Source organism: Wolffia australiana, chromosome 14 (genome assembly GCF_029677425.1).
Source record: "Wolffia australiana isolate 7733 chromosome 14, ASM2967742v1".
NCBI lineage: Eukaryota > Viridiplantae > Streptophyta > Magnoliopsida > Alismatales > Araceae > Wolffia > Wolffia australiana.
The window spans coordinates 12,363,716-12,507,894 of record NC_135848.1 but is presented as its reverse complement, the minus strand read 5'-3'; the positions used below and the strand labels follow the sequence as shown (position 1 = coordinate 12,507,894).

Below are 144,179 nucleotides of genomic sequence, written 5' to 3'. Positions count from 1 at the left end.
CGATTAGTACTAATGCATAACGGGGATCATTGGAGAACATCTTCTTCAATATCCTCACTACCCAGGCCAGTGATTTTCTGCATCGTCTTCCTTCAGTCAATCTCCTCTTAAACTGAGGGCAGATGACCTCGTCTTGACCACTAAATCATCTCCGTGAGCTTCTTACTACATCTTAGATATGACTTGTTTGAATCCCATGATTAGAAGCTCATAAGTCATCGTCAAAATGTAGTCGTCCATTCACGAGATGTCCTTGGTGTCTCAAGTTAGTGGATCACTTATACAACTGTGACAGGAATCAATCTGATTAACATGTAGGTATAATACAATTCAGGAATTCATACCAATAAGTTGTGTACTATTTCTCTGAAGAGCACCCATTACATATCTTTAGTGTTGCCACACTAATAGCCACATGATCAGCTATACTTATTATAGAAGTAGAATCAGTTAGTGCTATTCTATCTAGATAATTTGATGTCCATCTTGACTATCCATCGAATAGGAATATTTAGAATACATGTTTAAAGACTAGTGATCACTTTATAATGATCTCATCATAATTCACTAGGTCATTGCACATATTCATGGACTTAAATACTATTTTGTTCAATGAACTTAAATAAACATGGTGGTGTGATTGGCTTAACAGCCACACAATAACCATCAATATCATCATCTTATTACATTATTTCCTATTTTTCATCACTCCTTAAACCATCCTTTTCCCCTTGCCTCATATTTGTACCAACATCATACAGGTATATATTCCAAACTCATCTATCTCATTGTCATCACTTTACGTCATCTTTCTTTCTCAAATTATCATGTTTTTTAAGTTAGTGTCTTCTAACTCCCATCTCCCTTATTAATCCTCATAATTTATTTAATTATGATCTACCTCATCCCAACCTTACCATTTCCATTATGTATTTTATTGGTATCCATCTCACCTCCACAATCATCATATAACTAATACTGAATTCTTAATCACCAATACTTGTGGAGACAACCCATACACTTCATGAACTACCTAAATTTTATTTGATTAAAGTTTTTATACATTTTATAGAATAAAATAAAAATATATCATTAATTAACAAATCCAACTTTGAGTTTATCATATTACTATCATAATAATATTCTAACCAAAGTCAATTTTTTCCAAGATAACATTCTAATTAGATATCCTTATTGATTTGAATATGATCGTAATGTTACTCTGATCAGAATCATATTTTTATTTGCATTAAATTTTGATCAGAATATTAAAAATCTATTATAATCAATTTCATATCAAGGTCAAAATTATGCTCAAATAGGATATTTGATCAAGCTTGGATCAGAACCATATTTATATTGTATAAAAATGATTATTAGGATTTTAATCTCATCATATTTAAATTGAGGTTAGAGTCCATTTCATTCAGATCACGTTTTGATTACATGTGATATCTGACTAGAGGTCAAATTGGTATCAAGATTTGAGTTAGATCAGAATTACATTTTGAGAAAAGTGAGATCATAATCAAAATTTGCCTCTCATTGTAATCAGAGTTCGATCATATTAAAATTCTGATCATAATTTGAAATTCATCTTGTTCACTCTCTAACGAGAGTGAATTTTAATTATAATCAAGTTAAACTCTAATGATATTTAAAATGATCAAAGTGGATCCCCCGTTCATATTAAGCTCTTAGTATATTAATAGGTTGATCAATTCCATTTTGTACCAATATTTTACTCTCACATGATTCACTCTCCGTTGAAATAATTTTTTTTATCAATGTCAAATTATGATTACAAATGATATCTGATGAGAGGTCAGATTATAAACACAAATTAAAACCTCTTACATTTGTATTTTTATTAAGGTGGGTTACTGATCATAATTGAAAACTTATAAGAATCAGTCTGGTATTTGCCAAATTCTTATCAAAATTTGCCTTTAATCAGGATCATAGTGTGAATCAAGCCAGATTCTAACTAGGGTAATATTTTGATTAGATACGATATCTAATGAGAGGTTGGATTCTTATTCAAATTTAATTCTACTTTAAAGTCACAGTATGGTAAGAGTTATATTCTGAGAAAACTTGACTCACCAGATTCACATTCTAATCAGAGCCATTTATGATTAGGGTTGACTTTTGATCATATAAGATATAATAAGTGGACAAAATTGTTTTCATCAGAACTTAGCTTTGATCATATTCACTATCTGATTATATTTGGATTTTCATCATAACTTGACTCTTATCATAATTTTACCCATTGGTGTCCTTCAACCATCATTCCCAGTTATGATAAATTTGACATCGATGCTCAACAACAATGACACAATTATGACAGTAGGTCGACACTACAAAATGACATAACCATCATAGGATGACAATTTAGCTTCATTTTCATCACATGTTGTTGTATCATTGGGGCAAAAATTCTTCTCTATTGGATTTAATGTGACAACTTTATTGATATTTTATCATCACATTGAGAAAAAACATCATTTCTCAATATTTGGAATCCACTTAAAGAATTGATGATTTCTTGTAATCAATTTAAAGATATGGTCAATTCAAATGAAATAATGCTACACAAATGAGAGAAACTCTTCTGTCTTCGGTCCATACATAAAGTTGAGGAAACTCTTCTGTCCTGGAGTTGAGTATTTATTTTGAACAACAAAAAAATCCATGCATCCTCTAAATTTCCAAGATCATTTTTGTATTTTAAATTATGAGAGGCTCTAAAAAGCCCTTAAATTCTCAAAAAAAATAAAAAACTATTCAGGCAACGTTTTAGATAAAACTTGATGGAGGTTTAAAGAAGAAAATTGATAAGTGTGTTTATGAAAAAATTTGGATGAGAGAGATAGATGCATTTATATAAAAAGATGGATGGGGAAATGGAGAGATATAAAAATAAATTTGAAGAAAATTTAATGGAAATACTTGGAGAGAGATTGAGATGTGCATTTTAATTGGTAGATATGAACATAAACTAGAAGATAAAGAGGGATGGATATGGAGAAATAGATATGTGGAAATAAAAATGGAGTGATATAAAATAGATTCAAATACAAAAATAGAAAAAAGACATATGAGGAGATCAAATAATAATTTGGATCGATAATATGTATAATATCTCAAGGCTTGACTGAAAAAAGGAAATGGTATTTTAAGCGACAGAATGAAGAAAGCTATAAAATATGAGATGATCTTATCACATTTCTTGGAACTATTCCCCCACTCATTTTTTTCCATGGAAGAGTCACTTTAAGATGTCCACATCTCCAACCTTTAGACTTATCACGCGATCAAATGAACAATGGATCTCCCCTTGAACTTCTTCAAGTCTCCTTTAAGCTCTTGTCAATCTTCTCTCCATCTAGTTTCACTATAAGAATATACAGTTTGAGAATGGGAGAAGACAAGGGGGAACTTAAGCATGGCTAGCATGTACACTTAAAATGGGTCCCCGTGTTTATTATAATTATTTTGGAATTTTTTAATGAAAATCCTTATAATATAAGTGATGAAAATATATGTTCCCGACAAGCCAGTCACACATTCCCTATCTTACTCCATGTTCATTAATAGAACATATTGCTTATAGTGCATGTGTGATGCTTATAATGAAATCCATGAATACATGAAACCCATGAATACCTGCTTATAATTCAAACTTAGTGAATTATGATGATATAGTAATACGGAGATCACTAGTCTTTAACCATGTGTTCTAAATATTCTTATTTGAAGGATACTCGAGAAGGACACCAAAGTATTTGGATAGAGTAACATTATCTAGACTCATGGTTGTTCCTGTAGCCATTATTATGGAGACACTAAGGATAGATAGTGGGTGATCCTTAGTGGAAAGAGTTCACTTAATTGATTTATAAGAGCCGTTAATGAAATTATAACAAATTATAATCAGGTTGATTCACATCATGGTTGTCTAACTCATATTTTAATATGAGACACAAAAGACATCTTATGGACAGACAATTGTACTTCGGTTATGGCCTATGAGTCTCTAATCATGGGATTTAAACAACCTTAGTTAGGGTGCATCAATAAGTTCACAAAGACAATTGAGTGGTCAAGATGGGATTGTCCACCCCTAGTATAAGTGGACACATCCCGAGGAAGATGATGTAATGAAGCCCTTGGGCAAGTTGGGGAAATATTGAAGCAGAATTCTCCGATGATTTCTCAACACACATTACTAACTCGGATGACCGATTAGGGTTTGACAATTGACCATAACCCAAGTCTTCTGAAAATCATCATGTGGATGAGGGACTAAATATAAATGGTAACCAATGATAGACATGTTCTATGAGTTAGTGAACATAAACTCCTTTATATCTTCTATAGCACGATGTTTAGCTTGACACTCCACGGGTTGGAGACTCAAGCTATCGATTGAGTTAGATTGATCCGACATTAATTAATCTATATGATAATATAGTTATCTATTTGTAAGGCCAACATAGCTAATTAACAATGTTTAGAGTCCTTAAATAGACTAATACATTGGCATAGAGGGTAACACGCAAATTGTCTTTTGGACATCAAAAGATATACTTAAAGTTTGGGGGATTTTATAAAAAATACCTACTTAGTGTAAATAGGGGAGGGTCTTGAATGAAATTCACCCAAACCATAATTGTTCCAGGGCCTTCCCCTTCTTCTCCCTTCTCCCCACGACTCCACTCCATTTCCGATGTGGGACGACAAACGACGACGAGGGAGGGTGAACAGAGCTCATCATGTCAAAGGAGAAGATTTGATGGGCCATGAACCATGTAGATATGTCTAGAGGATGGACACATTAGCAGCTCGACATGAATCACTCAAGGATTGAAGCAATCAGAGGTGTAATACGTGACGAGGTTATTCATTTCATGTTTTAATGATGCTCTTACAATTCTCTTTTAAGTCTTTCACTGCGAATCATTTTGAGTTTTTTATCTAAATAAATGCCTCAAGAACCCAACAATAAGTCTATTTGCCAATGTACTTTTATGTGTGTGACCATCTTAATTGTTAGTCTAGTTGATAAGTTTTATTGCCTGATAATATTTCTTGAATGTATCAACATGAATTTAATTAATCAAAGATCTAACCCCAATCAATAGCTTAAGTTTTAACCCCGCGGGGTGCAACGCTACACCTCGTAATCTATGAGATACATAGTAGTAAATGAACTCTATAATATAACCAGTAACATCATTAGTTACTATAAATGTATATTCCTTCATCTGCGTGAGGCTCCCAAATCTATAATCATTCATCAACATATGGTTAGCCATCAAACCCTAATCCATCATTACAACTAGTATTGAGGTATGATAAAGATCGTTGGAGAATGTCTTGCCTAATATCTCTAGTACCACGTCCAAGTACTTTATCCTTCTTCTTTCTCAGGTCAATCTCTTCTTCTACAAAGAACAGTCGATTCCATCTGCACCACTCAATTGTTTTTTTGCTATATTTGAGTAAGATGATGTTGAATCCCACAATAAGGGACTCAACTGTCTTAGCTAAAATATAGACATCCATCCCTAAGATGTCTCAAATCTAAGGACAACTAACATAACTGTGATATTAACATTTAAGTATAACAACATTCCAAATGATTCATACAGATCATTTCAGTGAACTATTTTCTAAAACGAAAGACAACGTCCATACTTAGTGTCTCCACACTAATGGATATAGGATCAGCCACACTTATCATATAAGTTGGATCATGCAGTGCTCTTCTTTTTGATACATTGATGTCCATATCAAGTATCCTTTAAATATGAATATTTGGTATGGATGTTTAAAGACTTGCGATCACTATTTTGTGGTCTCATCATAATTTACCTAGTCATTTATATTCAAGGACTTATATGAAATCACACGAGAAAAATATTAAATATAATTTTGTTTCAATGAACTTAGACATGAGCTATATGTGTGATTAGCTTAACGGATACACAATTTATAATTATCAAAAAATTAAATTAGGAGAACTTGTAATGGGATTTTTTGAATCTTCAATAAATCATGATTAAGACCTTTTTAAAGGGTATCCCAAATCCTGCATTTAATTAGTGTGCCTTTTTATATTTGGATATCAGATATTAGATATTTGGGTATGACAATCCACTACCGTTTATTTTGTGGAAATATCAGTCCATAGTGCCCCTACCCAAATAGATAGCTTATCTCACCATCTGACATCATCTAGTTTTTCCTAAACGTTTCATATTGGTTTGTCCTATGTCGGATATAGGAATAGATATCAGAGGGCAAACACTAGGGATAGCAGACAAGCAAGAGGGAAAGGGATGGTCGGTGGCGTACCATTGGGTGTGAAGAGGTTTGGGGATGGGTGATGGGAATCATGTTTAATGATGGAGATGTTATGGGATAATTTTTTCATGGTGAGACAAATGAATGAAAAATACTAAAGAATACTCAACACTGTGGTGGGGACGATATCATTGTCCCAACGCCAACAAACCAGGAAGAACATACCCTGCCGTTGGCTTAGTGAGCCCAAACCTTTCAATTGGTCAAGGAGATAGGACTTAAGTGTCAGGGATGAGCAATGTAGTAAGACCCCACTTTTATTTATTTTTGAAATATGCCCTTGCAAAACGAACGCGTCATCTTCCTCCATTCATTTGCTCTCTGGTTTTATATGAACCGGTAAAGCTTCCTTTACATCTTTGATGAATTTGTGAATTAGATGCTCTTCTTTTTTCATCTTTGAGATTATTGATCGCCACCGCTGCCACCGCGTGAAGACTCCTTTCCGCACGCCATCGCTTGTGGTGAGCGGGTATATCTCATTGTTGCTGCTGACCTATAGTCAACATCGAGCCCACCTCCTCTATGCCGCCGTACATATGCCATATCGCCAATGCATCAGGTCCACCATGGTCTAATACTGCCACTCTGTTGTTGTCCCAAGACCACTATTATATTGACTCATTTCTCTGCAATCACGCCACCACACTACATCACTGTGAGTTGCCGCATCCCACTACTGTTGCACCATCGTGCCACTTTGTCACTGCATTCTCCCACTGCTATTGATGCGTCCCATTGTTGCTATCATCACTCTGCTACACTCCATTGCCAGCATACCATCATGCTCTGCCTCAATCATACCGTCACTGCAGTTTTGCCTCTGTGTCACCACACCTTGCTGCAATGTAGCCACAATTGCCAAACCGTCTCATTTCTCTAGACAGGCATCCATACTACAACAGTCCCATAGATCCATCCTCTTTCCTTCATTTTTTAGTGGAGCGCCTTACGTTTTTTTAATATCCTCACATTTTTGTCACCATCTTGGATTTTGTTTGCCAATAATGGAAGTATAGTGATTAACATAATCCAGAGTCATTCCTCGTGTCTCCTCTTTCTTCGATATTGCACTCTCCCTGAGCCTCTCATCCCTCTCTCATTTATTTCTTTTCTCCTTAATTCTCTTTTCATCATGTCCCCCTTCTGTTTCTATCTTCCTTCACCTACCGCAGGCTCTAGGAATTTCTTAGAGATGTTACAATTGGCATTCGAGGATGATCCCACTTCAATTAAGGATTGTTATAAAACTCTTATCTGCCCTGTAGCGATACTTTAAGGTATTCTCTTTGATCCTTATTTTATTAGCTTCATCAACATTCCAAACTTCAAATCTAGAATATCGGACACTTTTCATTTAAATAAAATTTCATTCTTCTCTCTTCCCACTCGTCCCTCATGCTGCACATTATTTTCAATCTTATTTCTCTCTGTTCATTCTTCTCTCATGCTTCTCATTTTTTCAATCTTATCTCACGCGTCTCATTCTTCTCAGCCTTGTTTCTCATTGCTCAATCCTCTTCCATGATACACATTCTTCTCAATCTTACTTCTCTCTTCTCACTCTTTTCTCACGCATCACATTCTTCTCAGTCTTATTTCTCAATTCTCACTCTTTTCTCAGGCTGCACATTCTTCTCAATCTTATTTCTCTCTTATCACTCTTTTATCACACTTCACATTCTTCTCAGTCTTATTTTGCGCTTCTCACTCTTCTCTCAGGCTGCATATTCTTCTTGTTAGAAATGAAGTGAAATGCAAAAAGAAGATGAAGAAACACAAGAGTAATCAGCAATAGTGGAATGTTCTTCCTTGCTGAAATAAAGTTAGTGATGGCGCGAGCGTCCCGAGCCCCTAGGAATGTCTTCGGAGATGTCGCCATTGTCATCAACACCACCGCCGGCTCGCATTCAACCTGCCCGGCAAGCCAAAGCGACCGCGCGCACTCCCTGATTCAGATATCCTGGGTAAAGGGTGTATCGTCCGTTTTTGTTTCGTCGTTTTCGTTCGTATCTTTGAGTCATATTTTCATCTGTGTCGTCTTGCGTTTCCCACCATCAGTTTTCGTCAGCAATGGGGAGAGAAGCGTCGAGCTTAGTCGCCGCTTTCTTGCCCCTCCGGTTTTCTCCACGCAATTGCCCTTCTTTCCATTGACTTTCTTTCTTTTCTCTCTTTTTCCTGTCTTGTTGTAGTGTGGGGGGGAAGTCCATTCTATAAGGACCTTTCCTCCCAATGGGCCTTAACTTTCATCTTATTTTCTTTTCTTTTGACCACAAGGGGCCCATTCACGTTCTTCCCTATAAAAGGAAAGGATGGTGCCCTAGTTCAGGCAAACTTGATTTCTTGTTGAAAAAAATTGTGTTGCAAAGAACTAGAAAACAACCTGCTTCTTTGCAACACAATTTTTTTCAACAAGAAAACAAGTCCTAGTAGAAGGAGAGGAATGTGGAGAAAGGTGGAACAAGGAGAAGAAGATTCAGAGCGGGAAGCGGGGAGGGTCCACGGTCGTTTGACCCCGTCGCACTCCCCCCCCCCCTCGTTTCATCCTCGCTATCGGCTTTTCCAGTAACTACCTGGTGCAAATGGTCGTCGCCTCCGGCCACTTTGACGTTGTTCTCGTCATCGCAAGGGGGAGCGCTAGCGTCCGGACTCTCACAGTCTCCCTCTCTTCCTCGTGTGGGATTTCTAGGGCATGCCCAAGCTCGCGTGGGTGTCTCACCTCACCCTGGTTACGACCACAACCCCCTCGGAAACCGCTGCTAGAAGAGCCAAACGTCCCGGCCCCAGTCGTTTCATGTGGACCAGGATTTGCGCTGACCGTGACCTGGTCGATTGGTCAAGGGGACCCGATCCCCCTTGAATGGTTGCTCTGGTCAAAGACTTCTGACCAGGCGGGACTGGTGATAGTCTCCAAAAGACTCACTGAACCCTAGCAACGGTCAAGAAGGATTCCTCGACGGCATCTCCTTGACTAAGTCTCTATCTCGGACAGGCACTCGAGACTAGGGCCCCTCCCCCATCGGAGATATCTCTCAAGCGGTGCTGCCTTTTCGACCACTCCCAGTTATCCGCCCCAACCTCACGGCTGTCACACCTGGCCGGTCCCCTTCTCTGGCATCTCCCGCCACTGACGTTGCCCACACTCGATCCGAACGCAACGAAGCAGAAGAAACCGGCTTGTAGTCACCGACGAGGTATGCCTTCTCCCTGCCCGCCCATCTCTTATTTTCTGCAGTATAATTTCTGGTTACCTCCTCTGCACTCGGGTTAGTTATAGGTGAGAGAGACAGGTTGAGCATAAATTACGTTTGTTTGAGCAATTTCCCTTGGTACGAGTAGGGCTTGCCCGTCACGTGCAGGCAAAACCTGGTGGAGTTACTCCGTCCGATGCCGTAGTTGTCCACATCCCTTCGGACAGGGCCCGAGAGGTCTACCCTTCCACCGCCAGGCAACTCTGTTTGTTCCGGGCGTCGGTATTCCTAGCTAGTCAGCACTTGCACATACCAAATATCTCGCATCTTGCATTGCATCGTAGTATATTTCCTGTTTAGGATTTCTGGTCGGACAATGCCACCGTCGTACTCAGATACCATTATTACTTATAGGCACCAAGCCATCATATTTGGTGTTGACCGGACGACGTCCCCGACGACGTCCGACATCAGTTAGACAATCAGAATGTATAGGGGCGGATGTCCCTTAGTTTATGAGATTGAAATAAGAAATTCAAATGAGGTCCGCCAATGTTATGCGATGGTAATCATCATGGCAACTCGTGGTGGCGGGTGATAGCGACATTGTCGGCAGTGGAGTCAGAACCAATAGTGGCGGGGTTAGGAATCACTTTGATGCTCTCATAAGTGCACGTGTATTTAACACTCCCTAGCAAGCACAAGCGTGGGTAAATTTTGAGCTTGGACCGAAGAAGACAAAACCATGATCTAGGGAGAGGTTTGGTAAGAAAATCTGCAAGTTGATCACATGTTGAAATAAACGAAACCTGCATTGACCCTCGTGAGACATAGTCAAGAACAAAGTGAAAGTCAATTTCAATGTGCTTAATCCGAGCGTGGAACACCGGATTTTTCCTGAGATATGTAGCTCCAATGTTATCACACTAGAGTGTTAGGGTGGAGGTAGTTTGAATGCCAAGCTCTTGAAGAAGGGATTGGATTCAAATGAGTTCAGTAGTAGCATTGGGGACATCTTTATATTCTGCTTCATTGCTGAAGCGAGCGATTGTGGTTTGCTTTTTGGACACCCAACTAATGAGATTATGGCCTAAATTAAAAAACCACTGGTTGATTTTTGATCTAGAGGATCACCAGCCCAATCTGCATCATTAAAGACATACAATTTATTAGAGAGTTAGAATGTAATTGAAGAAAAAAAATGAAAAGTACCTTTGATGTATCTAAGGAGATATTTTAAAAAACTCCAATGACATGGTTGAGGATCATGCATGTATTGACATGCTTTATTGACCACAAAGGCAATGTCTGGACGCGTGAGTGTTAAGTATTGTAGGCTGCCCACAAGTTTTCAATAAAGGGTGCATTCATCATTGAGATGAGAGGAGCCACCATTTTGAGAAGACATTGTGGTGGAGCATGGGGTATTGACAGGCTTACAATCGGTCATATGTGCCAATTGTAGTATTTTGATGGCATAGTTCTCTTGAGAGAGAGACAAACCTGTCATATTGTGAGATAGTTAGATGCCAAGGCAGCTTTGGGCTTGGCCAAGGTCCCGAACTGCAAATTTTGTGCTCAGAGTTTTGATTGTCTGAGAAATAAAATTTGCGTCAGGGATTAAGAGTAACACATCATCAACATAAATGAGGATATAAAATGGTGTTTTATTTGAGAATTTAAAAAATAATGACGGATCAGTACGAGAACTAGTAAAATTTTGTGATAGGAAGAAGGAACTTAGCTTTTCAAACCAAGCAGGCGGCGCCTGTTTGAGTCCATACAAAGACTTGCGAGGACAACATACATGATGAGGATGTTGTAAAGACGTGAACTGAGGAGGTTGACACATGTATATGGTCTCAGCCAGGTCGCCATGAAGGAAAGCATTATAAATGTCGAGTTGATGAATGTGCCATTAATGACTAGCAGCTAGAGAAAGAAGTATGCGTAGAGAAGTCATTTTCAACACCGGACTATAAGTCTCATGGTAGTCAACACCTGGGATATGACTGAATCCCTGAGCTACCAGACGAGCCTTGCAGCGATCAAGTGAACCGTTTGGACAAAGCTTTGTCCAAAATGTCCATTTACACCCAACTAGCTTTGTGTCGTTGGGTGCAGGAACAAGATCTCACGTAGAACTGTTGATGAGTGCTGAGTATTCATCAGACGTGGTTTGACACCATAGGATATCCTTAAGAGAAGTTGTGATATTATGAGGTTCTGTGGGGATTTTTATGGAGGTGTAGCATGAAGGAAGAGGATATTTGGTGGAGGATGAATAAAGTTCTGAGACATTGTGAAAACGTTTTGGTGGTGTAGTGAGTGATGTGTTTGGAGATGGTGCACTAAAGTAGTTTCATTGTGAAGAGGAGAATGTGGAATTTCAGTGGATGGAGGTTGTGAAGATGGTTCAAGTTCAATCTGTGTAGGGAGATTTTCAGGAAGTGAAGAGAGGGGTGTTACAGGTGGGTTAGACGTGGGTGGTGTGGACACCATACCAGAAATAAAGGTATATATATTATTCGTTAAAGATGATTTTATTTGTATGAAGGTTAAGACACCTGTACCCATGATGACGAGAGCTGTATTTGAGGAAGATGCACTGATCAGACCGAGAGCTCAATTTTGAAGAAGCATATGGCCTGAGATTCGAAAAGCAGAGACAGCTGAAACTTTTGGGAAAAGTATAATTGAGAGGTTGAGAATAGTGTACCTCAAAAGGAGATTAAATTTTAGTTGAGCCATAGGGAGTCGATTGATGAGGTAGGCGGCAGTTGCAGTTGCTTCATCCTAGTAGCATTCTAGAACTGCTGCATGGTGCATGAGCGAAAGAGCAGAATGATGTGCCGATGCTTTCGCTCCGCCACACCATTTTGTTGATGGGCGTGAGGGCAGGAGACTCAATGATGAATACCTTCATTTTGAAGATATTGATGTATGGACCTGTATTCTCTCCCACAATCTGATTGAAACACTTTAATTTTACAGTTGAACTGTTGTTCAACTGACTTTTAGAACATGATCGAAGTACAAAGTAAATTATTTTTCCTTTTAAGAGGAAATAACCTCGTATAGAGACTGAATGCATCAATAAATGTAATATAATAAGAGAAACCAAAATGTAAGATGACGGCAGCAGGTCCCCATATATCTGAGTAAATTAGTTCCAATGGATTAATCAAAGCATGATTAGATTGACCATACGACAATTGTTTTTCTTTGGAGATAGCACACGATTCACATATGCTATGTTGAGGCAAGTCAGTCAAAGGAAACCCAAAACGAGAAATGATATTGTTCAAAATTTTAAAAGCTAGGTGGCCTAGTCTCTGGTTCAAAAGTTCTGGAGATGCCCATGTGACAAAAGATTGTGGTGGTCTAGAAGTAGCCAGGTGATACAGCCCATTCTGAATGTCACCCTTGAGAAGGATATTTTATGTCCGTCTATCCTTCACAAAACAAGCATGTGGAAGAAATTCAACACATACATTATTGTCAAGAGTGAGTAGTCGAATTGATAGTAAGTTTTTAGTAATCTTAGGAACATATAAAATATTCTGAAGGTGTATAGTTTTTGAGTGTAGATAGAAAGTAATATACAGTGGCTTTGATAAACAAACCTGATCCATCTCCTATGTAGAGCTTGTTAGTGCCTGAGTAGGGAGTTGATGGATTTACAATACGAGGATCCGTAGTGACGTGGTGAGTGGCTCCACTGTTAGGGTACCAGTGAGTAGCGGCTGCCGGTGTGGAACAGGACAGTCCACCTGGAAATAGAAAATACACTTGAACATGCGGATAGTTAAACTTCGTGTTTGGCATTGGCGACCAATTCTGTGGAGTTCTTGGCCCAAACTGATCATAACATATATCGACTCGGTGACCAATTTTTCCACATATCTGGCACCGAGGATCCATACTTGTTGGCTAAGTGCCCCCATGTCAACCACGACCGCGGTTGCCTCTTCCTCGATTTTGACGTGGTGGATGTTCTCTGTGGGTCTGAATAGCTTTGGGTGGTGGCTGGTCTTCTACATCCTCGTCATCACCAAAGGTTGATAGGTTCTCTTCCGCTCATAGCATGGTAACAATGGCATCAAACGAGTGAAAGCTAGAATGTGTGTTTACACTAGTTCTAGAAGCCTGATATTTCTTACCCAATCCTGAAGCAAAACAAATTTTTATGTACTCTCATGAACAGTGCATCCAATAGAGCTGAGTGAAGTTGCAATGTTGTGTATTTCTTGAACAAAATCGTCGACAGTACGCGTACCTCAACGGATGTTATGTAGTTTGTTTTTAAATCCATGACTCTTGCCTCTCAGCTGGAGGAGAGTTCGTTGTTGAGAGTTCTCCATGCTTCAAGGGCAGTCATGTTGTCTTGGATAACATGGAGAATGTCGTCGCTTATGGACATCATCATGATAGCCATGAGGGTCATGTCCTTCTTCCACCACTGGTTTTATGGATCTGAAGACATAGGTTCAGAAGAGGGTTGTACGAAGAGTGACTTGTACGAAGAGTTTCCACACTGGATGGTTGGTTCTGGTGAGTTTGATTCTGACTTGCGGAACATGAAGTGCTGGAGCTTTTTCTGGCGAGCATGTTCTTCGTCGCCTCTGGCGCTGGATGACCCTTTCATCTGAGGGCCCGCTTTTAGAGCTCGACAGATCGTGCTCTTATACCACGTTAGAAATGAAGAGAAATGCAGAAAGAAGATGAAAAAATACGAGTAATCGTAATAGCGGATTGCTTTTCCTTGCCGAAATAAAGTTAGACAATCAGAATTTATAGGGGCCAATATCCCTTAGTTTATGAGATTGAAATAAGAAATTCAAATGAGATCCGCCGATGTGATGCAATGGTAATCATCATGGCGACTCTTGGGTGGAAGGTGATGGCGGTGTTGTCGGCAGTTGAGTCAGAATCGGTAGTGGCGGCGGTTAAGGAACCTCTTCGATGCTCTCATAAGTGCATGTGTCTTTAACACTTCTCAATCTTATTTCTCTCTTCTCCTTTTTCTCTCATAATTCTCATTCTTCTCCGTCTTATTTCTCTCTTATTACTCTTCTCTCATGCTTCACATACTTCCTCCTCTGCCTAGCAATTGTCCATTTATTTCAAACTATTGTATATTTGTTTTACAACAATGTTGATTTATTTTACAATGTTGTTTTATTGGTGGTTTATTTATTTTAAAATGCTGAGAAAGAATATTGGTGGACTAAATTAGACCTCTTACATCATTTTTAATATTATTTGTTTAATATTTTACAAGGCTGTTACATTTTACTCTTTTACTAAAAAAAATTGCTTTGTATGTTGAATGAGGGAGCCAGTAAAGTTATAATGTCCAGTGCGAACTATGTGCTGCGCCATCACGATGACTCTGAGCAACATCAGCAGGTATGGAGGTAGTAAGTGATAGTAGTACTTGACCGAAAGGGGGGAAGTCAAAATTTGAGGCGGCGGGCAACTTGAGGTACATATGTGAACTGTGTTGTGGTATAAACTCTATGAACAAAGTGTACTAACAATGAAGTAAAGACGGGAGTACAAATGTTTTTGGCGACATCAGCTGCCGTCATCTCCGTCCTTGGCTTTCGCCATCCCCGCCCTTGGTGCTGTCGTCCCCATCCTTGGTGGTCACAGTCCCTGTCCTTGCCAGTCACCCTCCCCTTCCTCAGCGGTTGCACTCCCCATCCTCTGTCATCATCCCCGTCCTCCGCAGTTGTCATCACTGTCTTCGGCATTCGTCGTCCCCCTCCTTGGGATACGTCATTGATCGTCATCCCTGTCCTTGGTCGTCATCCTCTCCATCCTCCATAGTTGGAGTTCCTGTCATCAAGGGTCGTTGCACCCGTGTAATACTTTTAAAATTTACAATAGATATTTCTTCACTATTCTTCATCCATAAGCGTCATCAGTCATCCTCATCATCAGTTTTGTCATTCCCGTCATGACTGAGTACACTTCCTTTAGTCATCCATCCGTCACTCCAATCGATGACAGATGACATTTTTTGGATGGACGGATGGCATCCAACAAGCCTAGGCATCACAATGAGTTCTACTAAATATGGTCATTAACTGGCCAAATCGATGAAGGGTTCTCCGGCCAATTCAACATACCCGAGGCAAACAAAATGCGCCATTTTTCACATCTATGCGAAACACTAGCTGAATCAACGAAGAAGATGCATTATAGACCAACAGGGGTATTAATTGTCCCTCTAAGTAGACATCACCGTAAGAATCCGGTTACGGGTTTCTAAATCTATCACATCCCACTCTCGATCCCTTTTCTCTCCATCTACAACGTCTTCTCGATTATCTTCTCTTCTAAGTAGACATCACCGTAAGAATCCGGTTACGGGATTCTATATCTATCACATCCCACTCTCGATCCCTTTTCTCTCCATCTACAACGTCTTCTCGATTATCTTCTCTTCTAAGTAGACATCACCGTAAGAATCCGGTTACGGGATTCTATATCTATCACATCCCACTCTCGATCCCTTTTCTCTCCATCTACAACGTCTTCTCGATTATCTTCTCTTCTCGTCTTCCTGCTCTCTCCTTTTCTGCCCCTATCTTTCTGCAAACGATTCGTCATCCAAATCACTGTCGATCTTCTAAATCCATAATCGTTAGACAGAGACGATACACACCGAATGAACAAAGATGGAAAGAAGAGCGTCCGCTCAATGTCTCGGTGATTAATCACAGGTCGGAAAAGGTCTCCGCTTACATCAAGGAGAGGAGACCTCTCCATTCACAGAGAACAAGAGAGGAGAAACAAGCAGCCGGCATACCCTCCAAATCTAAGAGTTTCACTCGACGGTAACCTGGCCAACCATGCCGGCACCCTGGTGAGGCGAGCAGTAGAAGGAGTAGGTCCCTTTCTCGCTCAACTTCACGGTGTAGGTCTCCCCCGGAGCGTTGAGCAGGCTCTCCTCGTCCATTGAGATAGCGCTCACCTTCACGCCTTCCGGTATCTCGTCCTCATCGAAGATCACGTTGTGGGGGAACCCAGCGTTGTTCTTGAACACGATCTCCTCTCCGGCCTTCACGGAGAACTTAGACGGAACGAAGGCCAGCCCTCCGTCGCTGCTTCCCAGCAAGACCTCAATGGCCATGGCGTTGCCCGCGAACAGAACGCCGGCCGCGGCCGCCGCGACGGCGGCGCCGACGACGGTGTCCTTCACGGACGAAGCCCTCACGGACAGCGCAGCCGGCGGCGCCACCAGCCTCGGCGCGGCAGCCGCTACCTTCGCGGCGGACGACCCGGCCTTCAGGCCCTGGAACCGCGGGATGGTCACCGTCGCCGCCGCAAAGCTCGCCATTTCACCGAAGAGAAGAGGAAGGCAGACGATAATCTGAGTAAACCCGGAAAGGATAATCTGATGGGTCTATCCGCCTTCTATCGTATACTGATATACAGAGAAGAGACCTCCCAACGTGTGGCGGGTGTTCCATACGATAGAGGATAGGATAAGAGGGCTCATCTTATTCGCTATCTTCTCAGCCAAATCCCACGACGTGGCAGATTTATCCTGCCCTGGCGGCCTCGCCACAGGATAATCAATGGCCATGGAATGGCGACGTGGCTGGATGTTAAAATTATCCCGGGGAGACAGCGGACCGCGGAGTAGCGAGACGTAGAAAGAGCTTGTAACGATTGTAAGCAATCTAGCGTCGCTACTGGTCTTATACTTATATAGGTCGCGCTGAGACTCTTCCTCAATGACAGTACGATGTCAGTCTATGGAGCCAGTACAGGCTCGGCTGGTACAAGTCAGTACAGGCTCGTAGATGCAAAATGTCGTCACCGTCGTACTACTGCAGGCATTCCCATGCAGTACGAGAGTTGATCTGATAGAGGAAGGGTATGGAGAAGTTATTGGTTTACAGCCATGGCAATCAATTCTCAAGCTGGGAGGAAATTAACTCTAAATGATCCTTCGTCGCCGTATGAGAACCTCGTACTAGATTGCAGACTGTGAGAGGATGATCTTGTTATTGCATTTAGAAGCAGTAACGTATGCGGCATGGTCCTGTTATCGCATTAACAAGCGATGGGGAACAAAGAACTGGACAAGGAATCCATGGTTGAAACATTCACGGCGCACAGCGAATTGGATTGAGAAAACTTGAGGAAAAAAGCCCAAAAGCTAAATGAAGATAATCACGAATAAATGGGTGTAGTTATGCACTTTCATACGAAAACTAAATTCATATATTCGTGATTAGCATATGAATTTCGTATCGATTGCATCAGTATTGTGCGTTGGATGAAATCTTCACCATATTGAATAAGCCAAGCCATTAGACTTCCTTGAAGTCTACTGGGCTTCTCTCATTTTTTGTGTGATTTAATCCAAAGAAGTCCTAGGCCCATTCCATGTAGGGATGGGAAGTTCGTGATTGCTAAAGATAAGACTACAATGATGAAAAAATCCTCTAAATCTTCTTCTCCTACAGATATGTCTCCAACTCCTCACGCATCGATGCCACAGCATGAGTCGGCGGCACCTTGTACTTTGGCTCCACTCACACCTTGGCCTGGTGACACGTCATCTCATCATGACCCGGCGGCGCCTCATTCTCCGGCTCCGCCGCGTCCCAACACATCCGTCATCATATCGGCGTTAGGTTAGCATTACCGCTAACCTAACGACTGCAGCACAATGCCTATAAACATGCCTTCTTATATCGATCGTTTTCACGCTTCTCCTTCACCTCAATCCTCTTGTTACATTTTCATTCCTTTAGTTAAGTTGTGTTGTTCATCTCCTCGAGAACTCACTCTCTTCCTCGAGTTCCTCGGTCAAGCCTGCAACTCAACAATCATTCGGTGTTCGTGTTGAAATTTTTGGTCCCATATGTTCGTCAAAAAACAATACATAGAAGTAGTTGTTCATGTTTGGTTCATTCACGTTGGTTTGCTGTTTGCCGTAAGCTTCTTGTGTGCAAATGTGTCAATGGTTCCATTGTTTCATCTTCACTATCTAGGTTTCAACTTATTTTTATCATAGGATTCAATAGATAATATTAAAATTCATCAATCTTTTGTATTGTGGTGATCTCAGTTAACAAATCTACAAAGTTTGACATAGATTGGTCAACTAATGATTGCCTTAGGATGCATCAAATTAAAATAAGTAATTCTGATTGAGAATGGCCTACTTGTATAAATAACAGGAAGAGCAGGAAGAAGAAACAGAGAAAGAGGATATAGGAATAGAGAAAAAAATTATACATTGAAGACTCACGCAAATGGGTACAAACAATTGCAATTGATTAGCACGGTTCTATAGATCTCCATGCTGCGTAACAAGCACAAAAGCTGCCCATTAAGGCATACAGGAAACAGCTTTTCTAGCTATTGCAACGTTTTCCTCTCCGTTTATGATCCATCCATTATTGTTTTGAACGTTTCTTTTAGTGGACTATGTGATTTCTATTTATTGGATGTTCATTGAACGTTTCCTAATTGGTTGGTTTCGTATTTCTTTTTTCCTATTTCCTATCTATTGGAAATAGGGCACATGGCATTTTTTTGTTTACCAATTATGCATTCTCCTGTCGGTTGGTGTTGTTTGTTTCTTGTTTGACCCAGATGTGTCTCAATCCGAAGCCTATATTTGGCCTAGAAGGTATTGGGCTTGAAGCCATCTTGTGAGTCAAACATCATACATTGGTTCTTCAACACCCTCCTTTATGCTCAGCCACAGGTGGATGTTGGGCTTGGTACTAAGCCGACCGATTTGATGTTTGAGTATAGGCTTGGTTAATGCATTGGCTAGTTGATATGTGCTGGAAATGAAGGAGCTACTGAAACAACCAATTGTAGCATGCTCTAGCTTTGAGAATTGGCTGATCTTTGATCAACTTGGGATCCCGTCCAATGAGCATCACTATAAGTATTGACACAAATATTAGAATTCTTGAAAAAGTTGTCTAAATTTGAATACTTCCCTCCAGATAGTGTAGTAGTTGTTCACTTGAGTCCAGTCCTTTGGGGTTGGATCATGCATTATTTGACAAGCTCTATTCATTGTACAAGAAACATCATGTCATGTCAAGGTCGCATACTGTAGTTCTCCCACAATACTCCTATATAGTTTGGGTTCAACAGAGTTGGTTCCATTTTGACATATAGGATTATACCTGCATGCAGTCAATACTGGTCTGGACAATTCCATAATTTCTAGTTGGATTATAGAAGCTAAATACTTTTAATGTGACCATATGACAACCATCAGAATCAGGAATAAGTTTTATCCCAAGAAAGTATATTGATTTTCCTAGATCCTTGATTGAAAAGGAGGTTGAGAGTGAGTTGTTGACCTATTGTATAGCTTTAAAATTGGAATAATAAAAAATGGCATCAATAAAGATTAGAATATGATTTGGTTTTGAAGAATAAGTATTAGTTTTAGATACTGATAAACCAGAATTTAGGTTAAATAAGTTGTTTTAAGGCTCTGATTTATGCAACAATATTCTTAAAAATTATCTTAGTTTAGGGTAAGCAAGGAGCAGGTAATGAGAGAGTAAATTGTAATTCATATATATTTTGAAATAACTTTTTTGGTGATTTTATATATGTTTGGACTTTTAACTACTTTTTAAAGACCAATCAACTAAGTGATAGAAAACTACTCAAAATTATTTTAAATAAATAAAATAAGTAGTTATCTTTTTTATTATAAGTTCTAATAATTTATTATGACTTTTATGAATTTTTTTATGGCAAGAAATAAACTTCAAAGACAAATAGAACCTTGGGCCGCATTTCTCGCGGTGAAATTGCGACATAAACGAATAGTGGACAAAAATCACTGTAACTATCGCTACATGAGAAAATTTTCAGTTTCATTTGATGCGTTGGAAAGCTTGAAGTCTTCCAAGAAGATGTGAGAAATCCACTTTACTCTTAAGAGTCAAGTGGGGTTAGTCTCAAAACTCAATAAAATATGGAAAAATAGAGCCTAGGAAAATAAATCATAAATCTCTTATTTTATCCTTAAATAGTGAATAATCCTAGTGCAAAATCTAAAAATATGTACTGACAAAGACGCATAAAAAAATAATTTTATTGATCTAATTTGATGTTATCTGATACACCTATTACAAGTATGGAGAGGAAAAATGTTAGTAGTTTAAAACACTCTTGTGGGGATTGCTTTAAGCCATAAAGAACTTTGTGGAGATAACATGATTAGGTAGTGAGAAAGAAAAAATCCAGGGGGATGTTCCAATATGTAGTTTCATTTAAAGATCTGTGTAAGAAGGCATTAGATACATCTAATTGATGAATGACCCAATATTTAGTGATAGCTATGGCTACAAGATAATAATGGATTATTCCACGAAGGTGACTCATTAAGTTGAGTTCTTGTCTTGCACTCAGATTTCTTCTCAAGACTGATGGTTTGATACCCATGACACTTGGAAAGGAATAATAGTAGATACTCTGCAAAATTGAGAACACCCCAAGACAAGAGTATGGCAGTATCCCTAATTTTCATTAAAAAATATGTGTCTTTGTTATCCTCGACTTCCATTTTTTATGTAAGAATATACATATATGCAAGATATAAATAGTGTTACTTATAAGTTTTTAAAATATCTGATTTACTTATAAGTTTTTAAAATGTCTGATTTTAAAATTTTATTTATAAAGGCATAAATGACTTTTTTTTCTCACTCAAGTAGAAAAATATGTGATTTGATGTAACCATAGTTTCTTATAGGAAGCATCAATCATTTCAAAAAATAAAATTATCAAAAATTGTTTGATAAATATAAAAATATAATTATAATTTTTAAGTAACTAAATCTAGTTTGCATCATTATTACAACCCTTAATTTACTATGTATTATTTCTTATTATTTCTATACTTGATCATTTTATTCATGAATTTCCCTAATTATCTTTTTTAAAAAGAATGGGGTAAACATGTATCTATAAAAAATAATGTTTAGTTTTTTATCAGATCAATTTCATTTACATATGAATTTTAATATTCTCTGCAATCTCTATACGGTTAATAAACTTTATCCATAAAAGTCCTTATGTACGCAATCTTTCCAAGTAAATTTCTTGTATTACATAAACTATCAAGATAAGCTTTCTTTTTTAGATCAAATAAAAAATAAGATTTCTCTACTATAAGGTTATGAATATTACGACAGTTGTTAAGAGATAATTTTTTTTCATGTCACTAACAAAAGTATGATCATGATCTTAAGTATACACATATAATTGTAATAATTTAGACGATATGTCCTAAAATTTAAAAAGTTTGAGGTCTAAAAGGTAATATTTCAGATCTCAAGTAATTTTTTTCAATAATTCATTAGTTCATTATTTGATGCTTCCCATATTATTATATCTATATTACCCTACATACAACCTAGGTATCACATAAACTAGATAATAATTCATAAAATATTATCTACTACAAATAGTATCTTAGCTACTATGTCTTTACCTTATTTCTCTTACCTTAAAAGTAAAACAATAAAAATAACTCTTCGACTATATATATTAGTCTCTGCCTTTGTTATAATCTTAGAAGACAGTTTCATTCTCAACTTATTAAATATCCTTAGACATATATTCAAACTTTAATTCTCAAAATAATATAATTAATATATTATCTCGTAAACATCTCATCTCTAGCTTTCCTGTTTCTTTCTAACTCTTACTACCTATTTCTATTTACTACTTATCTTCTCCCATATCACTATAATATCTAATTCTTACTTTATTTTTTATCTTATCTAATTTCTCTAACCACTCATTTTATCATCTTATTTTCCCTAACTCTAACTCAAGTATTAGATTCACCTCTAAAGGCCAGTTTGTGTGGAGACAACCTCACTCATATTATACATATCTGAGTGAAGTTTACTATAATTAAAAATTTATTCGGTTTCATTAGACTAAATTTTAAATGACACAAAAAGTAACAACACAATTTGCCTTTGTCGCGTCAATTCGGGCGCATCCATTAAATATTCTTCTCCCTCATTTTAGATCATCAAACACATTGAATTCAGTTTGGTTGGCCATAGGTGGAAAGGTATGTTCCATCCTTTCGGACATCAGCTCATTTTCTCCTCGAATCTTGGAGATGACGTCTTCAAGGCACATGCCATAAAGATGAGTGTTGAGACAAAAAAAAAAGATGTTGTATTTGAGTGTGAATCCTCTAAGAAGTTTGAAAATTGGGACTGAATCATCTATTGTTTGACCTGGATATGATAGTTCATTTATAATACTTTCTAACTTGTTGAACAGTATCGTATGTTGCTATTATATTATTGGTAATGCTTTGGAGCTTTCTACATATTCATGAAGACACAATGAAGACGTGATGATCCAATCAAATGAATATATCATGATCTAGATTTAGCTGGATGTTCTGATTCTCATCGAGAAAAGATATTGAGGGAGGATCTTGCTCAATGATTTCCTAAGCCCACAACTCTTCCAAATTATGTTTTCTATATCAAGAAATTGTCACGCATCATCTTTAAAGTTACTGATATAACAAAAGGTGCTTTGTGGAGCTTTTGGGGTTCCTCTAGCTTTGAACATTTACTCTCTCATCTGGATAGCAAAGTGGTGTTGTCACGTGGCTAGACACAAAAGGGTGGAATTTCCAACATAGTAATATCTTGACCTTGATCTGGATCACCAATTAAAGCATCATTCACCAGCACAACTGAATTCTTTGAGTATATTAGGATTAGAAGAAGTAGTGGGGTCAGTCCTTCAAAGAAAACATTATGTAGTCTATTTCCAAGATAACTTATACAGTCAGGTGCGCCTAGTTGTGCGCTAGGGCGACCTATATAAATGGCCCTTGGCCTTATACCATTGGTAGCACAAAGGATTCAACCTCATTCCACTTGATCGTCTCTCTTGATGTACGACTAGAGTGTTCGCCCATAGTTATCTTGTTATGGTGCACCGTATGCCCATAGGATTGTGGCCTAGGGTGTGCCCTGAAGCCTTGTCAAACAGGTCACCATTGTAATGGGCAAGTAGGCACCACACTTCACCTTTCCAAGACAACCTTTGTTGGTCTTGAGGTTGAAATGTTGATTCTACAACTCCTCTCCTACAACGTGTGCGCACTCGCAGCCGATCTTGCCTAGTGCAACACACGTCCATGGGTCTTCGACAAAGGATGCCCTCTAATGTCTCCTATAGATCTATCACCCTATGCACAACATGTGGAGGCTGTGGTACCAAGTACAAAGTCTCCCTACCTTGCAGCACACATGGTTAGCCAATACATCGCGTAAAGACCGTCACCAACTTTGTATAAGTTCATGCCTAGGTCTAGGACATGCATCATCATCCAAAGTTACATGGTGGGCGAGCACATTGCCCTCATTAGCCAGATTTTAGTTGTGGAGTGCTTGCTGCTAGTAGTGCAAACTTGGGATGCATGTGGAACCTTTTTGCATGGAATGCAATGTTGGTAGCAACAATCACCAAGAGCACGCATAGTAATGTCATTATTCAAACTAGGTTACAAGATTTTCTATTCAAGAGCACGCCCAAACGGTGCCCCCCACCATGAGAAACGCTGCCATGGCAGTTGGCTGAGAGTACCTCAAGGCCCCTCGCAGCACCTATACCGTTGGTATAGATGTTGTGCACACAGTTGTTGCAACATAAACCCAAATAGATTAGGGTCGTCACAGGTATTTTTAGGCAAATGGTCTAATACCATGTAAAAATAACAAGAAAAAAAAGACATCTAATAGGAAGAAGAGACATAGAATGAGGAAAGAGGAATGGAGGGAAAAGTTATACATTAAAGATTCACACAAATGGATACAAATGGATGGAATTTATAGGCATGGTTCTATAGATCTCCATGTTGTTAAGGTGTAACATGCAACAACTGTTCGTTAAGGTGTAACCAACAATAATTGTTCTAGTTGTTGCCACATTCTCCTTTCCATTTTATGATCATTTCATTTCTATTTTTAGCATTTCTATTAGTGGGCTTGTTACTTATTGGATGTTCATTAAGTGCTTCTGGAGAGGTTAGTTTCATATCCATTTTTTTCCTATTTCTTATCTATTGGAAATGGCGTACATTGCATTTTTTCTACCTGTTATATATTGTCTTATTGGTTGGCATTGTTTATTTCTTGTTGACCAAGACAAGCTCTACGCCTGACTTGCCATTTAAGTCAAAGATTGGTTCTTTGTTCTTCAACACTGCCTTCATCGTAGATCAACCTCATGAAAATGGAGGCTAGGTACACTCTTGGCCGAGATTCTGCCTCCTTCCTCACAACAATAACCACTTACGCAAAGTTGTCAACTACCATGATGGTATCCCTAAGCATCCTCTTTGGACCGAGCTAGAGCTTTTGCATCGTCCTCTGAGTAGCGGTGGCTTGACATAGAAAGCCATAATGGCAGTGATGGCGGCCTGAAAGGCCATTGTGAAGGGGATGTCTTGCACGATGGCCTTAAAACAGCCAGGGTCAATGCAAAAGGCCATCAAGCTCACGCTATTGAATGTCAGCATCAAAGAGCACATATTGCATGTCGACCATGATGTGCTCTCAATGAACTACCTAGAGCACATGCACAAGTTGAGAATGTACCAGCTCAGCCAAGGACTGGACCATGATTGCACAGAACTCAGCCAACTGGAACTCAAGGTTAGTGACACAAGGCCTCACCATTAGAGCTCAAGGTAAGGCCACCTAAGAGATCCTTAATCGTGTCACATAAGTCATCCACATAGGAAAGCTGATTGAAGATGTAGATTTGAGGCAAAGTAAAGAAGAACATTTTGAGTTCACGGGAGTAGGAGGAGAAAGTCTAATAAACTTTGGCGTGGTATGTACATCTGTATGGTGATAATAGAAGAGAATCGCTACAACATGCATTTAGAAAGGCCATACATATGGACAGGTGCATAGTTGCCATCAAGTATCGCTTTACTTCCTTGCATGACATGTTCTTGTAGTGATGTTGGACAGTTCGATATATTGTTCTTTGGGTGGCAGATGGCCTCACAAGGCTCAAGAGGAATGATGCTTCAACACCCCATTTAAAAACCAAGGTGGGAGATAGATTGAGTTTTGGTCGAAGCCACTAGAATTGATGGTAAGGTAGAGGTTTATCTAAAATACCTCCAAACTGCTTGTGAGTAGAGACAAAGCAGACATGAATATTTAGAAATACAACACATTCAATATGTTTGTGCATGCATGAAACAAAGGATTCTTTGCTAGGTATGTGGTACCTTAATTATCACACCAAAGGGTAGGAGGCATACTTAGATATAATTGTTGCTTATTAAGTAAAGATTGGACCAATATGGGTTCAGAAGTGGGCATTGGCTATAGCTTTGTACTCCGCCTTAATGCTGGATACAGATGTACAAGATTGTTTCTTTGAAGACCAACTAACATGATTTCTTCCAATAAAAATAAGATAATCATGCATAGAGTGAGGATTAGATGAGGCACAACCTCAATGTGAATTGCTAAAGGCATTGATTTGCATGTTTGAAGAACCTGAAAAGTTAATCTTGGGTATCTCTGAGGAGATGTAGCAAGTTTTTAATGGTAGTCTACTAAGCTGCTTGAGTGCGAGAAATATTTTTTCATGCTCTATTGAAACAAATGCAATCTCAAGTGGGATAATACACAAATATTGCATACTCAGGAGAAGTCTACATAAACATTTGTGTCAGATTTCTCCAAGTTTATATGAGAAGTTGAAGATAGACTACATAGTGGGTTGGTGGGTTTGAAATTACCCATGTTAGCTACTTTTTTTTAAAATGGAAAAAAATGTGGTTCCGAGTATGTCCAACCTTGCGATTGTGCCCGTAGACCGATCCTGCCGTGCCCTGGACGCCACCCTGGGGGAATTTAACATATGAAGTGGATTGTTTATCAGCGTTTATAGGTGTGGAGTCAGCATAAATATCCCAATTACACTCGGATTCTACTCGTCCATGCCCATGGTGTAGTAAAGAAAACATACATGAGTGTTCCGAGCAACAATAATGTTTATTCTGATATTATTGTGAATGATTAAGATCAACTACAAGATCAGCGTAAATATCTTGAAGTTGTGTAACTCTTGGATAGGATGGATCAGAAACATCTAAATATCCAGGTTGAATTGAGATCAAATCTCAAAATTTTCAGATTGGTGCACATGATTATGAGGTGACTTTTCAACAAGGTCTTTAAGGACTCATGTATGAACATATTAAGAATATAATGTACTGAAATCAAGTAGATACCTAGAGTTTATGGGGTCAATAATGAGTTGAGAATCACAAGACTTTGTTTCAGAATGTGAATAAGGAAATATATTTTCATCGCAAATAACATTTCTGCAGATAAAAAATTATATCGCTGAAGTGAAAAACATTGGTAATAAATGTGCATTCAATTCCATTCCACGAACACACATCATTCTAATCTATAAGTAACTTTTCAAAAGAACATATGGTCATAGGTTAGGATAGCAGACGCACCAAAATAAATAATCAGTTGATAGAGAAAACATTTTTTGTAGGGGGATTATTTTTTGAAGAAGCATTTTTTCTATGGCATGGATGCATATTGTAATAGTGAGGAAGCAGTTTTGACCATGTGTCTATGCTCCCTCTCAGATGTTCCATTCTGATGGGGTGTATGTGGACAAGACAGTCCATGAGAGATCCCATTATTTTTAAGTGATCTGTAAGTGCTTGGAATTCTCCACCCAATCAGATTGAAAATATATAAGATCAGTTGATAGTTGTCACTCCATTCTTAATTGGGAATTAATTAAAACTTGTAGTACATCACTCTTCCTTTTAAGATGATAGATCCATGTATATTTACTAAAATCATCAACAAAAATAACATGTATAAGAAAAACCAAAATGAGATAAAAATTGGGGATGGACCCCAAAGATCTGACTACACTAGACATAGGGTTGGTCCTTTTGTGCGATCGGTGCAAAAAGGGTCTGATGTGCAGTCCGGTTTGATTTTTCGGACTGCACATCAGACAATTCTACAGTCTTTTGCACCGCACATCGACCATGGGCCTGTGCAGTGCGAATGTCCAATTTTGTGTGATTTTTTAATGCTCTCAAGTGGACTCTCTTCCTCCTCTCTCGTCCTCTCTCTCTCTCTCTCTCTCTCTCTCTCTCTCTCTCTCTCTCTCTCTCTCTCTCGTTCCTCGTTCTCTTGTGTCTCTCTCATTCCTCCCTCCCCTCTCTCTCTCGTTCCTCTCTCCCCCTCTTTCTATCGCGTGCTTTTCTCTCTCTATTGTTCCTCTTTCTCTCTCTGTCGTTCCTCTCTCTCCCTTTTTCTCTCTCACGCTCTCTCCCCCTCTTTCTCTCGCGCACTTTTCTCTCTCTATTGTTCCTCTTTCTCTCTCTGTCGTTCCTCTCTCTCTCCCTTTTTCTCTCTCACGCTTTTCTCTCTCTCTCGTTACTCACTTTATCGCTCTTCTCTTTCTCTCTAGTGCTCTTCTCTCTCGCTCTCTCGTTCCTCTCTCTCCCTCTTTCTCTGATTCTCACACGAGCTCTTCTCTCATTCTTCCCTCTCTGTTCCTTTTGTTTAGGACAGTCAGATGACGCTCCTCTCTCTTGCGCTCTTCTCTCTCTCTCACTCTCTCTCCCTCGCTCTCTCATCCCTTTCTCGCGCTCAACTTTCTCATCCTCTTTCTCGCTCTCTCTCACTCTTGTCTCTCTCCCTCTATCTCTCTGTCTCTCTTCTCTCTCTTGCTCACTATTCTCTCTCTCTCTCTCTCTCTCATTCTTCCCTCCCTCTCTTGAGTACGCAGCCCGATTTTCTCTCTTATTCTCTCATTCTTCCCTCCCTCTCATCTTTTATCCAATTTTGTGCAATGTGCGGTCCGATTTTGTCGCACAAATTTGGACTGCACATCAATCTGTGCTTTTCTGCGATCAAAAAATCGCATGTCGACCGCACCACCTTCCCTAACTAGACATAAAGGTTTAGTTTTCTATCCATCATATAGATGAAAAGGCAATTTATGAATTTTAGCAATGCAACACAAATCATAAATGTAGTGTCTAATTTTTCTGTCCATAATGAGCCCATATTTATTTATTACATTTTGTATGATTCTAAAATGATGATGACCAACGTGGCTATGACAGGTTTCAAGCGAATTTTCTCCTAGCTTCACAGTTGGATAGTCGATGACGTTGTCAAGTGGTAGAGACCATCTTTAAAAAGTGCCATGAGAAGTACTTGGCATATTGCCTTGTCCTTCACCAACCAGTGCGATGTGTGAAACTAAAAAAAATATTATATTCGGATGTTAATCTTTGAAGAGAAAGTAAATCTTTTTTTATATATCGAACGTGTAAGATGTTTATGATTTTAAGAGGAAAATATTCTAAATCAATTTTTGATGAGCCATTACCTTTGTTAAGAAGCTCGTTGCCTTATTAAGGGAAAATATGTTGAATTTGTGATGGATCTGGTGTGACATGATGAGTAGCCCCACTATCTGAATACCACAAAACTGATGAGCCAATTTTAGATGGGGACAAAGTTATGCGGTGAGTTTTGACGATGAGTTTGAACGATGAATTTTGATGATGGGTGTGAACATTCCATCCTTGAAAGTTTCTATTATAAGCATTCATTTACTCTATGGCTGAAAAGTCCATAGGGTTGAAAAATTGGTGCATATTGATGAACCCAAAATAATGGGGCTTGAAAATATAAACGTCTTAAATACATATTTGCATCATTTCATTAAAATTACCATCAAGTTGACATGAATTCTCAGTTCATGGATTAAATTTTCCATTTGATTAAAACAACATTTGTTAATTTTACATAATTTACAAGCCCATCAATTCTTATTCAAAATATGGTTCAAGATCATTACTTTTAATGGACCTCATTTCGTCGCAAGGGTTATTGTACATTTTAAGGTATGAATTGATAGTGGCCAGTCCCCATAAGTTTGAGTGGATGATTTGTCGCAATTTTCTTCTATAAAGCCTTTTTGAATTAACTGGAAAATTATGGTTTAAATTCAAATATTAGGCTGAACAAAATACTTTAGAGTTTGGGAGAGAGGCTGTCCAAAATTTTCATATGTTTGTTTAAGAACAAGAAAAGCTGGATGTCCTTGACGAAGATACCAAAGGTTAGTTGGATGTTGCTCCCAAAAACCCAATTGATCATCTTGGTTCAGTGAAGTAGATACCATCCCAGATTGTTCCCAAGAGCAGGAGCTCCCTCGCCATTAAATCCTTAATAGAACAATAATTAGGATGAAACTCTAAATAGACATTGGTATCAATTGCAAGCTTAAAATGAAAGGATGCAAAAATGAAAAGGGAGTGAAGAGAAGTCATTTGAGTCATTAGGAAAACATGAGTTGTCAAATAGTCATTTACAGCCCTCACTTAAAGTGCTATTGTATAAACTATTGACATTGGAGGTAACATGATGGGTGTCACGACTATGAGGATAACATGTGACATTGTGATGTGGATCAGCATACAAGATTATTTTTTTCTGCCTTGGAGGTCAAAAGATAGATCCTCAAAGAGCAGTCATGTAGTCATGTGGATGATTGTTAGGAGCAGACCTGCATTTTGGAGCTCAATGGCCTTGTTCTAGGCAGAGTTGATAATGAACCATCCACTATGATCACTTTTGCCTCAGCCTTCTCTGCCACAACAGTTGTTGGGACCATCATATCCTCTTGAATTCTAACCAGAACTAAATGATTTTTTTGGACTTTGGTTTGCATCAGGATGACGACAGCTTTTGTGGTTTCATCATCGCTTCCAAAGTTGTCACGTGAAACTTCAGTTCTAAGTGATGTCATCTAGTTGTCAAAACAAAGATTATCATTTGAAATGATCATGTTGGTGCAGAAGCTACAAGCAATGATATTTTATTAGTGGTAGAAGCAATGATAGTTAACTATACCTCTTGATCACTCCTCTTCCATGGAGTGTCCTCATCACTTATATCACATTCCCCAAGTGGTGCTGGATGTGTGAGATGTTGGGCCATGCCTTATGCCTTGACAATAGGAACTAGTTGGATCTTCTAGATCAGATAGACATTGAAGGAGTCTATATAGTAGAGGATCAAGCGACCTGTTGGTTGCAAAGAGATAAAATTTCCGTAGGCACTAGAGTGTAGTTGACAAAAGCACTTCCATCTTCTCCATGCTCTAATAATATGTTTGAAGATGGTGATACGAGTGTAAGCAAAGAATAATACTCTAAGACAATCAGAATAGGAGGTGCAAGTCCCATAAACTTCAGCATGTACATCTGTACAATGATTATAGAAGAGAAGAGTTATGATGTGCATTTAAATAGGGGAGACGTAAGGACAAGTGTGATGTTGCCGCCAAGTGTCACTTCACCTTCTCACATGACATGTTCTTGTAATGATTCTAGATAGGTAGAGACATTCATTACAAGGTGGTGGATGGCTACACAGAGCTCACAAGTTGGTGACCAAGGTGCTGAATGAGCAAAATGGGACTTTTGTTTTTATTGGCCCATAGCTCAGTGATCTCCACTACGTACTCATTATCGAGGAGGAGAGAAGACAACATGCCCACCGAGGGCCATGCCGTTAACCCTTGTGACTTGAGGTTGTTGGACTTTAGCATCAATACTTGGTATCTTAGGTAGGGAACAACAAGTGGCATACAAAATGTCATTTTTCACAGTGACAGATCTGTGACGGATGATGTGATGGTGACAGGTGAAATTTTAGAGCTCCATAATAGTGATGAATGATATGATAGAATTTCCGTGATGGATGACATGCAATTGTGATGGAGGGTCATTGAAGGGTGACCTGACGAGACAATCCTCAAGCATGACGATGGTGATGGAATTTGAAATGATGAAAAAGGGGGGAAAATAAAATGTTTCATGTTTAGAATAAAAGGAGAGATATGATGGTCAAAATAAAAAAATAAAACTATAAAAGAGATTTATAATTATAATGTAATATTTATGGAGGAGGAAAAAGGAATGAGTTTTATTCAGAGTTTATTTTTTTAATAAATATTTATATTTAGAAATGATTTAGTGGACATAAAGATAAATCTGAATTAATAAAAAATGATACAATTTCAGAATGTTAGATTATAACTTCATAGAGTGAAGCATTACATTATGTAGGGATCATCTTCTATGATGATAATTTATAAATGTTATTTATCTATAAAAAACATTTACAACGAAAATAAGATGCTATGAGTCTATGAAGTATATGAATTTGAAATGATGTAAAAAAGGAAAATGTTTTATGTTAAGAATAAAAGGACAGATATGACGGTCGAAGAAATTTTTTTACTTAATTTATAAAAATATATATTTATAAATTAATTATAATGTTTATGGGAGAGGAAAAACAAAGAATGATTGATTATTAATAGTATTGTCCTATTGAGTATATAATCAAGCCAAAATGAATCCAAAGTACTTATCAATAATAAAAGTATAGGACGAGGAGTAGAGCCTATGATGTACATAAAATTTAAATGATGGAAAAAAGGAAAATATTTTTTATCTTTAGAATAAAATGACAGATATCATAGGCGAAAGAGGAAAAAATACATTAAGAAAGAAGAAAAGATAAAGAAATATTGAGTCATAATGGTATTGATTTTATTGGGTATCAAATGATTCCAATATAAATATTAACTTGTTATCTATTGAAATTATGGGATTGCGGATAAGAGCATATGACATGTATAAATTTTAATCATGATTTAATTTTTTTAAATAAAGGAGTATATTTTGGAATGATTTAACTAAATTAAATGTGAATTGAGATTAATTATAAAATGATATAAGTTAAGAAGGATATATTATAAAACCCATAGAGAACAATTAATGCATTTATCTATCCTAGGGTTGGGAAAAAAAATTTTGTTTGTTCGCGAACATGCAAACGAACGAACATGAACACGAACATGAACATGTTCGCGAATGGTTTGCGAACAGACGAACGGTTCACGAACAGGTGGCATTCCCAATGTAATGTAATACAATTCGCAACCAACAGGTGGCATTCGCGAGCAGGCTGCCCCTTTTTGACCTCCACCTCTCTCTCTCTCTCTCTCTCTCTCTCTCTCTCTCTCTCTCTCTCTCCTCTGCCCTCCCTCCGACCTCCACCTCTCTCTCTCTCTGTCTCTCTCTCTCTCTCTCTCTCTCTCTCTCTCTCTCTCTCTCTCTCTCTCTCTCTCTCTCTCTCTCTCTCTCTCTCTCTCTTTCCGCTGCCCCCCCTCCGACCTCCACCTCTCTCTCTCTCTGCTGCCCCCCTCCGACATCCACCTCTCTCTCTCTCTCTCTCTGTGCTGCCCCTCTCCGACCTCCACCTCTCTCTCTCTCTCTCTCCGCTGCCCCCTCCGACCACCTCACTTTCTCTCTCTCTCTTTCTGCTGCCCCCTCCCCTCCGACCTCCAGCTCTCTCTCTCTCCGCTGCCCCCCTCCCATAGAGTGGCCCCCCTTTTCTTTATTAAATTTTCGTCCTGTTCGTGTTCGTTCGCGAACAAACACGAATGAACCGAACACGAACACGAACACGAACATGATTTTTCGGCTTTTCGTTCATCAACAAACAGTGTTCGTTTGTTGACGAAACAGGAACTTCCCTTCCCTAATCAATCCTCCTATCTATTACAATATATATTAAGAAATAATTAAGTATTTTCAGAGAGTATTCATTAAAAATAAACAAAGCCTAGTATATATAGTGTATCGGGGAATAATTACCACATGTTTGGAAAATTTTTGCAGTTTATTTATTTATATAACATAGAAATTATTCATTTGTCACTTGTTTATTAAAATTGTCGTTAAATTATCGTATTGCCTTGAAAAGTTAACATTAATCCCATTACTCAGTTAAAAGATGTCTTTTGACATACAAAAGACCAAGAGAGAAATATTCAGAGAGAGACAAAGAGAAAGTCACATAGAGACTGAGAGAGAATGACGGAGACATAGAGAGAATTAGAGAGGACTGAGCGAGAGAGACCTAGAGAAAGAAAGAGAGAGAGAGAGAGAGAGAGAGAGAGAGAGCAAAACAGACAAAGACCGAGTGGGACAGGGAGAGAGATTGAGAGAGAGTCAAAGATAGTAAGAGATAGTGAGAGGGGGACTGAAAGAGAGTTTAAGAGAGATTGACAAAAAGAGAGGGAGAGAGATCCAAAGACTGAGAGAGAGCAAAAGAGGGACCGAGAGATAGTCTAAGAGAGACTAAGAAAGAGAGTTGGAGATACCTAGAGAGAGATGGAGAAAGGTAGGGAGAGTGACCAAGTGAGAGACTGAGAAAGGTAGGGAGAGTGGCCAAGTGAGAGAGAGAGAGTATGAGAGAGACCCAAAAATAGAGGGAGAGAGACCAAGAGTGAGAGACTTTGAGTCTGAGAGAGAGGCAGTTCAAGGGAGGGAGGGAGATTGAGAGAGAGAGAAGAGATTCAGAGAGAGACTAAGGGAGAGAGGGAGAAAGACTGAGAGAGGAAGGAATTTAGAGAGAGACCAAGGAAGAGAGGGAGAGAAACCAAGAGAGAGAGATAGAGAGTGAGAAGAGGAATCCAAAACAGAGGGAGACTTAGAGAGAATTAGATATGGATAGAGAGAAGAGAAGGAAGGTGAGAAATCAAGAAGCACCTAACTTACAGGTAGGGTTCTATACATGTAGAATGATAGTAGGAGAGAAGGAAGAGGTAATGAGGCAATGGGTAGAGAACATGTCAGAAGACTCAAAGTTTGTTTTGTTTAACAATGTGATAATTATGATAGTTCAACCTAAATTATAATGCTACATCTGTGAAAGTTTTATTTATTGATATGTCATTTTGTCTCGTGTGATAGGGTGGCCTTTCGGTTATGGGGCAAGGATGAGATGTGTGCAGAAATAGTGACAGGTTTTATCAAAAACCAGGAATATGTGACGGGACAAGAGAATCACAAATTAGACTTTACACTCTTCTCCATCAACGTGTAACATTTGCCCCATCACATCTGATCTGTCACATCCAGAACTTTTCTTTTGCTAGTCTCATGTGATAAAATCAAATCTAGAGCTTAAATTTTATCATTGTTGATTTGATTTTATTCATTAGAATTTATGAACCAATACTCACATAATAACTCTAGCTAGTCAATGAGTACTAGTTGTCTTCACAGCAAGTGGAGCTTAGGGATTTAACTATCGCCAGAAAGTGATTTGGGAAGAATGAGAAGGGATGTGTATAAGGTAAGAGGTAGTGATGCTATGGAAATGGTGAGATGAGAGGGAAGGTATTGTGTTTAACTAGTATGTGATTGTGTGAAGAAGTGAAATCGATAGAATGACATGAATAGGATGATTGGAATTAAGGTGTAAGATAGACCAAGACGTAAGGGGTTGCGGGTGGCTGTTAGAGATGAGTGAGAATGGAAATATATGAGGATAATTGTTTAGGGTTAATGATCTAAATGGGGGATAGAACAAGGGACTAGATCGTGACAATGGAGATGATTTGTGATGGTGATGTTTGATGATGATAGATGATGATGGATTGAAGTGGAGGTGATGATGAAGGTGATATGGATTTAACTAATGTATTTTAGGAAGAATGAAAATGTAAGGCAAGAAGCTATCCTTAGATCCCTACATTCTGCTTGGATCAATGTCATTTAAATTTTCTAATCAGCCTTCTCCAAGCACTCAAGACACTAAGAAAACCTTGATGGACCTTCAAAAACCTTACTCTTTTTCAATCTTCCTTTCAAGCAGGAAGTGAGTTCAAATAAGTTGTTTACAAAGATTCAAAGCTCAATTTATATATCTGACTATATATATGGATATTAGAGAAAAAGAAAAGCTCGCCTCAAAGTTTCAGCATGATTGGCCTTAAAGATCATCAGATATCAAGCCCCAAGGTTGGAGGATTACTAGTCATTAATTTAAACTAAAGAGTTCTCTCTCCTCTTGATGATGTTCACGAAACCCCTCTACCAGTGGTAGGGCTATTACATCCCAAACGCAAAGGGAAGGCTGAAATATTGTGATATTTCAAAGAGTTTGGGTCAGGCATATGGATGTGCTTATTATGTCGCGACCAAAAAGTTGACCTACTGCAAAATAGGTTGAAGCGGCGATAAGACGGGTCGACAAGCATATTATGGAAGCTCTTGTAGTTAATTCATAGCAGAATATACAACAAGTTGAAGGGCACTAATCCTGATCAATGGACAATAGCTGAGGCGTATGAGCAAGGTGGTATAGTCACAAAGACGTTAGAGAAACCAAAGGAGATCATAGCGCAGTTTGTTTGTCTCACGGACTCCCCATGGGCCATCGTGGACAATGTGGGGTTCAAGATTACATGGAAGTACGATGGGGAGATGACAGTTGACCCGCCAAGTTCGAAGGCAATAATGGCTGCGACACATAAGCTATATGGGACCATGAAGGGGAGGCTCGTAGAGTTATTGGCAAATGTCCCCAAGGTATCACTGATGGTGGATGTATGGACTTTGAGAATTCATGTGGTCTTCTCGGCATCACGGTTCATCGGGTGAACACCCGGTGGGAACTATGCGAACGTGTGCTTGCTATACACGAGCTAGTGGGGAAACACGATGGTCAGAATATGAGCACAATACTGCTCCGAGCATTAGAAGACTTCGGGTTGAAGATGAAGGTCGGTGACAACCCGTCTGACTTTAATTTGCATCATACTACCTTATTACAAAACTAACTTTTGAGCATGTAGGTTGGAACTATCACCACGGACAATGCGTCAAGTAACGGTCGGATGATATCACTGCTTGCGGAGGAACTCAAGCCAGTGAATGATCGTTTCATAGTGGACCAACATGTTCTGTGCACTGCCCACGCATTGAACATCATTGTCCAGGCTGCATTGAAATCATTACGTGTATCGGTGAACACACCTCCTCCTAGGACTATGGACATCTTCGTAGAGGACGAAGTACATGATCCTGATTACGATGCTGATATAGATGATTTGGACGCCATGCGGGAGGCCGCGGCAAGTCATGCAGAAACGGCCATTCATGACACTGGCCTTGTCCTGGGGGACGTAGTTGCCCATCTTAGGTACTTAGTGACAAGCATCCGAGCATCAACACAATGATGACAACAATACGTAAAGACGTGCAGAGACATGCAAAATAATCACAACCAAATCCCATTAGACTGCCCAACGCGGTGGAACAATATGCATGACATGTTGCATGCCGGGTTGGAGAAGCGAGAAGTCATCGATTTTATGGCCTTACACATCTTGTCAGTAACAGATAAGAACATGAGACTCTCACAAAAAAAGTGGAAAATGTTAGCTGACTTCCGCAACATTCTAGGGCCATTTTACAAGACAACAAACTATGTTAGTAGTTCGAAGTCAGTAAGAGTCGTGGAAGTCCTTCGCATCTTTAAGGCGATGATGTGCCATATCGATACAGTCTTGCTTAAGTTTGATATGTTTACAATATTCACATCGGGAAGAAAGATGACCGCTGCTCAAATTGTGTCTATCCATAAAGCTTATGATAGGATGAAGTGTAGGATGTTGAAATATGAGAAAATTATTTCGAAGAATCGTGCGACGATAACAACAACCATTCTAGACCCTTTCAACTAGTGGCATTTAGGATGCATTGGCATTTGTCCCCCGACTTATGCCCTACATGGTGATCAAGACATAATTGGTAATGACCCCGAGGATGATGTCTGGATCACAGAAGTCATCGATGGCGTAGCACTAGCTAGGGATAAGGAACGATGAGTACTAACTCTAACTGAGGAATTGGAGACGTATCTCCAATCAATGGAGAGGAAGGACACGGAGACAACACTGCAATGGTGGGCACGCATAGGCACACAAACTTACCCGTGACTTTCTACCCTTGCGCAAGAGTTTCTCTCAGTATGTACAACTAGTGCCCCAACGGAACGTTTATTCTCTACGGGACGTGCAATTGTTACTTTCAAGCGGGCACATCTTACTGCTGAAAGCATCGAGCTCCTGGTCATAGTCAAGTGTAGGTTAGGTGCCGAGAATGCTCAGCTATGTGATGGAGATAGTGTGAATGACTTCTCTTATGACGAAGACTAGTGTAAGTTATTACTCTTCAATGTTTGTGTCTTTATGTACTTCTATCGGTCCAATCTTATAAGGTAATAGTATTGAATAATTTTTTTGCAGCTATGGTGATCGTCGTTGGTAAATTTGTTTGTTCCATTCTTCTAGCCCGATCGATGTCTTTTGTCCTAATGTTGCATGCAGGTACCTTTTTTTTAGAACTAAGTCGCAATCCTCTTTGAGTTCTCAACCCGTACATTCATATTCATTTTCTAAAAAAAATCTATTGTTTACATTAATGTTTCAATATCTGGGTTCCACTCCCCATAATGGGCCACAAGTCACCTATTTAATTTCTGTTGTTTTATAACTTTCTATTTGCTCTTTCTCTCTTTTGAGGTTTCATTCTTGTTGGAAATGAGATAATTGAGATATTATCTTTGTTTGCTTCTTGTCCCCTTGAAGTTGTTTACAATTGATTTAGTTTCTGATCTTTTTTACTTGTGGGTATTAACACTTGAAATCATAAATGAGTCAATGAATCAACCATACGATTGAATATCTGCTTGAAGTAGAAAATCAATGTGGAAACCCAACTATTTGAAGACAGCTCTCTTCTTTTTTATTCTCAATATACAAGTAGAATAACTATCCAATGTTGAGTTTCGTGAACACTGTATCTATTCAGATTTTTTTCCTGCGGACATGAATTTCATGTGCCATATACTAAATCTACTTCTGATATTGGATGATAGGTACCTCTTTCATTATTTCAGAAGAGCTACATCGCCATCGATGGACAAAGAAGAGCTGTTAGCCAAACTGATCTTACCAGTAGACGGTGGAAGTATATGTGGTAAAAACCAAGTTGTGTTATTTTCAAGGCTTAGGTCCCTAGCTTTGCTGCCGTTTGCTGCTGCTGCCTTCTGGAAGAGTGTTTCTGGAAGAATTGTGGAGATCACTGAATCATCAAAGGCTTCCAAAGTGGATGCCATTGGAGGGGCTAAAACTTTCTATGTGATGTGTGTCCAAATCATTTAAGAGACCTTTTGTGAAAAACATCTTACATAAAAGTTGATCATGATTCTTAGTTTGCTCTATCTACTTTCAAATAGTTAAATACATACTCGGCTTAACATATTATTTTATGGACTTGGAAACTAGTTACTCTCACCGTGTGTATATAACATAATAATAAATATTTCAAACCATATATGTCTACGCATACATATTTATTCACATATATTCTTATGTATGAAATGTGATTGAAGTTGAGCAGCTTACAAAATAGTTTCTCAAAAAATATTAAGTTAGTCAGACATACAATAATTGTAACTAAACAATGCATTTAATGCACTATTGTGTTAATAGAAAATTTGTTGTAGGGTTTTGATTTAACAGAAAAAAGAGTAAAAAAGAACAAACGCTAATAATTGATTATGAAAAAGAGATATTGAAAGTTTGAATCAGGATAATAACACTTTAAGAAATCAAAACAATAGAAATTATAGCAAACGGCCGAAAGAAAATTAATTACATTCAGAAATTATAGACAATTAATTAGTTATTAAAACGTATTAAAACAAGCGTCACTAAAACAAACGTCGCAAACACTAATAATTGATTATGAAAAAGAGATATCAATTATAAAAATAATTTTATTTTAATTTTTACATCAATAAATTAATCACTGAAATGTATTTTAAAAAACGACATTAAATCGTTAATTTTTACGTCAATAAATTAATTATTAAACTATTTATAATCATAATTTTCCATCAATAAATTAATTATTAGATTGTATTTAAAAACCTCACTAAATCCTTCATTTTTGCGTCAAGAAATTAATTATTAAATTAATTATATTCACAATTTTATGTCAATAAATTAATTATCAAATTTTATTTTAAAAATGTCTATAAATACTTAACTTTTCGGTCATTAAATTATTTATTAAATTAATTATATTCATTATTTTCTGTCAATAAATAAATGATTGTATTAATAAAACGTCATGAATGTCATCCGTGACGGCCAATCCGTCACGTAACGCATCCAGGGCACCCTCTCACCGTCACGCCACCCTCGTCATACATCACCATCACTGTCACCAACCCTGAAAACCGTCACCGTCATGTCATCCATCAATTTTCCGTCACGGTGATGTGTGACGTGACAAATGACGCTTGACGTTCCCTGACTGATAGAGAGGAGAGAAAGGGAGGCCAAGAGAGAGAAGAGGGACAGAGACTGAGAGACAGACTGTGGAGAAAGTGAAAGAGAGACCGAGAGAGAGAAAAGAGGGAGAGAGAGAGAGAGAGAGAGAGAGAGAGAGAGAGAGAAAAGAGAGAGAGAGAGAGAGTTATAGAATGACAGAGAGAGAAGAGGAAGAGAAAGAGACTTTGAGAGAGGAGGGAAAGGACTGGGAGAGAGGAGAAAAAGAGAGACAGCGCGAGAGAAAAGAGGGAGAGAAAAAGACCCAGAAGGAAGAAAGTGGACTGAGGGAGAGGACAGAAAGAGACCTAGAAAGAGAAAAGGATAGAGAGCGACTGAAAGAAGAGAGACAGAGACAGAGAGAGAAGAGGAAGAGAAAGAGACTAGAAGAGAGGAGAGAAAGAGACTCAGATAAAGACGAGAGAGAGACTGAGATAAAGACGAGAGAAAGAGAGATTGAGAGAGAAGAGAAAGAGAAAGAGATTCGGAGAGAGGAGAGAAAGATACTGAGATAAAGACGAGAGAATGAGAGATTGAAAGAGAAGAGAAAAAGAAAGAGACTCGGAGAGAGGAGAGAAAGAGACTCAGATAAAGACGAGAGAGAGACTGAGATAAAGACGAGAGAAAGAGACTCGGAGAGAGGAGAGAAAGGGAAAGAGACTCGGAGAGAGGAGAGAAAAACTGAGATAAAGACGAGAGAAAGAGAGTGAGAGAAGAGGAAGAGAGAGAGACTCGGAGAGAGTAGAGAAAGAGACTGAGATAAAGACGAGAGAAAGAGACTCGGAGAGAGGAGAGAAAGAGACTGAGATAAAGACGAGAGAAAGAGACTCGGAGAGAGGAGAGAAAGGGAAAGAGACTCGGAGAGAGGAGAGAAAAACTGAGATAAAGACGAGAGAAAGAGAGTGAGAGAGAAGAGGAAGAGAGAGAGACTCGGAGAGAGGATAGAAAGAGACTGAGAAAGAGGAGAGAAAGAGAAACTGAGAGAGAGGAAAGAGGAAGAGAAAGAGATGGAGAAGGAGAGAAAGAGAGATTGGGAGAAAGAAAAGAGGGAGACAAAGAGACGGAGAAAAAGGAGATAAAGAGAGACTGGGAGGGAGAAAAGAGGGAGATAAAGAGATGGAGAAGGAGAGAAAGAGAGATTGGGAGAGAGAAAAGAGGGAGACAAAGAGAGACTAGGAGAGAGAGAGCGGGAAACAAAGAGAGACCGAGAGAGAAAAGAGAGAGAGAAGAGGAAGAGAAAGAGACTGCGAGAGAGAAAAGAGAGAGAGAAGAGGAAGAGAGAGACTGCGAGAGAGAAAAGAAAGAGAAGAGGGAGAGAAAGAGACCGCGAGAGAGAGAAGGAGACCTAGAAAAGAGGGAGAGAAAGAGAGACTGGGAGATAGAAAAGAGAGAGAGAGAGAGACCGAGAGAGAAAAGAGAGAGAAAGAGACTGCGAGAGAGAAAAGAAGGAGAGAGAGACCTAGAGAAGGAGAGAAAGAGAGACCCGGAGATAGGAGAGAGAGAGAGAGAGAGACTGGGAAATAGAAAAGAGGGAGAGAGAGAGAGAGAGAGACTTGGAATAGAAAAGAGGGAGAGAGAGGCTTGGAGATAGAAAAGAGGGAGAGTATCTCATGTATGTGGCCCTCTAAGCTCATGTATCAGCTCTCTTAAAATCTTCAATGATTCAATAACCTTTATTGCTTGAGCTTATCAATAAACTACATCAAAATATAGATTAATTACATAATGATCAATTTAAAGCAATCAAAATATTCCCGAGTTCAAGTGGATTAATCCAATGAATTATTTTTCCAAAAAGCAAACATTATCTACCCTTCATGTCTAGAGACTCATGGACAAGGGATCATCCATACTCATTGTATGAGTGGGTCTATAAAATTATACTTTCTGGATATTTCAATGTCCTTTTTGAGTATCTCTGATATTGATGGATATTATTGGTTGTCAAGCTTCCATGTCATCTTTATTCATTATTATTCTCATGTGGTATTTACAATGAAGTCTTCAAATATATGTGATGAGTTAGAGAATTATGATGAGATCATAATACAATGATCACTAGTCTTTTCATATGTATTCTAAATATTCTTACTAGATAGATACTCAAGATGGAAATCAAACTATCCAGAAATAATAACACTATTTGATCCTAATATGATAAATCTGCCTAATCTTATGGTCATTATTGAGGGAAAGGTTTTATGAAATGGTGGGTGCTCACCTCAAGGACATATGGTGGGTGCTCTTGAGGGAAAGGTTTTATGAAATGATCTATACGAATCCCTAAATGTTATTATATATAAATGCCAATCAATGATTAATATCATTGTGGTACAAGCAATTATGAAACTAGAGACACCAAAGCTAACTTGGGGATGGAAGCCCCTTATCCCAAGATTTAAATTAGCATCAGCTCGGATATAGCAAAGACGTCTTAACTTCCTGGCTAATGTAGTGGAGATATTGGAGAAGGCATTCTACAATGATCCTGTCACACAACAGCACTGGCTAGAATGATAGATATGGGATTTAATTATTAACCATATCCTAAGTCATTAGGGGAATCTTGTTCGTATACAGGATTATATGTACATGTAACCACTGACGGTACATGTTATACGAGAGAGTTGACATACTCCTTTGTATCTTGTGGAGCAATAGGTGTAGCTTGGTACCCCATGTGTTGGAAACTTAACCTATTGATCGGTTTAGATTGATAGTTGACTATTTAATCTATATCAATATTGTCAACAAATAATGACGCCCATTCATGTTGTTTGTCTTTTAAAATTATCAACATGATTGATATATCGGCCTAAAGTGTAACACACAAGATTCATGGACGTTGGCAAATATGATGCAAGTTCTAGAATAAGTATAAATAGAGGGGGGCACCCATTTTAACTGTCAATGACAATCATTACTAGGCTCTCCATCCCTTTTTAAAACATTTTCCCACAGGGTCACTTGATGATGTGAAGAGGATGTTTAAATAAGTTTAAGATGAGAACCAATGTTGCATCGACTGCATGGATATGTCTAAAGGTTGGACACGTGAACGACCCAAAGAAACTCTTAAGGAAGAAAAGTGCGGGTGAAATGACTACCACACAAAGATGTTTTGATCATTTGTGGTTTATTAGATCAATTATGACTTGATTACTTTCTTACGTTGCATGAAATATCATTTCAAGGAGTCTATCAAAGCGCCACATATAATATATATAGTTAGAGCATATATTTAAAGACTATTGATCATTTTACTATAATCTCATCATAATTCACTAAGTCATTACGTGTATGTATAAACTTCAATTATATTAATCAGACATAAACAATGAACGCAAGTTGGAAGTATGATTGGCTTCTCAGCCACATATTTTAAACAAATATGAGATACAGCTTGGGTGGGGGCATGTAGTACAATAATCAATAGATATAATTAGGGTTCCAGTACCATGTGGAAAGTTTAAGGAACATGTACTTTATTGCTCATTTAGTGTTCACCACTCTATAGAATTTATGTCATCACTACTATACTTATTTTTTTTATATAGGTGTGTGTGATTGTTCTCATCATTGGTGGATCACAAGAAAATGTATGACTTGAATTTTGAATTTACGGAATCCTAAGTGACCAGACAATGGTCCTATCCATGATTAATAAACTCATTTGCCAGATTTTAGGGTTCAAACTCTAAGGGATCCATATGATCTGGGTCTAAGTAGGTCTTATTAAACTTTTGTCTTAGTTTACAGACAAACAGAAAAGAAAAAAAAAATTCTTAAAATGTTTGCTTAAAAATAAGAAGGATCCCAACTTTTACAAAGAAGAATGATTTCCCTAATTTGTGCTTGGAAAGAATATTAATGAGGGATATATTAGTCGTTCTAGAGGATTAGACTAAAACGAATTACAATATTGGTACTTCAAGAATGTTGAATTCTTTTCTTTTGGTTAACCGGGTAGAACTAAATTAAATGATATAAAAGGGCCCCTCCTAGATATTGATTTTTCAATGTTAAGGGCATAGTAGAAACCCTAGAATCCAAGTCGTAAGATCGTGCTGCTCGTGCATCCGATGGTATGATCTCTCTGTTTTCATGCTTCCATTCACACGCTCATCGCTCTTTTGCGGAATCATTCTCACTTTTTTTTGTTCTCGTGTTATGCGGTGGTCTTTTCGCGTGGATCTTGTCAGGCGGATTCTCCCCGTAAGAGGTATCGCGAAATTCTTCTATAAATTTTTCTTTCTGATGATCTCTTATCCCTTTTCGATTTCGCATATTCCCGTATACTTTGAATCGGAACCACTATGCTTCAGCAGGCGCATATGTGCAAGTTTGGTCAGTGAAACATGGCGATTCATCTTCTAAATCATGCATGTAAACGAAGCACTGGGTTGAAAACTCCGGGGATGTTAACGAGAATCCGATAGCGTTTCCTCTACTTGTTCACTCTTTATATTTTAGTCGCTGGAAGAAAATCATACCTGAAATGACTGTAATGTTAGGTTTAAGTCATAATTTTGAGTATTTTTGCGTTTTTATCTTATCTATCTGGTGTAAGAAAGCTGGGTCTTATGTCTCCAGTCAGTGATGTGTATTTCAAGTTTCGTCTATATCAAATGTCGGTGTGATGCAGTTTGTTTAATAAATTGTTTCATCCTATCTTTCCCTAACTAGCGGTCCGTTTTACTGGTTTAATATGTTGACAAGCAGAAAGAAGGAAAAAATGAAATGGTAATAGATGTCGACTGGGAGAATCTTATTGTCTTCTTTGTTCATTTTTACGCATGCCAAATAAAATTATGAAATGGTTTCGGGTTGAGATTTCCTGACGCTTTCTGAAGGAATTGAACCTCCTTTTTTTTTTACATATACTAGTTTCCTCCTTCGACTTACCATATCAGTGGATACTGGCTCGAGAATATCTCATTTTCCTGCTTGTTACTTTATTTTTTAAACCCTTTCCTGTATCCGATGAAATTCCATTCTATCATTTCCAATGACTTTTTGTAGAATTTTAGGCCTCTGTTTTCAGTCACTAAGGAGGTACAGTCGCATTATTATTGGAACTTGGGCTCAATTTTTTCTCGTCTTTCTTTTCTTTGCCAGGTCTTACTCTCCTCGAGCAGACAGGGGGGCGTACCGGCGATCTCGATCCCCATTCCCATCACCGTCAAGGCCTCGAGCCCGATCGCGCTCTAGATCTCGTTCCAGATCTGGCAGTGCTGGCAGGTTCTTCCCCTCTCCTTCAAGTCTTCATTCAGAAATCTTGAATCTCCTTTCTGTCATTCAATCTAGCCTGACTTTCATGGCAGGGACGAGACTGGAAACCCTGGAAACACTCTCTACGTCACTGGCCTATCGACCCGGGTCACGGAGCGTGATCTCGAGACCCATTTCTCCAAGGAGGGAAAGGTGGTTCCTTCCCACTACTAATGTTTTGTGTCTCAGGACATAGCCATCATAATGAGTCCAGAAATTGTTATGGTCATCATATTTATCTTAGTTGCGGAAGAGTAATGATGCCTATGACTATGGCTATCTCGTAATCATTATCATCATCCTGGTTGAGGCATATGATGGGGATGATAATAATACATCGATATCATCTTATCTTCTTCAACAAGGACTAGAAGCTCGCGATGGGGTGTAGTCGACGAGGGGTTTTGTCGATCCATTGTATTCGCTCCCATCTTTACTGCCACTAAGATGACAATGAAAACATGATTTTATTCATTGTCTTCTTACGAGTGCTGTGACATTAGCAACTTTGTCATTGTCCTCGCCATCCTGGCATGGACTAGCGACTCGTCATGGTTATCAGAGACGATGAACTCTTTCTTTCTTGTTTCTCTCAAGGTGGCAAAATGCTTCCTTGTTGTTGAGCCACGGACGCGTATCTCGCGAGGCTTTGCCTTCGTGACTATGGACTCCCTCGAAGGTGCGGAACGCTGCATCAAATACCTCAACCAGTCTGTTCTCCAAGGCCGCTACATTACCGTGGAAAAGGTCTACTAAACCATGCACCTATCTCTTGATTTATTTATTTTTTCTGTCCGTGTTCCTCTATCTAAATGAATCATCCAGGTTCTCAAATGTGACGACTTTGCTAGGTTTTTGAGGTCTCATGGTACACTACTACAAATGAGCAGATGATTGCGTCAGCTGTGCTTGCAGTGACCAAGCTGACATGTTGTCACATTCATGCCAACTCAACTAGTCACCACATCAACTTAAATCACCAACCACGCCCCAACTAAACAACTTCAGCATCCAACTCAAAACTCTCTCTCTCAACACAACTAAACGACGCATACTTCTACTTGCTGGAAAGCTCCGTCATGGTAGTATCTCGCTGCTAACATCGACCGTGGAAAGCTTGTTTTTTCTCGCTGATATTATTGTTATTTCTTATCTGAAGTTCCTGATTCTTAGTTTCTCCCCATTTTTTGATGCAAGATTAAACCCTTGTGGTTCTGAGATATCCTTCGGTCTATATACTGAGACTTGTGTTCTTGGTGGGCCCTTTCAGTCAAAGCGTCGGCGCCCCCGTACTCCTACCCCCGGAAACTACCTCGGCGTGAAGAGCACACGTGAAACCAGTGAGTTTTCTGAGTCAATCTTTTTTAAGAGCTGCTTTATTTTCAGGTGTTTGAACATTATACGGATTTGAATTCCTGGTTTCATTTTTTGCTCATTTTTCAGGCCGTTACAACGATCGGATTGGGCACCGCGGAGGGGACTATGGGCGAGACGACTACGGTTATCGTCGTTCTCCAAGGCGGTCATACTACCGTGGTGGTGGCGGCGGCGGCGGCAGAGGCGGGGACTACTCCCCACCGCCGTTCGGCGGCGGGAGGTCGAGGAGAGACCGATCCAGGTCCCTTCCTTATTCCCCCTACCGAAGCCCCGAAGGTGGCTATGGCCGCCGCCGCAGCGACTACGCCCCATGATCTGTTGATCTCAACTGTCTGATCTTCGCCCTTTCCTTACCTTTGAGTCTTGGTTGCTGCTTCTCTCTGAAATTGACACCCTTTTGCCCCATCTAATTCCACTAGCTCATCCACTTGCACCATAAGGTTTCCTGAAAGGATGATGTGTGGACGCAAGGTAATTCGAGGGACGAATGAAGCTTGTGTATATAAATATCTTTATTCTTATTACGATATTAAACTGTAATAAATCGTGGAATGTGGCATCCAAAATTCGAATGGGTAACGGTTGAATGTAAGATTAATATCTTAATCTATAGACTACTGTACAGATGTGTGTAGTTGCATTTTATAAAGCTATCAATTATGGTTCCCACTTAATGTGATTCACTTACCCAGATAGGTATGAGATTAAAGCATATGTAAGTAGGTATGGTTGTTAAAACTGAAGTCCGGAAGATGCTTCTTTGTATACTGTGTACTATGTACTATACCCTCACTTGGATGATGCTTATGTGCATACTATGCACTATTAAATTCGAGAGATATAAATATCTCAATTCTTAGTTGTCACTAAACTGTACTAAATCCTGGAATGTGGCATCCAAAATGTAAACGGGTGATTTTTCAATGTGAGATTAAAATCTTAGTCTATGCACAATTGTATGGATGTGTATAGTTGCATGTTACGAAGCCATAATTTAAGATTCCCACTTAATGTGTTCACTTTTCTAAATAGGTAAGAGATTAACGCATATCAAAGCGGCTATGGTTGTTAAAACTGAGGAGTAGATGATAAGTCCATCTTAACTATAAATATGAGATTAATTAAGATATACTAAAATGCAAACGGGTGATTGTTGAGTGTTATACTAAAATATTAATCTATGCACAATTGTATGGATGTGGATACTTGCGTCTTATAAGGCAATCCTTTATTTTTTCCCACTTAATGTGATTAACTTATCTAAATAGGCATCAGATTAAAGCATAACTAAGTAGCAATGGTTTGTTAAAAATAAAGTGTGGACCATAAGTCCATCTTAATTATAAATATGATATTAATTAAGATCTACTAAAGAGGATTAAGTTTCTCCACGTCCTAGAAACATGGGCCAGGTCCTTCGGTCATAAGGTTGTTGATGTAGTTCTGGATCGTCCGGGACATGGACGATGGACTGGATGGGACGAAGATCGTCCCATTCGACATCTAAAATCAGTGCAGGGACGCTGGATGGGACGGTTTTTTTGTCCCAGGACGGAAAAATCGTCCCATCGGCATCCCAACTTTGCCAGATTCGACCCGTCCGGAGAAAAACTGTCCCGTCCTTCATCCCAGATGAAAAAAACCACGTTTTAGAATTTTAAAATTTGAATATTTAAATGGCAAAAGGTTACAATTATAAGAAAAATAAGAATTTAAAGTAATTTTGAAAGTCAAAGGGTCTCTTTTTCAAATTTTGTTCCAAATATGCCCATGAAACACCTCGGTCTCGTGTTGCAGGTGTAAATATCCAATAAAAATAGTTCCGAGTTCTGATTGAATTGATATGGATTTTATAAGTTTTTAGGGAAATATGGAGGAGAGAGAAAATGGAGTGACATATGTACAATTACTTTTGGGCAGTGTCAGTTTGCGCAAAAAAAGCAGGGACTTTGATGCAAAATGTCAAGGAATTGATATAGGGGTGCCATGTGGCAAGATCTCAACCGTCGGAAGCGAATAAACAGATTTTTGTCCATCTCTTACCATCCATCGTCTGAGACCTCCAGACGGGACAGTTTTTTCGTTCGACAATAGGAAAACCTGTCCGTTTGTCCCTGAACAAAGTTTCATCCCGATCTTCGTCAAAGGACAAACATATGGATCTTTGTCCCGTCCGCGTCCCTGCACTATAGTTGTCGACTCTCCTCGTGGGCATCCCATTACTTGAGAACTGAGGGGGACGGCTTCGGTAGGCTTAGACTATGCAATTTGGCCATTAATTTCACAGAAGTCTTAATACCGTAGTTACCAAACCTTAATTAATGCAATTATATGAAGACGTCATCCTGGGAAGACGGATGACGCGTCCCGTCCCAAGGGTCCCTTACAAGTTACACCCTACTCGCGGGGGGAGAAGAGTAGAGAGCAATGGATGTCGTCTCGTCGGCGTTCCCGCTGCCGTCTCCGGCCGGCCTCCGCCGCACCTCCGCCGCCACCTACGCCGCCGGCTACCGCCGTCTCCGCCATCCCCGCGCGCAGCTCCGCGGGAATTCCGTCCCGTCCGTTCCGTCCTCCTCGTCCTCCTCGTCCGCCTCGTTCCAGCCGCGGATCCCTTTCCAGTACCAACCTAGCCAGACGGCCTCTTCCTGGCGCGAGGAAGCCGACGACGACGACGACGAATCGGGAGAGAAGGACGACGGCGAGAGCGCCATTGGCGACTGTCTCGTCTTCGAGGAAGACGCCTTCGAGCTCGGCGATCCGCCTCTCGCCAAAGGGGCTGCAGATGCGACGAAAATCAACCCCAAATCTGCAGCGAAATCGGAGAATTTAATCCCCGAGAAGTGGAGAGACGCCCTGGAAGAGATCAACATGTCGAAGAAGGAGAAGAGGAAGATTTCTTGGGAATTGAAATTCGGGAGCAAGCTCGAGAGGAGGAAGAAGCTCCCCTTGCCCGATCTCGAAGAGTATAGAGCTTATCGCAATCAGAGGCTCTCAAAGATTAAACCGGTTGTCCTCGACATGCCCCGGGAATTTCCCCCTCCCCTGCTGCCCAAGGATGTGCCTGATTATCCCCCCTCTTCCGGTTCTAGAGGGGAAGCGAAGAACCCTAGATTGGAAATCGAGGATGAGGGCTTGGATAGCATCTCCGATTTCTTCAATAGCCCTCAGTACGTTCCAGAGGAGAACAACGACGACAAGAAGCCTGGTGATTCCTTGGTTTTTAGAAATCTTTGTTGGCATTGTTGTAAACCTGTTCGTCGATTCGTTCTTTGATCGTCTGCGATTTTTCCATGAACAGCTAAGAGGAAGCTCTTCACCCAGGAGGAGAAGATCCTTTTGAACAAACGGATTCCTGCTCTTGCTGATGCGACATCGGTGAGTACTTCTATAGTTTTATGATCTTGCTGTCTGATTTGTTCCTCTGATTCAGATCATATCCAAAAAATCTGTTAACTGTTGCATTTTTTACGAGATGGGTTTCATTTTAAACTTATTTGCCGTTGATTTAGACCTTTGGATACATAATTAAGAGTACTGATCTATAATCATAATCATGGTTTTATTTTCCAGAGCAAGTGGTTGCCTGTGCATGCATTTGCTGCGTCTGGGGAGTTCTATCTCTTGGATGCTTTACTCAAGCACAATGTCGACGTCAACGCTGCTGATAAGGTCTAATCAGGAAAATCTAGTTTATAGTTTTTTCTACCAAAAATTAATACCTCTATCCACCGTTTTCAAATTAATTTTATAATTAACAGACATTTCTCCTCTTTTTTTTTTCTAGGACGGGTTGTGTGCCATCCACAGGGCCATTCTGGGGAATAAGATGGCCATCGTAAATTATCTCCTTAGAGAATCAGCAAATCCATTTGTGAAAGATCGAGTGAGTACTGCAAAAGAACTAGTTTTATTTTCTGTGAATTTTCCTGCTTTTGTTTCATAATTCGTTCCTATTCTTTCCTTTTTTAAGCATATCTGAAATATTTACCATATCTCTAGATTTTATTGAACTTTCTCTCTCTTGTTCTTCAGGAAGGAGCGACGCTGATGCACTACGCAGTGCTCACCGGATCGACCCAGATCATCAAGACCCTCCTCCTCTATGACGTGGACATCAATCTCGCCGACAACGTGGGTCTCTGACTTTTTCTCTCCGTTGACCATGCTGGTTGACTTTTCTTTCCTCACGTTTCTGCTATTCAGGAGGGGTGGACCCCACTCCATCTGGCGGTGCAGACTCTGAGGACTGACGTGGCGAGACTTCTGCTGGTCAAACGCGCCGACAGAAACGCGAAGACCCTGGTTTGACTCCTCTCTCTAGAAGGTCAAACGAGAAGAGAGAAAGTCGTTGGTCAACCATTTTTGTTGACTTTTCAGGAAGGATTGACTCCGCTCGGTCTCTGCCTCCTTTCCGGCCACCATACGAGGACTTTCGAGATGATCAAGCTGCTCAAAGAAAAATCAACGCAGGGAAAAGTCAATGCTCCACGTGGAACGTGACTAGGCTCCACGTAAGCAGGATAGTTCCGCGGGGATGCGGTCACCGGAAAAGCAGGCGGTGACGATATCCTGCGGATGTGCTTCAAATGTCTCTATCTTTCTACAGAAACGAATCGAAAATTCCTTTATATACGACGAGGGATTGATCTTTGAACAGCGCAAGGTAGAGAAGATGATCGCGATGTCGAGCGGGAATCGATCCGCGTCGTTGTGCTGTTCGTCGTCGAATTCGTCGGGCGATTCGCGGTTGTGTTATTTTTGCGCGGTTAGTCGTCGGAATGTGTCTTTGCGATCGGATCTCGTCTCCGTCGCCTTGCGTTTGGATCGACGGCCGCGACGGCGTGGATTGGCGAAGTTTGGTAAGGTATCGATCGCTTGCTGTTTATCGGATGGGAGTGATGATGTCGAACCGGTGGTGGATCAAGAGTACCTTCAAGCGTCTCTTCTCGTTTCAGGTCTCTCTCTACTGATTCCTATGTTTAGTCTGCCTTGTGAATCGGATGGTGGAGTGAAGATCGTTCGAGAATTCATGCTCATGTCTTTTTTTTTCTTTTTTTGCGTAGCCGTTATCGAATTTTTTATTATGTTCGTGTGCTTTGATCAATAATCTTCGTTCTCCAGCGGGATTTTAATGAATATTTTAGCTCAAGTAAACTCTGTGTTTAATTGTCGATTTTTCGGACTTTGAGAGTTCGTTCCTGTTGTCAATTTGAATGTGATGTCTGACTTTATTATGTTCATGTACTTTGATGAGCAAGATTCTTTTACCTGCGGGGATGAAAATGTTTTTACTCCAGTAAATTATTTGTTTAATTGTCAATTTTTCAGCATTGGAGAGACCCTTCCCGTCTTTAGAGTCCTCTTCCTGAATTTGCATAGGCATGTATTAGTCCTTCTTGAGATAGATGCTACAACTTTTGTTTTGCTTTTATGTCGAATGCCATTTTCTTAAACTGTAGCGAAAGGGAATGAAATTTGGTTTGTCCTGTTTGACCCACCTTTTTATTTATTTTTATTTTTGAAGAAAGACCCGCCTCATTTATTTATATTTCGTGCAGAAACGATGAGGCATTACAACTTGCGGAAGCAGGGTTTCTTTGAGGAGACGAGATGGCATTCAAACGACCAGATACTTCCTCTTTCTAGTCAGATGAATGGAACCAAGTCTGATGTGAGATCTCTGGGTTACGGTTTTCTCCGTAGATTCCATAATCCTACCATTTTTCTTAAAGTCGCCTGCGACGGACCCCTACTGTTGCCAATAATCGTTGGTACGTGTTTGTTTTCCATTTTTCCTTCTTTTTTTTCCATCAAAATTTTAATGATTTTATGGGATGATTTTTTTCCAGGAGAGTTTGCAATAGAGTCTCTCGTAGATACATTATCTGGTGGCAAAATTGAGGTGACTCTCGAATATGATTGCTCATCGTCGCTGCATTTTGTGTTGGTAATTGGTATTGACGCTGACGTTATATTTGCAGGGATACCAAGATCAGTTTAAATTCATAAAAAATCTTGTCGGGTCCCTTGGCTACGAGGTTAGATTCGATCCATGCTTTCTATCCTATGCCAACATTTTCAGTTTTTAGCTGAAGTCTATTCCTCGTTTTCTTCAATTACTCAGGTGAAGATGGTGCGCATCGTTAAGAGAGTCGTCAACACATACTACGCCAGGATTTTTCTTGGAAAGGTGGATTTTTTCTGCAGAAATAAAATTTGATATCATAGCATTATTAAGCAATAGCAATTTACTGATCAAATTTTCTTATTTTTGACATTTTCAGCCTTCAGAAGGAGCTACCTTAAGCATAGATTCACGCCCATCGGATGCCATACATCTTGCCCTTAAATATCAGGTAAATATTTCCTAACGCATTCATTATATTTTTATAGAATTTTCTCTGTAAATCTGTAATACATTCTCCTTTGAGCTCTCTCTCCTTCCCAAGTAAAAATGACCTAAACACCCTTTGCTTACAAGCTGGTTTGCTGAAATGCCCTAAAAACACGCATACTCATACTGCTGTGTATAACTTCAGTTTGTTCAAGTGCCCTCCCTAGAAATATAAATGCAACCACATTTATTTCCCTCCCAAACCCCGTTGAGGAGTATTTCTGTCATTTCAGCCCATCATGGCTGGGGGTACTTTGGTCTTTCTCACTTGGGATATTTTCCCCTTCAAAAATATCTGTACCCCTCGTAATTTGCAAATATGCCCCTCTTTATTTCTCTCTTTCCTCTCAGGCGCCTATCTATATAAGCAAGGACATCGTCGTCAAAGATGCCATCAAAATAGTCTACGGAACGTGGAACGGAAGCAGCGTCAAGACTGTTTACGACGTCTTACTCGATAGGTATTCTGAATTTATTATCATATATTTTACTACCCTTAACTTTAGAATATTAAAATACACAATAAGATAAAGTGGTAAATCTTTCTCTCGATTCTCCTTGCAGCGCGCCAGAAGGCCCCGACGGACTATCTGAAGAGCTGGATCTTATCAGAAAACTGAACGTCGCGGTCAGAGAGGAAAGATTCCAAGACGCAGGCATGAACTTATTACTTTAACAATTACATTAAAATTACCCTAATTACTTTACTTAATAATTACATCTCTTTGTTCATTCAGCTGCTTGCAGAGATCAGCTCTCCAGATTCCGCCTCAAGGGGCTCAGTTCATCATCATAGGCTCATGGGCTTAATTAAACTGAGGTAAAGACTAATCTTCACATGAAAGCGTTTTTCTTAGTTTAATTCTGAATATTCTATTGTAATTTTGATTTAGCAGGAGGGCAAGGTAATTAGAGTGCCGTAGGTATAGCTCGTCGTTTGGTGTACTTGCTTGTGAGTAGAGTTTTATCCGTTTTACAAGCCACAAAATATCTTGTGTATTTTATATGATTGGGACCCGGTCTGCGGACGTCAACTTTTGCGTTGGCTTTGGAGATAATCTCGCCCATTTACGATATTCTGTGGTTGTTCTCGATGTAAAAGAAAACTGAGAAATATATACAGATTTATTATTATTATCAAGCTGCGTTTTTTGCCTGTATTTTTATTTTGAAGTAATTTTCGGGTGTTATTCAGAGGAGAGAGAAAATGAGACAGCGAGCGAGTGGGAGAATGAGGTGGCGAGTGAGTCAGAGAATGATATAGAGAGAGAGAATGAGGCAGCAAGTGAGCGAGAGAATGAGAGAGAGAGAGAGAGAGAATTAGACGGCGAGTGAGTGAGAGAATGAGAGAGAGAGAATTAGATAGCGAGTGAGTGAGAGAATGAGAGAATTAGACGGCGAGTGAGTGAGAGAATGAGAGAGAGAGAATTAGATAGCGAGTGAGTGAGAGAATGAGAGAATTAGACGGCGAGTGAGTGAGAGTGAGAGATAGAGAATTAGATATCGAGTGAGTGAGAGAATGAGAGAGAGAATGACAGTCTTTTTACAGTCAACCTGCGTTTTCTACCAGCATTCCAGTTTTGAGGTAATTTGGGGTGTTATTAATCGACGGCGAGAGAGAGAGAGAGAGAGAGAGAGAGAGAGAGAGAGAGAGAGAGAGAGAGAGAGAGAGAGAGAGAGAGAGAGAGAGAGAGAGAGAGAGAGAGAGAGAGAGAGAGAGAGAGAGAGAGAGATGGAGAGAGAGAGAGAGCAATATGGAGAGAAAGAGAGAGAGATGGAGAGAGAAAAATAGAGAGATGGAGAGAGAGAAGGAGAGGGAGAAATATTGAGAGAAAGAAAGAGAGAGATTGAGAGAGAGAAACAGAGAGAAATATGGAGAGAAAGAGAGAGAGATGGAGGAGAAAAAGAGAGAGAAATATGGGGAGAAAGAGAGAGAGATGGAGAGAGAAAAATAGAGAAATGGAGAGAGAGAAAGAGAAGGAGATATATGGAGAGAAAGAAAGAGAGAGATGGAGAGGAAGAAATATGGAGAGAAAGAGAGAGAGAAATATGGAGAGAAAGAGAGGGAGAAATATGGAGAGAAAGAGAGGGAGAAATATGGAGAGAAAGAAAGAGAGAGATGGAGAGAGAGAGAGAGAAATATAGAGAGATTGAAAGAGAGAGAGAGATGGAGAGAGAAAGAGAGATAAATGGAGAGAGAGAAAGAGAGAGAGCTATGGAAAGAGAGAGATGGGGAGAGAGAAAGAGTGAGAGATGGAGAGAGAGAAATAGAGAGAGAGAGAGAGTAAAAGAGAGAGAAAAGAACAAGAGACACATGCGAAGGCATTCTTCACATTGTTGCCTTGACTGATTTGCTGACATTTTAGTGATTAGTAAGATAGGTGTGTTGTGATGGGAGGGGATAGGTGTTGATGCACACCACACAGTATGCACTGCACCTCATGGTGATCTACCCACTGGAAGGGAATGACGGCCTGTATGGCAACCCTGCTTCAGTGTATTTGAGACCCAAAAAATATAAGTGCTCCAAGTGGTAGTCATTACACTCAACCTTGCTTTAGCGACACAGCTTTTGTCCGAGGGCTCAAGGCACTTGCGGCCACATGCCTCTAATCTACTTTATTCATGTTTCATATAATAATTATGATAATTTTAATTATAATTCACAGTAATTATTATAAGTATCTCTAATTTAAGTACCTTTGCTAGCACCTTGGTAGAGTGGGATGATGGTTGATGGTGATGGACCTGAGGGGAGTGGAATGGATGGAAGAGATACTGCGTTGGTTGCAATGGAGACGATGGCAAATGTATGCCAATTAGCAGTGAAGCGAGGAAAGTGATGAGGATTTTACCATTGTCATAGAAAAGGAGATGGAGGTGGATATACTCCGATGAGTGCCAGAGTTGGAGTTAAAGTGTGTGATTGTGCAAACCTAGGCTATTCCGCAATGATGACCTAGGAAAAAGGATGAAAATGTGAGTTGGAAAAAGATGAAGATCACACTAACCTCAACATCATGTACCCAACGCCCAAGTGGTGGTTTTTCTTCATGTGTCTTGATCTGAATGCCACTCAATCCTTCACACTTAGAGTACAAGAACAGACCCAAATGAGATTTTGAATTAGCCAATTACTCCGCTAATCGTACATAGGAACAAAATCCAAGGGTGCCTTCTAGACAAGGATGGGGATTCTATTTATAGATCCAAAAGGGTGGATGGATAGAGGAGGGAAATGTGGAACTACCCTCAAAATTCAACCTGAAACTCTTTTTGGATCCTTAGATATCATTGTTTCAATTTGCCGTAGTTTGAACCCTCCAATTTTTTCTCTACTCTGATGTTCTCTCTCCTCCGATTTGTGCGACAGATTGCCAATGTGGCACAAATCAAGAACTTAAAGAAATCAAAATTTTCACTTAAAAATATGTAATAAAATTCAAAATTATATTTTCTGACTTATTAATTATGCTATTTATCAATTTAATGTCAGAAAATTCCATAAAAATACTAGAACATCCATAAAAATCAGAATATCATCCTAAAATTATAATAAACCATTAGAAAATTTTTAATAAATTTAAATTTATATTTTTATGACTTATAAAATTATTTTATTTATGAAATATGTGTCAAAAAAATAATGTTAAAGTACCATAAAATAAAGAAAAACTGGAATTTCATTCTAAAAATGTGATAAATCATTAATACCATGGTTTTTTTATAACTTCACTCAAAATAAGCACAAAAATGCATAAAAAGCTATCAAATTAGCTTATTATTTGTGAATATCAACATCTCTCATAGGTGAGATGTGTTGCTACCTTTCTGCAAAAAGAGGCAACTTTATCTAGGCACCAGGGGGTTGGGCTGACCAACATTGCACTACACGCGTGACAAGCATGTGTGCATATTCGGGAAATACAACTCACCAATTGATATGTAGTTGTGCCGCTGATGCCTTGCACGCCAATGACATTTTTTGTTAATGATTGTCTTGATCTTAGATGATGTCTTATGTAGAGTTGATAATGGTCTTTCTGCTGCACTTGCTGACCAAGGGTGGTGTCAATGTGTGGTAGGGAGACCCTGTGCATGGTAACACAACCTTCAGATGATGTTCATAGGATGGCAGATCTGGAAGGGCGCATGGAGCACATCATGTGCTAAAGAGTTGTGATGTGTGGCACACCATGGTCGAATGATCCATTAGCATGTGAGTTCTAAGAGAAAAGGAGTTGCTTCTGTGGCCATCCGGTTGAGAGAGCCAACTTGGAGAGATTATGCATGGGGTATTCTTACCATATCTGCTTTAAGACTAAGTGCCATTATGTAGGATCTGTCTCCATTTTTTCAAGCAACCCAAATACTACTTAATGGTTTCACCTTGGAGCTGATAAATTCAAATTCAGGTTTTTAAGTTGTGTTTTTTAGTTTAATCAACAAAAATATGCAATCATTGGGTAGTATTTGGCTTGCTTGAAAAATGCAATCACTTAAGTAAATATAGCTTGTGATGAGTATGCATTGTCTCCACCGGGAACTGCACTTAAGGATTTAATATTTGTTAAATAGTGATTAATGAGATGAGAGGAGATACATTTAAAATCCGGTGTCAAGAGACAAGAAAATGTATGGTGAGAAAGTGATATTCTATAATAAAATTAAAGGGCTTATAGTATATAATAGATAGTGACAATGATATTAGAAGAACAAGTGCGACCCAAAAGGGAGAGAAGATAACAAGATAATAGAAAAAATAGATGGGAGAGATTAGCTGAAAAGAGTGGTTCATGTATGGGAATGGTAGGCGAGATGACAAAGAGATGGTGACGTGAGCGGATTAAGATGTGATCAAAAGGTATAAAGACATAATTTGATGCTAGAAGGGGATGAGGAAATGGATCTGAGCTAAAAATATTGTTGAAAACATCAAATACAAAACAAAGATTTTTACTGAGGATTCTCATGTTTTGCCATGATCTCAGTGATTTGTGAGTGCAGGTAATCTCTCTCTTCTCTCTTGCCTCTTATACCACAACCAGAATACCAACTACAAGCTTGATATATCTCGGAAACTCACTATCCTCAACTGGCCCACAAAGCTACCCTAAAATTTCAGCTCAATCAGGCATTTGGATAAATCCATTTTATCTCCACTCATCAGCAGCGTTGTCACTTGTTTTCCATTGGCAGGTAAAAAGCAAAATAATCATATTTTAATGATCGTCATAATATGCTCATCTTATGCGATTCCCACGCCAAGAGTGCCATTTGTCATGCACAAAAAAACAAGTTAAAGAAAAACACATTTTTATCAGTTAATGATTGTGTGATGTGGCGTCGCGTTGCCTCACATCACATCAGTATTTTTTATTAAATGACATGTTAGTGTGCATCATTTGCATAAGAAAAGACAAAAAATGTTGCAATGATTGCATGATGTGGCGACACGTTTCTACACTCCACATCAGCATCACTTAGGCTTCTTACCAATGTCAGCATTACATATGTGCCCCATGTATACGGCCCCAACTTTGGACTTTTCATGTTTTAAAGAATTGAGTTTTGTTGATTTTTTTTCACTTGATCTTCCCATGACACAATTACAATTTAGAACTATTTTTTTTTCATTAGGCAACTTCATTGCTGCATTTTAAATTAAACTAGCATTAGATAATGATTGTCATTATAATATCAACATTAAACATTTCATAATCATAACTTTTCAGAATAATTAACTACAATTATCATTGTAGAAACCCTTGATTGCTCACCATCCTATCTAATTGAATGGAGACATGTGCCTGGGTGCAATTTTAGGCTGGAAACATAATACTTAATCCTTATAAAATAACTCATAAGTCATAAAATATAATAAATATGTTGGGTTCTAGAGGCCTTGATATGGATGAATAAATTAAAATATTCCATAGCAGAAGAACGGAATGGAATCAAACGACATCATTAAAACCATGAAACGAAGTACCTTTGCACCAATCACATTTGTGATTTCTTGGATCCCGGAGAGAGATGAGTCAAACTGCTCAAGTGTGCAGCCTCTAGATGTATCCACGTGATCCTCGGCATGTCGAATCTCCTCCTTCTCGTTGACGAGCCCCGTTCTACCTCCACCATCGTCGTTACGCCGTTTCGATCACATCGGGCATGGAGAGGGGTATAGGGAGAAGGGAGAAGAAGGGTAAAGGCCCTTGAACAATTCTGGCCTGGGTGAATTTCCTTCAGGGCCTTCGTCCATTTATACTAAGTGGGCATTTTTCATAAAAACCCCCAAAACTTAAGTGTATCTTCCGACGTCCAAAAGACCATTTGCGTGTGACCCTCTAGGCCCATGTATTAGTCAAGTTAACGACTCCAGCGGTGCAATAACCTTTATTGGCCTTCCAAATTAGTTAACTATATCAACATATAGATTAATTGATGTCGGATCGATTACACCCAATCGATAGGTCGAGTCTCCAATACATATGGGGTGCCAAGCTGTACCTCGTGCTCTAGAAGATACAAAGGAGTGTGTATTGACTCACTCATGGAACCTATTTGTCATTGGTTACCGTGTACATATAATCCCTCATCCACTTGTCATCGATGACTTAGCGTATGGTCAATTGTCAAACCCTAATCAATCATCCGAATTAGTACTGATGCATTAAAAAATCATTGGAGAACTCTTTTATGATATTTCACTACCTCGGCCAAGGACTTCATCGCATCGTCTTCCTTGAGCTGTCACCTATTATACTGAGGGTGGATGATCCCATCTTGACCAATCAATCATCTTTGTGAACTTCTTGATGTACTCAAAGTAAGACCGTTTAGAATCCCATGATTAGAGAATCGTTGGCCATAGTCAAAGTACAACTGTTCGTCCACAAGACGTCTTTGGTGTCTCACGTCTAAGGACCACTTACACAATCGTAGGGAACGGGACGTGACGGGACGTGACGCCCCGGACGTGACGGGACGGATGATTGGTTGTGACGGACTATGACGTGATGAAATGGTCGTCACGTCATCGTCACGTCACTCGTCTGAGGTTTTTCCAAAATTCATCACCGCCCCGTCACTCGTCCTCGCGGTCTCATTTTGTCACGTCATTGTCACGGTGATGCCGTCATCATCACTAGTGACGGGAAATTTCCCTATCGACCACCTCTAGTCAGGGATTTTTCCTATGACTACACGATGCCACCATCAGGTCACAGATGTCCACCCGGAAGTCGCCCCCGACAAAAGCCCCGTCCCCAACTCCTACACGTCCACGTTCAGCGGCACAGTTGCCTTCACTATCCCCGCCAGCTTCACTGCCGCCAGAACGCTCTGCACATTCCGCAGCGCCAGGAATGTCGTCCCGATGAAGCTGTTGTTGTACGTCTGCAAGAACGGCTCGTTCCTCACCGCCACGTACCTACAACCAACAAGGACGAGATAACGAGCGGAGAAGAAGAAGAAGGAGGAGGAGGAGGAGGAGGAGAAGAAGAAGAAGAAGAAGAAGAAGAGGAAGAGGAAGATGAGGACAAGGAGGACGAGGAGGAGGAACGGCTCATTCCCCACCGCCACGTACCTGCAACCAACAAGGGCGAGATAACGAGCGGAGAAGAAGAAGGAGGAGGAGGAGGAGAAGAAGAAGAAGAAGAAGAGGAAGAGGAAGAGGAAGAGGAGGACGAGGAGGAGGAATGGCTCGTTCCCCACCGCCACGTACTTGCGACCAACAAGGGTGATATAACGAGCAAAGAAGGCAACAGAAGAAGAAGAAGAAGAAGAAGGCAACAGAAGAAGAAGAAGAAGATCCGTCACGGACGTCATCCGTGATGGACTATTCGTCACGTCACTCGTCCGGACCACCCCGTCACCATCATGTCACTGTCACGGGCAATCCGTCAACGTCACCGTCATGGACCCTCTACTCCGTCACCGTCAGATCATCCGTCACGTGCCCGTCATGTTGACGCGTGACGTGACGGATGACGTTTGGCGATCCCTACACAATCGTGACGTGAATCAACCTGATTGATAGTTCTGGATAATACCATTAAGGGATTCTTATGGATCAATTCAGTGATATCTTTCCACTAAAGAGCACCCACTATCTATCCTTAGTGTCACCACACTAATGGCTACGGGACTAGCCATACTCATCATATGAGTAAGGCTAGATAGTGATATTCTATCCGGATACTTTGATGTCCTTCTTGCGTATCCTTTGAATAAGAATGTTTAGAACACATGATTAAAGACTATTGATCTCTGTATTACTATCTCATCATAATTCACAAAGTCCGATTATGTATTCATGGACTTTATTATAAGCATCACACATGCACTATAATGAATATGTTATACAAATGAACATTGTACGAGCTGTGGAATGTGTGATTGGCTTGCCAACCACATATATTTCCATCAAAATATATATTCTAACTTAACAAAATTAATATCTCCATGAATATAATGTCCAAAAAATTCACAAAAATATATTATGAATGGTAAATTTAATTTCATTATGACCTATGATGTCCGAAAAATCGTAAAAACCCACTAAATCCATGAAACTAAGAATTGACTTGAAGAATATGTGTAATCATATCAATATTGATGACACACGTATATAATTACTTTAATGCATACAAATATGTACATTCCAATAGAAATAACCCAATAATTCATGTCCTATCAGGAGGGGATCCCAATACGTCTTTTTACTCAAATGACTTCCTTAATGTCAGTGAAGCATGATTCAAATTGAGCATTTGTCAAGGCCAGCTTTTTGTCAAACTACAAATTCCACACTTGCCAGTTTAACTGTGTGACACCTAGGAGAAGATGATTACATGCATGGAACATGGCGCTAGGCCTCATGCTATACAGTCAAATAGTCTATTATTTTGTATGACTTATTAAGAGAAAACTAGGGTATAGAGGTTAGAAGGAAGGGAGAGAGAGACATCATGAGAGAAGGGAAAAAAGAAAGTGATATTTATGACAATAGAGAGGGAAAAGGTGAATTCAAAAGAGAAACATAAGGAAAAAAGGAGTGGGAAGCGGGTATGATGAAATTATACTCGCACTATCATCTTTGGATAAAGTGAGCCAATAGGAATAGTCATAAGTCACACAAAAGAATATAAAGACACACACTCATAGAATCGTAGTCTAGCAATACAAACACATAAATCAATGACTACTTAATATAAGGTAATACATAACTAAGTGGACTTATTAAAGACATGCTTCAGAAGAGCAAACCACACATCTAATATGATCTAGTCACCCACATCCAGAGTTACTCATTTACCTTAAGGGCTTTCATTTTAGTGATTCATAGCAATTTGGGTAAGTACTCCTTAGACTTGAGACAACAAATACAAATTGTGGATGTATAGTTTACTTTTTTATGAGGAATTGCAAAACTTCCCAAATTATATGATTCAATAAATCCACAAAAGGGTTTTCTAGTCAAGGGTGGGTCATATGTCCTTAGTAAAAGAGGACATAAAATAAGGAAGATGAAGAAATGAAGTCCTTGGAAACATCAGATGTGTAGTTCTATGATTATTTTAAAGTACAAAAGTACTCACTAGATGGTTGATTTGGGTTTTATAATTGACCATACCTTTAGCCATACCAAGAGGGTCACTGAGATGAGGAAGTATACACATAGAGTATTTGATGATACAAATATTCCATGAAAGATATCAGACACTACCTTTTAACTTCTAGATAATGAGAAGTTGCTTTGCACCTCATGGGTTGGAAACTCAACAAATATATTAGGTTAAATTTCTCTGTGATGAATTTATATATATTTTTAGATATAGGTAATTAATCATGTTTCCTGATAAGTTCAAAAGTACGTGTTAATATGTCATTATTTAAGGGTTTTTTGAACTTGATCAATAAAATTTAATTATCCCTTAATGATTAAGTAAGGGGTCGAACCCTAAGGAGGAGATGGTAAAATTCACTTTTTTGACATAGGGTTTAGAACTCTAATTTGGACTGATATGACATCCTTTTTATTCAAGTGAAAACAATGCTTATAAGTTGTATTTAACCTTCTACCTTTTTAAATTCAAATTATCTCAATTAACAGAGATTTAACATCTATTTTTTTGTTATCAATGAGAATCAGATTTATGATTAGTTAGTAGTTCTTGATAAGAATTTCTAAATGATCCCCTAATTAGATTGACTATGTGTCCATTTGATCTTAGATTTCTAGAATATTAGCATTACTCTTCACTAAATTGTGTTAATCACTAAAGTTTAGATCAAAAATTGCCCCTTGACATGCCTCATTCATTTTACCCAAAAACTTAATTCAGTTTGAATTATGTTGTTGGGTTATTTAGTGAATTGTAAATGATTTAAGAAAGTTATAAAAAACTAACTGATTTATAAATAAAAATTTGTAAAATCTAATCACAGTTTCTCACGGATTGGAAGCCATAAGAAGACGTTTATGGTGTTTTTGCATTTTTATCAATATTTATCTCGAAATTGGAAAGATACCTTAATTAGCAAATCGTGACTACGATCTGCTAATTAAGGAAATTAGGAGTTAATATGAGTGATTGGAAATTTGACATCGATTAAAGAATATTAATCAATTATAAAACAAAGGAAAATTCGATAATTAAAATGATTGAAATCGAAACTTTGAAAGTAAGCGAAACTACAAAATTGCTAAAATTGAACACGAAATCAAGCATAAAAATAATTCAGATTGAACCTAGAAGTACCATGAGTGACTGTGAATCGATTGGAAAGAATTCCGCGCAACAAACAATCCAATTTCCCACGAAGTGATGCTTGAATTTGGGAAGAATGTGACATCAGATCGTCAAAATTACCATCCAAATCGAGCTCCAAATGCGCTCCAAACTGTCCTTGAGTCAAAGAGGGAGCTAGGCGACTTCTCTCGCTTCAGGATCAAGAATAACCTTTAATTTTTGGTTTTTTTCAATTTATCGCTGTAGGATCGGAAGAACTCGTTCTTCCGATTCTGTTACTAACCCCATCTTTTTTGCTTTGTACGCAGGTGACACCGAGCCCCACGGTTGGTCCACGTGGTGCCACGCACGCGTCATCCTTCATACGCACAACGCTGCATACATGTGATTTGTACAGACGAAACTTCACAGTCAGCATGAGATCTGAGAGATGATTGGTCCACGTATTGCTGGGCATGGGCTTAACTCGCTGTATCGCACACAGCGAGTTAAGTCACACGGGATTGGTCCGCGCGATGCTTCATGTGGGGCGAGACACGCACTTTGATGTGTACGGGCGTGTCACATACCGAATGCATTTTCCTCACTCCTGATTGGCCCGCGTGCTTTTTGGTGTGTTTCCTGCGCATTTAACACCTGATTAGAGCTTAAACTGGCCCAATAAGGGTCAGTTTCAATAAAAAAACATTTTTTATTCAAAATGAACTGAAATAAATTGTAAAAAACATTTATTAAATCAAAGAAAAATTCTTTATTATCTTCTAAAATAAGTTTTATTGTTAATTTCTTTTTTTTTATAGAAATAGGCAATTTAAAAACATTTCATTTATTATATAATTCAATTTTAATCCGTTTAAAATGTATTAATTAACCTAATTATTTTAAAAAAGTATTATTTCTCTTGAAAATTAAGAAAAGTCTTGTTTTAACATAAAATCCTGATAACATGCACTCAAATTTAAATTGTTTAAACATTAAAAGCCCACAAATATGATAAAATTAGCATTTTATTAGCTCTTATTTGCATGTTATCATTTGCTAATTAAAGGTTACTGGAATATTAGAGTTATTGCCTAGACATATTCATAGGCTTCAAGGGTCACATGAAAAATAAGAGAAAGCCCCGACTAAATCACCAATGTGAGGATTCTTTGAGTTACCATCCCTTTTCTCCATTCTCTCATTGAAACCCACTTTTCAATGTACCAAAACAGCAAGGAGATCATTCTGAGATCAATTGAGACGCCTATAAAGTTGAAGAGGAGTATACTTAATGTGTAATAAATGAGGGGGTACATCTAGAGGACATATGCCTGTGCAGCTTATGCGACTTATTCAATGAATACAAAAGGACATCCATTTTGGTATCACTTAAAGGATCTCTTACGATTCAATCTCATTTGTATGAATTGTATTTTGATATTTGATTGCTATAATTAAAATCTTCTTGGGCTGTAGGGCTGTGATTGAGATGAAACTAAGGCTCTTCTTACAACATAAGATTTATAATTAAATAATAAAGGCACTCTTTAATTGATGATCTAATCACCTGGCTATAGTAGAATATACTTCAAATGAGGCATGATGTTATTTTCATGTGTTTACCTCTAGACGTATCCATGAGATCTGTGAATAATAGAATCTCCTCTGTTTTGGTGATCCCTATTCTTCATCCACTATCTTGGCTATGCCATCCAATCACATCATGCGTAGAGGGTTCCAGGGAAAAAAGGGAGAAGAAGTTTAGGCACTTGATAAAATCTAGCTTGGGTATGTTTTATAAAATCCTTAAATCTTTAGTACATCATTCGACAAAAACAGACCATTTGCCTAAGACCATATAGAACCATGTAATAATCTAGTTAATGACTCTAGGGGCTCAATAATATTTATTAGCTAACCTATTTAATTATATATATCGCGATATCAATTAAATTTATCATGAATAAATTAACCAAATCAATAGGTTGAGTTTCAATTCCGTAGGGTGCTAAGACATCGGATGACTTATGGTATTGTCAACTTGAAAACCCTATTCAGTTATTTGAGTTAGTACTGATGTGTTTGAAAACTATCAGAGAACTCTTCTCTAATATCCCAATACTTTGGTCAAGGACTTTATCACATTATCTTCCTTGAGCTATATCTTTTTATATTGAAGGCAGATGATCCCATCTTGAATAAAATCATCTCTGTAAACTTCTTGCTACACATGAACTAGGATGATTTAGATTTCTATGCATAGAAACTCATAGGTCATAGTCAAAGTACAATCTCACATCCACTAGACGGCTATGGTGTCTCATGTCTAAGAACCACTAACACAAATATAACATGAGTCAACCTGAGTGCTTAGTACATATCGGTTGATATCAACATGAGTCAACATGATACCATATATGTATTCATGGATTAGTAAATATCAATTTAGTAAATTTCTTTTCACAACAAGCACCCACTATTTGTCCATAATGTCCTTGCACGAATGGCTACGGGATCGGCCATAAAGAATGATACTATACTCTAGCTAGATTTTTTTATGTCATTGTTCAATATGCTTTTAAATATGAATATCTAGAATAAATTTGTGAAGAATAGTGATCTCAACAATATGATCTCATCATAATTTACGTTGTCACTATGTTTATTCATGGACTTTAATTATACAAACCACATGCCCATAATAATAAATATACGGTATCAATGAATATTGATTAAGATATGGAATGTATGCTTGGCGTGTAGACCACATTTATTTACATCAAATCGAATAGCCTCTTAGGTAGAAAAATACACAAAAGAGATGGAAATGATGGGAGTATTTATACATCCAGTATGATTATGAAGGTGTCCCTCTCATTGTTTCTTATTTGTTACCTTATTAATTTATTGATGCTTTCTCCTTGGTGAAAAACTCAAAAAGGTTGAAATATATCTACCCCCCTTTTGTAGGAACGTTGATGGGTTAGCAGGCTAAGAAAGTTTTTTTGCACACCTCATAAACTCCTCCCCTCTTTAGCCACATGAGCATACTTGCCCTTCTTGGACCAAAATGCTCCATCGAGATACTTCTTCAAACCTGAAAACCATTGGAAATTTCATTAATTTCATAAATAATTTCACATAAATTTTGGTAGGTATTCACCATTAATAAAATTTCTTGACTTCAAACAACTCAAGTAGTATCATCCATAAAATATGTAGGTATTACTAACATATGGATGGAATGGTCAAGATACTTCAATGGTTAGGATAAGGTGACAAAATCATTAAGAATTCTATGATAATCATGGAAATCATAAACAAAGAATGACTTAGAATTGAAAAAAATATATGCAAATCATACCTCATATATTTAGGTAGTGAGATATGCCTTATGTTGGTAGGACCAGCACATTATCAGATTATATGTCATTTGATAAGTCTCCACTTGTTATTTGGTTAGGGATGGGAAATTTGTTGTTCATCACCGAACGAACAGTGTGCGTCGATGAACGAACAGATGAAAAATCTATGTTAGGTTCATTCTTGTTCATTCGCGAACAGTAAGCAAACGGACTACATCTTGAAAGACCTGGGTTATTAGAGAGAGAGAGAGTGAGTTAGAGAGAGAGGGCCATGGGAGAGGGGGGTGGGGAGAGAGATGGAGAGAGAGTGTGAGAGGAAGACAAAATTCCTCGGGAATGCCAACTGTTCGCGAACCTGTTCGGAAGGAATTTTCCCCGTTCATGTTCGTGTTCATTCTCACATTCACAGATGAATGGAACTTTTTCCCCATCCCTATATTTGATGAAAAAAAATGGGGATCATTACTTAGCATCCAGTACAATGTTTCATGAAATAACTAAGCATATGGAAATTGATTTTCGCTTTATGAGGAACAAGTTGAGACCAAGCAACTGGAGGTACAATTTGTCTCTAGTATTTTCTCGACGGTCAATTCACTCATGAATCCTCTCCCGAGAAGCCACTTCATAGAGCGCGGGGTCAAGCTCACCATTGTCTTTATCGTCATCGAGCTCACTAGGGAGTACGAAGCTCCACATGTGCTTCCTATGACCACTGTCACCAGATAAAACAAACCAATAGGAATTGTAATATCTCACGACAAATAATTTAAACACATACTTATCTCAAGTCTAGTAATAAAAACATATACATAAAGAGATGATATTAATCTAAAGATATAGACTGCCAAATTTGAGCGAAGCACGCAAACTTAACAAATGGTAACCAAATACTTAACATGATTAAATCACACTACCAAAGTTGACCACACACTTAATGGGAGCTTAATCACACACATGCGCCATAACTGATTCATGGGCTAGATTTTATGATGGCATACAATACTCTCTTTCTCTACTCACTTCATTCTCCTTCCCCTTTCTTCCCTATTGTTCCGAATCCTTACAGGAATATTATATGTATATAGGAGAATTGATAGGAAGACAAACTGAGACCGGTCATGAGGATAAGAGAGATAAAATGATGAGATAAAAATGTGTAATGGTGTGGTCATGGAAAAAGGAATAAATGTCCACTTGGCAAGATAAGCTTAGAGGTAGAGAAAAGTATATGGTTGGAGGGAGGGAAGGAGATAGAGATATTAGAATATAACTGTTGACAGGAAGAGAGAGAGAGATCTAGAGAGAGGAAGAGACCTAGAGAGATACCCCAAGCGAGAACAGCCTTGGGAGATACCAATAGAGAGAGAGAGACCTATATAGATGCCTAGACAGATACTGAGAGAGAGACCTAGAGAGAGAACTAAAGAGCCTTGATAGATACCTAGAGAGAGAACTAAAGAGCCTTGATAGATACCTAGAGAGTGAGAAAGAGATCAAGGGAGAGAGAACTAGAAAGTCTAGAGAGAGAGAAAGAGATCTAGAGAGATACTAGAGAGGGAGAAAGAGATCTGGAGAGATACCTATAGAGAGAGAGAGAGAGAGAGAGAGAGAGAGAGAGAGAGAGAGAGAGAGAGAGATCAGATGGCAAGATAAGCTTGCCACGTATTTAAACAAGAGTAACAAGATAAGATATTTGTGAGAGTCGGGTCGCCGCTTCCACCCATAAAAAGTCAACTTCAAGCCACGTCATCAGCGCCCCTTGGAAACTCCAGAGGCCCATCCCAGGATATTTCTGTCTTTTTTATTCTTATTTTTCTATTTTATATTTCAATCAACGAAGATTTCACCATTGATTAAAAAAATTGTGACGTCAGTCAACGGCTATTTGGGCCTCAGCCTATGCCACGTCAGCCTTGGTGACAACGCCGGCGCCGCTGCCCACGTGGCGGTCCCAGAATCCAGCCACACCCAAGTTAGATTTGGTCAATGCCGACAAGATATTTTTTACCACAGAAGAACAGGTAAATTCGACGGCGCCGCTTTACCCACTGGGAATTAGCCACGTGGCAAACTGTGGAGCGTCACCTGGGGTGGGAGTTTACTGCCGACTGAACGATTAGGTCCAATGAGAGGTAGCCACGTGGCACTAATAATTGCTTAAATAATAGATTTTAACCGCGCAGGGAGTGGTTGTTTAAGTAAATTTCAGCCAATCAAAAATAACCACGTGGCAAACACCGGTAAGAGGCGCCTGTTTAAATAAATATCGGTTTCTCTACTATGTAAATTCTTTCTGGTTCGTTGTATATTTTTTTTGTTTGGAATTCGGAGAATTGGGGAAGAACTGGGGGAGGATTGGAGGGGATTTGGGGGAGAATTGATGATATTGGGGGAGACGATGGCCATGGACGAGGCGGAGAGCTGCGGGAGTAGACCGGTGGAGTCGTCGCCGATGCAGCCCCGGCAGCAGCGGTACAAGCTCGAGGTCTACAACGAAGTTGTCAGTCGTCTCAAGGACTGCGATGAGGCGAAGCAGGCCGGGTTCGAGGACGAGATCTGGGCCCATTTCAACCGCCTCCCCGCTCGGTAATCTCCTATTTTGTCCCTTTCTTGGAATTCTTGTTGAAATTTGTTCCATCTTCTTGTTTTTTCCGCCGTCCGTTTGGTTCAGTTGAAGTTTGATTCCGATACGGATCTATTTCCGCGCAGGTACGCGATTGACGTGAACGTGGAGCGGGCCGAGGACGTCTTGATGCACAAGAAATTGCTGGAGATGGCTGCCGACCCGTCGAACAACCTCCGGTTCGATATTCGGGTTGTTCAGGTGAAAACTCTGATTTCTTGGTTATTATGACCAGAGAATCTTGAATTTTTTAATGAAATCAAGAAATTAAATGAATTCAGGTTCCTCCCGTTCATGACTCGGAAACAAATTCTGCGGGAGAGGTGGAGGATGCGCAGAGCTCTGTGCCTTATTTTAGTCGACGAAGGTGGCTGCCTTTTCTGTCTCAATTTATCGATTAACCTCTATTTGATCAACTATTATCCTGATCATTAATGTTCGGGCTTGATCTTCGCCAGCATTCATCCTCCTCCTGCTTTTGGTTCATCGCAAAATCTTGAAGCCCTTGCTGCCGAACATAGCGGAGGAAATGCCCATGATGGTTCCAGCGCCGCCAATGCCAATGGGTTGTCATCCAATTTGAGGAATACCGGGTAATTAATTTTTTTTTTATCATTGGAATTGTTCTCTCTGTATCTCAGAATTCCATTTATTTATAATTTGTTGTTTTACAGGATCATGCACGAGGTCACGTTTGCCGCAGACGACCGGAAAAAGCTCCTCAGTGAGGTTCATGATTTTTTATCTTTATTTAATATTTCCTAATGAATTTTTGATCTTGCGCTTATGCTTTCATCTTTTTCCAGTTGACTTCTCTTCTGTCCGAACTCGGTCTTAACATTCATGAAGCGCACGCTTTCTCCACAAATGATGGATATTCGTTGGATGTCTTTGTTGTATCGGGCTGGCCTGATGAGGTATCTATGATTTTTTATCCTCGTATTCTATGATTTATCAAATTTTATAAAAAGAAAGTCGGATTTTTGTTTTTTTGGGCGGTGATGTCCTGAAAAAATGATTATTCTCAGGCAACGGGACAGCTGAGACGTGCAATCCAAAGAGAGATCTACAAGGTTTGGACTACTCTTTTCAATCGTTCTCTTCACCTTTTTGCAAAGAGAATGTGAGAGAAAGAAATTGAGAACGAAAGAGATAAAGAAAGAATGTGAGAGATAAAGAGATCTACAATGTTGAGAATACGCCTTTTCATCATTTTCTTCACCCTTTTACTAAGAGAATGAGAGAAAGAAATCGAGAGCTACAGAGAGATAGTGATTAAGAGAGATAAAGAAAGAAACTGAGAGCTAGAGAGAGAGATTTATCAAGAATGAACTTCGAGAATAAAAAAGAAAGATGCAGGAGTTTGATATTATGACATCGCATCGATTTCTTTGACTTTCCGGTAAAAGAATGAGGAAGATAAATTGAGAACTAGAGAGAGAACGAGAAAGAGAGAATATTACCCATTACATTGAAATTTCAATTCTGCAGAAGGATGCTCCGCAAGTACATCACCCTGTGTTTCGGATTCCGGAGGAGAGTTCGGCAGTAGAAGAAAAAGGTCTTGAACCTGTTCAGATCCCAACAGATGGCACTGATGTTTGGGAGCTCGATGTAAAACAACTGAAATTTGGGGACAAAATTGCATCCGGAACTTATGGCGACCTGTGAGTTTATTTAATCAAACAATGATTTCAAACCTACTGCTCTTGACTGCAACTGGCTAATGATTGCATTTACATCAGCTACAAGGGCACATACTGCAGTCAGGACGTGGCCATCAAAGTGTTGAAGCCAGACCGGATAACCAAGGACATGCAGAAGGAATTTGCGCAGGAGGTGTACATTATGAGGTCTGATATCTTTCTACTTTTTAATATTTTATTAAAAAAATATTTTCTCTGAAGTTATTAGTTTCTTCTTTCAGGAAGATTCGTCACAAAAACGTGGTGCAGTTCATCGGAGCTTGCACGAGGCCTCCAAATCTCTACATTGTGACAGAGTTCATGTCTGGGGGAAGCGTGTATGATTATCTTCATAAGCAAAGGGGTGTCTTCAAGCTCCCTGCCTTGATTCGTGTTGCACTTGACATTTCCCGAGGGATGAGCTACATGCATCAGAATAACATCATTCACCGCGATTTGAAAACCGCCAATCTCCTCATCGATGAACACGAGGTAAATTCCATTTCTTCATTTTATGCTATGTCCCAAACGACCTGGTGTTGACTGTTGGTTGACGATTTGTGAGTCAACGTCACCAACGTCAGCGGTTCTTCGGTGATTGACTCCTGCATCTGTTCGAGTTAGTGCATTTCTTCATGTGGATATACACTCCAAATGACGAATGGAACAGGGCATAATGAAATCTGCCATCCGCCATCCATCTTGAGCTGGGAAAGGAAACATAATGAAACTGCTTTCCGGCTTCCTTTCCACCCCTTCACGTCTCATTCTGTCATCTGACGGCCCTCAATTAATCTAATTTTTAATCGTCCTACCATCTGATCTGTCATCCATACCATCTAACCCCCTGTTACAGATGACTGAATGTAAGGCTGTTAAGTGCTGTTGCGTCCGACCCAAAATGTTGTCCATCTTCTTTCCAGAAGCCTTAAGTTGGGTCAGCTTTAACCGTTCAGAGCGCCTTCGTCTTAATTGCAACCACCTGGGAAACAGTCAACGTCAGACAGTTTTTTTTACATCTCACTTATTTCTTTCTTTCGCTGCTGCAGGTTGTCAAGGTGGGAGATTTTGGGGTGGCAAGAGTGAAAAATCAGTCTGGAGTGATGACCGCAGAGACTGGAACGTACCGCTGGATGGCCCCCGAGGTAACTTGATTGAAATTATTGGGTTTGTCTGCAATTGAGATCATCGTTAATTATTGGTGTTGGTCTTCCAAAGGTGATAGAGCACAAAGCTTATGACCATAAAGCAGACGTCTTTAGCTTTGGCATTGTCTTGTGGGAGCTCCTCACTGCCAAGGTTATCTACTCATTCACTCAACTAAGCCTCCAATGACAAACGTAATGTAATGAAACCCCATCCATCATCCATCATCTGTCCTGACCATGGAATGGAAATCCAGTCTGTTGTCCGACATCTGTCATGACATTGGAACGTAAATCGAACGGAGCCCTTCCCTGCCTTCCGTTCCATCCCATTCCTATCTACTATTTCAGCTTGAGAACCATCATCCATTTTCTAGGACCTCAAGACAGGAACAGAACTAAACTGCAGACTCTGTGACAGATGACTGATCTAATTTCTGTTCAGTCCCATTTGGTTGTCATATGTCCTTGAACCTTGACTGGAATTCGTAAATTTACAGCTCCCCTACGAGTACCTGACTCCACTACAAGCAGCAGTCGGAGTTGTTCAAAAGGTATGCCCATAATCTTGATTTTCTTGTCTGCATAAAGTGATTTCTGCAATTTTTATGGGTAAAATGCCCTGTTTTTATCTAGGAATTAAGGCCTGTTATACCAAAGAGCACCACTCCGAAGCTGAAGGAGTTGCTGGAGCGGTGCTGGCAGCAGGACCCAAGCCTGAGGCCAGACTTTTCGGAGATAATAGATCTGCTCCAGCAAATCGCCAAGGAGGTATATAAGAGAGACAGTGCGCCGAAGCGGAGGGCCCCCCTTCCTCTTCTTGGTCAATGAGCTGGAGTTATCTCTTGGTGACAGCTGTCCTGATCATTTGATTGGCAGGTTGGAGTGGAGTCGGAGCGTAAGCAGTCACGGATTTTCTCGGTGCTCCGACGAGCGCATTGAAGGTTGATTGAGTCAGGAGAAAACATTTAGTTGTGGCCTTGTGTTGTAAGAGTAGATGGGTTTGGTGAGGGATGGTTTGTTTGTACAGGAGGTTTCTTCTGCTCATGGGTGGGGGGATGGTGGGCCCCCCCTTTTCCCCCCTCCCTCACTCTCCCTCCTCCCATTACGAATAATAATATAGAAAGAGTACAATGATGGCTCCTCTGTGGGTGTTTCAACTTGTGAATCTATAGAGTAGATAAATACTAATGTATTATATATCATTGAAAATATACTGTTCGTCTTCAATCCACTTTGACAGCTAAAAATCGAAACTAGACCAGATGTTCAGTCCACTCTGAAAAAGCGGAGTGACTGTCTTGGTTGGGTCTGGTCTGACTGAACTTTACTCAGATTGTGGCCTTCCCTACTTGTGATCATAAATGATGAACATCTCTCACTCTCTCTTTTTGATGTACTTGCACAAAGGAGAAAGGTATGAAACGTTGACCTACCTACTCGCAGAGATACCTTTTACATGATACAGTAGTTGAAAACTGGATGAAATAGTGTCATATTTGTAAATTTTCCAAGCATTACTTGGTATTGGGCATGTTCAGCCAAAGAATTTTTAAAATCTGCGGCAAGCTGTTGTAGTTTGAAGCTCAAGGCATATTTTAAAAATTGAAAATGGATAGTCCACCTTTACATTCAAAATGCATAGTCCATGAATTTTAAATATCTTGGCCAACCCACTGTTCACAAAGTTTAACTTGGGTTACTCATGGTCAAGCACGGGAGACTTTCCAAACAATCTCAGGCACTCCAGTCACGAATAAATAACTCGATTTCAATTCAAAATCAATGAATTTCGCACTTTCTATGAGTATGAATATGGTTGACCTTTGACCAAATGGTTAATGAGCAAGAACTTTACTTTGTATATGAAGTTTTCAAGGCAGGAATATGAATTTTATTTCTATCGTATTTTCATTTTCAGGTCAATCAGATTCGACTTGTCTTGTGAAACAACAAGGTCAACTTTAGTATGTCTATTTTGGTCAATACTGATTTAAAATCAGAATTGACCAAAATATGTATATTTTTCTAGCATGTATATTTTCATAAGATACTTATCTATAGGCTAATGTCTCTGAGAAAAAAAATTATCTCTAGTTTTAAAATGAAAAAAATTATGCATGGATCATGCAATAAGTTTTGGAGTTCAATTCGAAGTAAAATCAGGGTCACTCAATTTTATAAGGCTGTAAAATTTTATTTATTTAATCAACAGTTCTATTTAAAAAATCAAACCAAACTCATCATTTTTTTTATTTAGTAACTTTAGGGATAAACACTGCAATTTCCTCTCTGAGAGTGAGTCAGGAAATTATTTCTCAAAGGACAAAGCTATAAATAACAGAATTTTGGATAAAAATAGAATAGAATGTAGAATTGTAGATCAAAATATCTGGAATCATCGTGATCTCCAAGTTAAGAGTAGATAGTATTGAACCATTGAACTTCCAAATAGAGATATACTAGAATGAACTAGAGGTCATATGACAAAATATTGAAAAATAATTCCTACATTTTGTATTCTGATTTTCTATGACTAGTACGTATTTGTTCAGCAACAGCCACATGAAGATATATCCAGGGGGGAACCAGCCATATATCACTGGTTACTCACATCTTTCAAGTTTTGATGGTATTTCTTTTGATATTTTTCAAACATAAATGAAAGAGATATAGTAAAAATGATGGTACATATTATTGAGTTTCAACTAGGACGTTTTGTTCTTGATTTTTTGATCTTTTTAAATATATTTCAACATTGTTGACATTCTGTGTATAATTATATCTATATTTCTTGCATCACAAGGCTATCTGAAGGGAGTAGAACATAAGAAGATATCTAGAAGAAGATGAAAGGAAAGAAATAAATATCCTGCTTCTTTTTTCATAGTTCGGCAATTATCATTATTTTAAAGTTTGATGTGATACTCGAGATGAGATAATGGATTGACCAAAATAGAGAAATAATGAAGATTATGAAAAACTGAACTTGAGAAGATGAATTAAGGATTGAAGGGAAACTGAAATATGCAGGATTCAAATGGGGAAAGACTGATCCGAAGAAGAGACTCGAGGAAAACTGAAAAAAACTGCAAAATATTTTTTTAATAAACTGGGAGTACACTGAGTAAAACTATGCTGTATAAGAAGTAAGATCATTGAGAGAGAGTCGGTTATATAAATATTTTGACTTTCCTATGTTTGAAATTAGTTTGGACCTTAAAATGCTATACAGTTTAGTACTTCATTTTTTGAAAATTATCTGAAATCTTACTTGCTTAAAGTTTACCAACCTGATTTGAGCTCAATGTATATTGACGATATGATATTGTGGGAGATATCAGATTATTTTCAGTAAATTTAGGTTGAAGTGATTTTGATCCCTCGGAGCTTGAATTAAAATAATGTAAATAATATAATAAAAAAATTACCTAGTTGGAAAATATTTAATCCTTGATTTAAATGATCATATCAGATATTGAATGTACATAACTAATATTCACATGAGTGAATTGCGATTGGATTGAGAAATTCGGAGGGGACAAAACTGATGTTGATATAGTTTGATTGAGTTAAAATTATAATAGCTAACATTGTTTATTTGCCTATATGTGGAACTGTTTTAGGATTCCCCTAGAATACTTGGGGATCTTAAGTAGGAGGAAGATAATTCAATTTGTGGTAGGTCGAGTGGCTAGGGAAAATAAAATATTTACCGTGAAGGGTGTATTGATATGTCAGTTGGTTTTAAATTTCCCTTAAAGTTGTCGAGGGTTTTGTGCTATGGTATTGGAGATAACATATGACAAAGGGAATGAATTAAATGACTTATCTATTTAATAAATATATAATAATAATTTTCGATAAACAATCAAAGCCAAATTTACCCACTCCTAGGTTATTCCCTATTGAGATAAATTGATAGGCATTTGCGCTAATTTATTGCATATCCTTTGGTTGAGAAGCTAACTAGCCCACACCATAATTAATTTAAAATGGATAAAATTTATCGGGACAAGATAATACTTACTGAGATATCAAAGGGTGAAGTCCGAAAAATATTTTTGACAAAGCTCCTTGGTTTTGGATTGGGAACTTACAAATTATTTGACCTCTTCTGTTTCTCATTCCCATACACATTGTTTGATAATATCATAGAGAATATGATAATATCTATCACTTGATCCCCTTTTAAGAAAAGAGAGTGATTATTATTGGTCTGGTCAAGGTCAACCAAAGTCAAGGGTCTAGTGAAAGGCATCCCTTTTTCAGTAAATTGAAACATTCTTTGCACACTTATTTATCTCTATTTTATTTATATGCATATTAAATCATGAAGTTATAAACACCCATTTCTCATTTGATGGCACTTTGTGGGCAAGGGGATCCTTGTGGATTAGAAGTCTAGGGAGTACAAGAACATTACCTGAGTAGAGAATCTCATTTTATTGTGGTATGACAAGTCTGTAGCAATGCAGGATCTCGGCAAGGAGGTGAACCAAAGGGACTCGAGCCATTCAATAGCAAAGGAGGTCAAGACTGGTGTGGGTAGTAATATAGTACAAGGATCGGCGTTAGGGATTTCCAAGGGGGTGTTCTTTGTGTATTGTATCAAGGTAGTCTTACAACCTTAGTTAGGATGTACTGAACAGGATTCCTTGATGAGGATTTGAGGAGCCGATGCAAACATACTCTGGAGTGGACATTCACACTCATCAGAAAGGTTAGTAGGGACAAACTACACTTTGTTATCAACCCACAACTTTTGTTACGTTTGAAGTATGGAAAACTTGACTTTGATTGAATTCAGGTTTAATTAGTTTGTGGGTCACTAGAATTATTTTATGATACATTAAAAACAAAAATGTTAGGGTGAATGTTTTGCCAAGGATTTTGATTGAATATTGCCTAGGTTTCAATTGTCCGGATAGAGATAAAATTAATGTTTTATTTATTTGACATACCTCACAAGCAGATATATAACAATTGATATGGTGCTTCATACCTTGCACATATAACTGTTCGGATATACATTTATGAGTTTTTAGCATGATACCATGTATGATAATCTTGTCATCCTAATAATACGAGTGTGGAATTTAAAGGTAGACCTAGTTTAGCTTTTTAGAGAAGGTGATCACGATGCAGTGTAAAAGGAGGCATTGATGTGATACTGGTATAGAGTGATAGCTTTGATTCACCACAACTTAGTCTTGGCTGCAGTAATTTTTGAAAACTGAATTTAAACAACGGTTGGTGATAACATGTATTTTAGTAGCTTAATATGACCATATTTACATGGTTATTTGCATTGAAATAATTATATATGCATGTTATTAAGCTTAAAATGATTAAATTTATTTTTAGAATGATATTCTAAATTTTTAGCATTTTATGTATTTTTGGAGATTTTTTGACAATAGATTCTGAAAGAATATAATTTTCTGAGTCAGAATACAATTTTTCTGGAAAACTTTGACATTAAATTTGGAAAGATATAAATTTTTCTAAGTTGAAATATATATTTATTTATATTTTGGGTCCTTTATTTTATTAAATATTAATTTTAGAATATATTTAATGTTCTTTATTTTGCGACACCACGTGTCGCCATTCGATTCGTTGAACGACAATGAATCAGGATTAAGTATAATGATTGGAGACATCCAACCATTAAGCTCAGTTAATGATTGACGTCAGCCAATCATTTAACTAATTAGTTATGTCATTAAAATTAGCGATGCATAATTGCATTAATGGCTAACGAATTACCTTTTTACTTTTTCCTGGCACAGGGGACGTGGACGAATCAGAAAAAAGAATCACTTTTTTGCAATAAATGTGCTCCGTGGACCAACAAAGAACTGATTAAATTATTATTTCCTTTTCTCCCACTCTCTCCTTAGAATAGTCAAAAAGTTGCGGATGTGCTTATGTGTCACGCAACACATGATGCATGCGTGTACTGGCGTTCATGTGTCAATCTCAATGAGGAGGATAAATGAATTGCAATGACGTGGCGGTAGGGATCGGCAATCGTCATCCGTCACATCACATGTCACTGTGACGGTCACGTGACAGATGACGTGACGGTGACGGATCGGCCGTGACGGTGACGTGACGGTGACGGGGTGGTCCGGACGAGTGACGTGACGAATAATCCGTCACGGATGATGTCCGTGACGGAATTTTAATACCATCATAATTTATTATTAAATAGGTGGTAATGATCAACTAGTTGATTTTTTTGTGTTTTCGTTTTAGTAAAAAAATAAGAGGGGTACTTCTGTCGAACGACCGCAAGGTGTTCGACAGAATGCCCGAAAGAGATTTGATAATTGGTTATGCGTATGTTTTTATAAGGTAGAACTTAGGCAAATCACATGTATTTATCGTACCACGATAAGAGAAAAGATAGAGAGATGAATAGAATGATAAAACGAGCCATGTATGGTGTTCAGAATTCCTTCATGGAGAATGGAACCGGCAAGAATAATCCTCAACAAACAATAATGAGAGATGAGAGAGACAGATCAAGCGAAAAAACACGAGTGGTTCAGTCCAAAAATAACCGGCCCACGAGTTTCTTCGTCACGAATAGTTTAATATATGGAAGAGGCACCAATCAATTCGTCTTCCCTTCCTGAGCACTGATTTCTTGCAGGTAATGCTCCGCATCCAACGCTGCCATGCATCCTGCTGAGCCGATTCAATTGAAAACTATAACTATCGCAATTTGGAAAATTTAGAATAATTCAAATCGGATGAAAAAATCTAGAGAGACGTGCAGAACCGGAAATTCTGATGGGTCCAAGGCTCACCAGAAAACTGCAAACAGAAAAATTTGCTTCCTATTCGCGATTATATCAACCTATCAATCTCTCTATGTTTACAAACTTATCAACACGCTGTAGAAAAAAGATTCAAGGGGGGAAGTTGAAGTAATGAACATGAGTAGCGTAGCCTTTAGAGAAAATAATGAATGACCGAGCTGTCTGGGCCAGACCAGACAGCTCGAATCCCGCCATGGAGGAGGGCAGCAAAACCCTAAGATCACGCCTCTACATCATCAGCAGCGGCCCGGCGGCAATCGTCACCATGCCGATCACCAGTAAGGGGAGATCGTAAGGGGAGAAGGAGAGGGAGCGATCGTAAGGGGAGAAGGAGTTGAGAGAGAGAGGGAGAGGGCCGGTGACATAACACAATAACAATAAGAATAAAAATACATAAGATATAAAAATGAAAATATTTTCTGTCATGGTGATGGTGACGCCGTCACCGTGACGGTGACGAGGATTTGCGGATGAGTGACGGGTCGGTGACGATTTTTTTGAAAATCCTTGGATGAGTGACGTGACAGTGACGTGACGAACATTTTGTCACGTCACCGTTTGTCACAACTCGTCATCCGTCTCATCACGTCCGGGGCATCACGTCCCGGACGTGCTGTTCCCTACGTGGCGGGCATTGACACACCACCACATCACACATATTTTATTGATTATTATTTCTTTTATTTGTTTTGTCTTTTTGTCCTTCTATCTTGGGCGACACGTGGCCCGACGAGAGCCGTCGATCATGGATGACTTGGAGGAATATCAGCCAATCATTGCATTTAATACCCAGATGAGACAAAACCCAAACCGAACAATGTGACGGCGCTGACACAGATGAGGAGAGAAATAATTTGAATTAACTTGATAGCTAGAAATCATCGAACTTCCAAGCTTGATATCTAACAATCCAGAAGTTGGATTGAGCTGAAATTTTAAGCGGAGCTTCGTCTTTTCATCCTTTATCCATCCATATGGTTGGATCTATAAATTGAGCCCTGATCTTTGTTAAAAACATCTCACTTCCTCAAAGAGAGACTGATTGAAAGAAAGTGAAGATTTGAAGGTCCATCAAGTGTTCCTTGGTGTCTCTAGTTCTTGGGAAGTTCAACAGAGAAGTTGGGAGATTGATCTGCAGCAGGAAGATGCCATGTTCCTGGCAGAATAATGGGATCTAAGGTTAGCCTTTCACCTTATATTGAATCGTCTCCAACACATTTATTTAGATTACTATTTTCTTCATCCACCATCTTCACCCATCACCTTCATCCATTTCCATCCTTCATCCACTCCGTCATCATCCCTTATCATCCACTATCACCCCATTTCATGTTCCCTCTTACACCGTGACAATCTCGTCACCTACCTCTATCATTTCCGTTTAAGCTAACATTAATATCCCCTTACTCCACTCATCATCCTATTTGAATATCACTGCATCTTTCACTATATCCACTGCCTACCACGTCACTTCCATGCCGTCATCACTATCCCATATTGCTTCCCATTCTTGTCCATCTAAATCCCTAATTAGTAAAATTCTAATCAGCCATCTGTCATCTTATCATTCACTCTCATCTCGCATTCACTATCATATTCTTCTCATCTTCGTGCTTCACCCAATTGAGATCATGCTTTCCCTAATATATGTTCCCAGTGAAGTCAACCCTTACTTGTCACTAGATAATTAAATTATTTATGAGTATAAGTTTATAAATTTTATTGGTTCAAATTCTCAACAATATCGTGTTCATACCATTGTATTGAATGATCCCGGTCGATTGCTTTCTGTCCATATACCTACCCTAATTTTGAGGTTATCAAGTGGCAGAGATATAAGAGAAAGAAATAATGATACTGGGCATGTTGGAAGCTAATGATTCAGTGACAATTTTATGTTTACCACTTTTAAATTTACTGTCAAAATGGAAACCTAGAAACTTGGATACATGTATGGTAATACTGAGGAATCTCCATCCATTTGGGCAGGAATTTCATGCAAACTTTGTCAGGATGAACAAATAAGAGATAGTGTTTCCATTTGGGAATGGATAAAACAAATGTCCTATATGCTGTGGAATCACATTCACAAGCAGATTTATGCTGGGAAAATGCATTTAGTGTGTTAAAATATGCAGTGGGTTGTGAATCTTGAAGAAGAACTTCCCCCAGGAAAAATCCAGAATCATCAACATCAGCAGTAAATGATTTTGAAAAATCAGGTAATTTAAAGATGGGGGTGTTGATTTTTTTTTTCATTTCATAAAAAAAGATCTTTTTCCATGTCCAGGTAATAGAGTCTTTCTTTCAAAGATTGGCTAATGACTGATTTAGTTGCATAATTGGCAATGAATCATCAATAGTAGTCACCTAATCTCAAGAATCCTAGAAGTTGATCTAGTGATTTTGGGATGGCCAGGATGGGATTGTCTTTCTCTCTTGATAGTAACTTTCTCCATTCCTTGAGCTGATACTAGTGTCCTGTATATGTGGTATTGTGCAAATGGCATGTTTTATTGATTCAAATAAAATATTCCCTCATTAGAGAGAAAACCAAATGCAAGTGTATTTTATTATCATCAGAAATTTGGCTATAGATGAATAAAGTGTCAAAAAATCAGTAGAAATTTAAGGATTCATTATCTAATAATGGAATTCATTATATCCCAAGAAGTGGCTAGCTAACTTGTTAAACTGATGGCTGGACCAAAAATTTGAAATACAATTGTACGTCAAAATGAAATCTACAGATGTCCTCATGTATTTATATTTGATAATGACCTGAATTGAGTACCAGTTTGGTAAATCCAACAACTCCTTGCAATTCATCAAGGTCTGAGGCCACGAAGAAATAAAAAGGTGATGCTAATGACTTCATAACCTAAAATAAGATTCTGAAATAATGAAATAAAAAAAGAATTTAAAACTAGATCTAAAAAATTGTTTGTAATTGGGATGGGGCATTTTTTCAGAACCACTTTATCTAGAGCCTTGTAATAAAAAAACCTCTCTCCATATTTATTTTTTACCAATAAAGCCATCTTAAAAAGGTGATGCTAATGACTTCATAACCTGAAAGAACGTTCTGAAATGAAATGAAAAAAAATTAAATCTATATCTAAAAAAATGTTTATAATTGGGATGGGGCATTTTTTCAGAACCACTTTATTTAGAGCCTTGTAATAAAAAATCCTATCTCCATATTTCTTATTTACTAATAAATCCATCTTAAAAAGGTGATCTAATGATGTGAGAATCAAACATGTCTTGGTTTAATTTTTATGGAGATGTGCATGGTGGTGGGGTCTCAAGTTGATCGGTTTTGTGTCGTGTAATAAATGTATCTTATGATAAATGTCTTTTTTGGAGGTAATGGAAAGATGATTAAAAAAATGAATAAAGAGCACTGATTATATCAAGACAATATTTTAATTGAATGTTGTGTACCATGGGTATAACAAGGCATATCCAGGTACTCAATACAGATCCTTATTTCTTATCAGCTTCTACACATATTTTCCCAAAAATGTATGACATGAGCACACAGATATGTCTTTTGCTTTTAATTTTTCAATGTCTTAAGATTTAAAGTGCTCAAGAACCATTGTGCCCCAATGATGATATTCATAACTCCAATTGCTCAAGGATAAAGATCTCGGGTGATGTTCAATCCATGCATGTAAATTGGAATGTATAAACAAATGCCAATAGAGGACCCCATAGTGGTTATTATTAACAAGATGTCAAAACGAGATCACTATAAATCTTGGATTCATGGATTTGTTGTAAGACCTACATTATATTCAAATTTTAAAGAGAATTTGTAAATGTTACCCCACAATTCTATCGCGTGATAAGGGGCAAAGCGCTGAGCTAAGAATGCCAAGATTCATGCTCAAATTTTGAACTCTCTATAATAGGAGTGTTTTTCTTTTGCATCAGTTCTGATTCTTCTTCATGAATATCAGGGAACTCAATATTTTCAAAGATTCTTTTTTAAGAAAAGAAGATCACCTAGAGTTGGTGACCAACTTGATACCATATACATATATACATGAATTATAATGAGTGGTCTAGCACACACCCCCCAATTATATCCTTCTAAATCAACATGCAACAAGAACCTCCAATTTTTGAATGACATTATCCATCTAAGCTGTCCTTCTCGTTAAAAAATATTATTATGATGCAGCCACTTGTCAAAGCTTTAATAAGAATGAGGTCCTTTTAGCGTATATGCCTAAGTAGTGATTTCTCCCTACAGTGATAGGACACCGTCCATTCTCCTTCTGAAATTCTGTTTCTGTTAGATACATATTCCTTTTCCTTCTTGGTTTTGTATGTTGATGTGGAGCAAAAGAGGATTGGAAGGGAGTAAGTGCTGGTACCATCTGGTTTGGATCAAGGCAACTTGTGAAATGTGTAACTTAACCTAGAAATTATGGATGCATTTGTGGAAGGAGTTTTTGGGACTTGAAGGATACTTCAGCCAGGCTCACCACAAAAGGTCAAGGTAAATTTCAGCCTCCATTGATGGATCCATAACTTCCTTCAAGCCAAAAGATTATGATTTTAGTACTTTGGTGCAAACTTCTGTATTGATACATGTCACGCGGTCACATCCCGAGCTAGGACAAATGCTCGAATATGGCGCGTGCCGGCCTCAGTGCTTGGAGCGGAACACTGAGAAGCCTTGATCTCTTGCAGCATAAGTCTTTTGCAATAGTTTAAGTATGCATAGAAGGGGTTAGAGGAGAGGGAGGGGACGTAGCCCCATCGAGGAATAGGATCATTGCATTGATATCATAAAGAGGTTACATCATCGTAGACATTACATGGGGGAAGACGAGGAATGATACCGAAGTAACGAGATGAGGAGAACGCACGTTGGTAGTGTTGCTCTTGAGCCTTGAGGCCCGCCGACCCCCCCGCGCACGCCCGCTGGCCCTGCAGCTATAGGTGTGCCCCTAGGCTGGGCGCCACGTGCCCGTGGGCCTGGTGATCACACACATCCCAGCCTTGGCGATCACACATGTCATCAGCACCCACACTGGCACCTATCGCGTGGTCCGCCTAGCCTTGGCGATCACACTGCGCGCCCAGTGCTACCCGCGGGGCGCCACGTGCCCGCACCATCTCAGTGCTCTCTGTGCGCCAATGCCTTAGTCTCTTGGCGGGATGTCTCCTGCCCCATGCCGTGCACACGCGATGCGTGCAGCGCGCATGGCCACACGGCTCACCTGCACGACTGATAATCTCACTTTTAGGGTTAAAATTTTTCGTTGGTGATTGAGATTATTCAATAAAATATATTTAACCGTACTTAAAAATACTTAGTTAGTGATGAGTACGGATCGTCTCCACAGTGAACGATGATTAAGGAATTACTTTCTTAAACTAGTGATGATCAATGAGAGGATCGACAAAAGCAAGATTTGAGGACGTGAGCTAGTGATATCAATAAGGGATACGTAATTATAAGCTAATTTAACTTTAAGAAAAGAGGAAGTGATTGTGATGGATATGACGATGAACAACAATATGAGCGAGGATAGTGGTTGGATGTGGAGTGGTACGATGGCAAGGATAGACAGACGAGAGAATGGGGACGTATGAAGTGATAAATGAAACATTGATAAAAAAACTATAACTATGATAACAATGATGTTAGGAGAGAAACAATGTAAGGCGAAGACACTTACCTTAGATCCTTAGGTTCCGCTAGGATCACGGCGATTTGCGAGTGCCGGTAAGCTCCCCCTCTTCTCTTTCGTCTCTTCCCACACACCCAAGACACCAAGAACACTCTTGATGGATCTCAAAACTCACTCTCTTTCAATCAGCCCACAAAAGTAGGAAGCAAGTTCAAGATGATTTTCACAATGATCCAAGCCTCTATTTATAGATCAAAGGTATGGATAGAAAGAGGAGGGGAAGATCCAATGTTATGCCGTTGGAAGTTGAAGCAATCCTAGCCTTTAATTTCTTCTCTCTTCTCATCAATGTCATCGGTTTCGTGACTGTTAAGAAGTCAAAGCACTTGGTATTCTATGGCTTTTCGTATTCTTTGGCTTTTTGTATTCCGTGGCTTTTCATATTCCGTGGCTTTTTGTATTCCGTGACCTTTCGTATTCCATGGCTTTTCGCATTCCATGTAGATGAAAAAAGGACAAAAAACAAAGAAAAATATCTTTCTCGACGCTGACGTGGCGGCGCATTGGCGCGCCACGTCACCCTATGCAATAAAAAAAAACTTAAAAGTTTATATTAAATCAAATAAAATCCCAAAAATTTGTATAAATATATATGTATATTGACTCAGAAAAATCATATCTTTCCAAATTTAATATCAAAAAATTCCATAAAATCATATTTTGTCTCAAAAGTTATATTCTTTTAGAATATATTGTTAGAAAAATCCTAAAAAATACAGAAAATTCAAAAATTTGTTCTAAAAATAGATTTAATCATTTTGAGCTTGATAACATGCACATATGAGTAATTCAATGCATAAAAACACGTAAATATGATAATATAAGGCACTAGAAAGGCATGTTATCAATGTCCATGTGCACAGCACCGCGGCATTGCCACATAGCCTGCGCGTCTCGCGCATGCGCGCGATGCTTGGCGCATGCGTGACCAACATGCCCGAGCCTCCCCTGATCTGCCGCGCTTGAGCGTTGACGGGCACGCGCACCTTTAAGGGCGATGGCCTAAAAGATCAAGGTCAGGCGTCACCACCCGTAGTGCATGTTGTAGTAGTTCGCACTTAAGCACTCAGTCTCCAAATCATGAGTCCAACACACAGACATGTCCCCACAATTAGCACACAGGCCTTTGTGCAGGAATGTTGCATACTTTGGGGCCATACAATACCCTAGAGATGAGCATTCTCTTTAACTTCACGTGCTAAGTTCAGAATGTTGCTATTAATTGTATGTATCCACACCCCTGATAATTCTTGACACATGCTGGATTTTAAATATGTCCTGAGTAGTGAGCTGACTTTTGAAATAGTCCCAGTTTTAAATTTTTTTTTTTGGAAAAATCACAGTGCCAAGTACGTCCAACCCTACGGTGTGCCCGTAGACTGATCCATCCATGCCCTGGACGCCACCCAGTGGGAGTTTATTTATAAAATGTGGTGTTTTTCATTGTTTTTAGGCGTGGAGCAAGCGTACATGTCCCAATTACACATGGACCCTACTCGCCCACACCCATGTTGCATGGAAGAAAATAGGTACATAGGTGTTATCTAGGGAAGGCCGGGAGATGGTCACTCGCGCCCGCAGGAGTTGGGGGAGTGCGTAGTCCACCCCGCTGTTCAAAGATGTCATCGTGGAGGTGCGCAACTTGACGAACTATCAAGAGAGAGGGTGAGCTCTCCCGCCTCTAGCACTCCATGCTATCTGCCACTCCCGCGGGTCTTTCTTCGACAGTGTGCGACACGTACGAAGGGCCGACAAGCCGCGGCATTCAACGCGATAGCATCCACGAGCTGTCGGAGGGAGTGCGTGGCAAGAAAGGAAGAGGGAGGAAGGGGTTTGTGTGTGTACTGCGTGGTGGGTAATGGCATTTGTTGTCTGATTTCCCTCGCGCTGCTGGTGATGGACACTAGTTGTGCAGCGACGGCACCGCATGATGTCCTGCCATACGCGTTGCAGTCGCCATTGGGAGCATTTGTCTGCACGAAGCATGTCAACTAATACCTACACGAAGCATTTGCATGTGACGATATGGTTAAGGTTTCGTTCCTCGCATATGAGTAAACCATCACGTATCGCCATAGCCTCGGCTAATGTATTAGATTGTATATCGTAAAAAGAGGAGAAAGCAAAGATAATACTCCCTATATGATCCCGTAGGATACCACCTCCCCCTGCTGGCCCTGGGTTCCCTTTGGCCGCACCATCCACATTTAGCTTGAGGATGGCGATTAGCAGTGGGTGCCAACGAACAATATTTTAACTCCTAATTAGAACATGAAAACTAGTCCAAAGTAAAATACTTAAGAAGCATAAGCATAAGGTGTATTTTATCATGATCCACTCAAGATGTAGTCTCAATAATTTCTTGACATGCTTAATCTAGACATCAGGGTTTTGACCTTGAAATAGAGGGATGATGCCGCTCTTAAGGAGTGAATCAACATATAACCTTGGATCATGAGGTTGGATTTTAGGTGGATCTCATAGAGGTCTCACATTTGATACAAACTTTGGGGTAAGAGGATTCGATTGGTTGATACTCTCCATTCAAAGATGAGAGCAACAATTTACTCCATTAAGTACTTCAGCACATTAGTTGTATGTTGTTGAAAATCAAGATTGCAAAGATATCCTGTTGGATCTTGGTCCATCTTTCTTGGACATAGAATACTCAGTTATGATACCAATGTTAAATCCCCAAGGAGAGTGATGACAAATTCAAGAGTCACTGTAGTCAATAACCTCAATATTGAAAGTGAAATGGAAAATAAGAGTTCCACAAATTGTGCCAGAATAGATCAGCGTTAGGCATTGAACAACAAGCCATATCAGTCTTGTCTCCCTCTGGATCGAGAGGTTATTCCATGCTCAAGCCATTTCAATGGTTAACTTCAAGAAAGGTCATGTGCCCCCTCCTATCGGCTCCATCTTCATTTTAAGTGTCCTGGTCCATTCTTGCAGGATGTATGCTACTTCAACTTTGTTCAAGTTCTAGGGAGACTCTAATTAGAGACCCTAGGCAGAACATGTGAGCAGGGAAGCATTAAAAAGGACCAGGAGGGAACATATATTTTTCTTCCTATCAAGGTCACCTGATCATGAGATGCAATAGAAGTATACCAGTTGGGGCCTAGATGTCTCATCAGTCATTTCATATAGAAAGTGGCGAAAAAACTTGGGGAGGATCATGACGAGTTCTTCAACATCCTCCAATCCTACCTAGTTAGCCCAAATGAATTGGTGCATCTAGATAGGATTTGAACTCTCAGATTTGATCAAAATGATGGGACTGGACAATGATGATGACCATTGTCATAGAATGATCTCATGATTGTCTGATAAGAACCTTTATGTAGGTTTGTATCGAGGAAGGGGCGGCGTAGATTTAACACAAGTGGAGAGGACTATGGGAATGATCTACGGAGAAGTCAAACTGATTAGGCAAGGATCTACCACAAACAAGCCACCTGAAGAGGCAGTGAGGTAGAGACAATTCCAAGGGACGTGAATTTCAGAGGGAGAGTGAATTCAGACAGAGAGGAATGACAAGTGACTTCGACTTAATTCTTCTTTGTTTCCCTCCTAGAGAGGGGATCATATCTTTTTCTCATCATCTCATCATGATCGTGCCAACTTCTCATTCGTTTTATATCAAAAAAAAGAAATTTTGGGGATGATACTGTCGATTTCGCCATCATATGCCTTACTGACCTACGACATAAGTGGCCCAATACAAATGAAATAGAGAAAGGTGAACTTGTTGAACTTACTGGACCAACTAGGCATGGCATTTTTGGATTGGTGAACTTGTTGGTTTACATAATAGTACTTGAAAATATTTCTATCGAACCAATTACATATGAGTTTCTGTCGCAAGTAATTAGTTGGATGGATCGGCAAGAATTACCAGCTGGGGGATAAATTTCCCCACGGATTTAAGGCAGGGCAGTATTCAAGAAAATTCTCGGAGAGCAGTCAACTCATCCCCCAGAGCTTGTATTGCCTTCTACATATATAGTATTTTCATAGCTGGTTTTTGCTCTGTACAGAGAGAGTTTGAGTGACATACTGTCGCATGTGTTTGAATGTTTCAGAGTTATATATGCAGAAAGGTGGATAATCCTCATTATCGTTCTCCAAAAAAATGCAAAAAATTATGTTTGAGGTGTACCTCAGTGATCTGCATCAAACCTGGCCCTCACGAGGCATATGATGGTCAATCAAGGCACTGAGTTGGATGGGTTATGGTTCTGTTTTATTTAATGAGTTAGATGAGGGATTAGCTTCTGCTACCTGTGCATATCAGCCAATCATTATAACAATAAAATGTACCTAAGTCATCACATTGCATCATGTCTACAGCCACAGAAAATTTTTCATAATAGCAGAGGTGGAATTACTTCTGAGTCATTCTGCAGCATAATTCAATAGTTATCGGGCATTATCATGCTAGTGAAAGACATTCTACTCATTTCCCCAAAACCTTACCCCTCCCTATTCCCACCATAAGTTTGAATAAAATTTGGACATCTCATAAAATTTATGATCAGTGGAAGGAGAGGACACAATCACCTCTTCACGTGGTGAGCATAAGATACAACAGGCCTTTAAGGTATTCCACTATTTCTGATCCCCCAAGCTTGGAACTTCCATAAACCCTGTCGACAAATGTTATTGGAACCTGGGAACATGAAAGTGAATTAATTAAGATGTCATGGCCAGTTAAAAAATTAAAATATGAATAAGTCTAAAGAGGATATATCAGCTGGCTCATACATCATTTCGGATGCAAAAACATCAGAAATATAATGGCTTACCTCTTCAATATGGTATCCCTTCCTTGATGCTCTGACGATCATTTCCATCTGGAACACATATCCTTTGCTGAAACATGAATCAATGACATCCTCCAGCACAGATTTCTGATAGAGACTGAAAAATCGGAAACAAAAGTTTGTTTCAATAATATAAGAGCGGAAAGGTGCCATGTTCACACATGGGACCCACCGGAAGGACCCTGTCAAGTCAGACACTCCAGGCCACAGTAATGTCTGCGCAAGGACATTAGCTCCTCTGCTGGTGAGCTTCCTCATAAGGTTCCAGCCATGAACTCCCCCACCTTGCACGTAACGGGTCCCGGTGACAATGCTTGCGCCAGTCTCTCTCTGCTTCCTGAACATCATCAACGCGGAAAATTTAGCATTCCTTTAAATTCACAGAAGATTGAAGGACCCAACCAACTAATTCTAATATTTAGGAGAAATCACATTTATTCAAAAAAAAAAAGAAAACAGTAGAGAACTGCATCGTACCTTATGAAGTTCGGCAGGTATTTAGGCTGTATAAAAGGAAATCAGTTAATAATCTGAAAGATTTGTTTAAAAGATATTTTCTTATGCTTACATGGTGGGATAGATCGGCATCCATAATGATCACAAAATCCCCGGATGCATGTTTCAAGCCATGACGGTATGCAGTTCCTGAAAGCGGATCTATTCAAGAACTGTTCGACTGGGCAGATTGAGAAATAATTCTATACCTAGCCCAAGCTTGCTTGCTCTTGGTCGTAATAGCTGATTTCACTCATCGTGAAGAAGTAGAAAGAATAACTGTCAGCACTTAACCTCTGTTGAAAGAAAAGTTTGGAAGAAATGATCATAGAAATAAAAAAGAAGACAATTCTTACAATCCTGTCTTCCCCGTAAACTTTCTGCAGTTGCTTTACGATTTCTTGAGTCCCATCAGGACTTCCATCATCTACAATAATTATCTCAAAATCCACGCCACTGTAGCAGACAGCGAAAAAAACATGTTCAAGTAGTCTGAGCATTTACGGAGACAAGTTACAAGAGAGAACGATTCACAATAAGAACGAGAAAATTTTAGTATCAAAATGCAAATGAATGTTAAATCTAACTATTCTATCACATTTCAAGTTCAGTCTTCAGCCCTCAAAGATCACTTTATAGTATATGTCTTCTTTCCTCTTTTTGATCGTCGCTTCATGTAGGCCTAAGCTGAAGTAGGCCCACCTGTAGGCCTACTTAACGGCACTATTTCAAATAATATGTAACGTGTTTTATTTTTCCTCAAGAACTGGCTCAACTGCACTCTTCTCTGGCCCTGTTGACTTAAGAAATGAATGATGCAGATGTTCATTTCGAAGAAAAAAATTCTGATTCAATGGGAAATGGAAATCAATGAATGAAGAAGAGAAGTAAAAAAAATATATTTTGAATAAAAAGAAGATAATACAATAATTTCAGCAACATATAATCGTACCGCATGACTGTATAACCAAATCAGGTCTTTATTGTTAGCATATGCTTGTAATGACCTATTATCGACTAAGACAATTATATCGCTCACAAAATAGACATTCATATAGACCCAGTAAACAGAATATCTGGAAAGCTTGTATGCATAATTTAAAGTATCAAATATTGGCATAGGAAGACAATACACTTCGGCCGACCTTAAGATTATAGAGAGTGAAAGAAAACAGGGCTCAGTCACAGAAATAATGGGCACAGAAGAACTCAGTCGCAGAAAGTGGAAAACACCGCTCACTGACGACATCATGGAATCAGATTTCAGGCGAAAGTCACTAATAAGAATCAAAGAAAATTTTACAGAATTCACTCGAAGAAATGTGTTCTTTGCGTATGTTTCATAAGATACCTCAGATGCTTGAAAATAAGGTAAGTGATAAGAGCGACATTGAGCCGTTCGTTATATGTAGGAATGATGATGCTGTACTCGCGTTCCCTTGTCTTTCTTTCAGAATTAGAACCCGATTCCTCCATATATTTCGACAAATATTTCTCTGACCAAGCTTCTCCTGCCCTAAACAACGAGAGTTCATGAGATAGATAACGGATCGAATATTTGTAAAAAAAATCCATAATTCGTTATTCAAGCTTGGGGCAGATAAAGAAATCGTCCAAATGAAGAATTCTTCATACGGTGAGTTTTATCATAATCTGAACATTACAGAGGATCAACAGGAGAAAAAATGGAGAAATGCAAACGGTAAGAGGGAGAAAATTTTGAAGGGAAAACGTTGCTCTTCTGATTCGAAAAGGAAACAGATTTGCGGCAGATTCATACCTCCAAAGAAGATCGAAAGAATGAGAAGTGAAAGGAGAGCGATCGATCCGGAGAGCGGAATCGCGGGATCTAAACACCTCTTTTCTGAGACGAAACTAAGTCTATGATGAACATTTTACATGTCTAATTTTTTTATCAATTTTTCTTACCTTTATTCAACCCAATTTTAGTTTATCTGGATTGGGTGTCCATAACTAAAGCCAAGAACCTAATTAGCACCCTTAAGCCAATACCAATTGCAACTCCAATGCAGTTTTGTCAAGGGAAAGCAGATTCAAAATAATATATTGATAATGCATGAGCTAGCACAATCCCTTAACTACCGAGTCTCCAAAGTCGTCATCTACCTCGACACCGAAGACTTTGATCGAATAGAGTGGAATTTCCTTACCAAAGTAGTGAAACTGACTTTGTTTCACCAACAGAGTTCTATATTTTCAATTATGTGTTAGCGAAGGATCATTTCCCCTACTGGTGGCTAGATATTCCATTGGTTTTGTCATGGACATGTGAGGTCTTGTGGCAAGGTAATTTCATATCACCAAAATTTTTCATATTGGTTGAAGTACTTTTTTTATCTCCATTATGAGCCATCACTCTTTGCCTTATCTTGCATTCTCTCTAAAAACTTCATTTAAGATATGATGAGAACAATTACTGTGCACAAATTACCTCAGAGTCAGATTTTAACTCTGAATACCAGTTTTATGGCAAAGCCATCAACTACACTAAAACACATACATCTGATAGAGCATTACAAAAGGTTCTCGTGATAAGATTTATCATTTGATTATCTCATATCCCTCGTCTTTTTAGGTCCAATTAGAACATTGCTATTTTTTATGCCATATTGGGTGAATTTAGAGAGAAACTTATGAGAAGGAAGCGTTAGCTTGCATACCCCTGGGGAATATCCAACTTGCACAACATCACATCATGAGAACATCCTTGCAAATCTCATAAATACATTTGGTATATCTCACTTATGTACTATACGTAGAATAGATATGTGGGAACTTCCTATGGATTCTCCAACTAAAAGGCACTCAATTTAATCACAAATAACATAGGTAAACTAACAGATAACAGAGGACTAGTGAAAAGGTATCCCAAAGATGTCTAAGATATACTTGAAAAGAAGTAATTATGGCACACAAAGACCATGAGTTTGTTGTTGAGGCTTTTTTTTTCAGTTCTTGGGTCCTTGATTGAGATGAAACTTGAACTATTCATGTAGTAGAAAAGAATACAAAAATTGTAACTGACCTATCAAAATTGATGATCAAATCACCTATGCATTGATCACATCTGTGACTTCTTGGTTCCTCAAGTAAGATGTGTTCAGTTTTTCATGTACTCAACATCTAGACATGTCCACATGCTCCCCAACATATTAAATCTCATCCTTCATCTTGAGGATGCATGATATCACTCTAGTTCCATCATTATGTCATTTCAATTGTATCAGACATGGGGAGGAGCCAATGGAAAAATGAACAAGATGTCAGAAATATTCTCATTTCATATTTATCAAAATTTATATAATATATTTATTATAACACATATGTGATATTTATAATCAAAGTCCATGAGTACATGAAATGACTAAGAGAACTACAAGGAGATCATAGTATGTTGATCATCCATGTTTAGTCATGTGTTATAAATATTTCTAGTCGAATGATACTCTAGAAGGACATCAAAATAGTTTAGATGAATGTTTGTACTTTGTCTATGCCTTATGAATTCCTATTCATGGAATTCTAAACCATCTTAGCTCAAATGAATCAATAGTTTATGAAGGTGATTGTGTGTCCTTGTATCAGAGGAGATTTACATAAGGAAGATTATGCAGTTTAATCCTTGGCCAGGATAGTAAAAATGTCATAAAAGATGTTTCTCAATGATTTAACCATGTGTCAATGCTAATTAGAATGGCCGATTACGATCTGACAGTCAACTTTTCCCTATGTCATTTGAGAGTCTCATGAAGATGAGGGATTATAGATACACGATAATTTACTATGTTGAAGGTTCCACGAGAGAGCTGACATAGTTCATTGTATCTTCAAGGGCATGAGATGTAGCTTGGCATCTCATGGGCCAGAAACGTAAACAATTAATTGAGGTAAATAGATATGTGATTAATTAATCTATATGTGATATACTAATTATTAACTAATTAGGTAAGACCAATAAATGTTACTAGGGCAATGAAGTTATTAACTAAACTGATACATGGGCCTACAAGGTCATGCACACAAAATTTTTGGTCGTTGGTACAAGACTTTAATTAAAGGACTGTTATTAAGTGATTCTAGAGATACAAACTTTTTTCAAATTTCTCCCGGGAACCCTCATTTCATACCCATGCGAGTTAGTTTGAATCCCCCCCCTTCTTTCTTCTCTTCCTCTTCCCTGAGTGATGCTTCTAGTGAAGGTTGGATGGAGAGGAAATCAAATTTATGGTTGTTTAGGTTATGGAAAGAAAAGGAGATATAATAATATGAAGATCATCTGAATAGGTAAGGAGGCCAGACATATGACCAACATGCATATACTCACTAAAGGTACCAATAGGTCATGATTTTGATTTGTCCACATGTGATGGTTTTGGTTTTTCTATGATTTCTTTTAGATCTGTCTTTAATTTGATATTCTTTGGTGGAATCGAGTTCAAATCATATCGATCTTGGGTTAATGCCATTAAGGAACTTACCCTAGTGATACATAATGAGAATATTTCATAAAACTCCTAAAATTTATTTTTTATATTTTTATGTCAAAAAGAGTATTCGCATGTGACTGTCTATCAATTATGGCCTCTAAAGAGAGTTAGGTTGGTCCCTGAATATTGGGACTCTAGTGTTGATCCAGGTAATGGGTTAGGATTCTCCTTATCTCCCGTTTGCATCCAAACTTTAATATTTTATTCCCTATATCTTGAATTTCAAAAAATTCCAACAAAATAGTAATAATATTACACTTGATTCAAGATGATCAAGTTGGGTTAGACTCAAAAACCAATAACTTGATAGGTGATTTATTTTATTCCATTTTTAATCATAAATATACATAATATTTATTTATAAATAAAATTAAAAAATAAAATATGGCATAAGCGTGCATAATTATGATTGTGTATTTAATGTTATTACCATGGAAAAGTGGGACCCATGTGTGGCTTAAGGATCTTGTTGGCTTATTTAATTATTTTATCATACATAAGTATCACCATTATATATTTTTAGACTTGAATATATTGTTGGCTTATTTAATTATGTCATCATACATAATTATCAGTACTAGATCTTGTTAATATCTATGATCTTGTTGGATTTATTTACATCTAATATTAATACGAGGAAACACTAATAAGGGGATAAGGTAAGGGGGCACCCAAGATTGGCAAGCACAGGTGCCTGAAATGGATGTACCTCCTTATTTATAGTTAACTATACCTTCATAGGCTACACGTCGTTAGTCACACATCATTGAGTTCCAGCCTGTGGAGTTGTAGGGTACACATCATGTCCTAGAAGATACATAGTTGTAACCTTTATGATCATCAGTTACCATGTAAGTATATTCTTTCATTTGTGAAAGACTCTTAAATGAATTGGGGTATGGTTAACAATAAAACCTTAATCCATCATTTCAATTAGTATTGATGCCTAATGGAGATCATTGGAGCGAATATTCTCCAATATCTGCACTCCCATGTTAAGGGATTTTATGCATTTTCTTTCTCGAGTCAAAGTCCTCTTGAACCAAGAAAATGCATTTACGTTGAAAAAACTTAAACATGACAAAGAAATGCATAAAATCCCGGTTACATAATTCATGTCACGGATACATGATTCATGTCACAGTTACATAGTTGATCTAAATATTTAATATATCAAAGTCATCTTTTGCATTGATGGGGATGTATTGACCACAACTTATGGGTCCCTTATGTTTATAATGAGTTATCTTAGTTCCTAATCACAAAGGTGATTGAGTGGTGAAGGTAAGAATGCATTATAGAAATGACATGAGAATAATAATCAAGGAATTCATTATAAACATATCATGGGAGTTGTATTACGATATCATCATACTTCACTAAGTAATTGCATGGACTCAAGGATTTCATTATAAACATGACATAGAATAATAATCAATAAACATTTACGTTAAAAAACTTAAACATGATAAAGAAGTGTGGTTGGCTTGAAGGCCACCTATTATCTATCATGATGGTGGTGGTGCAACAAGAAAGATACCGATGTCATGAAGTGGAGGAACATACAGCCTTATGCTTAGATTCCATGTGGAATGTAGAGGAATGGAAAAAGGATGGGAGAGAGCATGAGAGACATGGTAGGGTGGCAAGAGGACCCCTGTCACCCTAGGGAGAGCACTGTGAAAGTGGGGAAACCCTAGGGTAATGAAGACTTAAGAGATATAATGTATGCATTGATATCTTGATGGGAATGGAATGGTAAGCTTAAATGTCCTTTTATAGAGGAGATGAGTAAGATGAGGAGTCTACAAGGGACACAAATAATTGTGTTGAAATGTGCTTTAGTGAAGAGGTGTTTGGTCTGGTAGGACTAAAGAGCCTATCAGACCTAAGTGGGCCTTTCTCACATCCTCCATATAAAGTATTACCACAAGAGGTGTGTAATCTTCTTTATCAGTTATTTGCGTCTATATTCCATCTTTTTAGGTTGACTTTAATTTTTCTCAAGTTTTTGGAGTCTAAATAATCAAGATGTTGAATTGTTCCATATTATGGATATAATGGTATTAGTTTGGGTGGATAATCTTATTTATCCAGAAATTTGTATTTTTTAATAGGCATTCTTGTCTTTTAAAGGGACATGCTGTAATTTATTTCTGATATGAACTAACTAGATGATCCGAGTGCCTTGAACTTACTGGGTTTGAATTTCAAATTCTATATCATGGTTGTATATTTTTAGCTCCCCAATTTTCGTGTTTATATCCCTAATACACATGCTACATCACTAAAGGTAGAATTCAGTTTTTTTATTTATTTCCTAGCCTGAGCTCTCCAGTGCCAAATATTATATCTACCCTATCCATATCTTAAACATAGGTATCAAAAAAAGGGGTGTAAGGTCCGCATATTTTGATTTTTAAAAGGGCCACCTTGGAAGACATTTTCCTCTAACATACTAACGAGGAGAGAGTATTTATTAGAATGTAAAAATGGTAAATAATTGATACTAATCTTATTTTCAATTAATTTTTTATTTCATAAGACATTATATGCATAGGAAATTTGATTAGCTATATTATAGGTGTCACACCAGGTACAGTAACTGTCAAGTCACCATAGTTTCAAGAGGCCTATCTAGTTTATAAAATCAATAATTATCAAAGTGTTTATTATTTGGGCTGCTTACTTCCTTCCCCTGGAGTATTATTAAAATCATATTGTTGTCACATGCGAGATACCAAGTGTTACCATCTATCTCCAAATGACGGAGAGAACATATAACTCCTGCCAGACTAGTGTTGAATCCAAAAAGGGAAATAATGCACGCCTAATAAAATACTACCTTAATGCCGATACCTTTCCTTCTCTCCTTCCAGTTCATTCCATAAATCATACTATGTCTATCAGATATTATTTTATTAATTTTTTGACTACCCAATGTATCATTTTCTCTTGCCTTATCCACATTCCATTCCTTTGACTCTATATTTTCCCTTTTTATTTCTTTTCACGGTGGATAGAAATTTGTATCTTTATATCCATTTATGCCAAAAGAGATAAAACTAATATCTGAGTAGTCTTTGAGAGTAGTATGTTCCTACAGTTCTGAATACTATGTCCCTCAAACCCCTTTTGGTTTGAGGGGTGTTAGGTTTGAGTTTAAGTCGCATTTTTCTAAAGTTGAACTAATTTGGGGATGTGTTTACGAATCTGTGAGGGGATGAGAGTTCTGATACATTGATATAGTCTGTAGAGTGTCGTTAATGAACTTATGTTTGAGGAAAATGAAATAGCTTACGGAATATAAATCAGATAATTCGATTTAATCAAATAAAACTAATGGATTCCTTTTGTTGTTCAGACTTCCAATTAAAACCAATGTATTTTAGAAGTCTCCATCCCAACATTTTTTTCAATTGTTTATTTGACCCAGTTTCACTAGCAATATAACTGCAATATAACTCCCCCCCAGGAACTTCAATTTTGAAAATTAGGTCTCTCCACCAAACAAGGAGTGTTCACTTGGTGCTACTGGAGCACAGTTCTAGTGGCTACGTTTTGTTCTTTACAAAATTCTCGCATTCTTTTTAAGCTGAGGAAGAACTAAGTTCATACAAATCACCCTTTTCTAGGGATAAAATCCAATCGTTGAAAGTTTAAAAATCTTAACTTTCATGTGTTCTTGAGAAGCAATGGTAGAACATCACTTCCCCTATCACTTACATGGAAATCTATGGTCTGGTTTACAGGAATATTTGTCTTTAGAGAGAGATGTCTCAGGCAACGAAGAGCTCAGCTTTTCCATCAATGAAGAGGCTCATAAACTCTTCACCATCGACAGTTTCCTTCTCAAGGAGCAGCTGTGCAAGCTTGTGCAGGATGTCAATGTGGGTGTTGATGATGTGGCTCGCCCTCGCGTAGGCCTTCTCCACCAGCTCCCTCACCTCTGCGTCCACCACATCGGCCGTCGCCATTGAGTAGTCCTTCTGGGTCGACATCTGCCACGAAGAAACAGGCAGAACAAGAAGAATTTGAGCCTTGATGATGGTGAAGATAATGATGATGATGCTGATGATAAGAATGCCGACAACGATGATGGGGATGAAGAAGATAAAGAAGCGGGCAAAAAAGAAACAGAGGAATGATGGGCGATAGTGACGAAGAAGATAATGGCGATGATGATCCTGATGACGATTGTGAAGAAGTAGATGATGATGAGGATCAATAGGAAGAAGATGAATTAAGGTGATGATGATGAATAAGTAGATAATGAAGGAGAAAATAAGAGCAATGATGGTGATGATGAATAGGAAAAAGATGAGGAAGAAGAATGATGCTGACGCTGCTGGTGATGATAAAAATTTGGATATTGATGACAACAATGATGTTAAAGAAGAAGAAGAAGACGATGGCAACGATGCTGATGAATAAGATGATCATGATGATGGAAAAGGTGAAGATAAACATGAAAATAATGATGAGAAGAGATGAAGAGGAAGAGGATGATGGTGACAATGATGATGGAGAAGATCAAGAAGATGAAAAAGATGAAGAAAACGAGGATGAAAATGATGATGAGAAGAGATGGAGAAGATGAGCATGAAAATGATGATGAGAGGAGATGAAGAAGAAGTGGATGATGGTGATGAATTAGATCAAGAAAATAAAGATGAAAACGATGACGAAAAGACATGAAGAAGATGAATATGCAAACGATTTCGGGAAGAAGGTGAAGCAGAAGCAAAGTTTGACAATGATAAAGATGATGACAATGATGGAAAAGAAAAAGTAGGAAGGATTTTGACCTGCTGGCCCAAGAAAGGGTTACCGCCACCGCCACCAATGGCAACCTGCCCAATCTTCTTGCTGAAGCCGAGGCGCTCCACCATCTGCCTCGCCACTCGCGACACCTGCATGAAGTCGTTGGAAGCCCCCGTCGTCACCTTCTCCTTCCCGAAGATCACCTCCTCCGCCACCCTGCACCATAACACTCGTTACTCAGTACCCACAAGTTCAGCTCCATGCAGAAATCCTCATCTTTCTCACCTCCCCCCGAGGGCCACCGCCATCTGATTCTCCAAGTAGCTCCTGCTGTAGAGCCCTGACTCGAGCCTCTCTTCGCTTGGGGCGAAGAAGGTCAGCCCGCCAGCCTGCCCACGAGGCACGATGGAGATCTTCGCCACAGGGTCGTACTCCGGCATCAAAGCCCCCACCAGCGCATGCCCGGCCTCGTGGTAGGCCACGAGCTTCCTCTTGTCCTCCGAGACGACGGCGTTCTTCTTCTCTGGGCCGGCGATTATCCTCTCCAATGCATCGGCGATCTCATCCTTGCTGATCTCCTTCAGGTTCCTTCGCGCCGCCAGAATGGCCGCCTCGTTCATCAGGTTCTGCAGGTCTGCACCGGTGAACCCTGGCGTCCTCCTTGCAATCTTCTCAAAGTCCACGTCCTTCCCCAGGGCCTTCCCCCTCGAATGAACCTGATACAGGGACAAGTTCTCAGCAACAAGAGCACATGAAGTTGACCAGTGGTCAATATCCTCATTGATCCATATGTGCAAGGATAATAGAACAATATCAGCCATCAAAAACAACGATGAACTATAGAACAGCTATACACCATTCGATAATGGTATCAGAATATGAATTGTCAGGTTGAGGTTCTATCTGGGAACGTCAATCTTACCATCATCATAAACAATAAACAAATTTCCATATCAGAAACTGGCAGAATCTAGAGTTGATGGGTTTTGTTAGATTCAAGTGCTTGCCAGCTGTGCTAAAAGCTATAGCTGATAGCAAGGGGGCTACTTTTCATCTTTAACCAGGATGTTGTTCTTCAAAAGGTTTGAATTCGGAGGAAAATCTCGAATTGGAAAATTGGAATGATAGAATTACCTCAAGGATGCGGACTCTGCCGGCGACGTCGGGGCGATCGACGGTGACCTGGCGATCGAATCGGCCAGGCCGGAGAAGGGCGGAATCAAGAACATCAGGGCGATTGGTGGCGGCGAGGACGATGACGCCGCTGTTCCCAGAGAAGCCATCCATCTCAGTGAGGAGCTGGTTGATGGTCTGCTCCCGCTCGTCATTGCCGCCGCCGAGCCCAGCGCCGCGCTGCCGCCCCACGGCGTCGATCTCATCAATGAAGACAATGCAGGGAGCCTTGGCCTTGGCCTTGTCGAAGAGATCCCTCACTCTGGAAGCTCCCACTCCGACGAAGAGCTCAACGAATTCGGAGGCGGCGCAGGAGAAGAAGGGGACGCCGGCTTCGCCGGCGACGGCACGGGCGAGGAGAGTCTTCCCGGTGCCGGGGGGGCCGACGAGGAGGCAGCCCTTAGGAATTTTGGCCCCCAGAGCGGTGTACTTGTCTGGGTTCTTGAGGAAATCGACCACCTCTTGGAGCTCAAGCTTGGCTTGATCGGCGCCGGCGACGTCGACGAAGGAGACCCCGGTGGCGGGCACCTCCTGGAACTTGGACTTGCTCCGGCCGAAGTCCATGGGGCCGGCGGGGCCGCCCGGGCCGCCGCTCTGCGCCTGGCGGAAGAGGTAGAACAGCCCGCCGAAGGCCAGCAGAGGGAAGAGGAGATTACCCACCACGCTGAGCAGCCCGTTCTCCTGATCTCCCTCCGAGACCGAGATGTCCACCCCGTTGGCGGCCAGGATGTCGATCAGATCGCCGTCGTTGGGGACGACCACGGCGGCGCGCCGCCCGTCCACGGCGATGAGCTGCAGAGCGGCGCCGTCCTTGCTGAATCGGACGCGCTCCACCTTGCCGCTCTTCACGGCGGCGAGGAACTCGCTGTAGCGCCACTGGTACCCCTCGGGGAGCCCCAAATCGGATTTAGGGTTAGGGTTGGGGGCGGTGAGCGCGGCCTGGGAGAAGGGATCGGAGGAGGAGGACGGGGCCGGCCTGGCGGCTTCCATGACCGGAGCCGCCGCCGCCGGCACGGCAGCGGGATCGGCGGCGCCGGCGGGGGTCGCCGCCGCGGAGAAGACGATCGCCGCCGCCGCCGCCGCCGCCGCCGCTCCGGCGCGTTTTCCGGCGCTCGGGAGTAGCCTCGCCGACGGCACGACGATCAGCGGTCGGGAAGCCCTCGGCGGCCTGTTCTTCGAGCTCGCACGCCGCCGGAGTCGATCGCCGGAGACCGTCGACGACAGAATCGAGTAGCTCGTTGACGCCATTAACGACCGATCTCGAGCTCCCCTTCCTCTCTCTCTCTCTCTCTCTTTACCTCCCTTTCTCTCTCTAAAGCTCGCCTCGACGAGAGAGAAATTTATGAAGAAGGGGAGATTTTCGGCCTATTTCTTGGGCAGAACCAGCGCCGGTTGTTGAGTTGTGGATAGCGCGAGGAAGACGAAGAGGGTGACGTGGCCCGCGCTACTGCCGCAGATCTGGGGGGCCACGTGGCCTTAATCTGTCCAATAGTAGATTTAACGGGTCTCGCTGAGATTATCTTTACAAATTAGGCGAATTTTTCATGGGTTTTATGGGCCAAAAAACAGACCTTGTCCGCAGAACTGCCACGTTGTTATTATCTGTCCACACTTTACAGGGAGGTAATTGGCTCCAAAAGAGGTACCTTGTGGACGGCATCTTCTGAATTGTTGGTATTTTTATTGGGCCTACTTTTGGTCCAATGTGAAAATGGCCCAATCAGGTACGACTGGATAAATTTGGAGAGGAGAATGAGAGGGAAAGAGAGAGTTGGTCCAGAGAGAGATATTCAGAGGGGAATGGAGTCATGTTCAAAACAAGAACAGATGCATGGCCCAAGCCCAACCCATAACTGTTTCAAACAAGCCTCTCCCAATCGAAAACTGCCACGTGGCAAAAGGCCCAGACGGCCCAAGCCTTAACGGGCCAAACCAGCCCAGCCAAAAAAGAACCGCCACGTGGCAAGGAAAAGGCCCGACCCAATAAGCACTCGGTCCAGATCCCCGGAGATATGGTTTCTTATCCACGGCCAAGCTGAAATCCCGTTGTCTCTCTTCTCCGCCTCTCTCCGCGGCCGGCGATGGAGGCGCTCCTCGCCAACCCTTCTCTCCTCCGCCTCAACCTCCGCCTCCTCCGCCCCCCTCTCCTCTTCTCCCCCTCCTCTTCCTCTCCCTCTTCTTCATCTCCCTCTTCTTCCTCCTCCTCGATCGCCACCGCCCGACCGGCGGCGCCGCGCCGCCGCGTCCGATCCGCCTTCCAAGACCAGTTCCCCGAGCCGGACGAGGCCTTCGGCGAGGTCAGCCGAATCGTCGGCAGCCGGTCCGCCCCGACTCAGCCCGACGAGCCGAGTCCCGCCACCGAGTTCCTCATCGAGTGGAAAGACGGCCACGCGCCGTCCTGGGTCCCCGCCGCCGCCGTCGCCGCCGACGTGGTCGCCGAGTACGAGACCCCCTGGTGGACCGCCGCCAAGAAGGCCGACGACGCCGCCCTCTCCGCCCTCCTCGCCGACCCCGCCACCGCCCGCGACCCGGACGCCACCGACCCGGAGGGCCGCACCGCGCTGCACTTCGCCGCCGGCCTCGGCTCCGAGCCCTGCGTGCGCGCGCTGGCCGCCGCCGGCGCCGACCTCGACCGCCGCGACCGCGCCGGCGGCGGCCTCAGGCCGCTGCACATGGCCGCCGGCTACGCGCGGCCCGCGGCGGTGAAGGCCCTGCTCGAGCTCGGCGCGGACCCCGCGGCCGGCGACGCCGCGGGCCGGTCGGCGCTCGAGCTGGCTCGTGAGGTGCTCGCCAAGACCCCGCGCGCGAGCCCGGCCGGGTTCGCCAAGCGGGTGGCCTTGGAGGCCGCCATTGTCGAGCTCGAGAAGGCCGTCTTCGAGTTCGCCGAGGTGGCCGAGCTGCTCGAGGCGCGGGGGCGAGGAGACAGAAGAGAGTATCTCGTCCAGTGGAAGGACGGCGGCGAGAGAGAGTGGGTCAAGGCGGGCTGGGTGGCGGAGGACCTGATCGCGGACTTTGAGGCCGGGCTCGAGTACGGCGAGGCCGAGGCGGTGATCGGATCCCGCCCCGCCGCCGCCGCCGGCGGCGGCGGCGGCGGCGGCGGCGGCGTGGAGTATCTCGTCAAGTGGGTCGATATCGAGGAGGCCACCTGGGAGCCCGCTGAGAACGTCGATCCTCTGCTCGTTGAGGAGTTTAAGGCTAAGGAAGGCACCACTGCCACCGCCGGTAACTTGAATTGATCGGCTTGGATGGGTTTTCAGTTTGTAGTGAGATTTTTTTCGGCGCTGAGCTAGTGAGGAAGAAGGTTTGTCGTTCTTCTTCCTTGTCATAATGGGCCTGGCTTAAAAGCCCATCAGGAGATTTACCGTGGTCCGTTTGAATTCTATTAGTGTACTCAGGGATCCTCATTGCCGGTTCATGGTACTGTTTGCAAGATATCGGTTGCTATAGTACTAATATCGGTTACTATAGATCTCTGATTATCGTGGTCCACATTTTCCAGTGTCGGGAATCGGTTGCTATAATCGTAATTATTTGATGTTCACCTTCGTCTCAGAAGTTGGATGACGATCTTCGAGATCTATTGTAGGTGTGGGTTTTTCCCAAATTTCTGAGTTGTAATTTGTGTTGGGATTTGTGGCTTCGACCGACAATATGCCGCATAATGCTGAGTTGAAAATGATTTTAAAACCACAAAATACAAATGACTAGATCGCCTGGCGCAGGACAACTTAAGTAATCACTTGGTTCTTCTGATGAGTTTCTTCAAGCTATTCTGATGCCTTGGCTTTAGATGTTTCCACATGATGTTCAAAGCTGAGTCGCCAGAAATCCTCTTCACTCCCTAGAACTGATCCACTAGGAAGCCGATACGATTACCTCACCATCCAATCTCACTAGCAGCAACACTCAAGAAGGCGGGCACTCAACAATAACTCGTTGGGGTATCAGATGAGGGAACTCCCCAACTATTTATACTGTTTGGAGAGATTTGCACAAAAGTTTTGGGAAATTTTAACAAAAGACCCCATCTCTAAGAACAATTAATAAAAATCTCAAACTTAAAGTATATCCACTAGTGTTAGAAGCCTTGTGCGTGTGATCCCTTGTGCCCAATTATAAATCTCATTAGTAATGTCAACAACCCAACAACCTTTATTATGATAACCTTATTGATCGAATATATCACATATAGATTAATTAATTAATGATCGATTTGATACAATGGATTATTTAAGTCGTCAGCCCGTGGGATCCCAAGCTACACCTTGTGCCCTAAAAGACATGAAGCATTATGATAACTCTCTCATGGAGCCTTAATGTCATCTGTTACCATATATGTAATATCCCTAGTCCACTTGACACTTTGATACGACTTAGGGTATGGTCAATTTCAAATCCTAATAGGTAATCTTTGTTAGTACTCATGTGATGTGATACATCATCAGAGAACTACTCCAATTTTCCACTACTTGGCCAAGGACTTCATCGCATCATCTTCCTTGAGTTGTATCCACCTATACCAAGAGCAAAAAATCCCATCTTGACCACTCAATCTTGTACACAAACTTCTTATTGCACCTGAGCTAAGACAATTTATGATTACATGAATAAGAACTTATAGGTCATAGTTAATCTACATCCATCCACCACAATATGTCTTTGGTGTCTCAGGTTCATGAACCTCTTACACAATAGTCACATGAATCAATTCAATTTAGGGTTAGACCTATTATCACTCAGAGATTCATGCGGAATAATTCAACAAACTCTTTCTACTAAAGAGCACCCACTATCTATCCATAGTGTCTCCACACTTACGACTATAGGATCTGCCATACTTCTCATAAGAGTGGGGCCTAAACAATATTATCATGGCTAGACATTCTAATGTCTATCTTGAGTATCTTTCAAATAGGAATATTAAGAACATATTTTATGAGACCAGTGGTGTTTGTATTTTTTTCTCATCATAATTCACTCAATCATTATATGTATTTAAGGAATTCATTATAAACATCATACATCAACAATAATGAATAGAGTTTAATCCAATGAACATAAGTCAAACATAATAGTGTGATTGCCTTTTAGGCCACATAATTTCCATCAAATTGAACATATAATAGTATTAGTTTGTTATGTAATTAGGAAATTTTAAAATATCATTCAATTGCTATTATGTATTTGTGTTTGCACTTTGCATCCATGGGGTACCATGTCAATGTGACCATTGGCATAACCATGGAGAAAATTGCCAACTCGAGTAATCCATTACAACAATGGTTTTTTTAAGGCATTGGCGGAGAGAATAGAACGACAAATTCAAGATTTTCAGGAATATAAAAAATAAAACCCTGTCAAAAAATGAAGTTTGGATCATGGATTTAGGGTTATTGATAGTGGTATCATATGGCACGGGTCATTTGTGATTGAAATGTATGTGGCCAGTAATCCAATCACACATTCCACATCTCATTCAATATTTATTTATAAAATAATTATTATGCACATTTGATTCTCATAATGAACTCTATGAATACATTATCCGAAAAAGTGAATTATGATTTTATGATAATACTAAGATCACTAACCTTTAAGCATATCTTTTAAATAATCCTATTGAAAGTATACTTTATAAGGACATCATAATATTTGGATAATATAACATTATCTAGTCCTCCCATATAATGAGTATAGCTAATCCCATAGTCATTAGCCTAAAGATAATAATGAATTATAGTTGGTGCTCTTTAAGGGAATTGATTACTGAATTTATCTGTATGAATTTATGAATGGTATTATACAATACCATCAAATTGATTCACTTGATGGAATTCCAGGCTTTATCAGCTCAAATTTAGCAAGAACTTTGCGAATATAATTGAGTGGTAAAGATGAAATCATCCTACATTGGTATAAGAGGAGATAACTCAAGGAAGACAATGTGATCAAGTCCTCGCCCAAGGTATTAGAATATTTGATTGAAGATTTATTTAATGATTTTTAATTATTGCTAACTAGGATTAGTGATTAAGCTTTGATAGTTGGCCATACCCTAACTCATCCTAAGAGTGTGAAGAGATGAAGAGCTATATCTGTAGGAAACTATGAATAAAAATATCGCATCATAAAATTAAGATACTCGTGTGCATCACCTAGAACATGAAGTTTAGCTTGTCACCCAATGAGTTGGTAATTCAATATATCAGTTGGCTTTAACTTTATCCTTGATTAAATAATATATATGTTTACGTAAATAATTAATAAGATTGACCAATAAAGGTTATTGGGTCATTGAGGTCATTAACTAGGCTGATACATGGGCCAAAGTCACATTCAAATGGTCTTTTGGATGTTGGAATATTCAAATAGTCATGAACCAAATGAAAATTCTCATTTGGTTTCAATAGGAGATAGCCCTAGCTAAAATTCACACCAATGAGAATTATTCGTGTCCTTCCTTATTCTCCTTTCCTCCCCTCTTGATGCAATCATAATAATGAAATAATTTGGTTGATTAATAACGGGGGTCATCTAGTTAAAAGAGGATATTTGACATACTGAGGATCAGATGGATACATGTAGATGATGGTCACTTGAAAGGCTCAACATGTCTCTCTTGAGGAATTGAGCTCGGCTATAATTATTTTTGTATTTTTCTATGCACATTATCGCATTTTTCATGTCAATCACAATTTCAAAACCAGCCGCCTCCTCCAAAGGATTTGATGCCTTTTCAAATGGTAAGGCAATAGCATTTTCTGCACTATCTCAACTCATGAACAAGGGAAGCTTCATGTCTGAAGGGGTGATCCACGTCAAATGCACAGTAGAATTTGAAACTTCTATATCCAATATTGGGAGATCCTTTAATATGAGTTCTAAAATTATTTTTTATTTAACCAATTCTATTAAAAACAATTGAGTGTGGCACATGTGAAATGGGCAACATTACAAGGGACAAGTACATTTTTTGTTCAGCAATAATCAACTATTCCCTTTCCATTTAAGACAAAGTGATAAATGGGTATATAATTTGGACATTCATTTTAATTGAGATAAGAAATTATTGATGTTTATTATGATATTACTGGATGTTTATATTTCATTAAATTTGAAATTTGATTTATTCTTTATTTTCTATAAAATACATTAAACTTTTAACATAAAATTTGAAGGCTTTTAGATAAACATTTCAAAATTATATAGTAATCAGAAGCTATCTGAAAATTTGAAGATATAATGTATCATATATAAGAATTAAAATAAATATATAATATCAAAATAGGATGTATATTGGGTAAAATGAATGTCTTTATCTATTTATGGAAATATACCAAGAATCATATGGAGAGAAACTTTCTAATCAACTAATTAAAATATTTCATAGTAACATTAAATTAAAATTTCAGTTTATTTTATCATGTCATGAATTTTGTATTTGTAGTTTTTTAGGAAAAAATGTTATATTAAATAATTTGGTTCAAAGTCCATCAAATATGCACTTATTATTGCATCTAATGTTTTTTTGTCTCTAAAGAGAAACTCATAAATCAAATCCTACAATTGATAAGCCTAAAATTGTATTTTATGCTTATTAATAAGCCTAAAATTGATAAGCCTAAAAGAGTATATATAGGAAGAGTGGATCCACCTAGTTGTATTTTATAGGCTAAATTGACGATATAAAATTGATTGAACAAAAAAAGTAACTTAAATAAAAATATATCATGCAGGATAAAAACAAATCATTAGATGATCATAACAGATTATTCTACCACTGGATTCCTTGTACGAGCCTCCACAAGCCATTCATATGCATGTCTTCCAAATGTAACCACACAGTATTTAGAACATTGGATCTCTTCATTATTCCCTTGAGTAGTACTACTTTAAATTTGAGAGGATCTCTTCATCATCTAGTCTTATTAGAATTCAGCATTGAGAGACCAAAATAATAGAGGGAAGGGTGCTCAGTCTTTCATGGGCACCCAAAATGAACACTCTCTCCTGTATATGCTCTTTGGGTAATTTTCATAGAACTCCCTAAAATTAGATTATATTGATAGGCATCCATAATATTTTGTGTATAATCCTCTTGGCTAATGTATCAATCTAGTGAATGACGCTAATGACTCGGTGAACTATATCACCATATGAGTTAGTTAATCAAGGACCGAGTTTACCTAGAGGCAAGTGGGGTGCCAATATACACCTTGTGCTCAAGATACAAAGAATTATTTCAACTCTATCATAAATCTTCATACCCTAATTGGTCATTTTGGTTAGTCTAATGCATGCCAAAAATATAAGAGAATACCTTCTCTGGTATTTCCAATATCTTATCGTGGGATTGAAATTCATCTTCTTCCTTGAGCCAAACTCCTCTTATATGGGGGATCTCATCTTCGCTACACAATCACTTTCGCGGTCTTGTTGATGCATCCAAGCTAAGAACATTTAGAATTTTGTTATCAGGAACTCCAATGTCATATTCAAAACTTTATAAAACACTTGGTATTTTTTATCTTTATTGTCAATAGAAGATCAATATATGATTTCTCATTCAAACATTATCTATATTCCTCTCATGCATCTCTCTCTTATTTCAACCACATTATCCCCTCTCGTGCAGAACCTAACATTTGTATTGGTTAAAATTTTTCCTCACCTAATCAATCGTTACTCATCCTGATACTTTGTATCGTGTTTATGGTCAAATATATACATAACTGACTTTTATTCTCTCTCTCCTCACTGAGCCTTTTTCTTTGAATTTTATTCTCCAATTGTTCTCTCTCTTTCTATCTTCTTAACCTCTTAACCACCCACTATTGTTGACTATTCAACCATTCTCTAATCCTCTTAACCGACAACTATTGTTGACTATTCCACCATTCTCTTCCCTCTCTAATTTTCTTTCTTTATCTATTCTCTATTACTTCCAAATTGACTTTTCTCATAACCTCTCTCCCTCACATTTACCCACAACTTTCTTTATGTGAACCCCCGATCTCTCCACCACTTTCTCATAAACTGCCGACGGTTTATTTTCTTTGTAATTGCATGTTTCTTTTATGTTGAAAGGGTTATGAGCCTGTTTGTGTGGACACTTTTGATTGATACTTAATGTGAATTTTTTGTGAGAAAGAGTGATTCTTTGGTGATTTTCGGGTGATAACGACAACGGAACATCAACGGAATGGCTATGGCATCTTCTCATCTTCAACATCGATCAAATCCTCTAGGGTTCCTCCTTTCCTTTTCTCCATACCTTATCATTTCCACCATTTTCTTATCATATTACCCTTGACCTCATTGAGCACATCCCTTCATCTCACCACCATCATCTCCATTTACTTCTCATTTTGTCCTTTCTTCTTTTTGATAACATGCATTTTAAGTATCCTCTATGATCCTATTTACATGTTTATTTACATTAAATTACTCATATTTACATGTTATCAAACTTAAAATGATTAAATCTATATTTATGATGATGTTCTGAATTTTCTGTATTTTTGTACATTTTTTGAGAATTTTATGACAATAGATTCTAAAAGAATATAATTTTTTGATATGGAAAATGATTTTTCACGAATTTTTTGACATTAAACTTGGAAAGATATGAATTTTCTAAGTCCATATATATTTATATGTATTTTTGGGCTTATATTTTATTTAATATGAATTTTAAAATATTTTTTAGCCCTTTTATCTCCACACCGCCACATGTCACCGTTCGATTCATCAAACAACGAATCACAGCTAGCGCTGATGATAGGTGACAGCCAATCATTTCTCCGCGCAATCATGGCTTCGCGATTCACGAAGCGATGATTGGAATAATGACTAAAAAATCAAAAATTTGAACTTTCTCATGTAGGGGCGACGTGGACGAATAACAAAAGAAGCTATTTTTTTGATATAGCAGCGGGCGACGTGGCTACACGCACTACGCCACGTGTACACGTGGCCCGCATGTGCACACGAGGCTTGCACATGTCCATTATTGACTGAATAAAAAAAACTGATGCGACATGCGCTGACGCGCCGCCTGATAAGCCTAAAAATGCGCGTAAAGATGTCGTTGATTTTGGATTTAGACTTATACAATAAAACTTATAATTTCCCTTAATCACTGAATATAGAATGCAGAGCAAGTGCGGGGTCGAACCACAAGGAGGCAACAAATGAGAATTTTTATCCAATTTCAATGAATTAACTCAAAGATGATTTAATTTTGCAATTAATAAATCTTAATTATCCTTAATAATATTCTTTAATTAGTCAAATTTAAGTAAAACTTAATTTTGATTTTTAATATTTCGGTCAGAAAATTCAAGATATGAATATTTTAATTTTAATCTCAGATTAATTCAGATTATTAATTTCCCAATTATTAAAAAAAATTAAAACATTTTTTATGAATTAAAATTGGGAATTAAATAATTAAGAAAGGGATTTTTAATTTGGACTTCAAGATAGATGAATTTTCGATTCAAATTTTATTTTTAGGTTTTTTATATATTAAATTAAATTCCTAAAAAATAAAAATCAAAATCTAGAGAGAGAAACTAAACAAATTAACCTAGAGAGAGAAAGTGAAGAATTTGGGGAATCCCTCCTGTGTCCTTCCTGGCCAATTGCTTGGGGAGAGCCTCCAAAAGTGATTTTTGCCCATTTCCAGACCTCCATTTAAAGATCCAACCGTCTGGATTGTAGAGGGAGAAAAGACAAACCTACCCTCAAAATTTCAGCCCAATCGGACGTCTAGATCTCAAGATATCAAGGTTTTAGTGAGGATTAATCTAGGCCGTTAGATTTATTTCTCTCTCCTCCAAGAAGTTTGGAAGTGTCATTTTTTCATTGGTTGCCATATTTTTTTCTCATTTTCTGCCGTCTCGGATCGCGCTCTGACACGTCATTGTGCGCGTCCACCGCCCGCAATGATTGGAGAATATTCTCCCATTTAAGTAGTTAAATGGACGCCACGTCACCCTGCCTAAAAAACAAAAGAATAAAGATTTTATTTTTTTCGTCAGCCGCAATGTTTGACTTATTCTTCTCTCTCTCTTCTTTTTTTCCACGTGTGTCGGTGGCCACAATTTTTGACTTATCCTATAATAAAAAAAAGGGGCGGTGAGCATACCGTTTTAATTTTTTTATTGTTTACAGCGTCGATTTCCGCTTATACGCAGAAAATCGACGCCGTAAAGTGTCATTTTCTAAAAGGAATGTCGGTTAGCACGTGCATGGCACGCGCTAAGGACTATAAAAATTCCGTCGCCTTGCGTGCCACATAGATTATTATGATCTATGATTGATTCGTTATGGCATCGCAATTTGCGATGCCATAATGAACCAATAACGCTCATTCTCTCTCTCTATTCTTATTTAATTAAATACATCCATTTATTCGCCCAAATTTTGGGCGAATGACGTGGATGCCCCTTGGTAAATATTTAAATATACTATAAATGCCAAATAAATTAAATATGTGTTATTTAAATATGTAAAAATCATTTCTTGGCTATATAATGATTAAAAAATTATATAAAAAATATGGAAAAATTCTAGAAAAATTAGGAAAACCCTTACCAAACTTTACCCAAGTATTTAAAGCCCTGCAAAAAATATTTCTTCACTGAATTGAGGTTAAATTCCATGTAAAAAATGGTAAAAATCATAAATAATAGTAAAATCAAAATGTAAGTGTTTTATCTTCATTTTAATATGATAACATGCAAATATATTCACTAAAATACATAAATATAATGTAAAATTCATAAATGAATCATGTTAATTTGCAGGTTATCACCGCCACGCCATCCTCAAGAAGAATAAAGTAAATTTTTTTAGAATAGAATGATTCTTTTTTTTGTCTTTTTCCAAATGCAGGTACACGTGGCGTAGAAGAAGAGAAGTTTGAACGTGGAAGATGAGAAGTCCTCGTGCAGAAGAGGAGAAGACATGGAAACTTTGAACGACGTGGCTGTTTAATAAAAAATGGGAAACGAGGAAGCGGATGATGAGGAGAGAGAAAAATCAAGGGGTAGGATTGCTCCAACTTCAAATGGTTATATCTTATGATCTACAACTCCAATTGAGCTTAAATTCCCAGAACTGCTTTGTCTTCTCCCTCCTCTTTCCATCCACACCCTCTGATCTATAAATAGAGGTCTGGATCACTGTGAATTTCATCTTGAACTTGCTTCCTACTTGTGTGGGCTGATTGAAAGATAGTGAGTTTTAAGATCCATCAAGTGTGTTCTTGGGGTGTGTGGGGAGAAACATTAGTGAAGAGGGGGAGCCTACCGGCACTCGCAAATCACCGTGATCTTGGCAGAAGATAAGGATCTAAGGTAAGCATCTTCACACAGGCATGACTATGAACGTGAAAATAAACAAATATAATTTTATGTTACATCTCCATAAAAAAACATTTTAGTAATGCAAGGAAAGGTGATTGAGATGGTGTTCCAAAATATTTTATCATCTTCTTCCAAATTCTGCAGTTATATTCGCAGATTAATTCTTACCACTCTTCTCACTAGGAGACAATGTTTTATCCTGGTTTTAGAACTAACCTATTTGTTTTTTTAATCTGGCCAAAATGTGTCACTATGATTCTGAATGATCTTCAGCTAAACCAATGCATAGTTCAAGTTATAGGTACCATATGTAGTGTTTGTATCCTCATCTCATAACACTATCAAAAATATACACAACGGATACATATTTAACTCTTTTCTTTGAGTCCTCTTCCGGAGGACCCATAACTGGACCTTAGTTCGTGAAGGATGTCAATACATCATGAAAGATTCTACGTCTCAAATCTTTCTCCATATTTCTAATAGATAAATATGACCTCCCTTTTTTGTTTCAACCTGAAATCTGAATACCTTTGTCCCTTGCAAAAGTTCTTCTAGGATTCTACTTTATGTTCCATGGACTCGTAAAAAATATAATAATTTTTCATTAAATATCACTAATGGGGTCTTTTGTGAAGAATTGATACTTCAAATTAGGGAGACATTTAAAAATTTCTCATAGTTTAGATTGTTTAGCTTCAGCCAACATTCCAAAAATGGTTTTGAAATTTTGATTTCAGCAAACGAATCTCTAAAAATAATTTGTTATTTAGATATTTAGTAGGAAATTAAGAACTGAATATTTAAAGAACTAATATTTACTCTAATAAACTTTGATAGGATTTTAAAGATTTTGATGTGATAGAAAATTGAAGATACTTTAAATTTTGTATACTTTAATTTTTCAGAAAGATAAATGGAGTATAAATTTGGAAAAAATGTATTTAATGATGTCAAATTTTGATAATAAAACGTTGATGTTTACTGTAGTAGAAAATGCGGAATGAGAGTTAATTTTTACTGCTTTTGAAGTTGAAAAACAAATATTAATGTTTCTACTGTTGAAAATTTCCAGAGAAATCTTTTGTATCAATGTAATAGATAAATTTTAGCAAGGTGTTTCTTTTGAATGCCTTAGAAAATTTTCATAGAAATAAATTTTAAATCATCTATACAAATACCAAAGATAATAATTTTAAATAATGTAGAAAATTTTCAGGGAGAGAGATAAATTTTAAATGATGTATAGAAATTTCAAAGAGAACAATTTTCGATGATGTAGAAAATTTTTAGAGAGATTGAATGATGTAGAAAATTTTGGGATAGATTGTTTTTCAATGGTGTAGGAAAATTTCATAGACATATTTAGATTTTTGATACAGTCATATTTTTCAAAATATTTTATTTTCAATATTGAATAATGGTGATCATGGTAAAAAAATTGAGATTTATAAACTCCTAAGTGAAAACTGTGAAATATTAAACTCTCACTTTTGGAGGTTTTTTCTTAATTATCTGGTCATTGGAAAAATATTTCATAAACTCCTAAGTGATATATCTGTTTTGTAGGTACTTAATTTATACATTTTTTAATACTTTTTTGGTACTTTCTTCTTTGAGGAACCACCTGTATTATGTGGTCACTTATCTGAATGTAGTTTCGTATCATATTTTAAGTTCATTGAAATAAATATTTTTTCGTTAAATTCTGATGAGATCAAAATAAGGTGGTCACTGATCTTTAAATCTTTAAACAGGTATTCTAAAGGTAGCCGCACATCACCGCCACCGTCAGATTCAGCACTTTCGGATTCACCACCGTCGAGCCTTGACTCTGTCGAAAGAATGACCGTCAGCGCCCATTGCGCCACTTTTTGATCTCCATAGTCGTTTCTTGGATCTTCTTGGAACCTTCCTCGAAGAAGGTCCCAGTTCGTGATCGCCTACACCACCTCGCCTTCGCCGATTCACGCTGTCCAATCAGCCCTCACCAGTTTCCTCCTTTACAGGTTGATTTTGGATGATTCACCGACCTTTCAAGAAATCCCGTCCTGTTGGACCTTGGAAGCCCGCCCTCGGCCATCAAGAACCTGTCTCTTCTTGAATGCTGGATCTTGAAGGCTCCACATCATGGCGCCCTACACGTTATTTGGCACCTTCTCACGATTGTGTGAGCCTGAGGTTGTGAAGAACCATGCGCGTTCGTGCTCACGCACAACCTTGCGCATGCAGCCACGCAGTCAAGCAGATGCGCCCACATTCAACGACGTGTCGCGCCAAGAGGCAGCACGACCAGCCTGCTGTGCGGACACACTGTCAACACTTCGTGCCTGCTCAACTCTTGCGTGCGCGTTGTGCACATCTGCACGCTACGTGTGCTCAGCACCCCTTGCACCACTCTGTGCACTCCACGTGCCCTCTGCACACGAGAACCCAAACGGCATGCTATGTGCCCTCTACTTGGTGCTCTGCCTAAAAGTTTCAATGACATTGATAGGACTAGCCACCTTTGTCGAGAGTTAGGAATTCATTTTTGATATCGACTAGGATTGCTATCATAAGGGACCATGGATGCACTTGGACACTCTGTTGTACCCCTCGTCATAGGATGTCTGACCAGAAAAATTGGGTCATTGGGAGCTTGATCATTGCCTAGCCCTCTCCGGTCTCTTAATTGATCATCAATCTAATCAGCAATTGCCACCTATTTCTCATTGAATTAAAACGCTTCCACACCCATTCATACTCGTTGAATTGCCTCCGGCCGGCACGCCAAGGTGCAAACGAAGACACTCGAGTTCCAGCAACCCCAAGTGAAAAGCTCGTCCATATCTTTCTCGTGTTTTGAATTCGTCTTTCTTTCTTTATTTTCGTCTTCGTCATCGTCTTATCGTTTCGTCTCCACCATCACCTTCATCATTTTTGTCTGTGTCATTGCCTTATATGTGTTGTTTCAATCGTTCCTTCTTCTATGTGTCCTTCTTTCTTTTAATCATTCTTCCTTCTTAGTGGGCCAATGGACCAACTTGTGAGGGCCCATCATGGCCCTATAAAAGGCCATGATGGGCACCACACATTCTCAGATCTGGAAGTTTTATTTTGCAGTTATTCCTCGTTTCAGATATCACCCAAGTAGAAGAGAGGAAGGAGAAGGAAAGGAAGAAGGAGAAGAGGAAGAAGGAGAGGAGAAATCAGAAGGGAAGAAGATGTGGGTGAGGAAAGGGGGATACCGACGCCAACCAGGACAATACCGAATGCCCAGGGGTATCGCTCCTACAGTCACAGGTGAATATCTTCGCCGCTTTTGCCATCGCTGCTCCAATTCATGGCCCGTGATATTCGTGAGCGGGGAAGACGCAACTCTCAACCGGTCTGTCGATTGCCTCAACGATATCCCCCCCCCCTTCTGGTCCATCGGCACCACGTTGGCTGCCTTGGGTCCCCCCATTGTGTTAGGTGATTAAAGTGGAGCAGATAGAGATGGGTGTGGCCGTGACAATCTTGCTCCTGCGCTTGACCCACCGCACATTGATCGGGCTCAGCGATTCTGTCGATCGTGCATTTGATCTGAACTGGGTGGTGGAGTAAAGAGTGGTTGCAACCCGCGACTGATCGACCGTTCGTGTCCAGGGTTGTTTAACCAGATCGAAATCGTCCGCCTGTTCTCTAGACGCTGAATCCTACAAGCGCCTGACCATGTTGCTGAAAGCCAAGTACGAAGAGTGCAACTTTGCCTTCATTCAGCCGTTTGCAGCATCACCCTCGCCTAGTCAACGCCGTAGAGCCCATTGTCGCGCTGCTCTTGAAGTTGCCCGGTGCATGCTCACCATCTGTTTAGACGTGCGACACGCTGGACAGGGCACCCCTTCTCCGTTCGTTGAACACAACTTCGGCCACGCGGCTGATGGGTTGCCAGTCTCAGTTCTCATCCGTTACCTAGCCCACTCGTGCCAGCCCACATCAGACTGCCCACCAGTTACTGTCGGTTGTTTGAGCCACTTCACTGGTCTAACATTCCCGCCTATCCTCCTTGCCTCTGGCTCCACCTACCAGCTCATGCGCGCCACCCGTTGAGTTACGCCAGGTCCTTCTCCGGCACGTCTTTGGCTCATCTTTGTCCGTGACGCACTGGCTGCTGCAATCGACAAAGATCATGATAACGAGTATCCCGCCGATGATGTAGGTTGTCTCCTGCCCGTCTGTTATATTATCTCTTGCATTATTATGTCGATTGGTTCCACCGTGCAGGCCTAGATAGGTGAGCGAGGAAGTGAGAGAAAACTACGATAAATTGAAGCATCTTACCGGTACGGGTCACGCCCGTCCATTATGTGCGAGCCCCTACGGATTGATTCCGATCGGTGCTGAAGGCGCCTTCGTCCCTCCGACGAGGCTCGAGAGGCCACCGTCATCGACACCCGGTGACCCCTTCGGAGCTCGGAGTTTGACATCCTCATTGAGTTGGGGTCAGCAAGTACGACCATGTAGACGCATCTACTCACTCGTAGTTACATATCCGTTAGGGTTTAATCCATTGGACGACGACACCATCGTCGTCCGACATCACTATCTAGGTATTGAGCTTTGATTCGATACCGACCCTACGACGCCTGCGACGTCTTCCTGCATCTAATCTAGTTGATTCATGCCACAATGATATCTTAGCTTCAAACACCAAGGACATCTTGTGCATGGATAATTATATTTTAACTAAGATTTACAAGTCGCTAATTACCAGATTTCAAACATGTCTTTGCTTGGATATAGCAAGAAGTGCACAAAGATGTTTGAATGTTCAAGATGAGATCTTTTGCCCTCGATATAAGAGGAGCTTCACTTGAGTAAGAAGATGTATTTAATAACATTTTAGGGCAGTGGAGATATTGGAGGAGAAATTATCCAATGATCACCCTTATCCATTAAAACTAACTGAATAATGAATCAAGTTGGTCTATTCTAGAGCACGAGCTGTAGCTTGGCACCCTGTAGGATTGAAACTAAAACTGTTGATTTGGATAAATCAATCCCCAATTAATTAATATATTTTTGATACATTTAATTAATTAGATTGGGAGATAAATTTTATTGGGCCATAAAATTTATTATGTAGTCTAATACATAAGACAAGAGGGCTACACACATACCATTTATGGGCTTTTATGAAAAGTACCCCAAAAAGTATAAAAGAGGGAGTTTCCTTTATAGGTGCCCATACCAGCCAGACCTATATGCCCTCTGTTTATTATGTTCTACTCACTCCACTCACTACATTAGTGACACTTAATGGTGAGGAGATAAAATATATCTTCAAGAAGTGTTGGAGAAGAAGATGAGGAAATCAATCATCACATTAATAACATGGACGCACTTAGAGGCCAAAAGCACCAACAACATGAAGATTCTCTTCCAAGCAGAAATTTAATGGCATGATTGGTTTTCCAGAATGTAAGGTGATTATAGAAACTTTATATAATACCTCTATATAGAGTAATAGCTTGCAATGCAAGAAAAAAGGTTTCAACATTCAATCAAGACTAAAGAACCAAAAACATGAATGGATGGAATATATAAACACAAGGTAGGATTTTTGGATATCAAATTTAATTTATTCCCCTCTCTAATATTCATAAAATTACCAAAACCTTTCATTTAGTATTCTTCTAATGTGCAAACTATATCCAAATCCACATTCAATTTTTTAAAAATCTGAATGTTCTAATTTTTTCAATAAAATCTGAATATTATTGAACATCAAATTTGTTCACCATTCAATTCATGATATTATTACCTTATTCCCAAATTACAAATACTATTAAAGTTATCGTCAGACTGGATTGATATTTGTAATATTCTTGAAATTATGTGAATTCTTCAACTCCTTTTACTCCTCTACTCTTATGTTTCCATTTATAAAATTAAACCTAACCAAACCATCAGCCCTTAGTTGCATGAAGATGATTATAGGCTAATGAGTAGGAAGAGGTAGAAGGGTGTTCAAAATAAGTTTGGTGTGCAAACTAATTTCACATGTCACATCTCAATCAATATTCATGTGTATAATGTAGTCATTAAAATGGATTTGTGATGTTGATAAATATAGACTGTTAACACCTGTTATGAAAAAGTGAGTTATGATGAGATCATATTACAGTAATCACTAGTTGTTAATTATGTTCTTAATGCTCAAACTAATATATTATTGAGAAGGATGTTCAAATATCTTGAGAGAATATCATCATCTTCTCTTGCTCCTATTATGATTATGATAAGATATTATGTTTAGCATGAAGAAACTAAAGACACATGGTGGGTGCTCTTTAGGGAAAATATTTTAGGCAAGTTTCAGGGGCTCCAATCAATTTCAGAATACAGAAAACTAAGAACACAGAGAAAGCAAAACATCACCTTTGAACGGATCAAATCTCTGATTTCTTAGTTCCTCAACTGAGCATCTTTTAGCCATTCAGGTGTCCAGCCTTAAGCTGTATTCATGCGATATTTAAATGGTTGGATCTCCTCTTCCCTCTATGAACTCTGAAGCTAGAAATATGATTTCCTCTCCATCTAGTCCCCATTATAAGAAGTACTCAGGGGAGAGGAAGAGAGATAAGAAAGGAGCACTCAAACTTCAAGAACTAAGAAAAATTACATAAAAGTCCCTATCTTCATGAGCAAATAATAAAAGTGCCCAAACTTAGAGTATATCCACCAATGCCCAAAAACCTTATGTTGTGATCTTCTAGGCTCATGTATTAGTCAAGTTAATGACTTCAGTGGCCCAATAACTGATAAAATGATTTTTAATATTAAGAATATACATCTTAGAATCATTTTATGCACCACTTTATTAAATTTAATTTTTTAAACTATAAATTCCCCTTTCATGCATTAATTCTTGTAAAATATTCAACATGACCATTTCTTCTCACTAAATTCTATCCAGTGCTTGAAGGCTATTTTTGTCTCATTTAGAAAAAAAATTGGAATTATTATGGCATTAAGCTTTAAGTGCATTCAATAAAGAAAAAGAGAAGACTATAAGATATAAAAATGGTTTTCAAGTGGCTAGTAGGAGGAGCTGACAGCACCTAAATCATAATCCTTATTCTAAAAATATACACCTAAATCATATACTTGCTTAATTGAAAATCCATAAAAAATATTAATCACAAGAGCTGATATTGTGATCTTACCTTATCATTATCTCATCTCTCCCTTTAACTACCTTTCTGTATCATTACTTACTAGTAGTTACTATAACATGTAATGTTAATTCTCTTTAACTATAACTTAACAAATAAATTCGCCTCTAAAGGCCAGTCCCTGTGGAAATGACCTCGCTTATACTATATATTCAAGTGAGTTTTATATAATTAAAAAAATTAGGCAAATTAAAACTACATTGACACTAAAATTAATAATGTAATTTTCCTTTATCAGGTACCTATAGGAATGAGGGACAATAGGTGAAACAGTGAGAGGTATACACACATAGGTTTTAGGGATGGATCAAGATGGCTTAAGTGAAGGTCATTCTGCGCATAATATTTGAAGAAATCACTATTTGAAGAAATCACTATTTTCACTTAATGGAGATCTAAAACTCTAGATATGATTCACATGTTGAAGGGTGGATGATGGGTGGCTCATTCGGCATTCCCCAAGAAGATAGTACTTCAACTCTTTGATTTTAATGTTTGTTCCTCACCCTACCAGATATCCTAGCCACTTGAGAGAATAACACATGAATCTAGATCATGGCTTATACCATTAAGAGATGTGCTTAATCCGCTGCACGATCCTAACTTCTGTACTCATGTTGCTAATATATGGGTTGAGTGATTCTCCAAGATGATGATGATTAAATTTATACGAGTGAATGCTATCCCCCAACTTGACATGCGCATGGAATCAACTTTTTTGGAACCCACATTTTTCTTCCTCCTCCGTAAAACATGCATTGTCACAAAATGCAATAAAATAAGAAGGTAATTATAAAATGAATGCAAACCTTGGTTCCATAGTCATTTGGCTTTGAATGAGTCGATACCTGCTCACATTCCGCTGTTTCTCACCTTGTTAGAGACCTATCAAGATTAGACTTCTTAGAGAGAGATATGAGAAGGTCATTGAAGCTATGTAGACTATAGATAATTAGTGAATATGAAAATAAAAGCAAATAGCAAAAGACTTCAAGTGGGAATGCTAAATTTTAACTGTTTAGAAGCAAATCTAGTAACTAGGATGATTGACTCTTGCGAGATCATGTTGCCGGCTCATCGTGTAGGTCCACTATAACTTCCTTAAGTTAAGTTTCGAACTCCAGGTATGGTTTTAATCTTGGACCATTTACTTTGATTTGCTGACCTGTCTTTCGATCTGAAATCACGACAGCTACATAATCAAACAGTTTAACTATAAGAAATGTTCCATCCCAACGGCTCGTAAGCTTCCCTGGAAACAGCTACAATCATGAGTTATAAAGACAACATTTTTATTTCTCTGATTTATTTTTGTATTATGAAAAGCCTTCATCTTGGATTTATAAATCACCAAGTACTCATTTCAAGCTTCAATAGAATGAATTTCTAATCATTTAAATTAAATTAACCATCTAAAATACACGAAATTACTATTGAAAATAGCATGTTACTTGAATTTGTCAAGCCTCAAGTTCGCATGTCATGCTGACTTTGCCAAAATGAAGAGGGTATAAAAAGGTAAATTATCTTGAATAAACATGACGGATATGATCTATCGGAGGTGATGAGTGGTTAAATTGACATTTTGAGGATGACGTACACAACACGGAAGATGGTTGAAACACTAGAAACAAGACAACACGTACCATTACATGGTGCTTCAGTAGCGCCAGGTCAAAGTTGATAGTGGTAGAGTGAATGAAGTGAGTGGATGACTTTTACCTTTCATGGATTCTGGTGGAAATGGATTTTGATATGTACCACCAAGGAGAGAGGGTCAGAGATTCAGATTTCATGGTCACTGGTGCCAGTGGAGATGGGGGTGGATATTCACCGATGGACAGTTTCTTTATTCTTCATCTCGTTGATGGCCCTAAAATTTTATTTAATCATTTTGTTTATTATTTAACCTTAATCAAAAATATTCAAAATAAAAATCCAATGATATAATTATATTATCAAAATACATCTAATTTTTATAAAGGTGACTAACCAATTGTCAATAATAGTTTAGTAGTGCACTGGACTTTTTCAGATGCTTTGGGGGTTAGCACGACCAAGATTAGAAAACCTATAAAGAGAGAGAAAAGGGGGGAACTTTTTCTGATGCTTTGGGGGTTAGCACGACTAAAATTAGAAAACTTATAAAGAGAGAGAAAAGGGGGAAGAGAGTGGGCATTGCGGTTGATGAACTCAAATGTAGGGCTATGAGATTATCTTTATTATTTTCAGTTAATCAATAAAAAACTATAAACCTTGTTCACTAAAAAATTGACTAGGTACTGATGAGCACATGTCTCCAAAGAGAAAAAAAACTCCGAGCTTTATATGGTGACCAGGGGATGAGAGGAGATGTTTATTAATTTTGAATACAGTGAGATATTAAACATGATAATTAAAGATAGATATAAGATGTATAAATTATATATGGATTGTTGCTTGTATGGATGTTACAGATGAGATGTATTGGATGGGAAGATGTAGATCAATGGATGTTGAGAAGTAGAAAAATATCTAATTATCCCTATTCTGCCAGGATTGAGGTAATTTGTGATAGTGGGAGACCCCCGTCAACTTCTCTTACGCTTTCTAAGAAAACTTGATAAATCTTGTAATTATTTTCTTTCACGCGGTCTATTAAAGTGGGAGTGATTCTATGATGATTTTTACATAGATAGAAGATTATATTTGTTGATGGGACCATATGAATGAATAGACGATAGAGAGATAGATGTAGCTGCCCTTAAATTCTGAGCTCAGAACTCCTGCTGGATAATTCGATAGATCAATTTGAACTTGAATCACTCTCAATTGTCCGTTTTTTCCTCCTTGATCCATGTTGACGGATTCTCACCATAACGCAATTTTTTATAAAACTGAAAGAATTAAAAGCCAACCTTAAATAATTCCGTATTTATTTTATAGTTAAAAATATATTCTGAATTCCAAATTTATTTTCCTTATGAATTTAATCTGAATATTTTATTAACTAACATTTCAATAAAATATTTTATCAAACTATGCAATGGTATCATAGTTTCTGTACACCCTCAAAGAAAGAGTTTGGGAATAAAAAGTTGGTTTTTATTCTTTGTTGTCGAATAATTTTGAATAAAAAGTTGGTTTCCAATAATTTTGATATCATAATTACTTGATAATATATGCCAACAAATGTATGTATTCAATTGGAATACATTATTGTATTTCCTATCAAAGAAATAGTCAGCAAATTTGTATATATCATATTAGAGCGAAGGGTTTAATCATTTACTCTAAGTCAAATTGATTGATAAATTTAGAATGATTTTCAATCACATAAATAGATAATTATGAAGTTGGAACAATATGGAAAAAATATTATAATATCAATTAATTGATAGTATATGTCAACAAATGAATTTATTCAAGTAGAATATAAAACTGTGTTCCCTATCAATAAAATAGTTAGGAAATTTATCTATTTACCATATTGTAGACAAGGACTAAATTCTTTACTATATTTAGTTTTTTTTTTTTTTTTAGCAAAAATCACGGTGCCGGGTACGGCCAACCCTAGGGTTGTGCCCGTAGTCCGATCCAACCGTGCCCTGGATGCCACCCAGGGAGATTTTATTTATAAAGTGTAGTGTTTTTCAATGTTTGTGGGCGTGGATCGAGTATATATATCCCAATTACACGCGGATCCCACTCGTCCACGCCCATAGTTAGGGAAAAGAAAAGATACATAGGTGGTACCTCACGGACGCTCGGGGAAGAGTGTATGTCGGCGTCTCTCTAGGGCGGCTGCACGAGGTCGTTGTAGTGCTTGGCGGTGCTCTAGTGGGGGTGGGTCTTTGCCGTCGTCATGTGTGCTGGAAGTAGTGCGCAGTGACGCTCTAATCGGGGCAGGCGCGGTCCATGCCTCGTACGCCAGCGCTCCAGGCAATCCTCCAATCTCGCGGGCATGTCCTCACGCAGAGGCGGCGTGTGCGGAGGGAGGGCAGGCCAAGACGATCAAACCGATGGCATCCTCGGGCCATGGGCGGAAGCTACTGCCAAGAATAGAAAAGTGAAGTGGGGGTGCAAGCTTGTACCGCATGGTTGGCGAGGGCATCAGCTGTTTGGTTGCCCTCTCTCAGCTGATGACGAAAGCACGCGATACGCGAGCGGTACCGCGTGATGTCTCTCCACGCTCGATGTAGTCGCCACTGAGAACATGTGCCTGTACGAAACATATCAACTAATAGCTGTGAGTCCGATTCCACGACGATATTATGAAGGTTACGTTCCTCACAAAGGAGGAGACCGTCACGTATCGCCATAGCCTCGGCTACCGTATTAGTTTGTACACCATAAAAGGAAGAGAAGGCAAAAAAGAAACTCCCTGTGTGATCTCAGAGGATGCCTCTACCTCTGGCGGGCCCCGGGTTTCCCTTTCGCCGCACCATCTACATTTATTTTGAGGTAGCCTATGGACGGTGGACGCCAATGGATAACTCGATACTAGATGCGGGTCACAGCGGGGGTCACCGAGATCCCAATGGAGCGGAGGAGCCTACACGCGAACTCTGATCGGCCGACTCGGGGGGGCAGAAGAGGATGAATCCGCCGAAGCCACAACTGAACTCGTCTCATGATGTCTGCTGCACGCATGGGTGTACCTGCAAAACGAGAGGAATTTTGCCCTTTCCAAATCTCCCATAGCAGGTAAGCTATGGTGATGGGGAGGATCGGGTTCCGTACAGAGCGAGTTGGTGAGAGGATAAACTTTCCAAAACACTCAGATGGGGTAAGAGGTCGAAGGCGATCGGTAATGAGACGCCAGCATGCCACTGCTATCTCACTGTGGAAGAAGAGGTGGTCAACCGTCTCCGCGTGAGGGTGGGTGGGACAGCCATGGCACTGTGAACTAAGGGAATAGCCTATGCGAGTCACGCGATCATCCGTCGGGAGGCCTCGGTGTATGAGTCTCCAAAAGAAAAAGGAGACTCGCGTGTGAATCGCTGGATGCCAAATGCGCGGACCCCAGGCCTGTGGGGGGAATTTCTCGCGGTAATGCTCCCAAGAGGAGCGACACGTGTAGGTGCCATGGGGTGTGAGAGTCCATATAGCATCATCAAAATGAGAGTCGAGGGGCGTTGTCTGGACCTCGAGGAAGGTGTCCAAGGGGAGACCGTGCTGCTCCCAGAGGTGGGGTGCGTTACTTCTAAGCAACTGGGCTACAGTGAGGCGCACGTGGTGTGGTACAAACTGAGGATGGGAAGCAAGTGGCGCGTCGGCGTGCCAAATATCATACCACGCGCTAATGTCTCCTCGCCCGATTTGCCAACGGGTCACATGAATCATCTCGAGCCAGTGACGCTGCCACGTCCGCCACCTCTTGGAGCCTTTAATATCAGACTCGCGCCGGGCCCATTCGGCATATTTGGCTAGAATAAAAGTCTCCAATGGGGAGTGAGTGGTTCGCATGCGCCAAACAAGTTTCTTTTGAAGCATGTCTTGGACGTCCGAGAGGCGTCTGATCCCTAGACCCCCCTCATCCGTCGACCGACACACTTTCTCCCAAGAAACCCAATGATGACGCCTCTGTCCCTCAAGGTGGCCAGACCATAAGAAGCGCGCGCATAGGCGTTCCACAGAGCGGAGAACCGTAAGAGACAGGGAATGTACCACCAAGGTATGTAGTGGGATACTCATTAGGACATGCCGGATGAGTTGGATGCGCCCTCCTGGGGATAGGAAACGAAGTTTCCATCCCTCCAATTTCTTTCTCAATTTGCCTAGCACGGCATCAGAGTAATGATGTCGAGTAGGGCTGAAAAAGATAAGGCATCCAAGGTAGTCAAACGGAAGCTGTCCTCGTGAGTATTTTGTGAAATGCCGGATGATCTCCGAGCGCTGCATAGTGGTGGAGGGGCCCACAATGAAGCTGCTCTTTGAAGCATTGACGAGCTGGCCGGATGCTTGCTCGTACACTGTAAGCACACTCATAAATTCCCTAATAGACTTTTTAGATCCATTAAGAAATAAGATGGCATCATCAGCAAATAAGGAGTGCGAAAAAATCGGGCAGCCCCTCTTCGTGAAGTACGGTTGGATGAGGCCTTGATTGATCGCCCGTGTGAGCGATCGGCTAAAGGCCTCCTCCATCAATATAAAGAGGGTAGGTGAAATGGGATCACCCTGCCATAGTCCCCGCGTAGCCGTGAAAAAGCTAGTAGAATTTCCATCCATCAAGATGGAGAAGTGATTCTCCCTAATGCAAGCATCAACAAGTGCGATGAATGCATCCGTGAATCCGAAGCGCCGTAACACTTTGAGGAGGAATTTCCACTCAAATCGATCAAATGCCTTCTCCATATCAAGCTTGATGATGACATTGGAGCCCGAAATACGAGTGTCTATCGACTGGGCTAGCTCGTGTACTAGTGTGATGCTGTCATGGATCTGTCGACCCTTGACAAAGCCACATTATTCTGGCGAGATAAGTCTATCAAGGAAGCATCCAAGTCGGTTTGTACTGATCTTTGATGCGACTTTATAGCACACATTACAAAGACTGATCGGACGAAAGTCACGGAAGGAAGTTGGGGTATCCACTTTTGGAATAAGCGCCAAAAAAGTGGATTTCCAACTCCTTGCAAAGACTTTTCGTTGGAACGCCTCCTTGATAGCTAGTACCAAGTCAGTGCCGACAACATCCCAACATGCTATATAGAATTCGGCCGTGAATTCATCCGGTCCTAGGGCTTTGTTATGGCCCAAGGAAAAGACTATCTCTTTGATCTCCGGTCGCGTCGGGGGGGCTAGCAAAAGTGCATTCTCTTGGTCTGTCACCAAGGAGGGGATGGAGGAGAGAATGGCCTCGCTCATAACAATGGGCTGCGAGGAGAGGAGGGAGTGATAATACTCCACCCCTACGCCTGCTAGCTGATCAAGGTCCTGGTCATGCGTCTCGAGTAGGGTCGTATAGTTCGATCGTGCTCTGTGGTGGATTGAAGCGTGAAAGAAACGCGTGTTCCTATCGCCCTCTCGCAGCCATTGGATACATGATTTTTGGAGATAAAAAATCTCCTGACGTCGCGTGGCATCCTCTAGCTGCTCTTTGAGACGGAGCTGATAGTCTCCCATGTCATCTGTCCAGCACTCCTGTAGGTGTCGATCGACATCGACCAGTTTCTTTTTAAGTTCCTCAACGGTTGAGTGGACGTCTCCAAAGACATGACGGTTCCACCATTTGAGGTAGAGCTTGAGGTTCCTGAGCCGATAACTTAAGTTCTCCATAGGAGATGTAGAGATCGATCCGTGCCAGTGACTACGTACGTAGCTCTGGAAATCACTATGTTCCAACCACATAGTCTAGAATCGAATGGTGGTCTACGGACTCGATGACTCAAGTCTGGAAGAAGGAGGATCGGTGTATGGTCCGAATAAAGTCTCGGGAGGATCTCCACTGTGAGGTTGCAATGCATCAATGCGATACTATTAGTAAAACAGCGGTCAAGCCGTTCGTATTTACGCGCATCCGCTTAACAATTGTACCACGTCCACTTCTCTCCTATGGTCGGTGGTTCCACTAAGGAAGTGTCGTGTATAAAGTCATTGAAAGCATGCATAGAGCGCAGCCGTGGAGGGCAGCCCCCTTGGCGCTCACTAGCGTCCCGTATGTAGTTGAAATCTCCGACTATAAGCCAAGGTTGATCAACTAGATGCGAGTGAGAGTGGATATGGTGAGTGAGTTCCTCCTAGAGGGCATCCTGCTCGGTGTGTCTATGCGGAGCATACACAATGGTAAATAGGTAGGGCTTTGGGGGATGCAGCACGTCAAAGGTGACATACTGTGTCCCTTCAGCCAAGAATGCAATCGAATAGCCTTGCTTCCAGAAAAGCCAAAGCTTATTCGATGGATGGCAATAGACATGATCCATCCCAAGCTTCCTTGCGATGAATTGGGACTGGTCCGATGTAATCATCGGCTTGAGCAGCCCCACTATGCCTAAGCTGTGCCTATGAATAAGATAGAGTAAGTGAGTTTGGGTGAGAGGGTTACCAATCCCTCTATAATTCCAAACGAGGCTGGGTATCATAAGTCTATCAGCTCGCGTGACGCACCCGAGAGCGGGTGTTGTACGTACGACGTGAAGGAGATGATGCATCCGAGCGATGTGCCGGGTAGGGAGGTGAACCCATATCCGATTCCTCCGAGAGGGATTCCCCGTCCTCCTCATCGGTGGAATCCCGACCACTAGTCTCGCTGTACTTGTCCTCCGAACTAGTGAGAGTGGCTTGACAATTTGTCAAGCTCTCCATCTGTTCTGAGGGTAAAGATGGGTGATGCGAGGGGGGTATGTGGGAGGAGGTGGGGATGTGTATGGAATCAAGAGGTGGGTGTGTGTGAGCGGGGGGATGGGGTGAGTGGGTGGGAGTGGGGGGAGGTGGGTCATCAGGTGGTGCTGAAGGATCATGGGGGGGGTGGATCAGGGGGTAGTGAAGAGGGAGCATGGGGGGGCGGGGGGGAAGGAGGGGGTGAATCGGGGGGTGGGAGAGAGGGAGGTGGAGAAGGTGATGGGGCGAGTGGAGAGGACTGAGAGGGGGGAGATGTAGAGTGGACGAGGGGTGTGGCGTGGGGGAGTGAGCGATGTGGAGAAGGGGGCAAGGGACACGAAGAGGTTGGCCGAGGGGAAGAGTGGCGAGGTGAAGCGGTAGGAGAAACCTGGGAGGATATACTAGGGAGTGACGTGGAAAGGTCGATGGTAGATCTAGTAGAAGTGGTAAGACGGCCAGGGGGAGAGGTACGTCCATCCGTCAGAAGGTCCCTAGTATGAGGCTCCTCGAGTACATCCAGAAGAGAAAAAGTGTTCGAGGTCAGTGGTGTGGAACTGACCTCTTTTCCCTTACGAGAAGGGACATCTCTGGCCCGTTGTGGGGTTTTGGGGTGCTTCGCAGCGCCCTTCTTCACCCACTGGGAAGTAGGAGCGGCAGCTTTAGCCGCTTGGGGCTGAGCTATCGCAGTAGCTCGAGGGGGGGGAGGAGATACTACGGAGGGATGCGCCGATGTCACTACAGGGTATGGGGCTAATGGTGGTCTCCCGTAAGAACGTCGCCCTTGGTTGGTAGGGCTAGTGGCGACAATGTAGTTGTTATAATCCATAGGTGGGAGGTATTCCTCCTCTGTGGCCGAAGGAGCCTGCGTTGCCTTCTGGCGGCATGTCTGAAGAGTATGGCCTAATACGCTGCAGTGCGTACAAAAACGCGGGAGGTTTTCGTAGACAATAGGTTGACTGATCATTTCGTCCCCATTACGGATGAGTATCATACGATGTATGGGGGAGAGTAAGTCGATCTCAACGCATACTCTCGCATAGCCCGGACGACTGAAGAGGTGGACGTCCTTGTCCACTCGTATAAAAGTGCCTACCGCACTAGCGAGAGACTCCAAGGCAGAGGGTGTGAATAAGTGAGGACATAGGCCAGGAAATCCGATCCATACTGGGACTGAGTGGGGGAAATGTTCACGTGAGCGCCATGTCTGCTCTGCTGTCCATCTGTAGGTGTGCATCGTGGAGTCATTAACTGTCCACGTAGTGCGGCGCCATGCCTTCCTAAAATCCGCCTCAAGCTGGAACCGAATAAAGACGCTCTTGTGGTTCCGTGCTCCAATGACCACCTGTCCCTGAAAATGCCCTGGTGCTAAATAGACTTGCATGATATCATCTATGAGCGGGCGTTTCATAGTGAACCGCCCGATCAATGTATAAGCGAATGGCGCGGCCATTCGCGTTACCTCCTCCTTAGAGAAGGTAACTAAGCGTACACCATCAGAGTCAATGTAGCCTCTCGGGGGGATCGTATCGTCATAAAGAGGGGGGAGGGTGGGCTTGGGAAGTGTAGTAGGTTGTGTAGTAGTGGCGCCCGCCACTCTCGATGCCCACGTCATCGTTGAGGTTGTTACGACCTGCGTGTGGGGGACCCCATTAGTGGGGGTGGGGTGGTCACGAGATACCATGTTATGTCGGTTCATTTCTTTCGAGTCACTTTTTTTTACTTGTTCAGAGTTCACCAAGTCAGTCAAAGTGACTCTAGTTGACTCCAACGGGTCAATCTGTGCATTGTTGACCAAGTGGTCAATATGCACAAGGTTGACGTCGGGGGTAGTTTGGGAAGAGTGGGACTTGTCCTTGGGGACATTGGGCAACTCTGGTCTAGAGTTGACCAATTGGTCAACTTAGTCAATTTTGACCAGGGGTCACCTCGGTCAATGTCGGTCAAGGGAGTCACGTGGGCACGGTTGAGCACGGGGGCAACTAAGTCCTCACGGTGCGTGCTGTCGGAGTCAGCATGGTCTACTTGGTCAATATTGACCGAGTCGGCGCGGTCAATATTGACCATCTGGTCGACTTTGACCGGCTGGCCGACGTTGACTGTATGGTCAACGTTGGCCTTTTGGGCTCCGTTGACCGTATGGTCGACGTTGACCGTGTGGTCAATGCTGACCGTTTGGTCAACGTTGACAGTTTGGATAACGTTAGCCGCATGGTCAACGTTGACCACTTGGTCAACGTGGACCATGTGGTCCGTGTTGACCGAGAAGTCGGCATGGACCGAATTGTCGTCGGTGGACCAGTTGACTAGGTCGACGTTGACCGACTCAGCCTGGTCAGTAAGGTAAATGTTGACCGCGTCAGCTCGGTCAGGCTTGACCGAGTTGACTCGGTTGGTCTGGACCGAGTCGACCTGGTTGACTCGGTCCGGCATGAGCAGACCGATCGGGTCAACCAGGTCGGTAACGACCTGGTCAACTCGAGTCTGACTCGCCGAATCGACCGAGTCTACCAGGTCGTTCGCGACCCGATCGACTCGGGCGGTAGGGGCCGAGTCGATCAGATCGACTCGACCTGGGCCGCTGTAGACTCCCCGTGCCGAGTCATTCCCGTCGACTGAGTCGACTGGGATTGACTCTGCCAACGTGGCATCCTTGATGGCGCAATTGGATGGTCCCGATGACGTGGCCTCATCGAGACCATTAGCTGGTTGCGCCATCGCTTGATTGGACGGCCGTGAGGCGTGTGACTGGTCAAAAAAGATGGGCGTGGGTGACGTGGTATGCGCATTGATGACCGCCGCTGCCACTGTCAGAGTTGAAGAGTAAAAAATAGCGGGCGTTGGCGGTAACTCCACCGCCAACTGTCCGCGTTTTTGAATTGGATGGGGGTGCACCAATGGTCCACCATTCGAACCGTCCTCGTTGCGACACCTTTCGCCATCGACGGTTTGGATTTGTGGGCAAAATACCTCCGCCGTATTAATGACAGGGTGCGGTGCTAATTCCATTTTGTTTTGGGTTTTTTTGTAATTTTTGTTTTTTTTTGTTTTCGATTTTTTCGTAGCGTTAGATCCATCCAGGCTGTCGCCTCCGACGGCCTGGATGGAGCCTCGGCGGGTGTCTTCCAAAGCGCCCATATCTGACGTGTTAAACATGTCAGATATGAGGCTGAGGTGGTCCCGCTGGTCGCCTGGCGTGCTTGACACGTCGGGCGAGCAGCAAGGCACCGCTGAGTCAGCGGCCCGCATGGGATTGCGGATCACGTTCCTTCTTTTGTTGTTTTTTTTTCGGCGAAGGCAGGATAAAACGTTTAATTTACATACTCAAAAGGCAAGTAAATGATGAACTAAGTGTATCTTGGTGTACTTCTCCCCAAGACGATCAATCCAAGCTCAGATTTTGCAAGATTTCACGTTGTGTAGCTTCCAAATTGCGAAAAATAAATTTTGGGGAAGAAGACTCACCTTCGAACTTGATATCTCTGTAGAATGAGCTACACTGATCCGTTTGAGGCGCTTTTTGCATCGATTCTGATAGATTCGGGCCTTACAAATCCAATGAGAAAAATTTCAGCTCACTTCGATGTCGGACACCAAAGTTATGGGCAAATCACCACGCTCGAATTTGTTCCAAAGACACTTAGATATTCTGCAACTTAATTTACTAGATTTAGTATTTATACAAGCATCTTTTTTGTCTTTAAATATATTGTATTAAATTTTATAAATTTCAGTTTTTAAAATACAAGGTAATAATAAGCTGCTGATAAACTTTAACAAAATTTAGGTACTTATAAATAAATATTTATTAATGTGGAATAAGAAGAATATTATAGATTTTGATGAATTAGAATGAAAATTAAGTAAAAATCGGAAAAATTAAATTATACATTCTGGACAACCCAATTTCTTCTTGTACCGAACAATTTAGACCACAGTCAATGCTAAAATGTGTATTTAAATTTTTGTGTATTTATCAAATGTGATATTATCAACCGACTGTCATTGGAAAATTGAGGTTAACAATTAAACCTCATGACAATTTGGCACTTGAAAATGTTCGACGCATCAATAAAGAAAGATGGGGGATGTACTAATACCTGCAAACGGTTGACAAGGTAGATAGGATTGACAAGCTTTTTGTCATTCTAGTGAATTGTTTGATACATGTGGACAACATTTTTCGCCCTCTAGATAAAAAGTGTTTGAGAGATTGAGACAGAGAATGATTAGATAGATTGGCAGAGGGAGATTACAGAGATAGGTAAAGTGACAACAGAGATAAGAGAGGGAGAGAGACAGAGTTGTTGTAGCAAACTTCGACAAAATTATCAAAGATGTTGAATATTTTGACCCCTACATTAGAGCAGTTACTTACAAAACGGTTACTTTCTATTCTTTCAAGAAAGCAGTTACCCTTTTCAAACGAGGAAAGCTTCTAAAGCAGGCAGTTACGATCTGTCCACGTTCATACAGCTGTCCCTAACAAACGGGGCAGTTATGGATGATGGAGGTTACGATTTCCTCATTACATATCGAAGTTATTTCCTTCTTTCTCTGTCATCTTGTGTGTCTTCTCTATCTTTGTATCAACTTCTTTTGAGATTAGTGGAAGTTATTTTGTGTTGGTGAAGATCCTCTTTATCTCTGTTCGAATTCGCTTTCGTCTATCTTCATCGCAACTCTCGTGTTCTTTTCTTAACAAAAGATATGAAACTTTAGTTTAGTATGAAATGTTACTGACTTAGATCTACTAGCGGGAAAAACGCATAATGAATTTGATTAAGTGCGATAAATGTTACAATTAACGTGTCATATGATACTTGGTGCAATCAATAATTCGAGGACATGGTTGTAGTTACATCAGTAAGAATTCTACAACCTTTCAATAAGTTAACATTGTGTTCAAGTTTTAGAAAGATTGTAACAGATAAAAAGTCACACGTCATATTGTGCTCATTATGCCGATAGGGCATTGCACACCAACCGGCCACCATTGTTTTCGTGTCGAGCCTTAAACGTTGCATTAGAGAATGAATCCTGTAACTAGGGGGGTCGCGAGTTAACGATTTTGGAGCGAACGCCAAAAATATTTACTAGCAGGGGATACAAATTAGACATCTAGGTACAAGTATCAGATAATTAGAATATTGGCGGATAGAGATGGCTATACACAGAACATATTTTTTTGAACAAGGGTTTCATGGTATCTGAGAGTCAATTTCAGCCTTGTCGAGAGCGAGTTTAAGACGACCACCAACAGATACAACGACAAATGATGAACACGGGGTTTCCTATATTGGAAACAGCATTGAAGATTTACAGCTCGTCCATGAGTATACAACTGAATGGGAGAATTCGTGCAATGGAACGTTGGAGGTAGGAAGAGAACGCTTTTGGGAAATGGGAGAGTGAAACTGCGTTGGAGAGATAGTGCCAATGAGTTGGCGATTAGGTTTTCGCGAAATGGGAGAGAAAGCGAATGTAGCCTGACAATAGGTGCTTCTATGAATGGAGAGAAGCAGACGAAATCGAAAATGGATTTCTTGAGTGATAGATAGATAGATAGATAGATAGATAGATAGATAGATAGAGTGATGCTATATCAAGGGTCGGGTTTCTGCGAAATGGAATGAATCACAGAAAGTAATGACAGAGAAATTGGAAAATGCTAGAGGGATGCATGAACAAATGTAGGGTATTCGCGGACTTGCTGGTAGGGGATACGGAGAGAGGAATACAGGAAAAGAGAGCGAGATAGAGAAGAGCGCGAGCGTTTGAGCGCGGAAGTGTGTTTGACTGTGTTAGTCATACCTAAATGCCGCAAAGGCAGGAATTAAGAAAGTTATATAAGAAGTTAAGGTTAGGGCAAAATTTAAGGCAGAGGGGATAAAACCAGGCTTACCTGTCGAGGGAAGATGATGAAGCTGTAGTCACGTAGGTTTCACGAAGAGAAACTAACAGAGCTCGATTGGCAGAATGCGCACCTCCGACTCATCCCTTCGATACCTCTTTGCATCAAGGCATAAAGAGAGATCCGAATAAAGGGAGAAGGGCGGAGAGGAAGATTTTCAGAGAGACGTGAGATGAGGAAGAGAGAAGACAGAAATTGAGAAGCATGGAGGTGGACAGAATGCCAACGATCCTCTGCGAGACGCTCTTGGTGAAGCCCAGATGACGTTCATCTCATCTCTCACCGTGACTTTCACACACCACTACATGAATTTATAAGCAAAGAAACTGCGCCTAGAGAGAGAAGAGGTCAGGGAGAGAGGGAATGGATTGTTCCCTTTGTAGGGAAGTTGGGCAGTGAATGCGAGAGAAGGTAGAGCACAGACGACTGCTATCCGCAGTTACTCCTCTTGAACTACCCAGCTCAATTTACTGCGACAACGACCAGATGATTAGCCTCTGCAGTCTGCACCACCTATAGCCGACGTGCCCGCATCTCCACCGTCCCTCGGCGCTGCGAGCCATTACAATCCAACGGATACAAATCAGAGAAAGAAAGAAAAACCAAAGACTTGGTGCAGGAGTACCGTGCATTTAAATCGGATACGTTGACTGTGCCTGTAACTTGAATCATTGCTTAGGAATCATAACAGGAGGTGGGTAATATTTGTACGGTGTATCTGGAGCATTAAAAGCTGGTGATCATTACTAAGAATCATTCCTGACAGGCCATCACCTCTGCCACAGCGCGTACATCCATCGCCTCAACCATCGAACGGATGTGGATCTCTAGGCTTCCACTTTACGTACTTACTCTTGAAGAGATAAAGAGCGAGTATGCACCAGTCTTATCGCCAATAATCATCGATTAAACCTCAGATAAGTTTTTCGTCGTATTTTAATCTTAGGAATCTCGGGAATATGGCGTCTTTTGAGAAATTTATAATCATCCATCACCGCAGTCGTAGAAATGATTGTAGATGATGATGATCCGTATCCCTGGATGTGTGCAAATCTTTGAAAATTTTCATCGAGGGTGCAAAATCATTATCCTAAAGTCAGTAAAGACCTAGGTCCATCATCCCATGATATGGCTAAAAGGGAACGACCGATGACTCTAGCAAAAGCGAAAGAGGAAGAAAAACTTGCCCAATTTTTAATGAATTAAACTTCTTTAAGGTTGTTTAAGATTTATTTGACCTAACCCGACCCGGCGGCATGATACTTACCGATCATAACGGGAACCTTTTGCTTAGAGTCACGCAAACGCCTGAGGTCTCCTTTTAGGACATCCTGTACTTCCGAGAAAGGTTACTCATGGCTTTGCTGATCATCCAGAGTAAAATTTATTGCAGGCCGTCGGTAGAAGAACTGCAGGCTTCGGCTGGCACCTGAAGAACACCTTTGTCTGTGAAGTCAAATCTGTTCACAGCCCTTCTGCGATATCTATCCAGGCGTTGATTCTCTGTCAACGACTGTCAAGATAAGAGGGAAACGAGATACATTGACACCAGAAATGTTAAGTTTTTACGCTTGGAATTCGACACTCCTAAGTCCTGGACGAAGAAATGCCAGAACGTCAAGCTCTTGCATATCAACCAACTGCCAGTCAGAATGAGGGAATCAACGCAACCATTTAGATGGAAAAATCTAGGCTCTGCTGTTTTTGTGTAACGGCAGCGAGTTATTGTTCTTTTCCGCCGCGGTTCGAGTGCTACTAATGTGATACATTATTAGGTAGGAATAATATCGATGTATGTTTCCAAATTTTCATCGGACATCATTTCTAAGGTGGATAACGGATAACGTTAGCTTTAAGATGATAACGATAATGATAATGATAACAGAACGGAAAGCGGATAACTTGAAGAAAACTTATTTGCATACTACATTTGATAAAAAATATTTGGAAACTAGTTTGAACACTATACTTAATAAAAATTATTCGAAGACATTTATCTCATGATACAAACGATCTAATAACTGAATTTCCAGAAGGATTTCAAATATTAAAATACTGAAAAATAAAGAGGTATCATGAGAATCAGTAGTTTGATAAAAAATATTTGGAAACTAGTTTGAACACTATACGTTATAAAGAGGTATGCGAGAGTTGAATATCAGTCAAACTACTGATTCTGATTAATGATTTATATTCCTCCCTTAATGTCTACGATTTTAGTGAGTTTAAAGCAATCTCTCTTATTCTAACATGACTCAAGGATGATCAGGATTAATTATTAAGTGATAAGGCTCACTATGGATGGAGACGACAACACTGGGCAACAAAAGATAAGAGAAAACAATAGTTTTGAAGGAGAGAGGAAGATATGGAAGAAAGGAATTAAAACATGAAGATTAGTTTTTTTAACTCACACATGACAATTCTGCTCCGCAACAGCTTAACCAAAACTATAATCCTTGAAAGCCAGAATAAAAGAAAAGACAAAGGGGTGAGGTCGGTTTGCAAATTGCAGGCAATCCATCAGAAACCAATGCCATAATGTAATTCATTCTAGGAGCGATCTGGAGCTAGGTGGTATGACTAGGATGGTGGAGAACTCTATAAAAAGGACGAGGCCGACTTAACATTTCAGTGGCTCCACAAGATCCAATCACTAAATGTGTTAAACGCTGTGTCACAACTTACCAGACTAGGGCTTGCTCATGGGGTTGGTCCGAGCCAAACAAAACTTCCATGATTTTCTTCAATGAGAATAAAATAATTATTGTACTGACCACTACATGTTCACCTCACAAGTCACACTGTCACAACCTACTTCTTAGCACTCTTCAAGAACATATAGGGTGAGTATGGTCGATCCCATACCCATTAGGGTGGAAACTTTAAAAACATATAGTGGTTGTTCTTTAATAAAAAAGTTTATTGAATTGATCTGCACGAATCTCTGAATGATATTATACCAAGCTGTCAATCAGGTTGATTAACGTCACGGTTGTATAAATGGTTTTTAAACATAAGCCACCAAAGACGTCTAGTGGATGGACAATAGTACTTTGATTATGACCAACGAGTCCCTAATCATGGGAACTCGTAGGTCATAGTTTGGGTACATCAAGAAGTTTACAAAGACAATTGAGTTTTCATAATGAGATTATCTACCTTCAATATAGAGGAGACAACTCAAGGAGAATGATATGATGAAGTCCTTGGCCAAAAGATCAGAATATCAAATAATACTGCTCCAGTGATTTCTCAATGCTTAGTGAAATCCAAAATTACACATTAAGAGTTTGACAGTTATTATACCCTGAATCATCGTAAGAGTGATAAGCGCATGAGGCACTGTACTTTCACGGTAACCGATGATAGTAATGCCCACAAGTGAGTCAATAAACTCATTTGTAACTTTTAGAGCAAGAAATTAGCTTGGTACCTCATAGGTCAGAAACTCAACCTATTGATTGGGTAAAATCGATCCGTGATTAATTAATGTATACAGTGATACATATAATTAATTTGTAAGAACAATAAATATTATTTGGCTAGTGGAGTTGTTAGCTACACAAACACATGCTCCTAAATATTCAAATGCAAATAGATTTTAATATGTCAGTATATTCTTAAATGCTAAATTCACCCCCGAGAGAATTGTTCATGAACTTGCACTTTTTAGCTTATTTCCACTCCCAATGTGATCGGAATGGCATAACAAAGATGATGGAGTTATTTTAGGGTGGCTTGAGATAAAGGATGAGATTTGATGTACCGCAGATTGGGTGGAGTATGTATTCATGCTGAAACATGAACAGATCAACAAGTCTCATTCAAGGAACCAGGAAATCATATGAATAATCTACTCACATGTGATTTGATCATTCGATTTTAGAGTGTTTCTAGAATTCCTTTCTTAGTCTTCCACTTCATAAACCTTCAATGTTCGCTCCTCAATGAAGACCATAGAAACCATAAATAAGTTCAACAACATTATAATAGGGAATTAACTAAAAATGATGCTCAGATACCCAAATATGGACACACATACAAATATGTTTATTTTCTCAAATGCCCTTTTTGATTGTGAATATTTTCATGCCTAGCTCACATGCCATCTGACGTAAATGTGGGAAATAAATAATTGATCAATATGAGTATGTTACACCAGATTGCACAAAATATAGCACATAGCTGATGTCTCATGATAGAATTATTGTCCAATTGGGATGGAATTGCAACTCCATTCAAAGCCAAAGTCATCGCCATCACATATACAGTGCATCATGGAACTGATTTGGCCTCTACTCTTGACTGAGCCAGCACTTATACCTGTAATTTTCAAGCCATTAAGTTATGACAAATAAATGAGAAATACCAATATCTTGGCATCAAGCATTTGAGTGATCTGGCTTTGTCTACATTAGGTATATATTTCAGCAGTAGTGGCCATTTTTAATTCGAAAAAATGTTATATTAGTGTTTTTTGAAAGCATGACTCATCATTAGGCAGCTTTTATGTGAACTTTGCCCATCATCGTGCACATGTTTTCTTAATCTGTTCACCATATCGCAGTCTATGGTCTGAGTATGTTTAAATATATTAGTCTTTTACTATGATACTGATATGGGGCTATGATTGACAGTGATAATATCATCTCCCTCCCAGGCCTGTTCATTAAGATCCTCTTGAGCACTACAAAATAAATTCTTGGGTGTAAATTTTATCATAATGTGTTCAAATTTTCTTTAGTGAAATAAAAAATAATTAACTCAATAAGTCATGAGTTTACAAGTAAGGTTGTTCATTGGAAGGGATTGATACCCAAGAAAAACTATTTTAAGGGTGAATAGACTTATGATCAGTGGAGTGAGAAGAGGATAATGAAAAAGTAAGTTTTATAAAGAGAGATAGCGATCAAGAACTATGTTGCACTAGTTAGTAAAATTATAAGGGGAGGTATAGATTTAGTAGATTATTTTCTAAATATTTGTATATAACGTTGGGATAATTGAAAAGATATATTTATAAATAAGATGTAAGGATATACAAATAGAGAAAAATGGGAGTGAGAGGAATAATAGGATATTTAAAGATAATAAAAATATTTTATGAAACAAAGTAATGATATTATTTAAGGGAAATGAGAAGGGAGTTAGTTTTATGGATTTATGTAGTGATCTAAATTATGATCAATGAAAAGTTATAAAGAAAATAAGAAATAAATAAAGAACTAGAGAGAGCCAAAAAGAGTTTGATGAAATGCCTCAGCCAACCTAAGTTAATTTAATTCAAACACCAATCTGAGTGAATTAGTTCCAATTTGAGATAATAAGAAACATCAAACACCATTGAGAAGAAGATATAAGTCACCTATATTGCCTTGATTTCAACATCCAAGGAAATGTGTGTCAATCACCTCCCTCTAACATTAGTGTTCTTCTCAAGTTTGTGTCCTCTATGCTGGCACCAATCTTAACACCCTTGAGCTTCTCCAGCACCTTCTTGTGCTTGTTGAGCCTTCACATGAGCTGTCACTTCATGTACCTGTTTCCCAAATATCTAAGAGGGTCTCCTTCAATATTCAATGTTCCAAATGGGAAATAGTCCGTAGATCCATGAAATATGCCATTTTATTGCTCAAGAAGGAACTCTAAGCATTTTTTATTACTTGTACCACTCTTGGGAGCTATTTTTGGTGTTTTAAGAGTAGCTCTTATTGTTCCCGTCAATGGAATCAATTATATGGTCAAAGGGGGCCATAACAAGGGCTGGCTATTGATGCTTCTACCCCTAGCTATACAATATTTATAAATAATGGATCTAATGACTGTAATTCAATAGCCCTTATCAGATCAGTGGAACATACTCCTCATAAGCCACTGGTTTCCATGGATTTTTGGACTTGATCATCCTTACCGCGTGACCTTCAGTGTGAGAAATAAATGAGACTAGAAATGGTGTAAATATGCTAATGCTATGTGTAAAATATAATAATCACGTGACATAAAAATTTGGCCCCATCATCTTGTATATTTAACAGCAACCTACATTTGTAGTCTAGCTACGCCCATGGTGTTAAGGAAGGAATTTATTAGAGATAAGCTTATTTTTGTGGAAACCAGACAAAGCAAAAAATTAAAGCACTTGATCAGAGAAATGGCGACAAAAAATTTGAATATCACTTGTTGAAACCTAAAGCTCATTTTAGATAATAGACAATAACTCACATTTTTTTGAATTTAATGAGGATGTCTAATGACGGTAAGATTGGCTGATAAACTCAACTTGTAGGCTTTAATATGTCATTTATTTTGAGTTTAATCAATAAAATTTATACACTTAGAATTTTAATAATTTTATATAGTGGAGAAGTATGGTTTGTCTCCACAAGGCTTTACATATCTCTAGATAGTGATAAGATGAAGACAATGAGATTAGAGGGTAGTATTAATTATTTAAGGATGATTTGATGGTTAATAAGAAGAGAAGTAGGTAGACTGAATGAATGGGATGAATGTAAATGAGGAAGTAAGATAGATGGAGAGATGACAGATTTAGAATATTAATAAGAAGGGTAGGTTACAGAATTAATGATTTATGGTTTTATGAATTTTACTGATAATAGAGAAATATATATATGATGGGGATCATGTACAAGGATGGTTGATGATGATAATGATTATTGTTGAGGATAGATTGGAATGGAAGTGATAAAATGACAAAGATCTTACTAGTAAATGTGTTGAAGAAAAGGTAATTTGAGGCAAGAGACTAACCTGAAATTCCATGTTTGATAGGGATAAAATCAACTTTCTGATGCAGATCAGCCTCTACAGTCCTTTGTTGACCTTTTCCAAGCACACAAGACACCAAGAAAAACTTGATTGATCTTAAAAAATAAGTTTCAATGATATTTTTTTTATAAAGATCTGATGCTCAAATGCTAAACTCAAAATTAGGATAACAATTACGTCGTCGTAAAATCGAGTATAATCAATAATATTTATAAACCTTTACTCGTAAAATAACTTAGTTAGTTAATGATGAGTAAGAGTCATCTCCACAGGGAACCGATATTAGGGGAAGAGCTCTCTGTATATCAGGTGGATTCAAGAAGGTGAGAAGGATTACATATAGTATACAGGGGAGTGAATGGGAGTATATAATGATCGGGATAGAGATAGTAATCATTTGAGAAGATAGACAAGCATCGTGTTAGTACTAGTAGTGGATCATTGAATAGGATGAGAGAAGAAAGGTAGATGTGAATGCTGGAGTAGGATGAGATTAGCGTTAATGATAAGAAGTAGTTGTTTTAGTGTTGAATGATTTAGGATTTACCACTTTAGGGTTTAATGTAATAAAAGAGAGCGGGAAGATGATAAGGGATCGTGACGGTTTAATGAAATGAAAGATAGATGAGGATATATACGGAAGATAATAAATGAGGATGGACGTGGATGAGTGATGGTGATGGCTAAAGGTGATGGATAATGATAGTAGTTGAAATACCTAAGTGTGTTGAAGAAGAATGAACGTAAGGCAAGAGGCTAACCTTAGATCCCTATATTCCATCAGGATCAATACATCTTCCTGATGCACCTCAACCTCCCCATTTCTCTATTGATCCTCTCTGAGCACTAGAGACACCAACACACCCTTGATGGACCTTCAAAGCTTCACTTTCTCTCAATCTGTCTATCTAGGAGGAATTGAGCTTAAAGATATTTTTAACAAAAATATGGACATCAATTTATAGATTCAATGGTACGGATGAATAGAGGACATAAGACAAAGTTACCTTTAAATTTTTAGCTTGATCAGAGTCTTGGATTGTCAAATATCAAGATTGAAAGTTAGATGATTCCTAGCTGTTGATTTAATAAAATATTTCTCTTTCCTCATCCTCGTCAGCTCCATCACGTCATTCAGGTTTTTTCTTGTCCTGGTATTTAATAAGATGATTTGCTCAGATTCTTCCTTGTCATTTGTAAACGATGGCTATCGTCGTACCATGTGTCACCTTGCAAAAAAGACAAAATATAGGGAATAATGGTATGTAATTACATGTAGTACATAAATAGCTATGTTGCAGTTGACGTGGTAGCGCATCAATGCACGCCATATCTGTGTGTTCCCCTTTTAATCAAATAAAGGAATGACACTTGCACACCACGTCTACACGTGGCACGATGTGTTGCTTACAAGTCAGTGTAACCTCAATTGTTGACTAGTCAAAAATGAAGAAAAATATTATTTTAAATCTTCAAGCCTCGATCCTCTCATTGCATTCATTACAAAAATGTCCTTTTTTATTCGGCCACGTCATCCTGGCTTAGAAAAAGTAAAAGTAAAAGTGTTAATTTAAACGCCATTATGGCATCGCTAATTGCAATGTGTAACAGTTTAGGTTAATGATTGGCTTACGCCAATCATTATCCCTAACTGTGGTTGGTCGCCATTCAACGAGTCGAATGTCGACATATGGAGTCATGAAAATAAAAGGCTTTAAAATATCCTAAAATTGATATTAAACTAAACAAAGGCCCAAAAATTATACTTCGACTACAATTCATATATTTACGATTTTAATTTGGAAATTTCCATAAAAATTATATTCTGACTTGAAAATTATATTCATTCAGAATTTGATGTTAGCTAATCCTTAAAAATAAGTATAAATGCATACAATTCAGAATATCGTTCTAAAATAAAAAGGATATGTGTGATGTGATGGTGTGTTAGAATATCATTCTAAGAAAAGTGCATTAACGTGGTGTGTGTTATTAATCTTAAAATAAAAAGATATGTGTGATGTGATGGCGTGTCAGCATGCGCCACATTAATGCACTTTTCTTCAAGCACCGCATCAGAGCCTCATGTACACGTCTCCACAATATGTTCATGTGGTTTCATGTGCTTTCTGATACATTGGATTGACACCAGAATTGTCGACATCTCAAATTAATAAAGTAACACAAAAAGTTTGGGTTTAAATGTACCTTCATCAATCCACATGCATTTATTGATGAAAAATCCCCTTTTTTTGGGAGCCATGTCACAACTTATAATTAGATAAAGATAAAACCATTAGTGATCTTTAGCGGTTGTGGCATCACGATTTGAGATGCCATAATGGTATTTTTTCAATGATTTGTAACCTAATCATTGTGAAAAGCTGTGGTGCCCGCCTTTCAACAATCCAAATATTGGCACATGGCATGGCTGATGAATAACCCAGAAACTCATTAATAAATTCATAAAAATGAAATATAAGTCCAAAAATATGAATAAACATGTTTTCAACTTAGAAAAAATTGTATCTTCATGAATCCAATGTCGACAAACTTCAGGAAAATCATATTTCTACTTAAAAAATAATTTTTTTTCAGAATTAAATGTAGGAAAAATCCTTACCTAAAAGTTCAAAAATTCCAAAACTTCATTTTAAAAAGAGATTTAATTATTCTGGGATATATAACACACATATATAATCAATATAATGAAAATAAATATGGAAATATTGTCATATTGACCTACTATGAA

The 144,179-nt window shown here is 39.5% G+C and overlaps 8 protein-coding genes across 12 annotated transcripts; 5 read left to right on the top strand and 3 right to left on the bottom strand.

The window, feature by feature from the left end:
* Positions 1-16,258: 16,258 nt before the first annotated feature.
* On the bottom strand, positions 16,259-17,211 carry LOC144711685 (plastocyanin-like). Its single transcript, XM_078585687.1, has one exon. The coding sequence runs from the start codon at positions 16,915-16,917 to the stop codon at positions 16,405-16,407; it is 513 nt and encodes a 170-aa protein (XP_078441813.1). The 5' UTR covers positions 16,918-17,211; the 3' UTR covers positions 16,259-16,404.
* A 26,678-nt stretch (positions 17,212-43,889) lies between these two features.
* LOC144712175 (RNA-binding (RRM/RBD/RNP motifs) family protein) lies at positions 43,890-47,115 on the top strand. Its single transcript, XM_078586374.1, has 7 exons — positions 43,890-44,008; positions 44,126-44,145; positions 45,042-45,164; positions 45,248-45,347; positions 45,792-45,941; positions 46,465-46,534; positions 46,638-47,115. Exons 1-7 carry the CDS (start codon positions 44,006-44,008, stop codon positions 46,883-46,885), a joined length of 714 nt encoding a protein of 237 aa, XP_078442500.1. The 5' UTR covers positions 43,890-44,005; the 3' UTR covers positions 46,886-47,115.
* Positions 47,116-48,998: 1,883 nt separating this feature from the next.
* AKRP (ankyrin repeat protein) lies at positions 48,999-51,221 on the top strand. The gene is made up of 7 exons (XM_078586762.1): positions 48,999-49,776; positions 49,870-49,946; positions 50,142-50,240; positions 50,356-50,454; positions 50,604-50,702; positions 50,775-50,873; positions 50,949-51,221. Exons 1-7 carry the CDS (start codon positions 48,999-49,001, stop codon positions 51,069-51,071), a joined length of 1,374 nt encoding a protein of 457 aa, XP_078442888.1. The 3' UTR covers positions 51,072-51,221.
* LOC144712462 (Wound-responsive family protein) lies at positions 51,106-54,106 on the top strand. Of its 3 annotated transcripts, none has more exons than XM_078586758.1 (10): positions 51,106-51,526; positions 52,130-52,342; positions 52,421-52,473; positions 52,553-52,609; positions 52,696-52,761; positions 52,856-52,927; positions 53,317-53,426; positions 53,530-53,621; positions 53,703-53,785; positions 53,862-54,106. In XM_078586758.1, the coding sequence occupies exons 1-9, from the start codon at positions 51,106-51,108 to the stop codon at positions 53,759-53,761; spliced, it is 1,143 nt and encodes a 380-aa protein (XP_078442884.1). In that variant the 3' UTR covers positions 53,762-53,785; positions 53,862-54,106. The 3 variants fall into 3 exon arrangements, with proteins under 3 accessions (XP_078442884.1, XP_078442886.1, XP_078442887.1); XM_078586760.1 differs by having other exon boundaries at positions 53,859-54,106; XM_078586761.1 differs by having other exon boundaries at positions 51,295-51,435.
* Positions 54,107-69,393: 15,287 nt separating this feature from the next.
* Positions 69,394-73,685, top strand: LOC144711618 (serine/threonine-protein kinase STY46-like). Of its 2 annotated transcripts, none has more exons than XM_078585603.1 (15): positions 69,394-69,658; positions 69,782-69,896; positions 69,977-70,062; positions 70,154-70,288; positions 70,370-70,424; positions 70,502-70,612; positions 70,724-70,768; positions 71,187-71,362; positions 71,441-71,548; positions 71,623-71,872; positions 72,430-72,525; positions 72,599-72,679; positions 73,026-73,079; positions 73,162-73,296; positions 73,381-73,685. In XM_078585603.1, exons 1-15 carry the CDS (start codon positions 69,453-69,455, stop codon positions 73,387-73,389), a joined length of 1,662 nt encoding a protein of 553 aa, XP_078441729.1. In that variant the 5' UTR covers positions 69,394-69,452; the 3' UTR covers positions 73,390-73,685. The 2 variants fall into 2 exon arrangements, with proteins under 2 accessions (XP_078441729.1, XP_078441728.1); XM_078585602.1 differs by having other exon boundaries at positions 69,395-69,658; positions 73,405-73,685.
* A 15,892-nt stretch (positions 73,686-89,577) lies between these two features.
* On the bottom strand, positions 89,578-92,314 carry DPMS1 (Nucleotide-diphospho-sugar transferases superfamily protein). Of its 2 annotated transcripts, none has more exons than XM_078586490.1 (9): positions 92,180-92,314; positions 91,751-91,915; positions 90,756-90,855; positions 90,609-90,642; positions 90,473-90,549; positions 90,382-90,407; positions 90,077-90,241; positions 89,887-90,001; positions 89,578-89,750 (listed from the first exon to the last, which is right to left on the bottom strand). In XM_078586490.1, the coding sequence occupies exons 2-9, from the start codon at positions 91,873-91,875 to the stop codon at positions 89,646-89,648; spliced, it is 747 nt and encodes a 248-aa protein (XP_078442616.1). In that variant the 5' UTR covers positions 91,876-91,915; positions 92,180-92,314; the 3' UTR covers positions 89,578-89,645. The 2 variants fall into 2 exon arrangements, with proteins under 2 accessions (XP_078442616.1, XP_078442617.1); XM_078586491.1 differs by having other exon boundaries at positions 91,751-91,910; positions 92,180-92,312.
* Positions 92,315-98,518: 6,204 nt separating this feature from the next.
* On the bottom strand, positions 98,519-102,196 carry LOC144712262 (ATP-dependent zinc metalloprotease FTSH 1, chloroplastic-like). The gene is made up of 4 exons (XM_078586489.1): positions 100,806-102,196; positions 99,957-100,387; positions 99,716-99,887; positions 98,519-98,908 (listed from the first exon to the last, which is right to left on the bottom strand). Exons 1-4 carry the CDS (start codon positions 102,090-102,092, stop codon positions 98,687-98,689), a joined length of 2,112 nt encoding a protein of 703 aa, XP_078442615.1. The 5' UTR covers positions 102,093-102,196; the 3' UTR covers positions 98,519-98,686.
* A 676-nt stretch (positions 102,197-102,872) lies between these two features.
* On the top strand, positions 102,873-104,257 carry CAO (chloroplast signal recognition particle component (CAO)). The gene has a single exon (XM_078586141.1). The coding sequence runs from the start codon at positions 102,926-102,928 to the stop codon at positions 104,078-104,080; it is 1,155 nt and encodes a 384-aa protein (XP_078442267.1). The 5' UTR covers positions 102,873-102,925; the 3' UTR covers positions 104,081-104,257.
* Positions 104,258-144,179: the final 39,922 nt, after the last annotated feature.

Bases quoted from the DNA above. Each gene is read 5' to 3' on its own strand.
- LOC144711685 (XM_078585687.1), bottom strand. From the start codon at position 16,917: ATGGCGAGCTTTGCGGCGGCGACGGTGACCATCCCGCGGTTCCAGGGC.
- LOC144712175 (XM_078586374.1), top strand. The intron at 45,348-45,791 runs GTGGTTCCTTCC...GTTTCTCTCAAG, and splicing joins ATTTCTCCAAGGAGGGAAAG to GTGGCAAAATGCTTCCTTGT. The intron at 46,535-46,637 runs GTGAGTTTTCTG...CTCATTTTTCAG, and splicing joins GAAGAGCACACGTGAAACCA to GCCGTTACAACGATCGGATT.
- AKRP (XM_078586762.1), top strand. From the start codon at position 48,999: ATGGATGTCGTCTCGTCGGCGTTCCCGCTGCCGTCTCCGGCCGGCCTC. The intron at 49,947-50,141 runs GTGAGTACTTCT...TTTATTTTCCAG, and splicing joins CTCTTGCTGATGCGACATCG to AGCAAGTGGTTGCCTGTGCA. The intron at 50,241-50,355 runs GTCTAATCAGGA...TTTTTTTTCTAG, and splicing joins ACGTCAACGCTGCTGATAAG to GACGGGTTGTGTGCCATCCA.
- LOC144712462 (XM_078586758.1), top strand. From the start codon at position 51,106: ATGCGGTCACCGGAAAAGCAGGCGGTGACGATATCCTGCGGATGTGCT. The intron at 52,762-52,855 runs GTGGATTTTTTC...TGACATTTTCAG, and splicing joins CCAGGATTTTTCTTGGAAAG to CCTTCAGAAGGAGCTACCTT. The intron at 53,427-53,529 runs GTATTCTGAATT...TTCTCCTTGCAG, and splicing joins TACGACGTCTTACTCGATAG to CGCGCCAGAAGGCCCCGACG.
- LOC144711618 (XM_078585602.1), top strand. From the start codon at position 69,453: ATGATATTGGGGGAGACGATGGCCATGGACGAGGCGGAGAGCTGCGGG. The intron at 71,549-71,622 runs GTCTGATATCTT...TTCTTCTTTCAG, and splicing joins CAGGAGGTGTACATTATGAG to GAAGATTCGTCACAAAAACG. The intron at 73,297-73,404 runs GTATATAAGAGA...TTTGATTGGCAG, and splicing joins TCCAGCAAATCGCCAAGGAG to GTTGGAGTGGAGTCGGAGCG.
- DPMS1 (XM_078586490.1), bottom strand. From the start codon at position 91,875: ATGGAGGAATCGGGTTCTAATTCTGAAAGAAAGACAAGGGAACGCGAG. The intron at 90,242-90,381 runs GTACGATGCAGT...GATGATGTTCAG, and splicing joins TACCTGCCGAACTTCATAAG to GAAGCAGAGAGAGACTGGCG. The intron at 90,002-90,076 runs GTGGGTCCCATG...CCGATTTTTCAG, and splicing joins GACTTGACAGGGTCCTTCCG to TCTCTATCAGAAATCTGTGC.
- LOC144712262 (XM_078586489.1), bottom strand. From the start codon at position 102,092: ATGGCGTCAACGAGCTACTCGATTCTGTCGTCGACGGTCTCCGGCGAT. The intron at 100,388-100,805 runs GTAATTCTATCA...TCCCTGTATCAG, and splicing joins GCAGAGTCCGCATCCTTGAG to GTTCATTCGAGGGGGAAGGC. The intron at 98,909-99,715 runs GTCAAAATCCTT...TCTTCGTGGCAG, and splicing joins ACCCTTTCTTGGGCCAGCAG to ATGTCGACCCAGAAGGACTA.
- CAO (XM_078586141.1), top strand. From the start codon at position 102,926: ATGGAGGCGCTCCTCGCCAACCCTTCTCTCCTCCGCCTCAACCTCCGC.